The sequence below is a fragment of the Abramis brama genome (assembly GCF_963993115.1).
Source record: "Abramis brama genome assembly, chromosome: 5".
Classification (NCBI taxonomy): Eukaryota; Metazoa; Chordata; class Actinopteri; order Cypriniformes; family Leuciscidae; genus Abramis; species Abramis brama.
In genome coordinates this window covers 49827277-49928719 of record NC_139967.1, presented here as the reverse complement: position 1 = coordinate 49928719, position 101443 = coordinate 49827277, and the positions used below count along the sequence as shown (strand labels likewise).

General features: G+C 41.3%; 2 protein-coding genes across 4 annotated transcripts in view; one reads left to right on the top strand and one right to left on the bottom strand.

Annotated features, from left to right (window-relative positions):
• The window catches only part of fam78ab (family with sequence similarity 78 member Ab), a 15831-nt gene extending 7550 nt beyond the window's left edge, over nucleotides 1-8281 (top strand). Inside the window, exon 2 of the mRNA XM_084115803.1 lies at nucleotides 4528-8281. Coding sequence (XP_083971929.1) covers nucleotides 4528-5053 — 526 coding nt within the window. The 3' untranslated portion in view covers nucleotides 5054-8281. The remainder of the gene's footprint in view (nucleotides 1-4527) is intronic.
• Nucleotides 8282-14063: 5782 nt separating this feature from the next.
• On the bottom strand, nucleotides 14064-91558 carry nup214 (nucleoporin 214). 3 transcript variants are annotated; one of them, XM_084115801.1, is made up of 36 exons: nucleotides 91363-91558; nucleotides 89794-89989; nucleotides 85673-85824; nucleotides 84209-84407; nucleotides 83442-83512; nucleotides 82579-82642; nucleotides 81432-81535; nucleotides 79641-79747; nucleotides 79199-79265; nucleotides 78906-79032; nucleotides 77268-77429; nucleotides 75178-75964; nucleotides 72853-72986; nucleotides 71743-71816; nucleotides 70481-70561; nucleotides 70255-70404; nucleotides 69433-69591; nucleotides 68077-68180; nucleotides 66982-67164; nucleotides 64666-64751; nucleotides 62822-62905; nucleotides 61064-61315; nucleotides 60348-60527; nucleotides 58667-58769; nucleotides 46449-46515; nucleotides 46280-46346; nucleotides 45394-45472; nucleotides 44729-44781; nucleotides 39175-40665; nucleotides 37677-37738; nucleotides 36754-36913; nucleotides 33197-33349; nucleotides 19699-19870; nucleotides 16212-16342; nucleotides 14349-14382; nucleotides 14064-14260 (listed from the first exon to the last, which is right to left on the bottom strand). In XM_084115801.1, the coding sequence occupies exons 1-36, from the start codon at nucleotides 91402-91404 to the stop codon at nucleotides 14224-14226; spliced, it is 6174 nt and encodes a 2057-aa protein (XP_083971927.1). In that variant the 5' UTR covers nucleotides 91405-91558; the 3' UTR covers nucleotides 14064-14223. The 3 variants fall into 3 exon arrangements, with proteins under 3 accessions (XP_083971927.1, XP_083971926.1, XP_083971928.1); XM_084115800.1 differs by having other exon boundaries at nucleotides 84209-84410; nucleotides 91363-91546; XM_084115802.1 differs by lacking the exons at nucleotides 14064-14260; nucleotides 14349-14382; nucleotides 16212-16342; nucleotides 19699-19870 and adding an exon at nucleotides 29562-31508 and having other exon boundaries at nucleotides 84209-84410; nucleotides 91363-91546.
• Nucleotides 91559-101443: the final 9885 nt, after the last annotated feature.

The following is a 101443-nucleotide window of genomic DNA, read 5'->3' as shown; positions in this document are numbered from 1 at the left end:
GGCAAAGCAGCCGTCCATGACCGCGCCCCAACCAGTGAGGGAGGCGTCTGTCGAAACAGTTTTCCAGCAACATGACGCTCCCAACACTGGACCTTGGGACAGAAACCAAGGTTTCTTCCATATTCAGTTTCCCAGAGAAACTTTGTGTTCGCTTCCAAAACGTTTCCGTTTCCTAGAGAAACTTTGCATTCGCTTCCAAAACTTTTCCGTTTCCTAGAGAAACTTTGCATTCGCTTCCAAAACTTTTCTGTTTCCTAGAGAAACTTTGCGTTTGCTTCCAAAACTTTTCCGTTTCCCAGAGAAACTTTGAGTTCGCTTCCAAAATTTTTCCGTCTCCCAGAGAAACTTTGTGTTCCCTTCCAATTTTTTTTTATTTCTCAGAGAAACTTTGCGTTCTCTTCCAAAACTTTTGCGTTCTCCCATAAAACTTTGTGTTTGCTACCAAAACTTTTCCGTTTTCCAGAGAAACTTTGCGTTCGTTTCCAACACTTTTTCGTTTCCCAGAGAAACCAAGGTTTCTTCCATATCGATCGGAAATGAAGACATCTGCGTGTAACCCTGATCATACGGAATGGATTTCCCCTCTGGGAAAACCCCTTGGCTTTCAGCCACCACTGAAGGGGTCTCATGTGCAGGAGGCCCAAAGGTATTATGTTGGACGCAGCTGCCATGAGGCCCAGCAGTCTTTGAAATTGCTTTACAGTGATGGCATGGCCTAGCTTTATCCTGGACACCATGGCCAGGATGGACTCGATACGCTCGGGAGACATTTGTGCCCGCATCACATTTGAGTCCCATACCACACCCAGGAACTTAGTTCTCTGGGCGGGCATCAACACGCTTTTCTTCGTGTTGAGTCTTAACCCCAAGCTTTGAATATGACGAAGGATGACATCTCGATGTCGAACTGCCATCTCTGGAGACTGAGCTAATATGAGCCAGTCGTCGATATAATTCAGTACACAGATGCCCTGGAGCCTCAGCGGGGCCAGGGCTGCATCCATGCACTTGGTGAACGTGCGAGGGGAAAGAGCTAAGCCGAACGGAAGAACCCGATATTGGTAAAGCGAACCTCAGGAACCGCCTGTGACACGGAAGGATGGAGATATGGAAGTATGCGTCTTTTAGATCTATTGTGACAAACCAGTCCTCAGACCTGATTTGGTTCACGATGATGGGAATAGTGAGCATCTTGAACCTGAACCTCCTCAGAGAATGATTCAAGTGCCTCAGATCTAAAATCGGCCACAACCCTCCATCCTTCTTTGGAACTATAAACTCTCGAGGCTGGCCTCGGGTGTTCTTCGAGCATTGTTCTCGACCCCCTGAAGCGGATGACCGGCAGGGATTAATTGAGACCGATTTTGTGACCATAGTATATGCCCATTTGCAAGCTTTTGGGATGAACGATACTGTGTGCATTCGCTGGAAATTGATGTGGCCCGAGGCATCTTGGACAGCGGGAAACCAACATTGTTTTCCTGAGGGCTCCGCTGCAAGAACAATCTCGGTTGCTCTGCCGTGGGGGGGACAGCCCTCAGAGGTCTCATTATTTCGCCTAGGACCTCTTTCCCTAAGCCCTCTTTGCCTGAAGGACGCCTTCAGGTCGCCCTTCTGGTCAAAAGACTTCGAGCGAGAGCATTTTCTCTGTTGCCAGGCTCCCGATGGAGGGGCTCTAGAGGGAGGGGCTCTAGAGGCAACACTCTCCTTTTGTACCTGATGGTACGAGGAGCTCGTTGACGGCTGAGGCTGACTGCTCGGTGCAGCCTTCTTGGACTTGGATCTTGAGCGGCAAGGGAGAAATTGCTGGAACGCCGCAGATTGCTGGAACGCCGTGTTTACTGCGGCACCGAACAGGCCAGAAGGCGAGAGCGGCGCATCCAGGAGAAACGACTTATCCTTCTCCTTTATTCCGGACAAGTTCAGCCACAGATGTCTCTCCGTGGCTACCAGAGCTGCCATGGAGCGGCCGATGGCATGGGTCGTCTCCTTAGTAGCCCGGAGAGACAAATCTGTGGCCTTGCGCAACGCCACTATATCTTCAGGAGTTGGTCCCTCGCCCTCATCCAAGTCCTTTAAAAAGTCGGCCTGGTATGCCTGCAGAATAGCCATTGAGTGCAGACATGAACCAGCCCGGCCCGCCGCCATATATGCCCTGCCCACCAATGCAGAAGTGTCTCTGCATTGTTTGCTGGGCAACACCGGGGCTTTCAGGGATGATGCTGCTTCAGGAGAAAGGTAGCTAGTGAGATCCTCTTCCATCCGTGGCATCTTCCCATACCCCAACTCTCTTGTACCTATTACATCACTATAATCCACCGCAGTGGGATTAGAGACGCGAGAGGAGTGGGGTGAATCGGAGAAGAATGGTAAGCCCCGGCGCTGAGGTTGTGAACGGTGCTGCAGGAAGTGCTCATCCAGCTTGCCTTTATTAAGCACTTCCTGTCTCTCATGCGGCCCTCTGATGTTTAGTCTGGCCACAGCACGCGTCACAACCTCTATGAGCTCCTCATAGATGGGAACGTGAACTGGCGAGTCTAATTCACGCTCATCCGCCTCGATGCTGAGCACATCTACTTCCTCAGAAGCAAACAGCTCGAGCATCGGGCCCTCGTCACGGGCAGAAGAAGCCGCAGCGTGGGCTTCTGCACCATGACCGAGAGCCTCAGAACTTTCAGACGAAGAATGAGAAAGTGCCGCAGCAGTCTCACTCTCATCTGCAAAGTCCCTTTGCCAACCCCACGATCTGAGTCGCCGCGCCGCCTCAACGGATGCGGGACCTGAACCACGGGGAATGCGAGCCTGGCCATCCTCATCAAAGATAGCCAGGCGAGAGCGTAGCACTCTGATAGGGAGTGCTTCACAATCACCACAAGCAGCCCATCAAGAGCTGCCCGGGTGTGCTGCACTCCCAAACAGTTCACATCTAGGGCAGAACAGGAATCTAGGGCAGGGGTGCACACATCATCTGAACTGTTCACTCACCATAATGATCTTTTTAAAAACTGAGACAGACAACACCAAATAGTACAGACAACAACAGAGAGCGCTTGCTGAACGCGGCTAACGCATGTGTGTGCCGGTGTCACTTTATACTTCCGGGTATGCCGTCACGTTACGTCATGACGCAACACCAATCAGGATTGGAATAGTTTCATTCATACTTCAGAGGCGTAAGTTTAGGGAGCGTCCCCAAAGTGTCGTTCTTATGACGCAGTGCGAGTTCCCTCGAAAGGGAACTTTGCGTTTCCTTCCAAAACTTTTCCGTTTCCTTGAGAAACTTTGCGTTCGCTTCCAAAACTTTTCCTTTTTCCCAGAGAAACTTTGTGTTTGGATCCAAAACTTTTCCGTTTCCCAAAGAAACTTTGTGTTTGCTTCCAAAAAAATTGTATTAGTCAGAGAAACTTTGCGTTCGCTTCCAAAACTTTTTTGTTTCCCAGAGAAACTTTGCATTCGCTTCCAAAATGTTTGTGTTCTTAGGGTTAGGGTTAGGAATTTTGTTTCCCATAGAAACTTTCCGTTCGCTACCAAAACTTTTGCGTTCTCCCGTAAAACTTTCCGTTCGATACCAAAACTTTTCCGTTTCCCAGAGAAACTTTGTGTTTGCTTCCAAAAAAAATGTATTTCCCAGAGAAACTTTGCGTTCGCTTCCAAGACTTTTGCGTTCTCCCATAAAACTTTGTGTTTGCTTCCAAAACGTTTCTGTTTCCCAGAGAAACTTTGCGTTCGCTTCCAAGACTTTTCCGTTTCCCAGAGAAACTTTGCGTTCGCTTCCAAGACTTTTCCATTTCCCAGAGAAACTTTGTGTTTGCTTCCAAAAAAAATGTATTTCCCAGAGAAACTTTGCGTTCGCTTCCAAGACTTTTGCGTTCTCCCATAAAACTTTGTGTTTGCTTCCAAAACGTTTCTGTTTCCCAGAGAAACTTTGTGTTCGCTTCCAAGACTTTTCCGTTTCCCAGAGAAACTTTGCGTTCGCTTCCAAGACTTTTCCGTTTCCCAGAGAAACTTTGTGTTCGCTTCCAAAACTTTTCCGTTTCCCAGAGAAACTTTGCGTTCTCCTGTATAACTTTACGTACGCTTCCAAGTCTTTTCCGCAAAACTTTTCCATTTCCCAGAGAAACTTTGCGTTCGCTTCCAAAACTTTTGCAATTTAAGACATTATATTAAATGTTTGCAAATGCATCTTTTTAAAAATATACTTGCAAGATGCAATACAGATAAGAGCTCTTCTTTTTCAGAAGGGTAGAGTCAGAACAAATGTCTCAGCGCTCTCATCATCCTCTGGTGTCTTTTCCGTTTCCCAGAGAAACTTTGTGTTCGCTAACAAAAATGTTTTGTTTCCCAGAGAAACTTTGCGTTCGCTTCCAAAACTTTTCACTTGCAAAAGCTTTGCACATTTTAATACATTGCAAACATTTAATATAAATGCATCTTTTTAAAAATATACTTGCAAGATGCACTACAGATCTTTTTCAGAAGGGTAGAGTCAGAACAAACCCTCTCATCATCCTCTGGTGTTTCCCGCAGGTCCAGCTGGGAGCTTCCGGATCTCCGAGACGGGAAAATCCAAGCCATCAGTGACTCGGACGGCGTAAACTACCCGTGGTACGGCAATACCACCGAAACCTGCACCATCGTGGGTCCCACCAAGAAGGACACCAAGTTCACCGTCAGCATGAACGATAACTTCTATCCCAGTGTGACGTGGGGCATCCCGGTGAGCGACTGCAATGTTCCCATGCTGAGCAGCATCCGTAGGGATCAGAGCTTCACCACGTGGCTGGTGGCCATCAACCAGGCGTCGGGAGAGATCCTAGTTCTGCAGACGGTGCGCTGGCGCATGCGTCTTCACATCGAGGTGGATCCCGAGAAACCGTTGGGAATGAGAGCGAAGCTTCAGGAGCCGACCGCGCAGGAGCAGCCGCAGGTTCTGGGAAAGAACGAAGCCATCCCGCAAAACGCCTTGGTGAAGCCCAACGCCAACGACGCGCAGGTGCTGATGTGGCGTCCGCGGGCCGGAGAGCCGGTGGTCGTCATTCCTCCCAAACACTGAGACTGGGATGAGCTTCCACCAAAACGGGTCGGGAATCACTGTGCTAAACGCCACTGCAAAAAGACAAGGCTTTTTTTGTGTGTGTGTGGGAATATTGCTTGATGAAACGCGACGTCTCTGACGAATGGAAAGAGGGTCCGTCTCAATCCGCGCCCTAGTCGACTGATCATTTCAAGGGTATCAAACGCAAATCTAGTGCACTGAAACGTCCCACAATGCACCGCAAAACCAGGGAGCATTGGGGAAATTCTGAAGCGGGGATCGACTCTTGCGGGTGATGGAAAAAATATGAGATGGGAGGAAAAGATGTACGTCAATGCTTTTGCGTTTCCCAGAGAAACTTTGCGTTCGCTTCCAAAACTTCAGCATTCTCCCGAAAAACTTTACGTTTGCTTCCAAAACTTTTCCGTTTCCCACAGAAACTTTATGTTTGCTTCCAAAAATTTTGCGTTCTCCCGAAAAACTTTACGTTCGCTTCCAAAACTTTTGCGTTTCCCAGAGAAACTTTGCGTTCGCTTCCAAAACTTTCGCGTTCTCCCGGAAAACATTTGCGTTCACTTCCAAAACTTGTCCGTTTCCCAGAGAAACTTTACTTTCACTTCCAAAACTTGTCCGTTTCCCAGAGAAACTTTACTTTCACTTCCAAAACTTTTCCGTTTCCCAGAGAAACTTTACATTCGCTTCCAAAACTTTTGCATTCTCCCGAAAAACTTTACGTTTGCTTCCAAAACTTTCCCATTTCCTAGAGAAACTTTGCGTTCGCTCGCAAAAGCATTGACATATAATATTTATGCCCGTCTCATTTTTTTTCCATCACCATGTCCCTTTAGGGGCTCCTTAGAACACAATCGTGCAAATGATAGATGTTTAAAATTATATATTTTAAGTCAAATTAAGTCAGCTTTATTTCTACAGCACTTTATACAATACAGATTGTTAAAGCAACAGGAAAACAGTGATAGACAGGCAGTGAACATAATCTCGCTACTATTTTTAAGACATTTACAGCTGAAATGTTGAAGGGAATTGTATTTATCATAATATGCTTTAAATGACATTACAAAAAATAATGTCAGAAAGACATCTGTGCTGCTGTTGTCCATAAACACCAGGATATTGTCAGTTGTGTATTGATTGATGATCCAGGGATCTAGAGAGCGGATTGAGACGCACTCAGACTGTTCGATTCACGCTGCCTTAAGTTTACATTGCTTTCACTGCAAACTTTTCGCCTTAAATCAAGTGCAATGCAGTAAACCTCGCACATCCTACCTGTCGGATCCGGTGAACCGAAACCAGGACACCAAACCGGAGCGGGACGCCGTTATTATTATGCATTCAGTGTTTCCAACAGGAGCTCCAGTGTTTGTGTTTCCGACCAGCCACTGATGCACTTCTGCTGTATTTTACAAGAGCAAGTATATATTTTCTACTACATGTGAGTTGTCAGCCATTGCTGTGTCAAGACGTCGTGGCCAATCAATAGAGTTATTACGAACGAACTATCAGTTTGAATGAAGGAACGGCGACAGGAGTGCTGGAGAATCCTCATGGATCTGCTCCTGAAATCAAATACAATCAAACTAGAGACAAACTTGTGTTTCCAAACGACACAATTCAACAGAACTGCACATTATTTCCTCTGCTCTTTGCTGTCATACAGCGATGTTTAATGAAATCAACAGAAGTGAAAGACAGATGATGAGCACTAGCAGTCCAAACTTTGGAATAATTAATGATCATCATATTAGAATGATTCCTGAAGGATCATGTGACACTGATCTCACTCTGACATGTGAGTAATGATGCTGAAAATTCAGCTTTGATCACAGGAATAAATTACACTATATATTCAGATAGAAAACATCTGATTTACACTGGAATAATATTTCACTGTTTTACAGTGTTTTTGGTTTTGATTTAGACTTTAAAAACATTAAATATCTGAATTATTCCAAACTTTTGACTGATAGTGTATACATTAACATTTAAATAATCTATTTTTTGCATTGCAGTGCTGAGGATTTGAGGGCAAATTTGCTTAATGTTCATAAAACGGCGGATAAGCACACTTTGGATCCGTTCAGTATTTTAAACTCAAACGCTCCTCATGCCATTTGTTATTGATCACATTGAAGGCCTTATTCCACTGAAATGTGATCGTGTTGATGCTAGAAACTCGTCAGGACGATGTTGTGAGTGACGTGTGACATTAAACATGCAGTGAATGCTGGGATATGAACAATGCGACTCCGTGTAGATCATATAAACTCCTCAGCATTCAGCGCCGACGCCATCCGTTCAGAAAACGCTTTTGGATGTTTTATTTGATGCTCGTGTGTGTTTGGCACGTTCAGATGAGTGTGTGTGTGTGTGTGTGTTTGCTTGCTTATAGACAACATGACTGAAGAATTATATTTGAGGTTTCTGATTATTTGTACTTCCAGCAGACTTTTATCCATCGTTACTAAACGTTCTTGTTCATGTCAAGAATCCTGCGATACGTGATTCCTGCTTCAAAGCAGTGTGAACATTTAACAATTCACAATAAAAATGGATTTTATTTAAAAATAAATACAGATTATATTACAATAAATAAAAGTAACGTTCATGGAACGTTCGTTCAACGTTATCTGGTCTTTAATGATGTTCTCAAAGCGTTAACACAACAAACAAAATACATCGTTCATGGAACGTTTTTCTGAAACATTTTAGTCTACCGTTTTTAAATGTTACTTCTTGTTTCAGAACATTCAGAGAACATTCAGTCACAACAATAATATCCACAATAAATCATTGAGTTTTGGATATGAAATTATAATGTTGAGTTCCTTCAGTTCGATTAGCGGGAAGTTTGAGTGTGTGTGTGTGTGTGTTTATGAGAGAATGTGTTTGTGTGAGAGTGTGTGAGTTTGAGTGTGAGAGAGAGCGTGTAAGTGTCTCTGTGTGTGTGTGTGAGAGAGAGAGGGTGTGTCTGTGTGTGTGTGAGAGAGAGTGTGTGTCTCTCTCTGTGTGTGTGAGATAGAGTGTGAGTGTGTGAGTGTGTGTAGCGTCAGACTCTTATTCTCTCTTCTCGTCAGGAACGCTGGTGTTTCAGATTGTTTTAAAGCTCTGACAAAAATACTTGAAAAACAGAAGTGGGAAACATTTCAGTCTGTGAAGATGCGAATACAAAACATTCAAGGACAGCTGCATTTTTCATGAAGAATAAAACTGTGAAATTCTGCAGTTTCTTGTCTTCATTCTCCGTCACTGCATTATGTTTGTTTTGCATCTTTGATGTGCTTAAATATTACAGATTAATACTTTAATGAAACTGGCAAGAGCTGTTTAATAAAAACAGACAGCAGAAAAACTGAACAACAAGAGTAGTAGCCGGAATCAAGTCCTGCCACATTTTGTTGCAAAACGCTCTCGCACACACAGACACACACACACACACGCACGCACGCACGCACACTCTCTCTCACACACATACACGCATGCACACACACACACACTCTCTCTCTCTCTCTCTCTTTCTCACACACACACACACACATTTATTTTTGTTTGCAAACCCACATTTGTTTTTTGTTCTGCAAATATGTGACATGGATTTGACTCCATATCATAAAAGCAGAAGCGAAAGTGAGTTTGTGACGTGATTAATGTCTGATATGACAGATGAAGCTCTGCGCGATCAGAAATAATAATGAATCATAAATAAATCATGTCTTCATTAAGACGCCCGGCAGTATCTGATGAAAACCAGTTTCACCATTTTTGACTCCAGTATTCAGGACTGACATTAATGCGGGCCGTGTCATATTTACAGAACAAATCAAACAAAAACTGAATATTGATAATAATCATAAATGTTTCTTGAGCATCAAATCCTCACATTAGAGTGATTTCTGAAGGATCATGTGACACTGAAGACTGGAGTAATGATGCTGAAAATTCAGCTTTGATCACAGGAATAAATTACACTTTACTATATATTCACATAGAAAACAGCTGATTTACATTAGAATAATATTTCACTGTTTTACTGTATTATGATCAAATAAACGCAGCTTTGCTGAGCAGAAGAGACTCTTACAGAAACATTAGATCTTACAGACCCCAAACCTATGAATGCTTGTGTATTTTAAAATAACTGGTTGTGATTTATGACACTGGCGGGTTTGAGATCATTAATCTACAGTGGATTAAACTGAAGCAGAAAATATCCCATTATCCATGGATGAGGATGAGGCTTAAACTAAAGCAGCGAGACACTGGGATCAACATGGCATGATGGGATTGATCTCATGATTCTAATAAGATTGACAATAAAACGCATCTGACAGTGACCTTTACAGAATGACGTCAACAGTGAGCCAAAGCTTTATAATTCGCTTATTGATGGAGAGTGTGCGCGCATTACAGGTGAGTTTCTGAACGCTCATGATGGATCTGCGCATGCGCGTCTGCGTTCACTGCTATATTTACAGGCGGCTCTCGTGCATCTGTCTCGTATATAAATATATATAGGCTATCGTATATCGCTATAACCGCATATAATCTCCTTAAGACCGACATCAGTGATGCTAATAATGGAGCGCGTTCATGTGTGATCCAAACAAAACATTTCCATGAAGACTCATGATTATGAATTCCAGCAGAGCTGCAGAAAGAGAAGACAAAAATAAATAACAATAAATATCACACTGTTATACTGTGGTGTAAAAAACCCCCAAAAACAATTAAAATAAGCTTATTGTCTTCGTTGTTTTTGACCCATTTCCTTAATTAAGGTTGTGACACAAAAACGACTAGTCTAAGTTTCAAATATTGTTAAAGAAAATTACGCTGTCAGTAATAAAATAATCAAATTACGAGTAACAGCACAAATACACTGAACAAAATTATAAACGCAACACACTTGTTTTTGCCCCCATTTTTCATGAGCTGAACTCAAAGATCTGAGACTTTTTCTATGTACACAAAAGGCCTATTTCTCTCAAATATTGTTCACAAATCTGTCTAAATCTGTGTTAGTGAGCACTTCTCCTTTGCCGAGATAATCCATCCACCTCACAGGTGTGGCGTATCAAGATACTGATTATTGCACAGGTGTGCCTTAGGGCTGGCCACAATAAAAGGCCACTCTAAAATGTGCAGTTTTACTGTATTGGGGGGGCAAAAAGATAAATAAAAAAAGGTTGATTGTGGCCTGTGGAATGTTGGTCCACTCCTCTTCAATGGCGAAGTTGCTGGATATTGGCAGGACCTGGAACACGCTGTCGTATACGCCCGAATACGACACAAATTGATATTTTCTCTAAATCTTCAGCAGAGAAGTGAATCAAACTGATTCTCTCAAAATAAATATGTCACAATTAGTTGGGTAAAAAAATGACCCTGAAAGTGATTTCAGCGATATCATTCCTCTGTGTCGTTATAGTTATTGTGTGGAGTTCGCTATTCTCTTTGAGGAAACCTTTAAGTTTTAATAATCATAGAGAGATGGAAAAGGTAAAACATGCAGAGAACAGAACTGATATTAACACAACATGTCTGATCTTGTGTTCCTGGATGATGACTTTATTCTCCATCTCTTCTAATCCCTCCGGGATAATAAGGGCAGGATTATTGAATGTGCTTCATCATCATCATCTTCATCATCGATGCTGCGGTCAGATCTCGTGAAGCTTCAGAAACTCAGGAATGTGCTGAACTGGAGTCAGTGACGTGAAGCTCGTGAGAGATGAAGCGACGCTCCTACGGTTCTGAATCTCTTCTAGAAGAATCTGAAGAACTCGAGTCCCCCCCCCCCCGTCACATTCATGTGGATCAAGAGCTGCAGATAAGAGCCTGAGTGACTGTGACATTCCACACACACACACACACACGAACATGTCAGATGTCAGGAGAGAACACAAAAATATTTGGGTCTAGGTATGGCAGGGGTTTGTTGAGTGTGTGGTGTGTGAGTGGCAGAGGTTAGTTGTGTGTGTGTGTGGGAGTGGCAGTGGTTAGTTGTGTGTGTGTGTGTCTGGTGTGGGAGTGGCAGTGGTTAGTTGTGTGTGTGTGTCTGGGGTTAGTTGAGTGTGTGTGTGTGTGTGTGTCTGGTGTGGGAGTGTGGTTAGTTGAGTGTGTGGCAGTGGTTAGTTGAGTGTGTGTGTGTGTGTGTCTGGTGTGGGAGTGGAAGGGGTTAGTTGAGTGTGTGTGTGTGGTGTGGGAGTGGAAGGGGTTAGTTGAGTGTGTGTGTGTGTGTCTGGTGTGGGAGTGGCAGTGGTTAGTTGTGTGTGTGTCTGGGGTTAGTTGAGTGTGTGTGTGTGTGTGTGTGTGGTGTGGGAGTGGAAGGGGTTAGTTGAGTGTTTGTGTGTCAGAGGTTAGTTGTCACAGCGAGAGAGAAAGGTTGACATGAAGTCTCTAAATCTCCAACGTCCGGAGAATCACCTGTTCTGAACAGAGGGTGTGTGTGTGTGTCTGGGGTTAGTTGAGTGTGTGTGTGTGTCTGGTGTGGGAGTGGCAGTGGTTAGTTGTGTGTGTGTCTGGGGTTAGTTGAGTGTGTGTGTGTGTGTGGTGTGGTGTGGGAGTGGAAGGGGTTAGTTGAGTGTGTGTGTCAGAGGTTAGTTGTCACAGCGAGAGAGAAAGGTTGACATGAAGTCTCTAAATCTCCAACGTCCGGAGAATCACCTGTTCTGAACAGAGGGTGTGTGTGTGTGTCTGGGGTTAGTTGAGTGTGTGTGTGTGTCTGGTGTGGGAGTGGCAGTGGTTAGGTGTGTGTGTGTGTGTGTCTGGGGTTAGTTGAGTGTGTGTCTGGTGTGGGAGTGGCAGTGGTTAGGTGTGTGTGTGTGTGTGTCTGGGGTTAGTTGAGTGTGTGTGTGTGTGTGGTGTGGTGTGGGAGTGGAAGGGGTTAGTTGAGTGTGTGTGTCAGAGGTTAGTTGTCACAGCGAGAGAGAAAGGTTGACATGAAGTCTCTAAATCTCCAACGTCCGGAGAATCACCTGTTCTGAACAGAGGGTGTGTGTGTGTGTCTGGGGTTAGTTGAGTGTGTGTGTGTGTCTGGTGTGGGAGTGGCAGTGGTTAGGTGTGTGTGTGTGTGTGTCTGGGGTTAGTTGAGTGTGTGTCTGGTGTGGGAGTGGCAGTGGTTAGGTGTGTGTGTGTGTGTGTCTGGGGTTAGTTGAGTGTGTGTGTGTGTGTGTGTGTCTGGTGTGGGAGTGGCAGTGGTTAGTTGTGTGTGTGTGTGTGTCTGGGGTTAGTTGAGTGTGTGTGTGTGTGTGTCTGGTGTGGGAGTGGCAGTGGTTAGTTGTGTGTGTGTGTGTGTGTCTGGGGTTAGTTGAGTGTGTGTGTCTGGGGTTAGTTGTGTGTGTGTGTGTGTGTCTGGGGTTAGTTGAGTGTGTGTGTGTGTCTGGTGTGGGAGTGGCAGTGGTTAGTTGAGTGTGTGGCAGGGGTTAGATGAGTGTGTGTGTGTGTGTGTGTGTGTGGTGTGGGAGTGGAAGGGGTTAGTTGTGTGTGTGTGTGTGTGTGTGTCTGGGGTTAGTTGAGTGTGTGTGTGTGTCTGGTGTGGGAGTGGCAGTGGTTAGTTGTGTGTGTGTGTGTGTCTGGGGTTAGATGAGTGTGTGTGTGTGTGTGTGTGGTGTGGGAGTGGAAGGGGTTAGTTGTGTGTGTGTGTGTGTGTGTGTCTGGGGTTAGTTGAGTGTGTGTGTGTGTCTGGTGTGGGAGTGGCAGTGGTTAGTTGAGTGTGTGGCAGGGGTTAGATGAGTGTGTGTGTGTGTGTGTGTGTGGTGTGGGAGTGGAAGGGGTTAGTTGTGTGTGTGTCTGGGGTTAGTTGAGTGTGTGTGTGTGTGTCTGGGGTTAGTTGAGTGTGTGTGTGTGTGTGTCTGGTGTGGGAGTGGCAGTGGTTAGTTTGTGTGTGTGTGTGTGTGTGTCTGGTGTGGGAGTGGCAGTGGTTAGTTGAGTGTGTGGCAGGGGTTAGATGAGTGTGTGTGTGTGTGTGTGTGGTGTGGGAGTGGAAGGGGTTAGTTGTGTGTGTGTGTGTCTGGGGTTAGTTGAGTGTGTGTGTGTGTGTGGTGTGGTGTGGGAGTGGAAGGGGTTAGTTGAGTGTGTGTGTGTGTGTGTGTGGTGTGGGAGTGGAAGGGGTTAGTTGAGTGTTTGTGTGTCAGAGGTTAGTTGTCACAGCGAGAGAGAAAGGTTGACATGAAGTCTCTAAATCTCCAACGTCCGGAGAATCACCTGTTCTGAACAGAGGGTGTGTGTGTGTGTGTGTGCATGTGTGTGTGTGAGAGAGTGAGTGTGTGTGTGTGTGTGAGAGTGTGTGTGGAACAGAGAGAGTCTGCTGTAGAAAAAAGAATCATAAACTTGTAATAAAACAAGAATAAACATCAGATCACACAGTGTGTGTGTGTGTGTGGAACAGAGAGAGTCTGCTGGAGAAAAGAGAACGAGATAAAACAAGAATAAACATCAGCTTGGCTTTAGATGGAGAACTGAGGGATTATTATTACTCTTGATAACTCTGAGTTCACTGTAAAGCATGATCTATCATGAAGATCATTCATTCTGGTTGTGCTGGAGTTTATTCTCAAGGAAGTGGCGCGTTTATTAATGTGTAAAACTACAGTAACTCTTCAGCTTGAGATCTTTCATCTGAGCTGATTATATCTCTGAGTGGATGATTTATGAGCCGCAGGAGAATCATATTCATTATCAGAGCCCAAGCTCAACCACAACAATGTTCTTCTGCAAAATGCATGCAGTTCTGTGTTTCAACCACTAGAGGGACAAGTTACATAGTGTACCTTTAAATAAAATCAGATGTATGCAAATAAATAATTATGCCATAATTGTTTTTGAGTGCAGAAATCTGACTGACAAATATGCACCACATTAAGTTTATTAGTTTGTTAAAATGGAGTAATCCATAATTATGTTAATTTTATAATCAATTCAAATGCATAAATCTATATGTCTGTCATAAATCTAATCTGAAAACAATAGTGAGAGCAGCACAGTTGTACAGTACAGAAACGACACGTACGGTAAACAACGCTCGAGTTTATTTCTGTGCAGGTTAAAGCATAAACATAAAACATCAGCACACGTGAAGATGACCAAACCTCACGGCATATTCAGACACACACACACACACACTATAAAATGACATCAGCGTGTCGGTGGAAGTCAGAGTCCGCAGATCAACTCCTCCAACTGTTGAAGGTCTGAGCCGACGGTCTGGAAGACATCAGAGATGTGAACATGACACTGATGGACATGTGACCACCGAGATGATCATCTGTGAATCACATGACGTGCCACTTACTGGTTGGTGTTCGTGTTCCCAAAGCCTCCAAAACCTACGATCACAAGCCAACACACAAACACAGTTAGACTTCAAGTAATGGAGAGGGACCAAGCGGCAACCTTCCTCTCTCTCTCTCGAATCAACACTGAAGAGACTTAACCTGCAGTTCATCCACTGGCCACTAGAGGCCGGCTGCAGAAGAGACTCAATCCCATAAACCCTCATGTTAAAATGCCCAACTTTACAGCAGATATAAACATGTTTACAGTCTGGTGCAAAAAGTGGTTTTGGTCTATATGGCTAATTCTGCCCTTCATGACGACTGTGAGGGGGTGAATATTTTTATAACTCATCCGTTTAAATTATATTAAGCCTTAAAGTTCTGCATAATTAAGGGGAGTGGCCACTTGAGTGACAGGTGGATTGCCGCTGATGTCACTGCTAGCTGTTTGTCTGCTAGCATTAGCATCACGTCACCTCAGCTAATCAGCCTCGCTGCACGTTCGTTTATCCGGGAGGGACGCGCGGCCAAGATGGCGACGGCCGGCTCCGCCCACTTTGGGCTTCAAAAACACTACGGGTGACGTCACACACATCACGTACGTCAGTGTGACATTAAAGGCCCATCGAATCCGGTGTTGAACCGGCTCTCCTGTGTCATACTGTGTATGTTTACCGTATTACTGAGTCTGTTTACCACTGTAACTAGGAAACATAAGAGCAGCACTTGTGATAAACGCTCATGAGAGACGACACACTTCAGCGCCGCAAAGACCAGCAGACAGTAAGCTTTCTAAGACTGAGGACCAGCTTTAAATAGTATATAGATAGTACAAAAAACAAGGTGTTTAGGTAATGAGATGTTGATTATTTGTTTCTTAAAGTCCCCCTGCGTTGAAAATCCAGCTTTTAATGTAGTTTATGTGTCTATGTGGTGTTTTTAATGTGCTTTAAGACAAAGCATGTGTAAATTCATAAGTCGACAGCATTGCTGAGTATTTCCTCCTTAAAACTGCAGTGAACCAAAGACAGTCTCAAAAACACGCTTTGAAATCGCTGGTGTTTCTGACGTCACAAACTACCTTGTAACCAATCAGATCAACGTGTGATCGTCAACCAGTGGATCTCTGAGCTGAGTGAGTGAGTGGAGGCGGGGCTCATTTGCATATTCATAGAACCGCGCATACTAAATGAGGCAAGGGTGTCGAGTTACATTCAAGATATTTTAAGGCATTTATTCAAGGAAAAAACATAAAATGTCATTTCGGTGATCAAAGATGAGTTTTAAGGGATGAAATTATTGACTACAGGGGGACTTTAAATTAGATGAATACTAACATGATAACATTTGAGCGTTTGAAGCACATCTTGATTTTCCAGATTTCTAGTTCACACTATTTCCACCAGAGAAGAAACAGAAATCCAGTGTTTTGTGAATGAAAGAGCGAGCGGCTCATGTCTGCACGTTTACACCAAACCCATATTCAAGCTCTAAATCAGGCACTGCTGGAACTATAGAGGACAATAACAGCAGCTGTACGTCTGACAGCGGAGCCTGTAAACTCCTGAATCATGGATGTCAAGTCACCGTTATTTATACAGCGCTTTTACAACAGAGTGTTTCAGAGCAGCTTTACAGAGATAACAGGAGAATAATGCAACAGAGTTTGTGTCTAGAAGAAAATAGCATCACAGTCCAGCTTAAGTCAGTTCAGTGATGGTTCATTTATGTTGTAAAAAAGTTATTAATTTAGTTCATTTATATATATATAGCCACTCATCGTCCAGCTCAGTTCAGTTCTCATATAATGCTGTCAATGCAGGAGATCAATAACATTGTTGAATATTTAATATTCCCAACTAAACGTGTCGGGATCTCACCTCCAGACGAGCCGAAGCCGGGGAACGTGCCGGTCTGAGCGCCGAATCCTGACGGGCTCCCGAACGATGGCGTCGCTGCGCTGGGATTGGCTAGACTGCCGAACGACGGCGCGTTAGGAGGAGACGCGAACCTGGAATGATGAAAACATGCATTGTGTCAGAGGCTGAACATGATGAACAGATGGCAGTGTTTATTTGGGCGAGTTATGCGGCACAGGTGCCTACACACACACACACACACACACACACACACATGCCAGAATTAGATCACAACACTGAAATACACATCACCTCTGACCCCATCTGTCACTCAACCGCATATTAAAGACGACACATTCTGCTTTTCTACGAGTTCATCTTTCTTTAGTGTTGCTGTTTGATCATGAAGAAGCTCCAGCTCTTCTCTATATCAGAGTCAGTGTTCCTGAACTCCTGAAACGCCTCCATTGTAGTCTTGAGTTTCTTCCGGGAACGAACACGTCACAATATTCCTCATTATAATAATTCATGCGCAGAATAAAGGGGCGGGGCCTGGTTGAGTTAGCTAGTAGTGTGTTAAACTGGTGGTTATGGTAAGGGGCGGGACATTTCCCAAACACACTGGAAGCGCTCACCAATCACAAGTTCACAACACACTGCTCCAGCCGACCAATCAGAGCACAGTGTGCTTTTCAGAAGGAGGGGCTTCATAGAGACAGGAAGTAAACAGAGCGTTACTGACAGACTGGGAAGAGAGGAGCCGCAACAATGGAGAATATGAGGAGAATAATCAACATTCACGCAGGAAAACCTGTTCATTTACTAGATGCTTTTATCAGTTAGAGCTTTACTCTCTTAATTGTAGTAAGAAATTGCATGTTTTTTCATGTCTTGTATCTTGTTCTTCACTTCATTTACATCCTGATCATTAGTTTTTTGGCTTGCGACTGTTTACTCTCCATCACATGAAGGCTCTTGTAGTTTTTCTTCAAGCACTGTTGAAGATTTGTGTCTTTTGTTTGATTCTGCTCACGGCAGACGCTGCGATCGCCCGGTTTGATGATCAATATCTCATGAATTATTCCTCTAGATTACACTTCCCTCAACGCCTCGTCTCTCCTCACATCATCACTCGCGTCTCTCCGGCTCATCGAGTTTCACGGTGATGCTGTTTCCTCCACTTTTAATCTAACATCCTTTACTGTGGTAATCTTTGTTAAGTAGAGAAACTGTCTTAAAAAAAATAAATCCGTTTCAAGCATTAGTTCACACCAAAAACTTTTTTTTTTCATTTACTCAGAGTATCACATTTAAGACTCAGACTTTGAACAAATAAAATGAACACCATATGTATGTCCGATTGTCCGTACACAACAAACCCATTCAATGTCAAAATAAACCATGCATTTCAGATCCTTTAATTGGGCTGAAAGATTAAAACCCTGAATCATGATGTGGCTTTAGTGCGCTTATCAAATGGCGAAGGCTGTGACTGAACTTAATAAACGTGTGTTTCAGAGTGAAGCGCGGCACTGTGTTCATTTACACGTTACATTTTTGTGTTTTCAGCGTCTCAGAGCGACTCGATTCACAGTAAATGCAGCTCAACAAACTCCATCTGCATCTGATGAGATTTTGAGTTGCTTTAACATGCAACATCTTCACTTACACTAATAATAGCAGCTTATAGAATAATAGAAGCGCTTATCAACAGAAGAGAAGCTTTAAGTGCCAAAATACAAGCTTGAAATTATAATAATCAATAATAAAACATTAGTATTCTAATTTTACAGTACTTGAAAAATATTTTATACTCTTATTTTACAGTGAAATATTACAATAGCAATATTTCTCATTTTAGTTCTTTTTAGGAATAATATTAATAAATGACTTTATTATAGTCATACTGATACTCAAATGTTTTATTCATTATATACTTATGCACTGAAATTGGTTAAACAAACAAATTAAAGGTTGATTGATATGGGATATTTTCTGATAAATAACATGTTTAATCAAATAAAAAGATAATTTTGCCTGATTCTAGTAAAATCTTTATATATTGAATTTACAGTTCTCCGACGTGCGGCCCAGAGAGAAGCCACAAGAGTTTGTTGAATTAAATACCAGTTTATCGTGCCACCAAATTACCAATAACCAGAAAAAAATATTTTATGCATAAGGTAGGACTTTTAATTATACACAAGCCCAAAATACATTGGGACTTTTATTTTGAAATGTATATGCCGGCTGCTCATTCAAACGGACATGGGCGATAAAATATGCACTCTTACAATCATCTACAATATATTCCATGATTGATTTTGACTCAATATGGTGTAAACGGTCAGTGTCAGTGCCTAGATATCCATCAAAACCACTCAATCCATCAGAAATACAATCTTCACGTCGTCTACATGTAATCACACATTCATAACTGTGTTTAAAGCTGAGAAACACTGACGTGTGCTGATCCCTGACGTGGGTCTGATCTCTAATCTTACACAGATAATCTCTGCATAACCTACATCCTCTGACACACACACACACACACACACACACGATCCACTGTGGGATGAAAATTCACAATAATCCAACATTTAATTTCCTGGTACAGTCAGAGTCACTCTGAGCCGCAGATGTTCAAACCGCTCATCTGATCAATTCAAGATGAAAAACACACATGTTCGACTGAAGTGAACAATAACAGGCAGTTCTGATCAGTCACTGTACTTTCACACTCATGAAGCTGCATATATCACGAGTGAAAGCTGAAGCATTCATCACAACTGAAGAGGACAGTGAGTGAATGTGTGTGCGTGTGTGTGTGAGTGAGTGTGTGTGTGAGATTGAGTGTGTGTGAGAGTGAGTGTGTGAGAGAGTGAGTGTGAGTGTGTGTGAGATTGAGTGTGTGTGAGAGTGTGTGTGAGTGTGTGTGTGAGAGTGAGTGTGTGTGTGAGAGTGTGTGTGTGTGAGAGAGTGAGTGAGTGAGTGAGTGAGTGCGTGTGTGTGTGTGTGAGAGAGTGAGTGTGAGTGAGTGTGTGAGAGAGTGAGTGAGAGAGTGTGAGAGAGTGTGTGTGAGTGAGAGAGTGTGTGTGAGAGAGTGAGTGAGTGAGTGAGTGAGAGAGTGAGTGTGTGTGTGTGAGAGTGTGAGTGAGTGTGTGAGAGAGTGAGTGTGAGTGAGAGAGTGTGAGAGAGTGTGTGTGAGTGAGAGAGTGTGTGTGTGAGAGAGTGAGTGAGTGTGTGTGTGAGAGAGTGTGTGAGTGAGTGTGTGAGAGAGTGAGTGAAAGTGATTGAGTGAGTAAAAGTGAGTGTGTGAGTGAGAGTGTGTGTGTGAGTGATTGAGTGAGTGTGTGTCAGTGACTGAGTGAGTGTGTGTGTGTGTGTGTGATGGAGTGAGTGAGTGTGAGTGTGAGTGAGTGAGTGTGTGTCAGTGTTTGAGTGAGAGTGTGTGTGTGTGTGTGTTCACATTAAACCACAGCATTACAGAGACAGTAAAGCTCCTCACCCGAATCCTCCGACATTAGCAGCGGTGGTTCCCTCTCCGAACACCTTCCCCCCCGAGGATCCCATTGGTCCGCTGAAGGAGGGGGCGGAGCCAAACCCTGCCGACGCCCCAAACGCCGGAGATCCACCGAACGTAGGAGGACTGCCGAACACCGGCGCGCTCCCGAAACCAGCTGCGCACACACACACACACATATATATCAGCACAGGTTTCTTCAATCGCTCCATCCAGCGGAGTATTATTCCCAGATAACAGCCGCTGGGAACAGAAGCACAGGCTCATCCGGGTCCCTGAAGTCAGCAGCGCTACACACTCGCTAGAACCGCTGTGGAATCGCGTTTGGTGAGCAAATAAAATATTAAAACTCAGTCAAATCAATATTTTGTGTACAGTTATTTAATTATGCCAGCCAGTATCGTGGACTCGCTCTCTCGTTTCATGCAAACGCAGCGGCGGCCATTTTGTACACTGTTGGATTATAAAATACAAACATGTACGATTTTAAAACAGTTTAATCTGAATCTATCGGAATTTAATACCGCATCTCTTAAACGTCCGTCTAGTTTGATCTCGCCGCTGAAACTGCTCTCTCCGCGGAAGCTTTGCGTTTAAAGATCTAATAAAATATTTAAACTCAGATCAATATTTTGTGTCTAATTATTTACTTATGTGGCAAGTGTCTGTGTAATAAGAGGATAATGTACATCCAGCCGGTTGTTATCTCAGAATAAACCCCTTCGGGGGTGTGTGTGTGTGTGTGTGTGACATCTCAAAATAATGTATGTATGCATGGATGTACATTATCTCTTACATATCAGCACAGGTTTCTTCAGTTGCAGGGATCAAACACACACACATACACAAACACATACACAAACACAAACACAAACACACACACACACACACACACACACACACACACGTTTCTTCAGAGGTTTAGTGCTGGGTTCAGTTAGTTGCTGCTACTGAAGCACAGATGTGTTGTTCAGGAAAGAGAGCGTTCTGAAATTACAGCCGAACGCGTGTGTGTGTGAATAATTCAGCGAGGCGTGTCATTGAATTACATTGTGGATCGCTGACATTAATGTACATGCTCGCCGTGTTCAGAAAAGAGTCAAGCTGATTGTGGAAGACAAATGTGATAAAGAAACAATAATAATAACAAAAAAACCAACAAAAACACACATAATAATATAAATAATAATTTAATAAAAATAATAAACAATAAAAGATAATATAATTAATATATATATATAATATATAAATATAAATATATATATATATATATATATATATATATATATATATATATATATATATATATATATACAGTGAGGAAAATAAGTATTTGAACACCCTGCTATTTTGCAAGTTCTCCCACTTGGAAATCATGGAGGGGTCTGAAATTGTCATCGTAGGTGCATGTCCACTGTGAGAGACAATCTAAAAAAAAAATCCAGAAATCACAATATATGATTTTTTAACTATTTATTTGTATGCTACAGCTGCAAATAAGTATTTGAACACCTGTCTATCAGCTAGAATTCTCACCCTCAAAGACCTGTTAGTCTGCCTTTAAAATGTCCACCTCCACTCCATTTATTATCCTAAATTAGATGCACCTGTTTGAGGTCGTTAGCTGCATAAAGACACCTGTCCACCCCATACAATCAGTAAGAATCCAACTACTAACATGGCCAAGACCAAAGAGCTGTCCAAAGACACTAGAGACAAAATTGTACACCTCCACAAGGCTGGAAAGGGCTACGGGGAAATTGCCAAGCAGCTTGGTGAAAAAAGGTCCACTGTTGGAGCAATCATTAGAAAATGGAAGAAGCTAAACATGACTGTCAGTCTCCCTCGGACTGGGGCTCCATGCAAGATCTCACCTCGTGGGGTCTCAATGATCCTAAGAAAGGTGAGAAATCAGCCCAGAACTACACGGGAGGAGCTGGTCAATGACCTGAAAAGAGCTGGGACCACCGTTTCCAAGGTTACTGTTGGTAATACACTAAGACGTCATGGTTTGAAATCATGCATGGCACGGAAGGTTCCCCTGCTTAAACCAGCACATGTCAAGGCCCGTCTTAAGTTTGCCAATGACCATTTGGATGATCCAGAGGAGTCATGGGAGAAAGTCATGTGGTCAGATGAGACCAAAATAGAACTTTTTGGTCATAATTCCACTAAACGTGTTTGGAGGAAGAAGAATGATGAGTACCATCCCAAGAACACCATCCCTACTGTGAAGCATGGGGGTGGTAGCATCATGCTTTGGGGGTGTTTTTCTGCCCATGGGACAGGGCGGCTGCACTGTATTAAGGAGAGGATGACCGGGGCCATGTATTGCGAGATTTTGGGGAACAACCTCCTTCCCTCAGTTAGAGCATTGAAGATGGGTCGAGGCTGGGTCTTCCAACATGACAATGACCCGAAGCACACAGCCAGGATAACCAAGGAGTGGCTCTGTAAGAAGCATATCAAGGTTCTGGCGTGGCCTAGCCAGTCTCCAGACCTAAACCCAATAGAGAATCTTTGGAGGGAGCTCAAACTCCGTGTTTCTCAGCGACAGCCCAGAAACCTGACTGATCTAGAGAAGATCTGTGTGGAGGAGTGGGCCAAAATCCCTCCTGCAGTGTGTGCAAACCTGGTGAAAAACTACAGGAAACATTTGACCTCTGCAATTGCAAACAAAGGCTACTGTACCAAATACCAAACATTGATTTTCTCAGGTGTTCAAATACTTATTTGCAGCTGTATCATACAAATAAATAGTTAAAAAATCATACATTGTGATTTCTGGATTTTTTTTTTTGATTATGTCTCTCACAGTGGACATGCACCTACGATGACAATTTCAGACCCCTCCATGATTTCTAAGTGGGAGAACTTGCAAAATAGCAGGGTGCTCAAATACTTATTTTCCTCACTGTATATATATTAAGAATCATAACAAATAAATAAAATATAAATATAATCATATTAATATCAAATAAAATAAAAATAATTAAAAAAAATATTTATAATAACAATAAAAGCTAAAAATAACAACATACAAATAAAATAAATATAATAATAATTTAATAAAAATAATAAACATCAATAAAAGATAATAAATTAATAAAAATGAAAAAATATATTAATAATCATATAATAAATAAAATGTAAATATAATCATAATAAAAAATATTATTATAATAATAAAAGCTAAAAAAAATAACAAAAATATAATAAACTAATAATATTAATAATCATATAATAATAATTAAAAAAAAAAGAGTCAAGCTGATTGTGATAGACAAACTGATCTTAATAATCAAAAACAGAGACAATAATAATTTGTTTACTGGGACTAGATATTTCAATCCCTAGCGCTTCAACACAGCATTGGCCGTGAAGGAATCAGCGCTACCAGTCTCCTTCGGTGGGGTACGACAACAACCTCCACCTCAAGCCCCACCCAAACCTCCACCTCAAGCTCCACTGAAACCTCCACTTCAAGCCCCACCCAAACTCCCACTGCAACCTCCACCTCAAGCCCCACCTCAAGCCCCACAGCAACCTCCACCTCAAGCCCCACTGAAACCTCCACCTCAAGCCCCATTGCAACCTCCACTTCAACTTCCACCACAAATCCCACCGCAACTTCCACCTCAAGATGCACCATAACGTCCACCCCAATACCCACCAAGACCTCTACCACAAGACCCCACAAGCCTCCTCACAAGCCCTATCCCAAGCCCCACCTTAACATCCACCTTTAAGCTCCACCACAGGCTCCATCACAATTTACAATCACTTGCAGGAAAATAAAATGAACAAATATGGCGCTTTTCCATTACCAGTACCAGCTCGGCTCGGCTCGCTTTTCGCTCCGTTTTCCATTGCAGATAGTACCTCCACAATAGTACCTGGTCGTCATAACGACGCTGCAGGAAACTGCCGTGACTTAATCTTTTACGCGAGACGCGCGAGACACACCCGCTACCCACACACACAGGACAATGGAGGAAATCGAGTGTATGCTGTTTTTGGATGTTTTTATTTTTGTTTTTGCTGTTTTTTTATTCAGGATACTCCGTCTGGCGCGTGCAATGATGACGCAGTGAATAGTGACGATTCTCTCTGACCAATCAGCAATCTGTCGTGTTTTCACGTCACATTTTAGTATCGCCTCAGCTCGCCTCAGCCCGCTTAGAACCTCGCCGGAGGTGGTACGAAAAAAAGTACCTGGAAGCAGGTACAGGTACAACTTTTACACAGTGGAAAACCAAACAGAGCCGAGTCGAGTCGAGCCGAGCTGGTACTGTGTAGTGGAAAAGCGCCAATAGCCTAGTAATTTATGAATGGTTAAAGGGCTCATGTTGTACACTGTATTGTATTTTGTCTCTGACATCAACTTAATGTTAGTAAACTTTTTTTGTTTGTTTTGAGTTCTTCTCTGACATAATTATACAGATTGTTCAAATCTTCTGAATGTATAAATGGATTATTTCATGTTTAATTCCATTTCAATAAATGCAAAGCAACATCAAAACATTTGCCTTTTTCTATAAAACTATAACATTTTCACAATTGATAATAAAATGAAACACAAAAACCCATTTCTGCACAACATGAGGAGGGTGGGTCTAATAGTGCATTGATTCACACGTAGCTTATTTGTCAGTAAAATCTGTGATCATGTAGAATTCTTGATTCATAAATAATTGTGCACTAAAACACCTTCTAAATGTAGGTTACATTTGATGAGCTACTTTTTAACAAAATTGGAGGAAGTGACTCAACTAAACTATTAAGGCTATAAGAAACAATCAATTACATAACAAAATGCAGCCTGTCTATCTGTATGCAAATACTGGACAAACGGGAGGTCCAAGACAGGATCACATATAGTCTAGGGATATATTTAACTGTTTCTTGAGTTTTAACCGTTTGTGAGAAACACACTTTAACAGGAAGACCTTAATGCACAAAAAAAAAAAAAAAAAAAAAAAGAAGGAAAGCCTGCATGTGTGTACTATGCACTATAACATGTACCAATTTTAATCCCAACCTATTTGACCTGAAATGCATTGCCACACTTTCCACCCTGCATGGTAAACTAACTAGCCTAGTTGTTTTTTTGATCCAAAGCAAAATCTTGCTTACATCATTCTGTTTGGGTTTTCGTAAAGAAAAAAAGAATCGAAGTGGACCCATGAAGACCTCTAATATAGGTCTATGTTTCCTACGTGACAAACTCAGTTCTCCTCCCAGCATTGTCCCGTGTACCAGTCAGTCTGTCCAGATCTTTTTAAGCTGTAGTCTAGAGGCGTCACATAACCTGTACATGACATCTGATCCCTTCTGAGACAAATTTTTTTTTTTCAGATAGTAATGTACAAAAAACTTAATTGTCTTCATTTCTTGAATCTGTGCACTGAAACCAAACCGTAACACTACATACAGAACATAAAGTGGCATAAAACCACCTACACACTGACACACAACCCTTCAAAATCTTACTTCACACAAGCCACTGACGCATTTGAGGTGTAATAAACGGAGCATCTCGGGAACATGTGGGGCTATATCTACACATTCGGCTCATCCTCTACTTGCAAATACTCCCGGTAAGAGAAACAAAGAGTGATCATGAGTATCCATCCAGGCATGAAGATGTTGGCAGCTGTGGTTGTTTTCTTCCTGGCGGCCGGCATGAGTGACAGCGTGATTCTGAATAAATGTGGGCTGAAGCAGCAGCTTCAGACGGGCCTTACCCTGCCTCCGAATATGACCGACCTGCTGGCGCAGAGTAAGTGTCCATCTCTAAATCCAGAGCTTAATATCTGACTTGAGAAACCGAACACTGATGCTTCTGTGTGTATTAATATAGTTACTGTTTCACAGTTTACAGGTGAGCATATAGATTTTTTGGTCACTTATATGGAAAAAAGTGCCAGTGATATTCTTCAAAAATGACCCTTCAGGTTTCACAGAATAAAGGCTTATGCACACACTTACCGCAGTCTCCTTCGGTGGGGTACGACACATCATCAGGGTGGGGTACGACACATCATCAGGGGTGTACCACAGTCTCCTTCGGTGGGGTACGACACATCATCAGGGTGGGGTACGACACATCATCAGGGGTGTACCACAGTCTCCTTCGGTGGGGTACAACATATCATCAGGGGTGTACCACAGTCTCCTTCGGTGGGGTACAACATATCATAAGGGGTGTACCACAGTCTCCTTTAGTGGGGTACAACATATCATCAGGTGTACCACAGTCTCCTTCGGTGGGGTACGACACATCATCGGGATGTACCACAGTCTCCTTCGGTGGGGTACGACACATCATCGGGATGTACCACAGTCTCCTTTAGTGGGGTACAACATATCATCAGGTGTACCACAGTCTCCTTCGGTGGGGTACGACACATCATCGGGGTGTACCACAGTCTCCTTCAGTGGGGTACGACACATCATCGGGGTGTACCACAGTCTCCTTCGGTGGGGTACGACACATCATCGGGATGTACCACAGTCTCCTTTAGTGGGGTACAACATATCATCAGGTGTACCACAGTCTCCTTCGGTGGGGTACGACACATCATCGGGATGTACCACAGTCTCCTTCGGTGGGGTACGACACATCATCGGGGTGTACCACAGTCTCCTTCAGTGGGGTACGACACATCATCGGGATGTACCACAGTCTCCTTCGGTGGGGTACGACACATCATCAGGGGTGTACCACAGTCTCCTTCGGTGGGGTATGACACATCATCGGGGTGTACCACAGTCTCCTTCGGTGGGGTACGACACATCATCAGGGGTGTACCACAGTCTCCTTCGGTGGGGTACGACACATCATCAGGGGTGTACCACAGTCTCCTTCGGTGGGGTACGACACATCATCAGGGGTGTACCACAGTCTTCTTTAGTGGGGTACAACATATCATCAGGGGTGTACCACAGTCTCCTTCGCTGGGGTACGACACATCATCGGGGTGTACCACAGTCTCCTTTAGTGGGGTACAACATATCATCAGGGGTGTACCACAGTCTCCTTTAGTGGGGTACAACATATCATCAGGTGTGTACCACAGTCTCCTTCGCTGGGGTACGACACATCATCGGGGTGTACCACAGTCTCCTTCGGTGGGGTACGACACATCATCGGGGTGTACCACAGTCTCCTTCGGTGGGGTACGACACATCATCGGGATGTACCACAGTCTCCTTCGGTGGGGTACGACACATCATCGGGGGTGTACCACAGTCTCCTTCGGTGGGGTACGACACATCATCGGGGGTGTACCACAGTCTCCTTCGGTGGGGTACGACACATCATCGGGGTGTACCACAGTCTCCTTCGGTGGGGTACGACACATCATCGGGGGTGTACCACAGTCTCCTTTGGTGGGGTACGACACATCATCGGGGTGTACCACAGTCTCCTTCGGTGGGGTACGACAAATCATCGGGGGTGTACCACAGTCTCCTTTGGTGGGGTACGACACATCATCAGGGGTGTACCACAGTCTCCTTCGGTGGGGTACGACACATCATCGGGGGTGTACCACAGTCTCCTTCGGTGGGGTACGACACATCATCAGGGGTGTACCACAGTCTCCTTCGGTGGGGTACGACACATCATCAGGGGTGTACCACAGTCTCCTTCGGTGGGGTACGACACATCATCAGGGGTGTACCACAGTCTCCTTCGGTGGGGTACGACACATCATCAGGGGTGTACCACAGTCTCCTTTGGTGGGGTACGACACATCATCAGGGGTGTACCACAGTCTCCTTCTGTGGGGTACGACACATCATCGGGGTGTACCACAGTCTCCTTCAGTGGGGTACGACACATCATCGGGATGTACCACAGTCTCCTTCGGTGGGGTACGACACATCATCAGGGTGTACCACAGTCTCCTTTAGTGGGGTACAACATATCATCAGGGGTGTATCACAGTCTCCTTTAGTGGGGTACAACATATCATCAGGGGTGTACCACAGTCTCCTTCGGTGGGGTACGACACATCATCAGGGGTGTACCACAGTCTCCTTCGGTGGGGTACGACACATCATCGGGGTGTACCACAGTCTCCTTCGGTGGGGTACGACATATCAGGGTGGGGTACGACACATCATCAGGGGTGTACCACAGTCTCCTTCGGTGGGGTACGACACATCATCAGGGGTGTACCACAGTCTCCTTCGGTGGGGTACGACACATCATCGGGGTGTACCACAGTCTCCTTCGGTGGGGTACGACACATCATCAGGTGTGTACCACAGTCTCCTTCGGTGGGGTACGACACATCATCAGGGTGGGGTACGACACATCATCAGGTGTGTACCACAGTCTCCTTCGGTGGGGTACGACACATCATCAGGGTGGGGTACGACACATCATCAGGGGTGTACCACAGTCTCCTTCGGTGGGGTACGACACATCATCGGGGTGTACCACAGTCTCCTTTAGTGGGGTACAACATATCATCAGGGGTGTACCACAGTCTCCTTCGGTGGGGTACGACACATCATCAGGGTGGGGTACGACACATCATCAGGGGTGTACCACAGTCTCCTTCGGTGGGGTACGACACATCATCAGGTGTGTACCACAGTCTCCTTCGGTGGGGTACGACACATCATCGGGGTGTACCACAGTCTCCTTTAGTGGGGTACAACATATCATCAGGTGTGTACCACAGTCTCCTTCGGTGGGGTACGACACATCATCAGGGTGGGGTACGACACATCATCAGGGGTGTACCACAGTCTCCTTCGGTGGGGTACGACACATCATCAGGTGTGTACCACAGTCTCCTTCGGTGGGGTACGACACATCATCAGGGTGGGGTACGACACATCATCAGGGGTGTACCACAGTCTCCTTCGGTGGGGTACGACACATCATCGGGGTGTACCACAGTCTCCTTTAGTGGGGTACAACATATCATCAGGGGTGTACCACAGTCTCCTTCGGTGGGGTACGACACATCATCAGGGGTGTACCACAGTCTCCTTCGGTGGGGTACGACACATCATCAGGGTGGGGTACGACACATCATCAGGGGTGTACCACAGTCTCCTTCGGTGGGGTACGACACATCATCGGGGTGTACCACAGTCTCCTTCGGTGGGGTACGACACATCATCGGGGTGTACCACAGTCTCCTTCAGTGGGGTACGACACATCATCGGGGTGTACCACAGTCTCCTTCAGTGGGGTACGACACATCATCGGGGTGTACCACAGTCTCCTTCAGTGGGGTACAACATATCATCAGGGGTGTACCACAGTCTCCTTCGGTGGGGTACAACATATCATCAGGGGTGTACCACAGTCTCCTTCGGTGGGGTACGACACATCATCAGGGTGTACCACAGTCTCCTTCAGTGGGGTACGACACATCATCGGGGTGTACCACAATCTCCTTCAGTGGGGTACGACACATCATCGGGGTGTACCACAGTCTCCTTCAGTGGGGTACAACATATCATCAGGGGTGTACCACAGTCTCCTTCGGTGGGGTACAACATATCATCAGGGGTGTACCACAGTCTCCTTCAGTGGGGTACGACACATCATCGGGGTGTACCACAGTCTCCTTCAGTGGGGTACGACACATCATCGGGGTGTACCACAGTCTCCTTCGGTGGGGTACGACACATCATCGGGGTGTACCACAGTCTCCTTCAGTGGGGTACGACACATCATCGGGGTGTACCACAGTCTCCTTCGGTGGGGTACGACACATGGAGTGACATCCGTGAATGTCACTCACAAACATTACTAGGCAACCAATAGGCGAACTCACTTGTTCACTTGTGAGTGACAAAGTTGCTTGTAATGTGAATGCACCTTGAGGATAGATTTGTATCTGGTTGAGTTTTGCTTGGGGTCCCTGATACCCTGCCACTGTGCTTCACTCGACTGATTTGCCTTACCTCTATGAAAGTAGTGGTCAGATTCAGATTCATTCTTTATTGTCCCAGAAAGAGGAAATTTATTTTCACAGACTGTACCAAGAGAAGCATGTATAATATTCACATACTGCACAAAATACACATTGTACACATAAATATACAGTTTTAATCCAAATTATTCAACCCTCATTGCAAATCAGGTTTATTGACAAAATGTACAGACTTTCAGCTGTTTGCAATGAACAAATCAAACATTAGTAACTGAAATAGCTCAACACAACAAATGTTTCAAGTTGTTTCCGCAAATTCAACTGAAAATGCAACTTTTAATGACTTCTGCAGTCTCAAAATTAGTCAACCGCCTGAATAGAATCCCTAACAACAGCACAAATCTGCCATTGTCCCACTAATCAAGGGCTTCATTAGTTGTGCCAGGTGTGCTTGAGCTAGAACACATGAAATATCTGAACTGGCGAGGTTTGACTGCATGTTAGAAATAAGTCAAAAGAATGGTCTAAAAAGTTAAGAGAAGATATCATCGCCCTTCACAAACAAGGAACAGGATTCAAAAATAAAGATAACGAAGGAACTAAATGTTCCTAGAGACACCGTTGGAAGCATAGTTTGCAAGTTCAGAGTTAAAGGAACAGTGGTTACACTACCTGGACGGGCAGAAAAAGGCAGATATCAACGGTTGCAACCAGATTTCTGAGAAGACGGGATCATAAAAACCCTTGAGTGACTGCAAAAGACCTGCAGCAAGACTAGATTGCAACAGGCACTGAGGTTTCAGCTTGAACAGTAAAGGTCCGAGTTCGAAATTTTCACATGCGTTTTTTTGTATTTGTTATTTGGTGGCTCTGAATTGTCAAAACACCATTCAAAATGCTTGCTATGGATGCAAAGATACGTAGTAAGCATTTTGAATGGTGACTGTTTTGACAATTCAGAGCCACCGAATCACGAATACGAATAAACGCATACAAAAATTTCGTACTCGGTGTGCAAGGACCTTAAGGCTCGTACTTAAATGGCCGAAAAGTTCCAGTTTTGTTTCATCGCTCCACAGAACTGAATCTCAAAACTTCTGTGGCTTTATATGATTTTGAGCACTTTTCTTGTGCTTTTGGGTCAGTAGTGTAGTAGTCTTGGAGTTCTGGCATGCGTTTAGTACGAGCCTTACTGTTCAAGCTGAAACCTTCCTTACGTCACTGGACCTTCCAAAAAGACAATGATCCCAAGCATACCTCAAATCCCCCAAGGCCTGGTTGCAGAAGAAGTCCTGGAAGATTCTACAGTGGCCATCACAGTCACCTGACTTGAACCCCATAGAAAATCTCTGGTGGGATTTGAAGGCGGTTGCAGCAGCAAACTCAAGAATATTCCTGAACTGGAGGCCATTGCTCATGAGCAACGGGCTCAGATTCCTCAGAAACGCAGCCAGAAGCTCGTGTCTGGTTATACATCTCGTTTCAGCAGCTCATAACAGCAAAAGGCTGTTCTACTCAGTACTAAAGATGCTTGCCATGAAGGGGGTGAATAATTTTGAGACTGCAGAATGCATTAAAAGTTGCATTTTCAGTTGAATTTGGGGAAACCGCTTGTTGTGTTGAGCTATTTCAATTACTTTTGTTTGATCTGATCATTGCAAAAAGCGTAAAGTCTGTTAATTTTGCCAATAAAACTTTTTTTGCAATTTCGATTGCAACTGTACATATTACACAAAAATGGCAACAGCAACAAAACAGTGTGAATGCAATGTGTGGCCCCTTGCTAAATATTTCCCAGGCATTTCATCTTGCCCTGGTGGACCCTTAGACCATGGTATGATGTTATCTTGCTCCAGCCACAGATACAGCGTTGAAGACTGTAGTGTCCTGTTAGTAATATAATAATAATCATAAAAATTATAATAAATAAAATAAAATAATATAAATATAATTATAATAAAAATATATCAAGAATGATACCGATAATAAAAGAAAAAAGACAAACAAAATAATAATAGAACAAAATATATAAAATAAAATAATATTAATAATTAAAATAAAATAATAAAATCAAAAATAAAATATGATTAATACAACAATGTTGATAATTATATAATAATACAAATATAATATTAATAGAGGTGTAATGGTACACCGAAGTCAAGGTTCGGTACCTTCGGTACCTTGGTTTTGGGGTCAAGGTTCAGTACAATTTTGGTACAATAGGACAAATGGCCACACTTTAGTTTAAGATCCAATTCTCACTATTAACTAACTATTAACTATGACTTTGCCTCAAAAAATCCCTAATTACTAGTTAGTTAGGTATTGAGTGGATTAAGGGATGTATTATATGTTCATGTAGAATAAGGCATTAATATCTGCTTTATAAGCACTAATAAACAGCCAATATACTAGTAATACGCATACTAATAAGCAACTAGTTAAAAGTGAGAATTGGACCCTAAAATAAAGTGTTACTGGACAAAGGAACAACTCCACAATGTTAGGTTTCTTTTATTTTATTTTGAACAGACAGTAATGCAAATCAAAGTTTGTTCCACCTGGTGGCATTTAGTCCCCTAGTTGCTACAGTACAGCCTCCTTTAGTGTATTAAAGGTGTCATATTATGCCCCTTTTCACAAGATGTAATATAAATCTATGGTGTCCCCAGAATGTGTCTGAAATTTCAGCTCAAAATCCCAGATCATTTATTATAGCTTGTCAAATTTGTCCCTTTTTGGGAGAGCAAAACAAATTTGCCCCTTAAAAAATGTGTTCCTTTAAATGCAAATGAGCTTTAGCTCCGCCTCCGTTCAGAAGAGGGCGGAGTCTTTACACGAGCGTCAGGAACTCCGGCAATAACAAAACAGGCAAATCTCCCTCATCCAGAATCCCAGAATCACCAGCAGCGAGTGCAGCCTTACGGAGAGACTCAGGAAGAGGTTCACTTACACTTTTCTGAGAGCTCCTACTTGAACTACATGCCGCTACAGATTCATTTAGGAGTTGATAGTTTTACCATATAAACGTATAATTCCCAGTCCGAGGACGTGAACAGCTCCGAGTTGAACGTCACGTGTTATCTCGAAATTACAGTAATTATGACATGGCGTGAACGCAGCATATATTCCTCATGTGGTGTGAGTGTGAGTGTGTGTGTGTGTGTGTCTGACCTGGTTTGGTGACATTAATGTAAATGCTTGCCGTTTTCAGAAAAGATTAAAGCTGATTGTGAAAGTCAATTGTGACTAACTGATCTTCATTATCAAAAACAGAGCCAATAATAATAAAAATAATAAATTAAATAATACAAATAGAAATATAATAATAATAATAATAATAAAATAATAATAAAAGCTAAAAAAACAAAAATAAAAAATAAAAATAAATAAATCATATAATAATAAAAATAAATAAATAACAGCAATAAAAGATAATAATAATAAAAAATAATAAAAGTGAAAAAATAATAATAATAACGTCACGTGTTGTCATGTTGAAACTACAGTAATTATGACATGGTATGAACATCATCATGTGGTTGGTGTGTGTGTGTGTGTGTGTGTCTGACCTGGTTTGGTGGGTGTACTGAAGGAGCCGAAGCCCTGAGCCGCCACAGATCCGGCTCCGGTGCTGAAGGACCCGCTGGGCTTCTGTTCCCCGAACGAGCTGTTGGAGAAGCTGAAGGCCTTCGCTCCGCTGTTCCCAAACAGGTTAGCAGGACCTGAGAGAAAACCACACACACGACAGCTTCAGCACCAATGCAAACACACATCCAGCGTTCAGACACTATCATAACAGGCTTTCTTGTAGCTCAAATAGTTTATAAATAGTAATAATTGATGCTTGCAACGCCAAGGTCATGGGTTCGATTCCCAGGGAATGCAAGAACTGATAAGAATTTAAATGTGTACCTTGAAATGCAATGTAAGTAGCTTTGTATAAAAGCGTCTGCCAAATGCATAAATGCAAATGTAAATGCTTTCGCACCGGATAGCTCTAGGAACGAGCCTCCAGGGTGTTTCCCTGAGGACTAATGGTTCCTTTAGGAGCGTTTCCTGGTTGCGTTCGCAGCGCCAGTAGGAACTCTGAAGTGACGAAAGACACGCTTGTTGTTGGGACTTTTATTTTGACGGCGCTGAGAACACAGTGCTCGCATTCTCCTGTTCATTAGTTTACGATCGGTCTAACAGTCTAATGCGTTATCAGACAGAACTGTTACACACTGAAAGTAGACCGTGATGAAGAGTTATTAGCGTATGTGTGTGTGTGATGTCCAGTGTTGCTGAGCAGAAACACATAATCATGTTTCTCTTGATCTCCTCATAGTTGCGTTGGGTTTTCTCCTCAGCGTAAAGATAAAGGTTGAGAGGTTCATCTATCACTGTTTTCCATGTTCGTAGAGTTAGTTTCTGGAGTAAATATATAGGCTATAATCTGTGTTTACACAGCCTTTATAATAATGGCGTGTGCTGGTGTTTCGCGTGCGTTCGGCCAATCAGCGAACACTAACGTCACTGCAGTTCCTATAGCGCTGGTGTAGACCGACTCTGGAGGAGGAGTAAATCAGTTCCTCCAAAGGAGTTCCTAGAACTAAAATCGTTCCCAGTTCCTGCATTATGAACACGGCTAAATCCGGGAACTTCCGCCAATAGTTGTAGGACCTATGAGAAGGCTCCTCCGGTGCGAAAGCCCCTATAATGCTAGTTGACTATAATCAGGGGTGCACATGCGCAACCAAAATAAAAAATGTGCTGGGTAAATAAGCTCAGACTCATTTGTGTATCAGTATGGTTGACAGCTGTTTTAGATCCACACTGTAATACTGTATAAGATTTCCATTTGAACTGAATGCATAAATCTGCCGATTTCAGAGCAAAAGGGGAAACTCTGACATTCACGACTCGCTTCACTCGCCAGTGCTAAAACCGGCACTAAAGTACTTCCTGGCAACCTGCTAAAATAACAGGGTATATGCAGGAATCATAGAGATGAATTTACTACCTTTTTTACCACCTCCACAATATTTTTTATCACCAACACGACATCAAGCAGCCCTTTTTTGGGGGGTGGGGGGGTGGGGGGGTATGCAAAGCACCACTTACTACCCATCATACATATTAGGTACACTAATGTTTAATTGTGATCATTAAGTATTGTCACTGTCAATTATGTTTTTTTTGTAGTGTCGAGTTGAGTTTCAGTTGTCCTTATCTTAACCCTAGCCCTTGAGTTATCCTAACCATAGCCCTTAGCCCTAATAAGGTGAATAATAACCTTGGCACTTTGTCATTGCTATCATCTCCGACTCACTCAGGGCTCGACATTAAGCCTTTTCATGTGCTTGTCCTTTGGACAAGTAAATCTGTCATTCACTTGTCCGAGTAAAAAAGTTGCTTGTCCGGAATTGTTCTGGTGTGTGTGTGTGTGTGTGTGCTGTAAATATAATTTATTCTGAAGAAATATCCTCATCTGTGTTCAGTCAGCTCTGATTTAAATATATCCTCCCCCAAATCTTATTAAATGTATGCTTCATCTTTAGTTTTAAATTGTATCAATAGATTAAATTGGAATAGCCTAATAAGATATAGGGCTGTTGTTACCCTAGGTAGGGCTGATCAAATTAAATCATTTACACTGAAAATGTACAACTGCCTTAAATAACGTTATGCATATGAGATCGTTTTAAATATTTTTGAATATACAAATAAGAAACGTTGGAAAGAATGATACTTTTAAACATGAAAGTAAACCGCCAGTAGGAGGCGGCAGGCGACCGTCTTAATGAGCGAGTCATTGAGTCATTCATTCAAACGATTCGTTCAAACACCTGATTCATTCAAGAATGAGACATGTTTATGAATGGGACATTGAATCTTTGACTCGGCCAATTCGTACACAACGCTGAATCATTCAGTAATGAAAACACGGTTAAGTGTTGCTGTGAGATGCGTTATGGTTCTGCTGTGATCTTTGTTTGGAACTATTTTTGCTGCTGAAACAGAACAAAAACAGTCAATATTGTGTCTAAAATGTAAGTGACTTAATTTGAACTGTTTATTGAACTGTTGCATCAAAAGCAGTGTCACATTTTCAGTCGTGATGGTACTCAAGAAAACGGCACTCGTCGTGTGAGGTTGCTAAACTGTATCATATGTTAAAAATATTAAAACACATTTTGAATTGTGGCACTGGCAGTATGTTGTTAACTGAGTTTAAACAGTTTACATTTGTTTGGACTTCTCCTCGAGAGGCTGCGCGAGCCTCAACAGTGCAACCTTGTTACCGTCAGTAATACTTATCCACTATCGATCGCAACTTACAATAAATATAATACAATCAGAATCATTCTCTCATTTTAGTGATTCCCTAGTTATTTTTTTGTTATTGACGTGTAATCAGGCTACTTGTCGTCCGGTCGGGCAAGTAAAATTCTCTTTCACTTGTCCCTTCAAAAAATCCACTTGTCCCGGACAAGCGTTAATGTCGAGCCCGTCAGGTCCTGTTAGCACCGTATATATGTTTAAATTATGCTAGATGAAGTTAAAACATGGAGACACAAATATTAAGCAAAATAAATAAATGGAAACTCATATATTGAGGTGGTGATGAAAAATTTACTACCAAGTCAAATTGTGTTTGTTACCTTTTACTACCGCGCGGACACCCTGAATAAATGCTTGCTGATTTTAGGTTTGAAAATTGTGGGAATTCTTATAAAAACAATTAAAAAAATGTAAATGTAAATTATGTAAATTGTAAAAAAATTATGTAAAATGTAAACATTTTTATTTTTAAGTGTGCTATAAAATAATTTTATTTTTATTTAATACTAATTTAAAAAAAATATATAATAGTGTTATCACACTTTATTTACCATTTTGTTATAAAATGCAGTAATATTATTATTAAATATTAGATTTTTATAGTTCTATTTAATGGGTCACACTATGTGCAATGTGAGAACCCCGATCTCCAGATGCTCTCATGAGAACCAGAGAGTATCTATATCTATATCTATATATATACACACACACACACACACTTATACTATATACTTAAACTTATACTTGCGTATAAAAGCGTACAGCCCTGACTATAATAACCCTGGGAAGAGTGCATCATTACCTGTATTAATCTGCTGGCCGAATCCTCCTGCGGCCGGCGCTCCAAACGGGTTCTTGTTGGCGGCGTCTTCACTGGGTTTTCCTCCAAGACCACTGAAAAACCCTGATCCTGAGGAAGTGTTTCCAGCGCTCGAGCCGAACAGACCTGCACCGGACTGAGCCTGATCACAGAATCACATCGCATACTTTAGATGCTTTCAAACACAAACAGCCAGGAATTATTATAGTGTATGCATGACACATCTCTGTCAAATAGAGTCACCGTTATTTATACAGCGTGTTTGAGTGTTTCAAAGCAGCTTTACAGAGATAACAGGAGAATAATGCAACAAAGTTTGTGTCTAGAAGAAAATAGCGTCACAGTCCAGCTTAAGTAAGATCAGTGATGGATCATTTCGGTTGTAAAAAAGTTATTAATTTAGTTGATTTATTTATATATAGCTGCTCTGGAGAAAACCGTGATGTCATCGTCCAGCTCAGTTCAGTTCTCATATAATGGTGTCAATGCAGATCATCAATAATTTTGTTGCATATTAAATTAAATGTCCTCAACTAAGCAAGCCAAAAGCCAATGGCGACGGTGGCAAGGAACCAAAACTCCATCAGTGACGGAGAAAAAAGACCTTGTGACTGTTACACACACTACGAGTTGAGGGTTTTTAGACTTTCCATCCAGTGACTGTGGTAAAACCATTGGTATTTTAATGTTTTTTAACAGGTTTTTGGGTCTCACTGGCTGGCGATGATGGCAAACCAAGAGTAAAAACCTGAAATTTGCCTCTAAAAATGGAAATATCTCATTGGGGTTACTCCAAGCAAAGTCTCTGAAAGTCCAGCTCATGCTGATGACACTGCATCTGAGACTCGAACACACCCAGCCTGCCTCAGCTGGTAAAGAACTGAAGGTTTGAGTAAGAGCTGTACCTGTCCGAAGACGCTGGGCTGCTGTCCGAACACAGACGAGCTGGAGGTGCTGCTGCCGAACCCTGATTAAAACACATCGAGAAATCAAACATACCGCCAAATGTGTGTTTATTCTTCAGCATGTGAGTCAATTAGTCTCAAATTATAAACAAATGCATGCAATTATCACTAAACTTGATGAACTTGCAAATGCATCTTACTATCCAGAAACAAATCCGTTTCTGTGAAATTTGTCCAAATAGATCTGTTTGTGAATACTAATGCTTATCGAATACTACATACCATCTACATTTTGAAATCATTGCATATTTATTTTCAGCAAAATATACTTGATATAGATTGCTATTGAGACAAATATTTTGGTCATATTTTGGAATCGGAATCGCTATAATTCAAACGATACCCAACCCTAGTCTTTACTGAGTTGATCCACTTTAATTCATTTGTATTTTGCGATTGGATTGCCTGACTGAACACTGGCTTTAACGCTCCCTCCGTCTGACTGAGTAATGCACAGGCTGGACAAAATGGCAAGCGTCAATAATTCACATCAGAACACAATATGCAGTCTAAGGTAAACCGTACCATCACATTTGCATAATTTCAGTCAGCACATTCTTTAGAGTTTAATGTGGCCCTAAACACGCAGAGCGTAAACAGGTGTGGATATGGGGGTCAGGGGTCAGTGACTCAGCTGTTTATAAGGTGGAAGTCACAGGAACTCATAGGAATGGGAGCAATCCTGCCCTGAAGACACACCCGAGACTGATGCACATTCCCCTGATGACCCATCACTACTCTACACGCTCACACCACAACACTCAGTGAGCCCTGCTAACACACACATTAGTCAACAATCTAACGTATCTCCAGCGCTATCATTGCTTTCTGTCTTATAAAGTACGGTATGAGAAAACGCGTCAGTGCAGTTCAAAACGCAAACAATTTCAGACATTTTTGTGACTCGGTTTGACCGATTAGTAGTAAAAACACCATAGAAAACAACTAGCCGAACTAATATAAATGTCACTTTAAGAGCAGCACGGATCCAATATACTGATACACACGCAGAACAGAAAACAGCGTGCGAGTCGTCTCAAGCTTGAATTGTTAAGTCATATTGAAATGCACACAAAGGAATCAATAAGAAGAATCGAAATAAAAATTTTATAACAAGTATACGATTCCTGACCAAGTATTTTCGATTCTCAACTCTACATCCTACTCTATCTTGTCGGAATAAACTACCCTGTGATTTGTGTAAACCAGTGATCTCAAACTCAATTCCTGGAGGGCCACAACTCTGCACAGTTTTGCTCCAACCCTAATCAAACACACCTGATCCAGCTAATCAAGTCTTCAGGATTACTAGAAACTTCCTTGCAGGTGTGAGTTGGAGCTGGTTGGAGCTGAACTGTGCAGAGCTGTGGCCCTCCAGGAATTGAGTTTGAGACTACTGGTGTAAACAGATTGTCCAGTGCGTTTTGTAAAAACCCACCTGATGGTTGTCCAAAGCCGAACCCAGAGGACGCCGTGGTGGTGTTGCTCCCGAACATGGACCCCTGGCCGAAGCCTGCGCTGGGCTGTCCGAAACCAGGAGCGCTGCTTTGGGAGAAGAGTCCAGTTCCAGTTCCAGTTCCAGTGCCGGCTGCGGAGCCGGTGCCAGTGCCGGCCGCGAAGGAGAAGGAACTAGCACTGTTAGCGCTAGCAGCTCCAAATATCCCTGCTCCTCCGCCGGTGGCCGTCGACGTGGTGGAGGTCGTAGCCGGCGACCCAAACCCAGAGCTCGCGCTAAACGCCGCCTGACCAAAACTGAAGTTGCTAGCAGAGCCGGAGGCGGCGGGCTGGCCGAAACCAGCAGGACTCTGTCCGAACGCAAGCTTGCCAAAGCCAGGGGTCGGATTGGTGCCAAATGCGGTGGATCCGAACGCTGTACTCGGAGCGGCGGGAGATTGTCCGAAAGTAGGAGCTGCGCTAGTGGTGATGGCTGTGGATGGGGTGGATGAAGCCGAAGTAGTGACGACTGTGGAGAAACTGACGGTTTGAGCGTCAGTGCCGAAGATTGAGCCTGGTTTGTCAGAAGTTGAAGTTGCTGGAGTCTCTTGAGGAGCAGGAGTGGCTGTAGAAGAGCTGCTAATAGTCTCAAGAGCGGGATTAGCGACCGGTTCTGCTAAAGGAGGCTCGGATACAGCCGTCGGCGTGTCGGATGGTGGAGTAACTGATGGAGGAGGTGCGAGCGAGACCTCCACAGCTGGAGGAGTTGGAGGCTTGATGGAAGTTGCTGTAATGGTTTCTGTAATGATGGGAGCCGCGGCTTCAGTGTCCGATACGACTGGCGCACTTAAAGTTAGCGGTTTAGGACTGGGAGGTTCCTTAGCTTCTTCTTTAGCCAACTCGGGTGAAGTCGTCGTCGTTGGGAGGGAGTTTGTCGGAAGAGTCGTCTCTTGTAGAGGTGCGCGGAGAAGACTGCCGAAAGATGTGGCGTCCGGTGAGAACGTCGTCGAGGGAATCGTAAAAGTTGGTTTTATTGAGGGAGCCGCTCCTTCTGGTGGTTTAGCGGCGGGTGTAGGCGTGCCGAGAGCTTGTGGCGTAATCGTTTTTGTAGCTTCTGTTGTGGCGCTTTCTGATTCTGCTGTTGTGCTTCCAGTTTCCGCAGGCTTGATTTGCGCGGAATTGAATGTGAATCCTGTGGATCCGTTGCCGGGTGGTCCAAAGGTGAAACCTAGTGCGGATTTGGAGGCATCCTTGAGCTCTTCGCTTTGGCCGACTCTTAAGCCGGAGAAGCAGCCGAGAGTTTCTCCTTGGGCTTTGGGAGCGTGAGGGAGTTTAGGAGTCTCTGGAGGCGGGGTAGAGGAGCTCACGCTCGGGGCGGGAGAAGCCAGTTTTGGGGTGAAGGAAAAAGGCTCCTCGGATCCACCGGGGCCAAACGGCATCTTTGATCCGGCACTGCTAGCGAAGGAGAACTTGCCTGGCGGGCCAGAACTCTTCGCTGGTTGTAGGATTAGAAGAGAAAGAAAAGAAAGAAATTTACTAAGACGGCAAGACTAATTGGCCATTGTCAGAATCTGCAGTAAGTTAAAATCAATTTGATTTATAGATGTTTTTGCTTATTTTCAATGCTTGATTTGTCCATTTTAAAGTCCCCTGTGGTGAAAATCAAGCTTTTAAATGTTGCTTATATGTCTATGTGGTGTTTTAAGACAAACTATGTGGAATTACGTAAGGGTTAATGCCCGACGAGGTGTTCATTGTCAGGTATTAATGGACAACAGCGAGGCGTGAACCGTCCGACACGCAGCGAAGTCCATTAATACCTGACAATGGACACCTCGAAGGGCATTAACCCGCTTATACCATGGTCACTTGCCAAATAACACATTTTTAAAACATTAGTTTATATTTTAATTAGTTTTACAATCGAAATCTAAAGTTTTGAACAAACAATAACTTGGTTTCCCTGGTTACGCCTGACGGTTTATTTAGCAACCGGAGATATTTATAGTCCGCTCGATTTATAGTCCGTATAGATACGTTGACTGCCTGTTGCTATGGTTACTCACAGCTGATGTAGCCAGCGCATTTATTTATTAATTTCGAACGGTAAACAGTCAGTTTCACCAGAACTCCTTTACTAGGTGTCCTCTATCACTTTTTAATGGACACCCTGCAGCCAATCAGAATCGAGTATTCACCCAGACCATGGTATAAACTTTATTAATACAGTAAGCCTTGGATAAAACTAACTCTACATCGTGAGTCATATCGTTTACATCAACGATTCATATCGTCGCATTTTTATATCGCGATATAACAATGTATTCTTACACCCCTAAGAGTGACTAAAACTATTTGTTATAGAATACACTCTTTTCACCTTAAGTTGGATATTTGAATGTTATATTCATGTTTCCTTTAATTTATTTTCAAGATCTGAGATGAATTCTCTATTGTCGCTTTCAGAACAGCTATAGACCTTATGTAGCTCCGCCCCTTTTCAGCACTGCACTCGTTGTCTTTTGACTTCCGGTCTGTATTTTCATAGCGATCTTCCGTATTTATGAATGAACGTCTCATTTTAAAATCTTCCCGGTCTACTGACATTTGTTAAGACATTGCAGTCCTCATGATAACTTTCGTTAATTTTACATTAAGTAAATCCACTTCAAAAGCTAATTACTCCTGGACAGCAGCGCCATAGAAATATACAGAGCGACCGCAAAAGCGGAAGTTCAAAGACAATATTCTAAAGATGGCGGCGCCCTCGTTTCTCTGGCGCATAAGGTCTATTAAGTATATGCACAATATTCAAACTCACATTAATTATTTTAACATTAAAATAAAAGCCCTGTGGTGAAAATCCATCTTTTAATGTAGTTTATGTGTCTGTGTGGTGTTTTTAATGTGCTTTAAGACAAACCATGTGTAAATTCATAAGTCGACTCCATTGCTGAGTATTTTCTCCTTAACCCTCTGAGGTCGACAAACGCGCCGACGCGTTTTGCCGGATTTTCTCCACATTGTAGCACTATAAACTTAAATTACTCCATCATTTATGGTCATACAGAAAAAAGAAATATAAAAAAAGAATCTGTGATATTTCTCCTTTTGTATGTGTCCACTTACAATCAAATCAAAACATTGTGCTTTTGTAAAATAAAGAAAATAAACAGGGTGTGCGTTCTGCCTCTCCGTCGCGGTGAACTTTTTTTTCTTGAGCACGTCTATAAACTGAAACAAAACTCAGCGAATACTTGTCACACATTTATGAGCCATATACCTTTATAAACATTTAAGTGTGTACTTTTAAATGATCGGATTCAAAACGAAAACAAATATTCTCTGTTTAAGTAATTTGTATAAAACCAACAAGATGTCCAGCTTCTCAAACGCTTGCTCATTACAGTTAATTTGGCCACGCCTACTCGCGCAAAAGATATTCACATGCAAATCTCCACATGGAACGCGAACGCGCTCGTTACCTCAACAACAAAACACTTCACTTCACTTTTCGTCGAGTTTGAAAGACGTGCCTGAGCTTACATTGGATTTAGGCTACCTCAGAAGAAGAAGAACGCGATTTGAAGACAAGAAAGATAAGGTAAGAAATTCTTACATAGCCTAGTTTGTTATTGTTGCATAAATGTCACGTTGCAGTTGAACTGTTGCTAGATATATGGGGAATATTATAATATTTAGACCCGTGTTTACTGTGTTTGTGGATATCTGCTCAAACATAGATATGTTTATGGTAACCATAATGTTTTATATTTGAGAGTGATCGCGTTTGAATGTATCATATTTTGCAAGCGATTGCGTTTGAATGTATCATATTTTGCAAGCGATCGCGTTTGAATGTATCACATTTTGGATGAAAGCAAAACGCACCAAACGGCTTCATGTTTTTATTATTATCTCATTTCATATCATCATAACGGATGGAAACATTTGAAGTAACATGATAATCAATATATTTTTCTCTAGCTTCTTTTGGAAGATTTATAGGCTGCTATAGGTTATTTATTGTTATTATTATTTTATCCGCACTGCGCATATACCTTATGCCTACAAGGCACAACAAACCTGGTGTTCATTATATTATATATCGTTGGAAACGTGTGTGTGTGTGTGTGTGTGTGTGTGTGTATTCTGTGAATTTTAAAAAGGAATTTTAAAAAGCAATTTTAACCAGAAAAATCTAATATTTATTTCCAAAATCGTGCAGGCCTTTCTCTTGATATCAGTATGTTCACTTTTTTTTTTTTCAGGTCCCAGATGCCACTGAGGACTTCAACATTCACATGAGTCTCAGTACGTGAACATGGTAAAGTGAAAATCTTGGAAATGAAAGGTATGTACAATGTTTTTAGGAATGGCACAAAGGTCTCTGTCTTTGAAGTGCTTTTTTGGCATTTGTTGTGTATCTTTGGATTATGTTGTGTTGTAAATAAATCCAAACAATTTAAAAGCCATTATTTTTTAAATCTCCTCATTTACAGTATTGTGCAAGGTTGCTCAGAATGATAGGGGCCTGATAGCTCCTAATAGGGCCGTTAGGGGAGGTTCTTTGTCTTTCTCAGGTGAGAAAAGCTTACATATTAATGAGCTCTCGCATAAGGCTTTTTCACACAAAACACGTCGTAAAATTTTTAAATCAATATATTGTCTTATCTGAATGAGCAGTCAGGGTGATTTTCACATAGTTTTGCAGCAAATATTCTAGGCTACGTCATACAATTTTCAAAAGTCTTGTGAAGAAATAATCAGTATGGGTTTCATGGCCTTATTTCAGTGAGAATTTTTTTTTGTATTTTCAAAAACCACGCATAAATGTCATTATCTCAAAACTACAAACTTTTACATACATGCTGCTGATATATTATTGTAGCAGAGTTTGTGCTGAATACAGTGTAATTAGACTTTAGCCATGAAAATGTCACAAGTAACAGAAATAACCAGAAATGTCAGAGCATGTCAGAACACCTCCAGGGCCCAGAAAACAGCTCAGACCTCAGAGGGTTAAAACTGCAGTGAACCAAAGACAGTCTCAAAAACACGCTTTGAAATCGCTGGTGTTTCTGACGTCACAAACTACCTTGTAACCAATCAGATCAACGTGTGATCGTCAACGAGTGGATCTCTGAGCTGAGTGAGTGAGTGGAGGCGGGGCTCATTTGCATATTCATAGAACCGCGCATACTAAATGAGGCAAGGGTGTCGAGTTACATTCAAGATATTTTAAGACATGAAGAATTTTTTTTCAAGGAAAACATGTAATTTTGGTGATCAAAGGTGAGTTTTAAGGGATTAAATGATTGACTACAGGGAGACTTTCATCTTGAGGCCATTTGGAAGACTGCTAAGGCCCCGGCTCTGGTTGATAAACACTGATGGAAATTATGCTGCGATTTCTGCAGATTCATGCAGCACTGACTCCTGGCCACTGGAATGATACTGAAAATTTACATTTTCTGACAATTACAGTGATAAAAAGGAAATCTAAAGATCTAATGTTTGCATCTCTAAATGAGATGAGACACATATGGAGACGATACCTTGAGTGTTGCTGGCGTCCGGGGGTTGAGATGTGAAACTGAACCCTGCTGACCTGTGAAACAGCAAAATATGAGTCTTATGTTTACATGCAATCAAATATAAAGACATTAGACATGACATCAGAAGAGTTGCTGAAGAGACACTGAAATGTGGAGTTGCTTCAGTCAAGATCAATAACAATCAGGAAGACTTACACTACCAGTCAAAAGTTTGGGATCGTTAAGATTTTTAATGTTTTTAAAAGAAGTCTCTTCTGCTCACCAAGGCTGCGTTTGATTTAAAAAAATAAACAGTAATATTGTGAAATATTATTCCAATGTAAATCAGCTGTTTTCTATGTGAATATATAGTAAAGTGTAATTTATTCCTGTGATCAAAGCTGAATTTTCAGCATCATTACTCCAGTCTTCAGTGTCACATGATCCTTCAGAAATCACTCTAATATGATGATTTGATGATCAACAAACATTTATGATTATTATAAAATGTTAAAATAGCAAAAAGTAATTTTAAATTGTAATAATATTTCACAATATTACAGTTTTTTTGTATTTTTATTCAAATAAATGCAGCCTTGGTGAGCAGAAGAGACTTCTTTTAAAGATCTTACCAGTGGTAGTGTTTATAGAGGTGGAGGTAGTTATAATTATGTTTAATAACTCACTGTGCAGAAAACGAGAAGCCCTTTGAGTTCTTCTCGCTGACGGATGAAGAAGCTCCTGCATCGGGTTTTGCTGCTCCTCCTGGACCAGACACACACAACCCAGCTCAACATTAAACACTCACACTTTTATTCAGAAATTAAACCCTCATCCTTCCCTCGCGTTCTGTGACAAATCAGTCAAAATGACCCGAAGCCCTAAAATTATACTTTTTTTTCCACAAAGCTTATTTTATTTCATTTTGATATTTTTTCTATTTTTTAAAGCAATTTGTTTGGGAGATTTTTTGTTATTTTTTATTTTACTTACCTTTAAATTTCTAGATTTGATCAACAAATAATAAATAAATAGTAATTTAGAAGCACATTCCTCACATTCTTTCAAATTAAATTCAAAATAACTCACAATTTTGTGCATAACACTTAATTCAGCTCTAAATATCTTGCATCGGGAGTCTTTGCAGATCTCTTGTAGAAAAATAATAAAAATATAACATGATATTTCATGACTCTTATAGCTCTATATGCAGCAAATGAGCTGTTCCTCTGGGTCCTAAAGCCAGTTCCCTTCAGTGTGCATTCAGATACACATGTAGACATTATAAAATATTCTTTTGGTATCTATTAGTTTGATTTTGACCATTTTTAGGTTTTTCTATGTGTACTGAAGCATTCCTCGCATCCATTCACTCCTAAGGGGGTCAGATTGACCCGCCAGAGAAGGATTTGTTACTTTTTAAAATTTCAACCACAAAACTCCTCAAATCCATAATTTTGTATTAGTTGTGTATTCGTGGTTCAAGTGCGATAATTGTCCGTGTCAAAATGACCCGAGGGAAGGATGAATGTTAAATTGAACACATCTGAGCGCATGGGAGCTCACACCTACCGAACACGAAGCTGGAAGATGTGGTCTGGGCCGGCGACTGGACCTTTAGCGCAGCCTGAAAGGAACTCTGTGAGTGAAAACAGCGACACACCAAACGTCAGACATTACATGCAGGTCTTCTTAAGAAGCAGTGTGATGTTTCCTGTAGTGTATCTCGTGCGAGACTCACTTTACTGGCCTCCACCGTAGCCAGAACCTGCTGAACCACCTGAGCCGCCGGTGCTGGAACAGACGCGCTACACACACACACACACACACACACACACACACACACACACACACATCAGGAACAATGATCATTAACACTCTTAGGAGAACACCTATCATCTGAGGGCCCTATGCACTGCAGAATTTAGTCATAAAAACTGAATTTAAAGCATAATTTGGGCCTTTTTGGATGAATAAATCAAAAGTAGGGATGTACACTTAATCAAATGGCAATATGGACTAGTGATTGTGAATATTAAAACCTGAAGTCTCACTATATGAGCACATGATGACATGAACTTGATCTGAGAGTCACTTTAGCAGCATTTCACCATTTCATCTGAGAAAACTAATCACGCACACACACACGCACACACACTTCAACTTGCCAAAATAAAAGTTTGGTTTAACTTTAGAAATATATTATAACTGTACAGCACAATTTACCTCTCAAATGAAAATGTAACAATTTATTTTATATTCTGGCAAATGAAATTCTGCAAAACAGGTTTACTGTTCAAATTATAACAGAACAAATTTTTACAAATTTAAAAACTACAATTTAATAATTTTATTCTTAGTAATGGTAGTTGTAGTATTAATTTAATGTTTTTTAAAAATGTTATGAGCTCAAATGACATGCTTTGATTATTAAAATGTAATTAAACTTTTAAAATGGAGCCCAGAAATAGAGAAAACATAGAATTTGGGAAAAATAAAACAGAATAAGAAAAGATAAAACCGATTTCACAGGGCCCTAAAATGACATTTCATAATTACAATTAATTCGATATGATTTTTGATTACTAAAATATAATTTAATGATTAAAAAAAGGAATCCAGAAAAAAAAAAAAAATTATATATATATATATATATATATATATATATATATATATATATACACTAACGACTAACGTTACAATTATATTCTCTTGAATTTTGATATGGCCGACACAAAAACAAAGAATAGGGAAAAGGAGAAGCAACGCGAACTCCCGAATTTACATCAGAAAAGTGGAAAGAGGGGACGGGATGAGGAGGGGGGACGGGATGAGGAGGGGGGAGGGGCCGGGATGAGGAGGAAGGAGGGGGAGGGGCTGGGATGAGGAGGAAGGAGGGGGAGGGGCCGGGATGAGGAGGAAGGGTGGAGCTAGCCTCCGTTTTGTTTGACAATACTTCAAACATCAACAAGAAGTGACGTCACCCAGCATCACTGAGAGCAGCTTAAACTACTGAAAAAATGAATATTGGGAAAAATAAAATGGATTTCATTTGGCTCTAGGTCAAAACGGACCCTTAGTGAACAGTGTGTGTGTGTGAGAGAGTGTGTGTGTGTGTGCGAGAGTGAGTGAGTGAGTGAGTGAGTGTGTTTGTGAGTGTGTGTGTGTGTGTGTGTGTTTGTGAGTGTGTGTGAGTGTGAGTGTGAGTGTGTGTGTGTGTGTGAGTGTTTGTGAGTGTGTGTGCGTGCGTGTGTGTGTGTGTGTGTGCGTGTGAGTGAGTGAGTGCGTGCGCGTGTGTGTGTGTGTGTGAGTGAGTGAGTGAGTGCGTGCGCGTGTGTGTGAGGGTGTGTGTGAGTGAGTGAGTGAGTGAGTGAGTGTGTGTGTGAGTGAGTGCGTGCGTGCGCGTGTGTGTGAGGGTGTGTGTGTGTGAGTGCGTGTGCGATGCGTGCGGGTGTGTGTGTGTGAGAGACAGAGTGCGTGTGTGTGTGTGAGAGAGAGAGTGCGTGTGTGTGTTTGAAAAGCCCATATTCACAGATGAATGTCTCTGTGTTTAGGAATGCATCTTAGAAACAGCCTGAATAAAAGCGCTCTGATGTTCTGCGTTCACGTCTGGAAGATCACGCGGAGTGTGTCCTGAGGGCAAATCCCTGCCACTGCACGCGCACACACACACACACACACACACACACACACAGGTCATGTGGTGATGATGATGAAGATGATGAAGAGCGGTAACTGGAGCAGAGGAAGAGGAGAGATGTGCTCTGATAAACACTGGTCACCTGACCTCGGCACAGCGAACAAACCAAACACACACACTCTTCCTGCATCAGTATGAGAGATCAATACAGACACGGGTGAAGAAAATCCTGAGCCTGAACTTTTTTCCCTGGGAGGTAAGCGGTCCCCTAAGCCAAGAAATATGCCCTGATCAACATAATTGTCAAGCGGGATCCAGGGGTGTGCTCCCCGGGAGAACATTTTGATGAATAGTCCCTTAAATTAAATGATAGATTCTGGTGACTTTTGTGGATATAAATGGACATCATTCAGACATGAGATGAACAAACCCAATACAAGCCTATATTACAGTAGCATCTTTGTGTAGAGCACCAGAGCTCCTGGGACCCTGGGCCTGTTCATTAATCCATCCCTGCTTTTAACTAGTCACTTACCTGCATACTTATTGCTTGTATAGCATACTGAGACTACAGATACTACAGCCATACCAAGAAAGGTCAGTGGGTGGCAATTATAATACTCCAAAGTAAACTAGGAATTGATTAGTAGCCTAACCATTGACTTAAGGGCATGAACAAGGAGATATTCATTTTTCTGCAAAATATGCACCATTTATTTTAAATATTTTTTTGAAACTAACTGTGCAACAAAACCGTATTTAATACAACACTCAATTTGTTTATTCAAAACCATTTGTATATAGAAAAATATATAAAAAAATATATATAAATATATATAAAAAAAGAGAACAATAATTGGCAATAATTTAAAGTGCTTCAAGGACTGAAAAACTGTGAGAAAAAATAAATAAATATGTGTTCATGTAACATGTAAGGGTGCGCTGCCAATAACGCACCTAAAAGCTGTCACAAAGAACTGGGAAAAGTAATGATTATTAATGTGTCAAATATATCAAGGAGACATTTCAATTGTTTATTAATAAACAAGTGTTTTCTGTGTCAAAGATGAAGTTGACGATGCTGACTCGCGATCTTCGCAGTAGTGAACACGCCAGCGAGAAATGCACATTTCATACGGATTACATAAGCAGAGAGCTGTCTGTTTTCTTCCGTTTTGAATTGTTCTGTTTAAAAGTAGACATTTCATGCTTTCTATATATATATTTCTCAGGTCTGTGAGGCAAGTAGCTTGTCTGCTATATTACTTCTTATTTATTAAATCCAGGCAATTGGTTGATGAAACATTGATTAAAATTAAGATACAATTAATACAAAACGAACTTCACTTTAAAGAAAGGCTTTCTACAAGAACAAACTTAATGAAGTGGTCAAAATCATGTCTGCCCACTCCATTTGTCTCCCGATATTTTCGGGATCATCTTATCTTATTCATGCTTTTCACTTTTCATATAATCAACATGAAATTTAAAAAAAAAAATATATTTTATTTAAACATGAATATGAAAACAAAAATTTTTAATGACTGGGCTACAACACATAGGCCTATAGCCTACAGAGAAATTTAATGTCGGAGCGTCTTGCCGGTGAGCATGTGGGGGGAGAGATACGATTTTCGATCAATCATCGAATATTATTTTGCTTGATATTCCAATCCTTAATATTTGGTGTTTTAAATGCCTGTTTGAGATCTCTGTGAAAGTTTTAAAGCAGTCTTGTAGTGCCGCTTTCAGAGCGCTCACGTCCGTAACATTGTTTCTTCCTCATAAATGCGAACACGAAAAATAAAATAAAATGAATATATTATGTTCTGTGGAGAGCCGACACTTCTTCATCCGGTGGGTATATTACTTTTGGTTTGCCAGTGTAATTCATAGAATTACTAAAACATATTTTACCACCTAAAAGTTAAAGATTTTCTGTGTCACGTCCGGACCGTAACGCAAGTGTATTTCCTCATATTAAATATAAAACGCATGTGTATACTGATATTTTTCTAACATCTGGACTCCTTTATTGAGGGAGTATGGATGTATAAACAGGCGTTTCAATATATTAGTATTAAACGCATTTTCTGATAATTTATATTTCAAGTTTTGACTGCAAATGTCACGTCCATAACGCTGGAACTCCCCAATAGTAATGTACAGATGTGGTAGCATTGGATCTGGACGGGAAGGATAACTCTGGGAGTTGGAAGGGGTGTGTGGCGATTCTGCCTTCTCACACCCGACACAGGTTCGTGGATCTGAGTGTCGCGATTTCGGTTTCATTTCGCATATATAATCTTAGATGACGCCAGGGTTTTTATTTAAAAGAAAGAGCGTAGCCTACGTTTGTATGTAGGCCTATGGGCAATTTATATTCACAATACTTACTTAAATATAATTAATATCATTTTATTGCATTTGTAGGCTATTAGTTGTTTGAAGAGTAAAAGAAAAAAAATCGCTCGGTCTTAATGCAAGTTTACAACCGGCAAGTCGGTCGGACTAAAAGGAAAAAAATAATTAATTGGGTCGTCCTAAATTGACAGGGTCGGTCGGGTTACGGCAAACAAGAATATTTTAAGGATGGCCTGAAGTAGGCTTACTGGTGTGGTTTAGTGAAAGCGCCTCTCAGATCTTGGGAATTGTCAGATCACGTGAACCTGATTTTTTGACACGTCTGTACGACGGAAATCCGGCGCGGCGCCGGAGCGAAGACGCTCACAGACACGCTCACACACACTCTCACCGATAAATGTTCAGTTTTAATGTTATCGTTATCAGTCCAATAAGAAAAGGTTGATAACGATAATGTATTTGCCATAGGAATGTAAAAATAATTGTAAAAGTGAAGGAATCTTTAAAGTAGGCTTCATTTAGGAAGTGATTATGGGAAAGGAAAGATCTAGACGTTTCATTGATTTCTGCAGGTTTTAAAATAAAAGCAGTTGCTTATCGGCCAATATATCGGCTATCGGCTTCAAAGTATAGAGAATTATCGGTTATTGATATTGGCCAAAATTCCCTACACAATATAGTTGTATACAATATAGAACAGCTGTTTTACAACTTAATTTCCATGAGTTTTTCATGACTTGAGGCACATATTCATGAGCTAATGTTCTACGCAAGTCAGTTTAAAGAAGAATAAAAACATGCTCATATTTATCATAGCATATTTTGACTAAACTTACTTTATTAATGACTGATAATGCTATTAGTTTTAATAAGTGTAAGCTGCGCCTGTGCCAGACGTCACGTGACTGAAGACCGAAGGACAAGAGCTGTAATTCATTACACCAATATAATCAATTGAACATATTGTGTGAAACAAATGTCTAGGACTTTTCCAAAACTTTCTAGGTTTATTTATTTTTCCAAAACTGTGTGTGTGTGACTGTGTGTGCACGTAAGTGTGTGTGTGTGACTGTGCCTGCATGTGTGCATAAGTGTGTGTGTGTGTGTGTGTTTGTGTGTGCACGTAAGTGTGTGTGTGTGTGTGACTGTGTGCGCACGTAAGTGTGTGTGTGTGACTGTGCCTGCATGTGTGCATAAGTGTGTGTGTGTGTCTGTTTGTGTGTGCGTGTGTGTTTGTGTGTGCACGTAAGTGTGTGTAAGTGTGTGTTTGTGTGTGCACGTAAGTGTGTGTAAGTGTGTGTTTGTGTGTGCACGTAAGTGTGTGTGTGTGTAAGTGTGTGTTTGTGTGTGCACGTAAGTGTGTGTGTGTGTGTAAGTGTGTGTTTGTGTGTGCACGTAAGTGTGTGTGTGTGTGTGTGTAAGTGTGTGTTTGTGTGTGCACGTAAGTGTGTATGTGACTGTGCCTGCGTGTGTAAGAGTGTGTGTGTGTAAGTGTGTGCGCGTAAGTGTGTGTGTGACTGTGCCTGCGTGTGTGTGACTGCGTTTGTAAGTGTGTGTGTGTGTGTGTGTGTGTGTGTGTGTGTGTGAGTGAGTGTGACTGTGGGAGTGTGTGTGTGTGAGTGAGTGTGACTGTGGGAGTGTGTGTGTGTGTGTGTGTGTGTGAGAGTGAGTATGACTGTGGGAGTGTGTGTGTGCACGTAAGTGTGTGTGTGTGTGTGACTGTGTGTGTGTGTGTGTGTGAGAGTGAGTGTGACTGTGGGAGTGTGTGTGTGTGTGTGCAGTCGCTGTCTCGGGGCGAACAGCTCAAGCGTTAATAATACATGTGTCTGGATTAAAGTTGCATGGGACACACTGTCCTGAGCATTCACACACAGATGAGGCGTCCCACACACACACACACACACACACACACACACACACACACCTTCAGGCAGGAAGTGATGTCAAATCATCATCACCACAAACTCTTACATCCTGCAGTGACTCAATGCACAACGGAAACTCACACACTGAAGACTCATAACTATAATAACTGGTGATACTGAGAACTAGAATGTTAACAAGAACTAGAACACTGACCATAACCACTATAACAATAACGTAAATGACATCTATAATTATAACTATAACATTAACAATGATGATAACTAACTATAACATTCACTGACAACTATAACGATAACTATGATGTTAACGATGTTTAGGTTATAAACATTTACTTTTATTACTATAGTAATAATTTAGTGCATGCAATGCGTGATAAAAACAATAATTAATAATTAACTATAGTTAGAATAAATGAAAACAACAACTATAATAACTATAATGATAGTGACCATAACAAACACTTAACTATAATAACTGTAATGTTAACTGTGTAATGACAGTATAATGATAATGATAACATTGCTATAATAACTACAATGTAAACTTATAACAAATGTTAAATATTAATGATAACGTTACAATAATGATTTGTAAAACGATAACTATAATATCTATAACAGTGTCAACTTTAATACTAACTAACGTAAATAACTAATGACAACGACAATAACATAAACAATGATCCCTGTAATGTTAATGATAATAAATAATTACTATAACATTAATAACTCACACCTATGCTATTGATATATTATAACTACAACATTAACAATATTGATAACTAATGTTAACAAAGACAACTACAATGTTAATGAATAACGATAACTATAAGTATAAAAATTTACAACAAGTCACCTATTAATAAGTAATGATAACTATAACATTAACGATAATGTAAAAGATTACTATAATAATAACTATAACTACGTTAATGATAACTATTACTATAATAATATCTATAACATTAATACAGGGTTCCTACACAATTTTCATTTCAAAATTCCATACTTTTCCAGACTCAAATTTCCAGACTTCCCTACAGATTTTTCCGACTATATTTAACTTGTTCTGATAAATTGTTTTAAAATTCAACTGCTAACAAGGATGTTACATTCTAAAGATTTAGTATTGGCGTTTTTGCATTTTATTAGGATAGGAAAGTAGCTAGACAGGAAGTAAGGTGGGAGAGAGAGGGGGCCGGGATCGGGAAAAGTCCAGGACTCGAACTCGGGTCTCCCGAAGCACAACAGCGCTACATGCCGACGCACTTACCCACAATGCTATCGGCGCCGACAAGTATGTTACACTCTGAGTCAAAACCTCTATGTAGGCTATCATGTTAAATTTGTAAATTTGAAAATTGTAGCTACTGTTGCTCGTACAAGTCAATTTAACACCAAACCCAGCCAAGTTCAAAGCACAGCATTTTATTAAAACTCCAATACTAAAACAGTGCAATGTTATTCATATTTGTAATTTTGTAAATTTAAATAACTGTAAACCCCTACAGAAACAGAAGGGATGTTCATGTACAATTAACCAGAAAATTAGAAAATAGAGCTAAAGTCAATTGATCATGTCATGCACTCCCTTATCTGTTGCTGGCTTGAGTGACGCGGATGCGCGCACTCGTTCATTTAACGAAGGTCAAAATAAAACTGTTTTTGGAAAAAGACAAACTTGTGTAATAGGAATAACGTTACACGCATATTGAATTGATTCCCTGGTCATAATAGATCACTTAGCAACAAAACACAATCTAATCTTAATGATTGTGTGCTCCCTCGATATTTTGCTTATTTGATTGTGTGACGTGGATGCGCGTGCTCATTCAACGGCCCAGATTGGATACTCTAGTAAATATCGAAGTTTTGCGAAATGGAAATACACAACTTTAATTTATAACACTGATACACTAGAAAATATCAAATATAACAGTAACGTTAAAGAGAAACAACACTCACGCCGCGTCACGCGAAAACGCAATTGCACTCTGTTGAACGCACCTGATAAGAGTGATAAATTGCCCAGATGTGACTACTGCTGCAGCTCCAAAAACTCCATATTCCTACTAGAAATGGCCTTTATCTTCTCACCAACACTATATGGTAAATGGTAAATTTTGGTAAAATATGGTAAATGGTAAAATATTCACATTATTATCTTGGTGTGGTAACGTTTCTGCATTGATAAGCTGACAATATAGCTTTAGATCGTCAGCTTTCTAGACTTCCTGCTAACGTTAAGTATTAAAGGGATAGTTCACCCAAAAATGAAAATTCTGTCATCATTTACTCACCCTCAAATTGTTCCAAACCTGTATGAGTTTCTTTGTTCTGCTGAACACAAAGGAAGATATTTGAAAGAATGACAGAATCAAACAGATCTCGGTCCCCATTGACTTCCATAGAAGGAAAAAATATATACTATGGTAGTCAATGGGGACCGAGATCTGTTTGATTCTGTCATTCTTTCAAATATCTTCCTTTGTGTTCAGCAGAACAAAGAAACTCATACAGGTTTGGAACAACTTGAGGGTGAGTAAATGATGACAGAATTTTCATTTTTGGGTGAACTATCCCTTTAAGTTAATTAAAGGATAACATTAGACTGACTAGTTCAAATGCTCACCTTTGATCAATCGGTACATTATGGGCTTTGTGACTTGATGTGGTCGGACTTGGTCCCAACTTAGTCTGGGCCAAAAACGTTGTGAGCCGAAATGATTTGACACAAAGTTTGCAAATAGCTTTCTTTGTAAATTTAAAATCTTTGGCTAACCAGGCTTTATATTTAGGATTGGCAAGCCAGCCCTCGGAAAACTTGCATTTTCACATTTTGTTTGCCGTGAAGTCCACACTCAAATGTAAAAATCAAGGACAACGTTCCAGGTGTTTTTAAGTCAAGCAGTTTGAGGTAGGGGGGCTGTGATGGCAACTGCCGCCCAGAGCCATAGAGAGAAATTTCTCTCTATGGCTCTGCTGCCGCCTAACAACGTAACAACCAATCACTGCAGACCTAGACTCCAGCAGATCAAGTGTAAAAACGATCTTTTGGCAGCGCTGGCAGACTGATCCAAACGCCATGAAAAAAACGATTGTATATATTATATATAATTATATACATTTAGAAATTCTTAATTTTATATTTAGAAAATGAAATAGGGACAATAGTCTGGAAACATAAATATTTTTCCATACTCTGATTTATTTTTTCTAGGGATGGCCCGATACCGATACTGGCATCGGGTATCGGGTCGATACTGCCCTCATATACTCGTACTCGTACTCATAAAAATTCGCCGATACCACGCACCGATACCACGTACATTTTGCGAAACGAAACTGGCCGCCGCGAGTGCTTTGTCGAGGTAAACTGAGTCAAAGACGCACGAGCTGGTCGAACACATCCCTTAGTTTAAACAGACATTAGTGGAAAGTTTGTTCAGTCGGATGTCAATGGCAACAAAATTAAACGAGGCATGTAGCTTTAGCTTATTATTGACGTTAACTGACGAGAGAGAGAGACAGAGAGAGAGAGAGAGCGAGAAGCGCACTTCTGTTGAATGCTCTTTGCTGATCGACTCAGCACATGTTATTTGGATGAAAACTAAATCGTATATGTAAGTAAAGTAAAACATGAACTGTTACCTGACTGAAGTATAACGAGTGGTTCCCTACATAATTACAGGACGTGTGCAGGTTAAGAAGTTTCATGAACGCAAACATCCGAAGCGCGCGCCTCACAAACCAGCGTCTCAGCGCGCGAATGCTGAATTAAATTGTCTTTCACGTCTTGCGCTTGTACGGACGAATTCACACACAACTATGTAATAACGCCCGTCTTGGTGAGTATCCTATAGTAAACAAAGTCGGTTATATCTCAAATGAACGTAGCATGTTCAAATGAGCTCTGGTGCGCTCGGTCTTAAAGGGACAGCAGTTTGATAAACCTGCTTCTGTGTTTTAATGTTAATCAAACAAAGGACAAAGAAATACTGACTGCTCTTGACTAAATAGGCTACCCTTTTCAACTTTACAAAAATATCCATCTATATATAATTTATACAGTAATGAATATGCTTTTTTCACATTTGATTACTTTATTCAAATGTCTGTACCTGTTAGATCTACCTGAAAAAACTCTAAAAACACTGTTTATTTCATTTGTAGCCTTTCTTTGTTGTATTGTATATATTTATCCTATTTGTAATTCGATTGATTGTTTTTATTTTGTTACTGACTGCTTACTTGTTTTAAATTCACATTAATTAGGCTGCTAGTTTTTGTTGTAGTCTCAAAATTGGATTAAATAATTGATATTTCACTGGTTTTGACAAACATTTGAACCGCTGACCCAGTCCTCAGCACTGAGCCCTGCTGGAGCTGCTCTAAATATGTGCTGTGCTATTAAATGAAAGATAAAATATGATAGAGCAATAGAATGAACAATGACAGTACAGAAGTACAGTACAGAAGCTCATACAATGCATTTTAGCAGGCTTAATTAAGCATGAAAATAACTGAAAGAAATATATATATTTGATGAACAAATTAAGCCAACTAATATGATTTATAATCTTTTGGTTTATCTACTAATACATTTAAAAATTACAAATGCAGTGAAAATTCAGGTATCGGTTACGGTATCGGTATCGGCGAGTACCAAAAATTACAGTATCGGTATCGGACTCGTTCTGCAAAAAGTGGTATCGGGACATCCCTAATTTTTTCCATACTTTTCCAGACCTGGAAATTACTCAAATCAAATTCCATACTTTTCCATACTTTTCCAAACCCCGTAGGAACCCTGTTAATAACTATTCGTTAAATATGACAATAGTTTACGATAACGATTCTTATAACAATAACTTATAACACTATCTATATTATAAGTGATTAAATTATTTATCATTATAGTTCATGGATCCTCGACGCATCATCATTGCTCAGATCAGCCACCTGTCAATCATCTCCGCAGCGTATGATTCATATGCAGTGACGACAGATTAATAACGTCAACACACTGTAACTGAACCCCATGGGAGGAACACTAAACGCTCATGTGTGTGAGACTGTTGTTCATCAGATGAGAGTGTGTGTGATCACGGTCTGAACACACGCCTGAGGGAAGATGAGCTCATGTGAAAGGTTAAAACAGGACAGCGTACACACACACACACACACACAGCCCATAATAAACACACGCAGACTGACCCTGACCTCATTTCAGAGGATTTCACAGTGCGAGTAGATAGAACACACACACACACACACACACACACACACACACACACACACACACACACACACAGCAGACTTGAATAGCTGTATTTGGTCCCCCTGCGTTGAAAATCCAGCTTTTAATGTAGTTTATGTGTCTATGTGGTGTTTTTAATCTGCTTTAAGACAAAGCATGTGTAAATTCATAAGTCGACTCCATTGCTGAGTATTTTCTCCTTAAAACTGCAGTGAACCAAAGACAGTCTCAAAAACACGCTTTGAAATCGCTGGTGTTTCTGACGTCACAAACTACCTTGTAACCAATCAGATCAACGTGTGATCGTCAACCAGTGGATCTCTGAGCTGAGTAAGTGAGTGGAGGCGGGGATCATTTGCATATTCATAGAACCGCGCATACTAAATGAGGCAAGTGTGTCGAGTTACATTCAAGATATTTTAAAGCATTTAAGGAAAAAACGTTTAAATATGTCATTTTGGTGGTCAAAGATGAGTTTTAACAGATGACATTATTGACTACAGGGGGACTTTAAACATTCCAGGTGATTTTGTTGGGGAGTGAAAATAAAAATAGCTGAAAAAGCTGTAAAAATATATATATTTTACTCCTCTATAGAGTCCTTTTTAGAATAAAAAAACAAACATTTTTTGAATATTTTTATAATACTGTAAAATTACAATGCTAATATTTCTGACTTTCTTCATTTTTAAATGTTGAACCATCAAGCTTTTATTTTGACGGGTTGCTGGCCATCATAATGCATTTTCAATCTGTTGTGAAGCGGAGCGTGAAGACAGTAAAACTGCCCCATAATGCCCCTCTCTCACCTGATGACGGTGGACACAGGTGTGTGTGGGCCTTTGTCCTTCAGCTCCTGTACGTTCACCACCTGAGGAACCGTCTTCAGCGTGGACTCGGTCAAACACGCGCCTAGAAACCACACGACACACACACACACACACACATCAGAATCAGTCAGAAATAACTTAAATCATCAGTTATTATATAACGCTTGTGTCACGCAATGCCAATAATGCAATACATCTAGTGTCTCAAACTCTCACTGGTGCTTTACTAAACCCTCTAAAACTGATTTTATAGAGAGAATCAGGAATATTCACACTTATGGTCTTAGAGAAGTGCAAAAGGCTTCAAAAGTTGCAAAAAGGTGATTATATTGTGTAAATAATCTATTAAAACAAAAAACTAATCTATATGATATTTCTATAATACTTTACAAAACTTTTTTCTACACGACTGTTCAGAAGTTTGAAATAATAATGTTTTTTGAAAGCTCACCAAAGCTGCATTTATTTGATTAAAAATGCTGTAAAACAGTGAAATATTATTATAATGTAAATCATCTGTTTTCTATGTGAATATATAGTAAAGTGTAATTTATTCCTGTGATCAAAGCTGAATTGTCAGCATCATTACTCCAGTCTTCAGTGTCACATGATCCTTCAGAAATCACTCTAATATGAGGATTTGATGCTTGAGAAACATTTATGATTATTATCAGTGTTGAAAACAGTGCTGCTTTATATTCATATTTCCATGATTCTTTGATGAATAGAAATTTCAAAACAACAGCATTTATTTGATAGAAATCTTTTGTAACATTATAAATGTCTGTAGTCACTTTTGATCAATTTAACACATCCTTAAATTCTAAAAACATTAAATCTTTTGAGGTGCAGTGTGTGTATTATAACAGTAAATTGAGAGAAAACTGTTTTTCAGTTCAAATGGTGTCTGTCGCCCCCTAGTGTAAAGACACACACTTACACTGATGAACACACACATCTGATGTAAATGAAAATTATTATAAAGACCTGATAATAGGGATGTAATAATATATCATGTCACGATACATATTGTTGCATTTTTGTCCTCTATGGGCGGGTTGAAGACATGTGGGACAGCGCCTCCTACTGGCTGGAGTCTCTCGCCTCTGGCCAAAAAATCCTCCGATGACGCAAAATGACGATTTTTGCGTCATCGGAGGATTTTTCCAGACAAAAAAATACATAAATCTCTCGTCTCAAGAGGATATGAGGGTGGGAAGCACGGTGATTCGAAAATACTACAGGGTTTCTACTAATACAAAGCTTAATGCTAAATCCTGAAGTATCCCTTTAAATATATCTATTCAGTGACAAAGAAAGCATATTCGTCTAAAATAATTCTGTATTTTCAGCTTCAGAATCATGAATATTGTTATTCTGGTGTCTCTATTGTCCTGTGCTTTGAGTTATCAGCACTAAGTCCAAGCCTGTTCATTTACACACTCAATGTAACACCAAATTTAGCATTTAAATCAACTGTACATTTTTTGTAACCTTTTACCATGTCTTGGAGTATCGCAATAATACCGTATCGTGAGTTCAGTGTCATGATATGTATCGAATCGTGAGGGTATCGTTACACCCATACCTGATAATACTAAAGATCAGCTCTAAATATTTGATTTCTTTGGTAAACGTGTGAAGGCCGGTGTGTTTGTACCTGGTTTCTGGCTGGTCATGTGTCTACTGAGGGCGGCTCTTCCAGCAGCCTGAGGGGCGGGGACTGTGGTGGGTGTGGCCTTCTCTGTGGGCGTGGTCTTCTCTGTGGGCGGGGCTCCGTGCTTCACTGTTTTTGTGGCTAGCGCTGTGCTGTCGGCACTGTCCATGTTTATCTTCGGAGCTGAAACACATTCAAGAGACATTCAGTCAAACCAAAGATTATTCAGACACCAGAGATCACTTACTAGTGTGTGCAGGACACTGCAGTTCAGTTATGTAAGTGAGGAGAGCAAAATAAAGTAAACTGTGACATATTACACCCAAATATTCTTCATACAGTGACTACCAGTGACATTTATAATCATTTAGGACCAAAAATGATTCAGACACTTTGAGCTGATCATGTTTTGCTGAAGTGTGTTTTCTTTAATTGCTAATGCTCTTTTTACACACAGACTGAACACAATGAAGCATTGCTTGGTGATTGGTTGAGCTAAACTGGTATTATCTAATTGTGTAGTTAAATTTAACAGCTGACAGATATTCAACATAATTCATGTGTGAGACAGTCTAACAGAAGGACGGACAAAACCAGTCAAATATCAACTGAGTTTATAACTCTGAGTTCTTGTTATATTTTATTACCATTTTCTAAACTATAGTGAATAAACTGTGATAATGTGAGAAATGCTGAAGGTGTCTGACGACGTGTCTCACCGGCGCTGATGATCGGGACTCTGCTGAAGGGACTGGGACTGAAGCCCGGCTGTATGGAGGGCGTTCGGACCACGGTCGGGTGTCTCGGGACGCTGGGCATCAGAACCGGCATCAGAACCGGCTCGTCCCCGTCCTCGGCCAGCGCCAGCGAGTCCTCGGGCTCCAGGACCTGAGACAGAGACGAGCTCGAGCTCAACTCATCCAGATCCTCGTAGAACTGAGGACACAGGAACGCGGACCGCGACAGGTTGGCTGAGGAGCGACAGACACGGACAGATCTTGGATCGTTTCAAATTAAATCTGTTCATTTCAATGAGTTTGATAGTCAGTCACAGTAATACAAGGTTAAATTACTCACTGAGTGATAATGCAATCAATAATTCAAATGTGATCATCAGGAGTTGCTGAGAAAACAGTCCTTAATGAAATGATTTCTGTAAATCGGTGTGCAATTCCATAAACTGGAAGACTTTCTGAACATACTGTATATAAAATAGGCTTTTTAAAAAAGAAAAATTAAAAAAAGAATAACACTGTGACCTAAGATTCCAGCGACAAGCAGTTTGTCCACATCAGATGCCATTTGCATATTCATAGAACCGCGCATACTAAATGAGGCGAGGGTGTCGAGTTACATTCAAGATATTTTAAGGCATGAACATTGAGTCATTTTGGTGATTAAAGATGAGTTTTAAGGGATAAAATTATTGACTACAGGTGGACTTTAAATAAAGCACATTATCAGTAGGGTTGGGAATCGAAAATAGACTCCAATTCTGCAATCGTATACTTGTTATAAAATAAAAATTTCGATTCCTCTTATCAATTCTTTTGTGAGCATTTCAATATGACTTTAAGTGCGAGACGACTGTGCACACATCTGAAACGTGCGTATAGAAAAAGTGATTTTAAATCATCTGTTTTCTGTCTTCATGTGTATTGGATCCGTGCAGCTCTTAAAGTGACAGCACTAATATTCCTGCCGTCTCTATAACACTAATCAAACAACAAAAGACAAAGAAAATTCACTCGTTCTAGACTGAATAACTCTTGTAAATATATTTATAATGTGTATTTTATTTATAAAGTGTTATTTTATTTTTTTGGATTACATTTGATTTAACTATTTGATTACAGTTTCTGAACACCTGAAAATCTTAAAACACTGTTTATTTCAGTCGTATCTTTGTTCAGTTGTCTCTGTTTGTTGCGCTTGCTAATTTTTTGTTTGTTCTTTTTTTAATGACTGAGTGTTTGCTTGTCTTTAATAATGCTTGACATTTATATTACTTCGGCTAGTTGTTTTCTATGGTGTTTTTAAATCACAGGCAAACGCTCATGATATTCAGCTACAATTAAATGTTTTGCAATATTGAGAGACTAATAGACTAAATGTGAATGATATCAAAGTTTTTTTTCTTTTTACAATATTGGAATCGAAATTAGGAATCGATAAGCAGAATCAAACCGCATCGAATGCAAACGATCCCCAACCCTAATTATCAGTGCCTGAGATTATCATCGTCATATTTGTATGTTGTTGTTGTTGCCGCTGCTTTCTAAAACAGAATCATCACGGATAGGACAGAAACTCTTAACATGGAAAAGACGCTATTTATCACACGTCTAGGCGAATCAAATTATGAATAATTTACTGGCCTTTTAAAACAAGTACTCCATTTCTGGAACCTGATTACATAATCTAGATGACATGCATACAGGACACACACAGACTTCAGGAAAACACACGTGACGTACCTGGAGCCGTGGAGCGAACCGGCGGAGTCTGTCTCTTCGACAAGAAGTTCCTCAGCTGAGACTGCTTGGCTGGGGTCATTTTAGCTGCACACACACACACACACACACACACACACACACACACACACACACACACACACACACACACACACACACACACACACACACACACACACACACACACACACACACATCAACATCTCACTGCAGCTCATCTGTGCAGAAGCATCATGATTCTAATGGCATGGATCATTCAGGTTGACGTGTTGAGCCGTGTTTCCACCGCAGGAACGAGGGACTCTGGGCTGGTACTCGTGTGTTTCCACCGCAGGAATCAGGATCTAAATGAAGTTCCGGGTAAATATTTCCCACTCAGAATAAGGGCTTTCGCACCGGAGGAACTAACTAGTTCTTAGAAACTATTGGCGGAAGCTCCCAGATTTTGCCGTGTTCGCACCGAAGAAACTTGGAACGATTTTAATTCTAGGAACTCCTTTTGGAGGAATATAGGGGCTTTCACACTGGTTAAGTCTAGGAACGAGCCTCCAGGGTGTTTCCCAGAGGACTAATGGTTCCTTTAGGAGCGTTTCCTGGTTGCGTTCGCAGCGCCAGTAGGAACTCTGAAGTGACGAAAGACACGCTTGTTGTTGGGACTTTTATTTTGACGGCGCTGAGAACACAGTGCTCGCATTCTCCTGTTCATTAGTTTACGATCGGTCTAACAGTCTAATGCGTTATCAGACAGAACTGTTACACACTGAAAGTAGACCGTGATGAAGAGTTATTAGCGTATGTGTGTGTGTGTGTGTGTGTGATGTCCAGTGTTGCTGAGCAGAAACACATAATCATGTTTCTCTTGATCTCCTCATAGTTGCGTTGGGTTTTCTCCTCAGCGTAAAGATAAAGGTTGAGAGGTTCATCTATCACTGTTTTCCATGTTCGTAGAGTTAGTTTCTGGAGTAAATATATAGGCTATAATCTGTGTGTTTACACAGCCTTTATAATAATGGCGTGTGCTGGTGTTTCGCGTGCGTTCGGCCAATCAGCGAACACTAACGTCACTGCAGTTCCTATAGCGCTGGTGTAGACCGACTCTGGAGGAGGAGATCGAGTAAGTGAGAGTTCCTGCATTTACAGTAGATTAGCATTTTCCTTCAGGTCGGTCCTTTATTCATAATTAAAAAATCTGTTTGAATGTCCGCTGCGATATCTTGTCCTTTTAACAGTTTAGGGGTTTTCCGTGCCCTAGTCATCTGTCAGATGCGTCTTCCTTCTCCGTGTTCACACGTTTGAGTCCTTTCAATATAAAAGTCTTCTCTACCGACTGACTCACTCATAAAGAGTCTTTACCGCCATCTAATGGAGAAATAATGTGTGTGACTTCTGTTGCCGTTTATGGTCAGGGACTACTTTTTCCAGCGGAAGGAAGTCTTTTAGTGATTTTACTTCATGAAAGTTGCATAGATACATATTTTTCGGCTTTAATATTTGTACTGTGTTAAAGCAATAAGGCACGAGAGGCTAGCGCCGCATCGTGAATAAGTCACGTCTGACTCCGCTTCGCGTCGCGCCTAACAACGCCCTTCAGCCGTGACTTATTCACCATACACCCTCTCTTCCTTATTGCTTACATATTCGGAGGATGAAATCCAGCGGGAACTGTAAAGTAGCGCTCAGTCCTGCGTCACTGGCTAACTAGCCTATAATCTACACGGTGCTTTAGATCGCGGGGGAAACGCAGACAGCAACAGTTCCGGGGGGAAAAGGTTCCTGGGTCAAATTATTCTGGGTAATTTCGGTGGAAACGCGGCTTGACATCATCTCACCAACCCTGCGACTCTTACATGGTGATTTGTCTTGAGTTCTGGGTGCCGTTTCCAGACTGGCCTTCAGAAGAGCATCCTTCAGACTCTCCAGCTCGCGGTCCAGACTGCACAACACACAGACACACGTCAACCCTGACGCTTCCTCCATGACACACACACACTGCGCTTTACAGCGACACTCTCAATATCCTCATGGTTCATTTATCATTGATAAATTGATTAAACAAATATCATTAAACTAGTGGTTTTAGTGGTTCAAATCAAGGTTTCATGTGCATCAGTTCTTAGAATATGGAAAACAGCAGTGCGACAGTATATTATAATCCCTGCATGTTGAGGTTTATCCTAAATAGTTATAATCGCACAACCCGACTGTACATCTGACCATTCTAACAGCATCCTGTGGTGGTGCCGTAGTACAATGACATCAACGCACTGAAAAAATGCTTTTCTTACTCAGTATTTTTGTCTTGTTTCCAGTCCAAATATTGAAAAGCTCTTAAATCAAGATGCATTTACTAAATTAGTAAAATGCCATAAGATATTATGTCTTGTTTTCTGGGTAAATAAATCAAAATTAAGTGAGTTGATGCTTAAAAAAAGCTTAAAGCAATAAATCACTTCATTTTGATTTATTTACCCAGAAAACAAGACATAATATCTTATGGCATTTTACTAATTTAGTAAATGCATCTTGATTTAAGAGCTTTTCAATATTTGGACTGGAAACAAGACAAAAACACTGAGTAAGAAAAGCATTTTTGCAGTGTGTGATGATGTCAGGTGTGTGTTCACCTCTGTTCTGAGGGTGTGTGTTATGTGCGGTGTGTGTTATGTCAGGTGTGTGTTCACCTCTGTTCTGAAGGTGTGTGTTATGTCCGGTGTGTGATGATGCAGGTGTGTGTTCACCTCTGTTCTGAAGGTGTGTGTTATGTGCGGTGTGTGATGATGCAGGTGTGTGTTCACCTCTGTTCTGAGGGTGTGTGTTATGTGCGGTGTGTGATGATGCAGGTGTGTGTTCACCTCTGTTCTGAAGGTGTGTGTTATGTCCGGTGTGTGATGATGCAGGTGTGTGTTCACCTCTGTTCTGAAGGTGTGTGTTATGTGCGGTGTGTGATGATGCAGGTGTGTGTTCACCTCTGTTCTGAGGGTGTGTGTTATGTGCGGTGTGTGATGATGCAGGTGTGTGTTCACCTCTGTTCTGAAGGTGTGTGTTATGTGCGGTGTGTGATGATGCAGGTGTGTGTTCACCTCTGTTCTGAGGGTGTGTGTTATGTGCGGTGTGTGATGATGCAGGTGTGTGTTCACCTCTGTTCTGAGGGTGTGTGTTATGTGCGGTGTGTGATGATGCAGGTGTGTGTTCACCTCTGTTCTGAGGGTGTGTGTTGTGTGCGGTGTGTGATGATGCAGGTGTGTGTTCACCTCTGTTCTGAGGGTGTGTGTTATGTGCGGTGTGTGATGATGCAGGTGTGTGTTCACCTCTGTTCTGAGGGTGTGTGTTATGTGCGGTGTGTGATGATGCAGGTGTGTGTTCACCTCTGTTCTGAGGGTGTGTGTTATGTGCGGTGTGTGATGATGCAGGTGTGTGTTCACCTCTGTTCTGAGGGTGTGTGTTGTGTGCGGTGTGTGATGATGCAGGTGTGTGTTCACCTCTGTTCTGAGGGTGTGTGTTATGTGCGGTGTGTGATGATGCAGGTGTGTGTTCACCTCTGTTCTGAGGGTGTGTGTTATGTGCGGTGTGTGATGATGCAGGTGTGTGTTCACCTCTGTTCTGAGGGTGTGTGTTATGTGCGGTGTGTGATGATGCAGGTGTGTGTTCACCTCTGTTCTGAGGGTGTGTGTTATGTGCGGTGTGTGATGATGCAGGTGTGTGTTCACCTCTGTTCTGAAGGTGTGTGTTATGTGCGGTGTGTGATGATGCAGGTGTGTGTTCACCTCTGTTCTGAGGGTGTGTGTTATGTGCGGTGTGTGATGATGCAGGTGTGTGTTCACCTCTGTTCTGAGGGTGTGTGTTATGTGCGGTGTGTGATGATGCAGGTGTGTGTTCACCTCTGTTCTGAGGGTGTGTGTTGTGTGCGGTGTGTGATGATGCAGGTGTGTGTTCACCTCTGTTCTGAGGGTGTGTGTTATGTGCGGTGTGTGATGATGCAGGTGTGTGTTCACCTCTGTTCTGAGGGTGTGTGTTGTGTGCGGTGTGTGATGATGCAGGTGTGTGTTCACCTCTGTTCTGAGGGTGTGTGTTATGTCCGGTGTGTGATGATGCAGGTGTGTGTTCACCTCTGTTCTGAGGGTGTGTGTTATGTGCGGTGTGTGATGATGCAGGTGTGTGTTCACCTCTGTTCTGAGGGTGTGGAGGGCGTTCGGCTGGCGACGCTCCACGCTGATGTTCCTCTGTAGAGTCTGAGCTTGTGGAGGTCACCTGACAAACGGTCCAGAACCGTCTTCTGCTGGTTGATGATGTCCAGGTTATTGGCCAGCGCTGCAAACAGAGCCTCTCTCTCGGGGACGATCATGTGCCTGTGGGAGACATCACGAGCGGTGTTCACATCCAAAGCATAAAACATCTGTGAATAAAGCAGCGTTAAGATCTCATGTGTTCAAGAGAGCAAAATCATCACTTCCTGTGAAACTGGCGCAGAATATCAGTAATAAAACTGTACGTTGCTTCAGTGTGGCTGTTTTTCCCTCCATCATAAACGAGTGTGTCTCAGAGCGTCAGACGAAACACAGTAAACGCTGTCGTGTTCTCTAGCGTTCGGATGCTGGTGTTCGGGAACACACTCTGTGCTCATGCTGCGATACCATTGGTCCGCTGGTTACTCCAGTTATCCAATCACAGCTGACACTGAGGCATCAAGGGATTTATTCAGTAAATGTGTTTCCATCAGCGCATGTCGTCTTATCGGACAAAAAAAAAACATGAGCGCTAGGACTGTCAAAATGGCTGAAAAGCTACATCCGAATTTCTTTCTTAAATATCAGCAAAATTCTAATTCTAAAGGCAATACTTAATGTTAAAGGGAAAGGTGCTGTATTGTCTCCTATGCCCACAAGGGGGTGCAAGTGAGCGCAATGAGCAAATATAAACCAAATCAAGATAAAATCTAACATATAATTTCCTTAATGCGCATGCAAGCTAAAAAAACCACACCGCGTCAGATACATCGCCATCATCATCGTCATCATCATCATCAGCGACTCTCGACACACCAAAACTCCAAATGCACGGTTTTTGCATTCGAATGTGCAGGTTTTTTTAAACTCGACAAATATTTGAAATTCAAATTTTGATTTGACAGCCCTAATGAACGCATGAGTTCAAGAATGTACGCACACCTCGCTGTTTCCATCCAGCGTTATTAACTGTGATATCCCAGAATAGATGTTTGGATTCTCTTCTCAGGAAACACAATAAGCCCATCCGCTCACCTCTGCTTCTTCTTCTGCTCCAAGTGCATCTCCCACTCCACGTCTAAAACACCGTTCACGTCCTCCATGGCGAACTTCACGTACTGGTACAAGCGGCGGATCTCCTGTGACAAAAACACACTTTCAGCACACGTTAATCACACCAGACAATCTCTAGAGCTGGGACAATAAATCGATGCATCGCGATTCGTGGATTTCTGAGCTTAGTTTATAACAGCAGACGGCGCTCTAGGCTAGTCTTTAACAGCATATGGCGCTCTAGGCTAGCTTATAACAGCAGACGGCGCTCTAGGCTAGCTTATAACAGCAGACGGCGCTCTATGCTAGCTTATAACAGCAGACGGCGCTCTAGGCTAGCTTATAACAGCAGACGGCGCTCTAGGCTATCTTATAACAGCAGACGGCGCTCTAGGCTAGCTTATAACAGCAGACGGCGCTCTAGGCTTAGCAGGCGGCGCTCTAGGCTAGTTTATAACAGCAGACGGCGCTCTAGGCTAGCTTGTAACAGCAGACGGCGCTCTAGGCTAGTTTATAACAGCAGACGGCGCTCTAGGCTAGCTTGTAACAGCAGACGGCGCTCTAGGCTAGCTTGTAACAGCAGACGGCGCTCTAGGCTAGTTTGTAACAGCAGACGGCGCTCTAGGCTAGTTTGTAACAGCAGACGGCGCTATAGGCTAGTTTATAACAGCAGACGGCACTATAGGCTTAGCAGGCGGCGCTCTAGGCTAGTTTATAACAGCAGACGGCGCTCTAGGCTAGCTTATAACAGCAGACGGCGCTCTAGGCTAACTTGTAACAGCAGACGGCGCTCTAGGCTAGTTTGTAACAGCAGACGGCGCTCTAGGCTAGCTTATAACAGCAGACGGCGCTCTAGGCTAACTTATAACAGCAGACGGCGCTCTAGGCTTAGCAGGCGGCGCTCTAGGCTAGTTTATAACAGCAGACGGCGCTCTAGGCTAGCTTGTAACAGCAGACGGCGCTCTAGGCTAACTTGTAACAGCAGACGGCGCTCTAGGCTAGTTTATAACAGCAGACGGCGCTCTAGGCTAGCTTATAACAGCAGACGGCGCTCTAGGCTAGCTTATAACAGCAGACGGCGCTCTAGGCTAGCTTGTAACAGCAGACGGCGCTCTAGGCTAGTTTATAACAGCAGACGGCGCTCTAGGCTAGCTTATAACAGCAGACGGCGATCTAGGCTAGCTTATAACAGCAGACGGCGCTCTAGGCTAGCTTATAACAGCAGACGGCGATCTAGGCTAGTTTTTAACTAAGCTCAGAATCGATTCGAGAGAGAATCGCAATGCATTCGTCCTCAAACACGTGTGTGTGTGTGTGTGTGTGTGTGTGTGAGGAGACCTTGAGCTGCTCCTCTCGCCGCGGGTCCAGGGGTTTCTTGTAGAGAAGCTGGAGATAGTCTTTGTCTCGGTTGAGTTCGCTTTGAGCTCGCGCCTCCTCGGCTCCAGCGAAACCCTCCAGCAAGCTAGTCTTTAGCGCGCTAATGTCCCCGTGAAGAGACTGCGCACAACAGATCAACACGGTCAATCACACAACACACAACTACTGTGACATCCATCATCATCCACCTTATTCCTAAGCCCCATGATGCTTTGCACGAATTCCGGGTGTAACTTCCGTTAAGCTGTAAACAATCAGTTAAAGGTAAAAAAAAAAAACTTCAACTATTGAACATTACATTAAAGGGAAATTTAAAAGTGTAAAAGCATCAACAAGGTACTTTCAACAGACCATGAATAACCCCTTTAAACAGCAATAACGTACGAGTTAAATATCACTATAGTAATATATATATATATATATATATATATATATATATATATATATATATATATCTGTATTATGTAACATGTTGCCTTAATCAAAAATGTTCAGCATTACTTGATACTATTTCAAAGTGATTACCGTCATTTTGACAGATTGTAAATTGTATTTGCCTGTGAAAACAAACCTGGAAAGAGACGCGGATTAGAGGAGAAAAACGAGGGATTCTTCAAGCTTAAATCAAGACTAAGAAAAATGTGACTTATAATAAATAAATAAATTCTCCTTTTTGTGGTCCGAAAAATAAAGCAGGCCATACGGCATCAGAACAACGGCAGGGTGAGTAAATGATGTAATTGTGACTTTAGGGTGCGCTGTCCCTTTAAGTGTGTGCTGTACCTCCGTGGATTCTTTGATCTCCAGTGTGAAGGCGTGGAAGTTCTCCGAGTCTTTCCTCAGGTCTCTCATGTCGTCTGTGCTTCCCACCCGGAAATCAGCATTCCTGCAGCGGCTCTTCAGATCGTCCAGCTCCTTCTGAAAGTGAGCGATCTGAGCAGAGAACAGGGCAGCGTCAACAACCGGCCAATCAGACGTGAGCATGTGAACATGTGATGACTGACTCTACCTCCTCCATTATTCCCGTCATGACGGGGTCCGCTTCCTTCTTCTGCTGAAGCTGTTTCTCCAGGGCTTTCACAGACACAGCCTGCCATGCAAACACACACCGGTCAGATCAGTCTACATGACGACACGATCGGGAGCCAATAAAACGTCTCCACAATCTTCTTTCACAGACAGATGTTAGTGTTGCGCTGCAGAGCTCAATCTGTGGCTGGTGTTTGATTATCATCTCTATCATGGTTCTGCTCACATGACACTGATGTTCTTCGTCATCACGAAAGTTGATTATTTTCATGCTTTTTAAACCATTGCCAGTGCAGAAACCCAGGGTGTTGCCATGCAGTCACTACGGTGTTCTGAGTGAACGTGAAAGCGCATGTGTAACAGTATATTGGATCCGTGCATCATGTCTTAAAGTGACAGTAGCCTAATAATCCTGCTGCCGTCTGTGTCATTAATGTTAATCAAACTACAGAAGACAGAGAAAATCACTCACTGCTCATGACTGAATGACTTTTGTGTCTTTAATAACAATCAATATATATTTAATTAATGCAGTGAAGACTATGCAGTTTTATTTTTACTAGTGCTGGGCAACGATTAATCGCATCCAAAATAAGTTTGTGTTTACATAACGTGTGTGTACTGTGTATAATTATTTTGTATATGTAAATACACACATATGCATGTATATATTTAAGAAATGCATGTATATACTGTATATATACATTCATATATTTATACATAATTATAAATATTTTATATATAAATAACAAATTTTTCTTAAACATATACAACATGCATACGTGTGTATTTATATATACAATTTATATATTTTGAACGCGATTAATCGCTGCCCAGCACTAGTTTTTTCATAGACCTACTGTCGCAGAAAAATTTAAAGCCATTTATTACATTTGTTTCTCAGCCTATATTGAATTTATCTGAGTGTTTGTAATTTGCCATCTCTTAGTACTAAATTGAGTTCTGTTTCGCTGCTTATTGCGCTTTAACAGTCAAACACACACAAAATAATGTCAAAATGCCGGTCTTGGTGAGTATCCACATAAACACAGTCAGTTATGTTTAAACAAAGAGTTGAGAAAGAAAACACATGTGTAACAGTATATTGGATCCGTGCATCAGGTCTTAAAGTGACAGCAGCCTAATAAACCCGCTGCCAAATTATGAGATGATATTAAAAACCACTAGCCACAGTGACTGGTGAGCAGAAAAGTGAATGTCAAGGCCTGTTTGGTGCTGTACCTGCGCAGACGCAGGAGTGGCGACTGAGGCTGGTTTCTGCAGAGCGGCTGGAGGAGCGGCGCTGCGGGACATCACTGAAACACAACAACAACATCATCATCATCGTCAAATTCTGATTTAATGGCTCCAGGTGCCTCATTTATAAAGACATTCACAGAGATCCAACATGTGAAAGTATGACAAGTTCGTTTAAAGTAAAAAATTAAATTTCAGACATATTGTAATTAAATAATTAAAGGAACACTCCACCGTTTTTTGAAATAGGGCTTATTCACCTTCTTTCCTACATTTAGATAGGTGGGCAAATGCATTTTTGTCTCAGTGCATGCATTGTTTAAGTTTGACAGGGTCGGCGCTAGCTTAGCTTAGCATAATGAATGGAATCCTTTGTTGCCAGCTAGCATGTCCTGAGTAAAAGACATATAAAAAAATAAAAAAACCCCACCTAATTACTTATTGTGGCCTGCGTATTCACAACGAGTACAAATAGTGATGCAGATTAACACTAGGTGATTTCCTAGGCAGATATTGACTTGGGACTATATTAGGGGGAAGCACAGGCAAAGCACTGCTACTTGGGCGCAGAGATATCACGCATCGCCTGTGCTTCCCCCAATATAGTCCTTAATATATAAGTCAATATCTGCCTAGGAAATCGCCTAGTGTTAATCTACATCGCTATTTGTACTCGTTGTGAATACGCAGGCCACAAGAAGTAATTAGGTGGGTTTTTTTATTTTTTATATCACTTTTACTCAGGACATGCTAGCTGGCAACAAAGGATTCCATTCACTATGCTAAGCTAAGCTAGCGCCGACCCTGTCAGCCCTATTTCAAAAAACGGTGGAGTGTTCCTTTAAAGTACTTTTCATGTACCTCTTCATTAATATGGCTGTTTTCAAGGGTTTTCCAGGATCTTAAATATCAAAAAGTCAAATTGAAGCACTTTAAGCAGCTTGTACGAACCCTGTTAGTACTTAGTTTCGTTCCTTCATGTAAAAATGTGTCTGCCGATGTGTTTCTCACTTTTGACGTAGGATGAAATCCATGGACTTAAAGCTGATCATACTTGCGTTTTATAAACGAGGAGCTGGGAATGTGAGTGTGTACCTGCAGGAACGGTTGGTTTGAGCGCGGGTCCCGTCGGGCCGATGACCTCCACGGCTGTGGGTTTGGGTGTCGAGGTCAAAGAGAACGGCTGGGCAGGAGTCGGAACCGACGTCATGGTGTCCACCGCCGAAAACCTGCCGCAAAACACGCCAAATGCTCATTTAGTCATTCAGGATTTTCCAGGAAATTAAATATTGAGATCAGGCCAAGCGGCAACCTTCCTCTCTCTCTCTCTCGAAACCAACACTGAAGAGACTTAAACTGCAGTTCATCCACTGGCCACTAGAGACCGGCTGCAGAAGAGACTCAATCCCATAAACCACAGGTGTCAAACTCAGTTCCTGGAGGGCCACAGCCCTGCAGAGTTTAGCTTCAACCCTAATTAAACACACCTGATCAGCTAATCAAGTCCTTCAGGCTTATTTGAAAACTGCAGGTGTGTGTGTGTGTGTTGAAGCAGGGTTGGAACAAAACTCTGTAGGGCTGTGGCCCTCCAGGAACTAAGTTTGACACCTGTGCCATAAACCCTCATGTTAAAATGCCTGGTTAAAACTTTACAGCAGAAAAACACGTTTACAGCAAGCGGCAACATTCTAATCTGAAAAATGAAGCCTACCCGGAAGTGCGAAAAACTGCAATACATCGAAAATCCGCTAGAGGGAGGTCCCAAAAGGGAGCAAATGTCCATAGCCCCCATGTTAAAATGTCCGTTTTCACAGCATAAATTCATGTTTTTACAGGTTGGTCCCATGGACTTTTATTGTATTTTTCGATAGGTTCCGAGTGCCTGACAACTGTGAGGGGGGTGAATTTTTTTCTAACTCGTTAGTTTAGATCGTATTTAGATATAAAATGTATGACAAATAAGGGTGTGGTTAACTTTGATTGACAGCTTGATTGACAGCTTAGGCAGCGCCAAGAAGAATGACAACATAAGAAGCGCCATTTTTTAACACAGTTGAAAGATAATACTACTGTTTCTGTATCATGAAATGTAGTTTTAAGAGTTTTTCAGGCGAGAATGTAGTTGTTTAAAGCTCAAATCTGTGGTTTATTTAAAGATTTATGAAAATTTTATCCAGTTGAGATCCAGCGATGACCGGGCGCTCGGCGCTCATGTACCCCGCCTGGAGCAGCCTTTCCTCGGCTAGTCCTTCTGGCGTTTGCCGCTGACTCTGGCGTCTCTGTAGTGGTTAAACATGAGATATAATTCGTCTTGTCTATATCTAACGGGAGATCTTTGGTCTCGTGAATCTATAATTTGTTCCCTGGCCAATCGTTTTGGCTGAGGGGAAGTTTCATAACTTTATAAGCTATTTAACTTTACCGATGTATGGTTAGACTAGAGCGCTGACTTTGTATGTTTGACTGAATTGTTTGCTTTATTTGTATAGCTTCTTGTACCTTTTACTTATACTTTTATAATAGCTAATATTGATAAAACTGAAATCTAACAAAAAGAGTCTGGGTTGAGTTTTGTCATTTTAAATTTTAATACAACGAAGATGATCTGTAATGTTGTTTACTGCAACATCTGTTGTTTAGTACAAATGCACATATTGCCTGGACCATAAAATGTTTAATATTTTTATATTATATTTAAAACGAAAAGAGGCAGGTTTGTGTTTTATATTTTGTTTTTTTATAAATAGGCAAACGTTATATGCAGTGAATATAATCAATACGCGTTGCCTGAACCACATTTGTGTGGCTATAATGTTTAAGATTTCTTTAAATGAAACCGAAAAGAGTTAGTATGGTGTTTTATAACATATTTCGTTGCCTAAAATACACACAGAGATAACCGGAGTAGCAGAGCGAGCTGAGTGACGCGCGCTGCGTCAGAAGGTGGGCGGGGTTAGGATTTCCCAAGATTTTCCAAGATGGCGCCGCCCATACCCCCCATAAACGGCTTCAAACCCGTTCTTTAGAAAGTCTATGGGTGACGTCACAGACGCTTTGTCCATATTTTTTACAGTCTATGGTTTACAGTCTGGTGCAAAAAGTGGTTTTGGTCTATATGGCTAATTCTGCCCTTCATGACGACTATGAGGGGGTGAATAACTAATATAATTAAGGGCATGGCCACTTGAGTGACAGGTGGATTGCCGCTGATGTCACTACTAGCTGTTTGTCTGCTGTCTGTTAGCGTCACGTGACCTCAGCTAATCCGCCTCGCTGCACATGTTGGTTTATCCGGGAGTGCCGCGCGGCCAAGATAGCGACGGCCGCCTCCGCCCACTTTGAGCTTCAAAAACTCTCTTCAGAAACACTACAGGTGACGTCACACACACTACGAACATACTTTATGGATCAGGCACTCACCTGTCGGTGAGGTTCATCCTGACGGCAGGGGTTGCAGGCTCCGCCGGGGCTTTGGGGCCGCTGATGATGGGAGAAACAGCGGGAAGATGCTGAGGAGGAGCGGAGGAAGAGAAGGAGAAGGCAGAAGCGTCGGAGGAGGAGGAGGGGGGTTTGGGAGCAGTAAAGGAGAAACCAGCCGAGGTGGAGCCGAGAGAGAAGCCTGAGGGAGCGGCGGATCCCAGAGGAGGAAGAGAGAACGAGAAACCTGAGGAGGTCGGATAAGGGGGCGGGGCTGAGGAGGCTGGGGGCGGGGCTGTGAAGGCTGGGGGTGGGGCTGTAAAAGATGATGGGGCTGTGAAGGATGATGAGGCTGCTGGGGGCGGGGCTGTGAAGGATGATGAGGCTGCTGGGGGCGGGGCTGTGAAGGATGATGAGGCTGCTGGGGGCGGGGCTGTGAAGGATGATGAGGCTGGGGGCGGGGCTGTGAAAGATGATGAGGCTGGGGGCGGGGCTGTGAAAGATGATGAGGCTGGGGGCGGGGCTGTGAAGGTTGATGAGGCTGGGGGCGGGGCTGTGAAAGATGATGAGGCTGGGGGCGGGGCTGTGAAGGTTGATGAGGCTGGGGGCGGGGCTGTGAAGGATGATGAGGCTGGGGCTGTAAATGCTGGGGGCGGGGCTGTGAATGATAATGAGGCTGGGGGCGGGGCTGTGAATGATAATGAGGCTGGGGGCAGGGCTGTCCCAGGAGGTGCGGAGAATGGGAAGATGGAGGATGGTGCAGAAACGGGAGCAGCAGAGGAGGACAACTCTGAAACAAAATATTTAAAAGAGATTTAAAGTGTTACAACTGAAATAAATCAACATTACAACAAATCAACATTAGGGCTGTCAAATAAAAATTTGAATTTCGAGTATTCGTCGAATAAAAAAAAAGAAAGTGCATTCAATTGTTTGGTGTGTCGAGAGGCGCGCGACACATGATGACGTAACTGACGCGGTGTGTTTTGTTAGCTTATCCAGCACAGCAGGTGTGGCTGCGCTGTTAATGTGAAAAATGGCAGGAAAAGGCTCTTCCTGCTGACGAAAACCCTCTCAGTCGGTGACAAAAATAGTGCAACGACACACTTGATCTTGACCAAACCTGCACATCGGTCAGAGCCGAGTGTGTGTTTCATCAGATGGAAACATCGTCAACAGACAGCGCTCAGCACTCGCTCAGATCAAGATGAGCGTCTGGTGTTTTTGACCAACAGCATGTAGATGTAGTGAGTAGAAGTGGATTGTTTTCCATTTAAAAATTCGACTTTAGCTTTTCAGCCATTTTGACAGCCCTAATCAACAGCAGAGCAGCCTGTAGGTTTGATTCAGAGCTCAGTAAAGGCCCTGATATACTTCAAACGAAATCAAAGAACGAACTGGTGTGAAGTCATTCAGAACAAAATCAGGCCAAGACGAAGTTTGGAAAAGTTCGCTCCAGCTGGGAAACACCTCTGAACTACTATCGAGCGCAACAGTTGGTTCTGGAAGTGAAAACTCATTTTCTCCATAAGGAAATTCATTTTTAACAAACGCTTAAAAGTCGACGGCACTACTGAGAGCTACGACGACGTTAATCGACGGAATACGCTTTTGTTCAAGTCATCAGCCTGCTTTGTTTTAACTTCTGTTTAAGATAATCATTTTTAACACCTGATTTCATGGTGAAAAACTACATTACCCATGAGGCTGTACAAAAATTCCACCAATCAGAGCATTTCTGCGAGCAAATCGCACCAAAACAGCTTGAAACTGAGTGTAATAGATAGAAAAAAATACTTTATTATTTGTATGTGTATATACATTTTAGAGATATATATATATATATATAATAATTTTGAACGACGGCTGGCTCCGCCCACTTTGGCCTTCAAAAACGCTCTTCAGAAACACTACAGGTGACGTCACACACACTACAAACATACTTTTTCACAGTCTATGATATTTAAATGTGGACTTCGTCGGGATATCGCAGTAAAGGTATTTCACACAAGCTTCACCCCTGAGTGAAGAACGAGAAAGCTTTGTCGTGAGTATATCGGGCCTTCAGCGAGTGGTGTGTGTGAGGGTCTTACGGGCGGCAGGCGCTCTCTCTCTCTCGTCCTCGGGCAGCGGGGCCGCAGATACACTCAGCTGTCTCGCCCCGGCGTTGAGGTTCAGTAAAGAGAACGGACACAGAACTCCATCTGTAGACAGCAGCATCAGCGTCGGTGCCGGAGGCAAACGCTTCTCATCCGCTGAGGACCACAGGGACAAAACATGTTACAACAGACAAACCAGAACCTGGGTATAGGGGTTCTATAGGGGCTACACTATACACTACAGGGGCTTTCGCACCGGATAGCTCTAGGAACGAGCCTCCAGGGTGTTTCCCTGAGGACTAATGATTCCTTTAGGAGCGTTTCCTGGTTGCGTTCGCAGCGCCAGTAGGAACTCTGAAGTGACGAAAGACACGCTTGTTGTTGGGACTTTTATTTTGACGGCGCTGAGAACACAGTGCTCGCATTCTCCTGTTCATTAGTTTACGATCGGTCTAACAGTCTAATGCGTTATCAGACAGAACTGTTACACACTGAAAGTAGACCGTGATGAAGAGTTATTAGCGTATGTGTGTGTGTGTGTGTGTGTGATGTCCAGTGTTGCTGAGCAGAAACACATAATCATGTTTCTCTTGATCTCCTCATAGTTGCGTTGGGTTTTCTCCTCAGCGTAAAGATAAAGGTTGAGAGGTTCATCTATCACTGTTTTCCATGTTCGTAGAGTTAGTTTCTGGAGTAAATATATAGGCTATAATCTGTGTGTTTACACAGCCTTTATAATAATGGCGTGTGCTGGTGTTTCGCGTGCGTTCGGCCAATCAGCGAACACTAACGTCACTGCAGTTCCTATAGCGCTGGTGTAGACCGACTCTGGAGGAGGAGGAGGAGTAAATCAGTTCCTCCAAAGGAGTTCCTAGAACTAAAATCGTTCCCAGTTCCTGCATTATGAACACGGCTGAATCCGGGAACTTCCGCCAATAGTTGTAGGAGCTATGAGAAGGCTCCTCCGGTGCGAAAGACCTTAATGTATAAAACTAGGCGTGGGAATCTTTTGGAATCCCACGATTCGATTCAAATCGAGAATCAAATTTCAATTCGATATATGCGTAGATTTAAAATCTTTGATCAAATCTATGCATATATCGAATTGAAATTTGATTCAAAATCGAGAATTGAACAGCAGAGAATTGAACAGCAGAGAATTGAACAGCAGACGCTGTTAGTCCCAGTCGAGCGGGAGTTATTTAGATTAAACTATACACGCCTCATAACTGCGCTAAACTGTGCTTTACCCCAGCCCTTTTTAAACCCCCCAAACGGGGCATCAACAGTTGATGTAACATTAGTAACATTAGAATAAACAGATGTGGCTGCACAATTAATGCTATTTTGCAAATAAAAAGAATAGTTAAACAGTGTGTGCATTTCCCTGGTTTATGTTGATATTTTTCATTTTGACCCATTGAAGATAATTTGTATGTGCATAATTTAATAAAGTATAACCTAAAAGTGAAATGGCGATATATCTTATAAAATCATGACCGTGAGATCAAAGGCATGTTCTCAGAGCGGTTTGGGTCACAGTAAATGTCTCTCCAACTCGTGCATTTTGGAGCGCAAACACAGAAAAACACGTCATGCAAGTCGACGGGCATCACTCCCAGGAGCTCTTACACAGCTGTATGTCCTCCTGGCTGGTGTAGTCGATGGCCACGCCCACAGGGAGTGTGTCCTCGTTGTTCTCGGTGACGGGAAGCTCCGCTCGACTGGCGTCTTCCAGCAACCACAGCTCCCAGTTCACCTGCACACACACACACACACACACGACACCACATGACATCACATGACATCACATCACAAAAATGGGAAAAAGCACATCTTGTGTTTTTTGCCTCATGTTTGCATGCCAACAGGGGGACTTTAAGTTATAACAGTTTAATAACCAGTCTTTTGGGGTGTGTGTTTACCTTGTCCTCTTGTTTGGCGATGATGCTAACTTCAATAGCAGCGGCGGATGCGGCCAACACCAGATCCCTGCGCAGGGCAAATCAGTTTCATTCATTTATTCATCGACTCCAGTGACGTGTGTGACATAACTGGTGTGTGTGACAGAACTGGTGTGTGTGACACAGCTCGTGTGTGTGACATAACTGGTGTGTGTGACAGAACTGGTGTGTGTGACACAGCTCGTGTGTGTGACAGAACTGGTGTGTGTGACACAGCTCGTGTGTGTGACAGAACTGGTGTGTGTGACACAGCTCGTGTGTGTGACAGAACTGGTGTGTGTGACACAGCTCGTGTGTGTGACAGAACTGGTGTGTGTGACACAGCTCGTGTGTGTGACATAACTGGTGTGTGTGACAGAACTGGTGTGTGTGTGACACAGCTGGTGTGTGTGCCCAGCCTCACCAGTCCTCGATGTGGCACAGGTAGTAGTGATGCTGCCTCTCGGTGCAGGTGCCGTACACCAGATCGTTGAAGTTCAGATAGCGCTCGCCTCTCTTCTCGTCCTTTTTCTGACACACACACACACACACACACGTCAGCATAGTCATTCTAGGGGTGTGCGATATTGACAAATTATATCTCCATATTTTCTGTGATTTTATCACTAACGATAATTAGACAATATTTTGCGGAGTGTGTTTCTTGCTCTGGTGCCTCTGCAGGTTCAGGACTGTCGTGAGCAGCTGACTCTTCATGTTTATGATATTCTTCATATTCTATATGGTGCTCAGTTTGCAGCAGTGACAGAAATAATCTTTTCCAATAAAGATTAAATTGATTTTTTTACCTTTAATGGGCATTTTTTCCTTTATAAAGCTACTTTTTAACCTAATTAAATGCATGCATAATTTTTTTCTGTCAAATTCTTACATTAAATCAAATTCTATTAGAATAAGAGGACACAAAAGGGCTGTTAACAATCAAATGAAATCAGTGTCAACAAAACTGATCTTTGCAATGGAGACACAGAAGCTGCATCTGAAGTTTAGATGCTTTTACACAGACGGTGTATTGCAGATCAGAGGGACATGAATGTGTTTAACCTGCTCTTACACATGCAGAAATAATGTTTTGATGTTTTATACATAAAAGGTTGAATATTGATATTAGAATTTTTTTTTTTAAATGAAGAGACTTTAAATAAAGTCTGAAAATAAAGCCGCCAGTAGGTGGCAGCAAAGTCACCGTAAATGAGCGAGTCATTGAGATTCAACCGATTCATTCAAACGGCTGATCATTCAGGAAGGAAGCATCTGACTGTCTTAACGAGCGAGTCATTAAATCATTCGTTCAAACGATCTGTTCATTCAGTAAACAAACACCATCATGTGTCGCTCAGAGATGCACAACAGTCCTGTGTCTTTGACTGAAACTATTTTCGTTGGCGAAATGGAGCCAAAACAGGCAATACTGTCTAAAAATGCAATACTGTGTCACTTAATATTAACTTCTTATTTATTGAACTGTTGTATAAAATCAATATCACATTTGTAATCATGCTGATAAATCAGCACTCTTCATGTGATATTGATTAACTTTATTAAATTATATAAATGTAAAAGACATCCAGAGGTATATTTCCAATTATCTTGAATATTGAGGGCATTATAAATGCATTTTAATAAACTAAATCACGCAGTGAAAGCGTGAAAGTCTACATCACGTACCGTATGCGTGCTCTCGAAAGATGTGTTTTTGTAGAGTTAGGGACAAACTCAATAATGTCAGATCGCACATCGTTAAAGGAGGAGTTCACTTTCAAATGTAAATTAGCCCATGATTTACTCTCCCTCAACTCATCCTAGGTGTATATGACATTCTTCTATCAGACGAACACAATCAGAGTTATATTAATAAATGTCCTGCTCTTCCCAGCTTTATAATGGCAGTGAATTGCAACCAACAGATTGAAGCTCAAAAACGTGCATCCATCCGTCATAAACGAACTCCACAGGCTCCGGGATAGAGGCCTTCTGGAGTGATGCGGTGAGTTCGTGTAAGAAAAATATTCATATTTAAAACTTTATAAAGTAAAATAACCAGCTTTCTAAGTCTAAAGCACAGCTTTTAAAGTGAACTACTCCTTTAAAACAACAATCACGATGTTATCGCAGACGATTATATCGCACACCCCATGTCGTGTCTGAAAGCTGTTGCAGTGTGTGTGTGTGTGTGTGTGAGAGAGTAACTCACGGGTAAGGACACCACCACGAGCTCGGGCGGCGTCTCCAGAGAGCCGTCAGCCGCTGCGTACGCCACCGCGAAGTTAAACGTGCTCAGCCACAGCACGTCCAGCACTGCGACACACAGGGAGAGGAGATGAGCGAAGATCGGGGAGTGAAGGAACTGCTATCGCTAATAAATGCTTCAAAAAAGCTTGATGATTAATGTTTGAAAATTATCTAAAGCAATGCAATTGTACTTTTGTACAGTAAAATAAAACTATTCTTATATTTTTATTAAACAGCTAAAATATTCATGATTTTTTAAATTTTACTGTAAAATATTATAATAGTAATATTTATTTTATTTTGTTCAATATTTGTATTTATTAGTAACAGTTTAGTATTTATAGTAATAATACTAATGATAATAATTATTAATATATGATAATTATCGAAATGCAGTTAGATTATTTCCCCAAATCATGATGCCCAATATGGAAGGCATTTTCTGCCAAAATTAAACAAATCAATTAAATGATAAAAATGAAAACTAAAACCAGATTAACCTTTTCATTAAAGAAACCGGTATGCAAAATATGTGACAAAATTGAGAATGAAATTAAATGATTTCTCATTTTCACGGTGACAGTGCATCATCCCTGTCAAATTGAAAAACAAACGTTTCATTTTCATTACAATCTCGATGCAAGACTGCCAATATTAAAATGAAAAGGCAAACGTGAAACAGAAACTGCAAATAGTTTTTACAAAGCTTTTTATTAACGCTCACGCAATAATAGTGACAATTCAAATTCAAATGTAAAGTTTAGCTGTCATTTTATTTCCTCTTTTATTTCACAGTTTTAGTTTTCATTTTCATTTTCAAAGACAACCTGTATGCAAATTCTATGTTAATGAGTGTGTGTGTGGCCGTATCACACATTCACACTCACTCAATCACCCTCATTCACACAGGGCGTCGACGACGGCGTGTCTGTAGCACCATTCCTTGAATAAGCCCCACCCACTCATTAACATAGAATTTGCATACATAGAAAATGCCTTCCATAGCCCAATGATGTTCACAACATTTTCATTACACAATTCACACGTCTGGTGCGCTCATACGGTCAGCACAACATCAGCTGATGTCAGATGCAGAAGGACAGTCGTACCTTTGACGGGATGATCCTGGCTGTAGAAGCTGGGACACGGGATCACCTTTTTAGCCTGTAAGGTCTGAGACACACACACACACGAGACACGGGATTAAAGCCCCGTTCACACCAATGATAACCAGAACTATAAATAACTGTGAATGATAACTGTTGATAATCACTCCAGCTCTATGAGAAGTCCACACTACAGCTAGAACTATTAAAGGGTTCGTACAGACACTGTGAAATTAATTCCAGGACTTTTCAAGCACTACTTTTTGGGGTTTTCAGGAACTACAGTCAGAGATCGCACTTATCAAACAATATCTTTAGGATTTTTAAAACTCAAATTACAGATATAAAGCATCAAAAATACAACTCACAACGTATCTAATAATATATTAAATACTAAGTTTTTAATAGCTATTACTGTTCAATAAATAATATTTTGTATTATAATGTTGGCGTACTTTGCATCGAGAAAAGGATTAATGGGGGTTCATCACACGTATTGATATTAGTAGTATATCTTATACTTGTTTATCAGTATTTGTGTTAAAAATAACAAAATAAAAATAAATAATATTTCATATATATTGTATTTAAATAAGTTTTGAAGTACCTCTTCATAAATATGGCTGTTTTCAAGGGTTAAATTTAAAAATGTAAGCACCCTGTATGAACCCTGCAATAACAACCATTTTTTCCAGCTGATGAACGATCAGCCAATCAGAACACATCCTGCTTTAAAGAGCGCGAGCATCTAAAGCGATCTTCTAATAAACAGAACGATCTGTGTGTTGGTGTGGACGCTGGTACAGTTATCGCTCCTGCAGTGAACGGCCTGATGACGAGTGAACATCTGTGCATCATGAACTCACAGGGGTGAACTGAACCACGGTGGCGTCCTGTTTCCCAGCAGACACTTGCTTTCCTTTGGGACTCCAGCAAACTGCAGTGCAAGAGAGAGAGGAACAAGCGGACACATTCAGGAATCAGCAGCGCTCGCACAGACACTGGCAAATAAAACTAAAGGACTTTTCAAGCACTACTTTCTTTGGTTTTCAAGGACTTCAATCAGAGATCGCACTCATCAAACAATGTCTTTATTATCTTTCAAATTCTAAAAAAGTAAACGGATTTATACAAATATACGGTAACATTTTACAATAAGGTTCATTAGTTAGCATGAACTAAGAATGAACTATTCTTCTACAGCATTTATTAATCTTAGTTAATATTAATTTCAACATTTACTAATAAGTTATTAAAATAAAAGCTTGTATTTGATAACATTAGTTACAAACAATGAACAGCTGGATTTTTATTAACTAACATTAACAAAGATTAATAAATACTGTAACACATGTATTGCTCATTGTTAGTTTTTGTTAGTTAATACATTAATGTTAACTAATGAACCTTATTGTAAAGTGTTACCCAATATACTAATAAAACAAAACGGTACAGATAAAGTGCAGCAGATGCAGTGACTGCGGAAACTTTAACCAGTGAAAGGACACCATAAAAAAGATATCGCTTTATTCAGACTGATTATGATGGAGCGATGCACTTTTATGGACTTCAAAACAGAAACGGCCATTATAAAGCTTGGAAGAGCAGGACATGTTTCTAGTGAAGCACTGACCGGAGGTGATTCCCGTGGAGGCCGGGAGCTGAGCGAACACACTGACGGAGTCCTGCACGTCCAGCACCATCATGCTGCCATCGGACACACACACGGCCAGACGGGTCGGGTCCACCGGACTCCACTTCAGATCCTGGACCAGCGAGTCTCGAGAGGACGCGGGTCTGAAGGAGGTGAAGGGGCGCTTCTCCTGTCGGTCCTGCTGCAGCAAACACACACACACACACACACACACACACACACACGCATCAACACACACGTCAACACACCATCTTTCAGTTCACCCAAAATAAAAATTACTATGTGAGAAAAAATGTACGTTTTCAGAGTTTTAGTGTCAGTACATTAAAATATTATATATAATGTTGAATATAATGTATAATAATGCAATAGGGGAATATCTGTGTGAAAAAGTGGCCTACATTATTTTAAATATATCTAGTCAGTGACAGAGAAACATATAAATCTAAAATAATTCAGTATTTTCAGCTTCAGAATCATGAATATTGTTATTCTGGCGTCTCTATTGTCCTGTGCTTTGGGTTTCAGCACCAAGTCCAAGCCTGTTCATTTACACACACAATGTAATATCACATTTATCAGTTTAATAAACAGTACATTTTTGTAATCTTTTACCATGTGTCTTGGAGTATCGCAATAATATTGTATCGTGAGTTCAGTGTCGAGATATGTATCGAATCATGACACGAGGGGATCGTCACACCCCTATTATTCTTTAAAGTCCCCCTGTGGTGAAAATCCAGTTTTTAATGTTGTTTATATGTCTATGTGGTGTTATGTAAATTATATATACAACCATTAACATTAAAAAAAGTAAAAATAATTTTAAAAGATAATTTTCATTTTATATATATATATATATATATATATATATATATATATATATATATATATATATATACACACACACAATGTTAAATGTTACTTTTTAAATAAATAAATTCATTCATTTTTAAAATGTTTTCTACGGCTGTGCATTCCCTATTTGCTTATAAGAGTAATTTCAGACATAGTAACTAATATTAGTAACGTTTATTATGTAGTGCATTTGGATATATATTTCATCATCTTTAATATTTCATTGTGGCTGATTTGTAGATTGTACCCCCAAAAAATTACGTATTTTCACGTATCGTATTTCCTGTTAATTTATTCTGGTGGTCATTTTTTGACAGCAAAGATCAGATTGTTCAGATTGTTGTTGATCAGAGTGATGTTCGGCCTTTTATATTTATGTCCACAACATCTTTATTCTGTTCATATAACAAGTGTCACAAAATTTTGTATCATTTTGATGAAGTCATGCATCGCAGACATTATTATTCAGCATTATGTAAAACACAGTATAAGCAGTGTGTGTGTGAGGAGAGGTGTGTGTGTGAGGAGAGGTGTGTGTGTGTGTGTGAGGAGGTGTGTGTGTGAGGAGAGGTGTGTGTGTGTGACCTTTTTGAGGAGCGTGCGCACGTCGTAGAAGTCCAGCGTGAGGTCAGAGGATTCGCTCGCTCCACACACACACAGCGTGAGCTCATCGCTGCTCAGGGCCATGTGATGCATCGCCACGGCAACAGTCACCGTCGCGGCGCTCGAACACTCGACTGATGACACACACACACACACACACATCAGTCTGATCGCACTCACACCCACAGATTATAGGTTTTACACAAGAGGCATCATTTCGACATTAAGAAAGCTATAAAAGCATCTAGAATGTGTGCCATGTTTAACATTCTTTCATAATATATATTTTTTTCTTTTCTTTCTTTTACACTCTTGGCAAAACATTTTCAATAAGTAATATTATTTTCCTTGTTGACTATTGAACTATAATTTGTTTATTGTCTGAAAGTTTGTTTTTGTATCTTGTTTGTTAAAATTTGCAATAAAAAAAAATAAATCCCCCCAAAAAATGAATAAATAATAATAATATTAATAATAATACAAAAGCATTAAACTCGGAATGAAACTGAAGTTGTGCTGGTCTCCTCTATTGTGTCGTATATCCGAGTGAAACTCTTCTAGAACAAGAACAAATGTGGGCGGGGCTTGATTGTGTCTGTGTGGAATTGATTGGATGGTTGTGGTTTGCTATTGGCTGATCTCATGTGAGTGACAGGTTATAGTCCCGCCCACATCATCAGAGAAGAGACGAGATGCTGCAAGAGGAACTTATTCTGATTCAAGATTATAAACACAATAATGATGTGCTCCCATAAATCATTTAGAATAAACACTGCAATATTCCATAAAAAAAAGAACTGTCCATTTTGATTTCATTGTGTGGCTCCGAGCGCTTCCTCCAGCAAACTCCAGCTCCTGGTTCTGGTGTTCTGTGAGTGCATCCTAACCCTAACTCCAGCTCCTGGTTCTGGTGTTCTCTGAGTGCATCCTAACCCTAACTCCAGCTCCTGGTTCTGGTGTTCTCTGAGTGCATCCTAACCCTAACTCCAGCTCCTGGTTCTGGTGTTCTCTGAGTGCATCCTAACCCTAACTCCAGCTCCTGGTTCTGGTGTTCTCTGAGTGCATCCTAACCCTAACTCCAGCTCCTGGTTCTGGTGTTCTGTGAGTGCATCCTAACCCTAACTCCAGCTCCCGGTTCTGGTGTTCTCTGAGTGCATCCTAACCCTAACTCCAGCTCCTGGTTCTGGTGTTCTCTGAGTGCATCCTAACCCTAACTCCAGCTCCTGGTTCTGGTGTTCTCTGAGTGCATCCTAACCCTAACTCCAGCTCCTGGTTCTGGTGTTCTGTGAGTGCATCCTAACCCTAACTCCAGCTCCCGGTTCTGGTGTTCTCTGAGTGCATCCTAACCCTAACTCCAGCTCCTGGTTCTGGTGTTCTGTGAGTGCATCCTAACCCTAACTCCAGCTCCCGGTTCTGGTGTTCTCTGAGTGCATCCTAACCCTAACTCCAGCTCCTGGTTCTGGTGTTCTCTGAGTGCATTCTAACCCTAACTCCAGCTCCCGGTTCTGGTGTTCTCTGAGTGCATCCTAACCCTAACTCCAGCTCCCGGTTCTGGTGTTCTGTGAGTGCATCCTAACCCTAACTCCAGCTCCCGGTTCTGGTGTTCTGTGAGTGCATCCTAACCCTAACTCCAGCTCTTGGTTCTGGTGTTCTCTGAGTGCATCCTAACCCTAACTCCAGCTCCTGGTTCTGGTGTTCTCTGAGTGCATCCTAACCCTAACTCCAGCTCCCGGTTCTGGTGTTCTGTGAGTGCATCCTAACCCTAACTCCAGCTCCCGGTTCTGGTGTTCTGTGAGTGCATCCTAACCCTAACTCCAGCTCTTGGTTCTGGTGTTCTCTGAGTGCATCCTAACCCTAACTCCAGCTCTTGGTTCTGGTGTTCTGTGAGTGCATCCTAACCCTAACTCCAGCTCCCGGTTCTGGTGTTCTGTGAGTGCATCCTAACCCTAACTCCAGCTCCTGGTGTTCTCTGAGTGCATCCTAACCCCAACTCCAGCTCCCGGTTCTGGTGTTCTCTGAGTGCATCCTAACCCTAACTCCAGCTCTTGGTTCTGGTGTTCTGTGAGTGCATCCTAACCCCAACTCCAGCTCCCGGTTCTGGTGTTCTGTGAGTGCATCCTAACCCCAACTCCAGCTCCCGGTTCTGGTGTTCTGTGAGTGCATCCTAACCCCAACTCCAGCTCCCGGTTCTGGTGTTCTGTGAGTGCATCCTAACCCTAACTCCAGCTCTTGGTTCTGGTGTTCTCTGAGTGCATCCTAACCCTAACTCCAGCTCTTGGTTCTGGTGTTCTGTGAGTGCATCCTAACCCTAACTCCAGCTCCCGGTTCTGGTGTTCTGTGAGTGCATCCTAACCCTAACTCCAGCTCCTGGTGTTCTCTGAGTGCATCCTAACCCCAACTCCAGCTCCCGGTTCTGGTGTTCTCTGAGTGCATCCTAACCCTAACTCCAGCTCTTGGTTCTGGTGTTCTGTGAGTGCATCCTAACCCCAACTCCAGCTCCCGGTTCTGGTGTTCTGTGAGTGCATCCTAACCCCAACTCCAGCTCCCGGTTCTGGTGTTCTGTGAGTGCATCCTAACCCCAACTCCAGCTCCCGGTTCTGGTGTTCTGTGAGTGCATCCTAACCCTAACTCCAGCTCCCGGTTCTGGTGTTCTGTGAGTGCATCCTAACCCTAACTCCAGCTCCCGGTTCTGGTGTTCTGTGAGTGCATCCTAACCCTAACTCCAGCTCTTGGTTCTGGTGTTCTCTGAGTGCATCCTAACCCTAACTCCAGCTCTTGGTTCTGGTGTTCTGTGAGTGCATCCTAACCCTAACTCCAGCTCCCGGTTCTGGTGTTCTGTGAGTGCATCCTAACCCCAACTCCAGCTCCCGGTTCTGGTGTTCTCTGAGTGCATCCTAACCCTAACTCCAGCTCCTGGTTCTGGTGTTCTCTGAGTGCATCCTAACCCTAACTCCAGCTCCCGGTTCTGGTGTTCTCTGAGTGCATCCTAACCCTAACTCCAGCTCCCGGTTCTGGTGTTCTGTGAGTGCATCCTAACCCTAACTCCAGCTCCCGGTTCTGGTGTTCTGTGAGTGCATCCTAACCCTAACTCCAGCTCTTGGTTCTGGTGTTCTGTGAGTGCATCCTAACCCTAACTCCAGCTCCCGGTTCTGGTGTTCTGTGAGTGCATCCTAACCCTAACTCCAGCTCCTGGTTCTGGTGTTCTGTGAGTGCATCCTAACCCTAACTCCAGCTCCTGGTTCTGGTGTTCTCTGAGTGCATCCTAACCCTAACTCCAGCTCCCGGTTCTGGTGTTCTCTGAGTGCATCCTAACCCTAACTCCAGCTCCTGGTTCTGGTGTTCTCTGAGTGCATCCTAACCCTAACTCCAGCTCCTGGTTCTGGTGTTCTGTGAGTGCATCCTAACCCTAACTCCAGCTCCCGGTTCTGGTGTTCTGTGAGTGCATCCTAACCCTAACTCCAGCTCCCGGTTCTGGTGTTCTGTGAGTGCATCCTAACCCTAACTCCAGCTCCTGGTTCTGGTGTTCTCTGAGTGCATCCTAACCCTAACTCCAGCTCCCGGTTCTGGTGTTCTGTGAGTGCATCCTAACCCTAACTCCAGCTCCCGGTTCTGGTGTTCTGTGAGTGCATCCTAACCCTAACTCCAGCTCTTGGTTCTGGTGTTCTCTGAGTGCATCCTAACCCTAACTCCAGCTCCCGGTTCTGGTGTTCTGTGAGTGCATCCTAACCCTAACTCCAGCTCTTGGTTCTGGTGTTCTGTGAGTGCATCCTAACCCTAACTCCAGCTCCCGGTTCTGGTGTTCTGTGAGTGCATCCTAACCCCAACTCCAGCTCCCGGTTCTGGTGTTCTGTGAGTGCATCCTAACCCTAACTCCAGCTCCCGGTTCTGGTGTTCTGTGAGTGCATCCTAACCCTAACTCCAGCTCCCGGTTCTGGTGTTCTGTGAGTGCATCCTAACCCTAACTCCAGCTCCTGGTTCTGGTGTTCTGTGAGTGCATCCTAACCCTAACTCCAGCTCCCGGTTCTGGTGTTCTGTGAGTGCATCCTAACCCTAACTCCAGCTCCTGGTTCTGGTTCTGGTGTTCTGTGAGTGCAGAGTCTCACCGGTGTGGTTGGGGTTTCCCTCCTGCCGCCCCGCCGCGATGACGTCTCTCGTCCAGAACACCTTCAGCGCTCGCTCTCGGCCCGCGAACGTCAGGCCGTACTTGTTGGAGACGCAGAGGAGACTGGAGCGCTGCTTCGGCAGATCCACACACGCCTCGAACACGCGGATCTTCTTCATCTGGCGGAACTGGAAGTCCTGGAGGGAGACGTGATTGACAGGCTTATGATCACTGCATGAACACTACCAGACACAAGCTGTGGATCGGGGAGATCTTTAATGAGTCTCTTCTGCTCACCAAGGCTGCGTTCATTTGATGAAAAAAAAAAATATATATTTATATATTATTCCAATGTAAATCAGCTGTTCTCTATGTGAATATATAGTAAAGTGTAATTTATTCCTGTGATCAAAGCTGAATGTTCAGCATCATTACTCCAGTCTTCAGTGTCACATGATCCTTCAGAAATCATTCTAATATGAGGATTTGATGCTCAAGAAACATTTATGATTATTATCAGTGTTGAAAACAGTTATTTACATTTTTATTTCAGGATTATTTTATGAATAGAAAATTCAAAAGAACAGCATTTATCTGTAATATAAAGCTTTTGTAACATTAAACTCTACCGTTCAAAAGTTTGGGGTCAGTAAGAATTTTTGTTTTATTTTTGGGGGAAACAAATAAAAACAAATCAATACTTTTATTCATCAATAATTAAATTGATCAAAAGTGACAGTAACTACATTTATAATGTTACAAACTAATCGCTTACAGATGAATACTGTTCTTTTGAACTTTCTATTCATCAAGAATTTGTACACAACTGTTTTCAACACTGATAATAATCATAAATGTTTCTCAAGCATCAAATCCTCATATTAGAGTGATTTCTGAAGGATCATGTGACACTGAAGACTGGAGTAATGATGCTGAACATTCAGCTTTGATCACAGGAATAAATTACACTTTACTGTATATTCACATAGAAAACAGATGATTTACATTGCCATTATATTTGATAATATTGCTATTTTTAGTTTCTTTTTTGTATTTTAATCAAATAAACGCAGCCTTGGTGAGCAGAAGAGACTCTTCTGACTGGTAGTGTAACTGTTATATAATAATCATCATGTGACAAAAGTTAAACTGATTTCATTTTATAGCACGAGTGACTTTAAATCTATTACATTTCTTTAAATTTCAGATAATCGAGTCAAATAATAACAGTCATTATGGAATGAACCTACATGATGATAATCTGATGGGAAGATATTGAGAAGTTATGACAGTTTATATACATATTTATATTAATATACAAGTCCGCAATAGATCTGATGTAACTTGTATTGTGTATTTATAATATTTAACTCATTAAAATCTTTAAGGATTAGAGATATTTTACAAAAATTACACTAACGTTACACCAATTTATGAGACAGTAAACACATTCACACACGCACGAACTAACGTTACATGTATTCAAACGAACTATATATCTGCCAGAGAACGTTGTAATAATAATAATAATAGTAATAATAATAATAACACTAGCCGGTCAGTGTCTCACCTTCATCTCTCTCTCTGGAATGGAGTCCGGATCGTCTCCCATCTTCACTGAGATTCCCCCTCGGGTCGTCAACGGCAATAACAAGTAAATATGTCGGTAATTACGTTATTAATGAAGAATTAATGAATTTATTCTGCTCATCTCAAACTCTGCGCGTTAGCAAGAACCCGCGTTGAACTTTGGCAGGAAGTGACGCGTGTTTTGAAGCGGAAGCGTGTGTCGTGTGCATCTCGCCAGACAGTGCCCTCTGCTGGCCAAACACAGCTGAGCAGGATTTATTTATTTATTGAACTATACATGTCATGTGTACAAACAAACATGAGCTGATAATTAATAACCAATAATAATAATAAAGAGATTTTCAATCTTTCAGACACAGATATGAGCGGGACCCCATCCTACAGTTTAAAAAATAGCTATAGATTAATATGTATAAAGACACAATTTAGGCTATATTGTGAAAAATGAATGTGTAAAAATATGTTTATTTTAATAATTAATTTATTTTAGTTTTGCTCTACATTTTTCCACAGCATTCCCAATTTATACTGTAAAAAATAATTTGATAAATATATGTAAAATATTACTTATTTTAATATTTCATTTATACAAGTAGAAATATATACAGTATATATATATATATATACACACACACACACATATGCATATATGTATTTATTTTTTACAGTTCAACTCTAGATTGTTCCATGAGTATTCCTTGTATTCCCCTGCAGACCCAATTTATACTGTGACAATTTATATTATAAATATGTGTAAAAAAAAGTTTTTTTCTACTCACAATATATTATTTATTTTGAACTTATTTGTATTTATTTTACTCTAAATTTTCCCCTGAAGGTCCCGCAATTGAATTCATAATGCATAATAACATTATAATAAACTGTAAATCGTAAGTATTTGTATTTCTATAATGGATGTGTGAGTGCAAAATTATGGAGGGCATTTTCTGCCAAATTTAAATAAATAAATTAAATGATTAAAATGAAAATTAAAACCAGATTAACGATTTCATTACAGAAAACTGTACGCAAAACATATGACAAAATTGAGAATGAAATTAAATGATTTCATTTTCACAGCATTATCCCTGTCAAATTGAAAAATAAAATGCAATTGGTGATTTCACATTTCATTTTCGCTACAGTCTCGAGGCAAGACTGCCAATATTAAAATGAAAAGCCAAACGTGAAAAAGAAACTACAAATACAGTTTTTACAATGCTCTTTAGTAACGCTCACGCAATAATAGTGACACAATTCAAATACAAATGTAAATTTTCGTTTTCATTTTAATTCCTCTTTTATTTCACAGTTTTCATTTTCGGTTTCATTTTCAAAGACAACCTGCATGCAAATTCTATGTTAATGAGTGGGTGTGGCTTATTCTAGTAACGGCGCTGAGACACGCCTTCTGTAAAGCTAGAATTCATAACATAGTTATGATGTTAGACTCAGACTAGATCATAATCGATGAGGTTCATTCATGTATTAGGCTGTTTTGGAAATTCAACTATTTGGGTGTACAGAAGTCTTAGTAACACAATTTCTACAACAATTATAGCCAGACATTAATACCCACTGGCTTTAACCGAGAACCTCGGCCAATGTTTCATTCGCGTCGTGCCTAACAACGCCCTTCAGCCGTGACTTATTCAGATACAGCACTAGCCTGGAGTACCTTATTGCTTTTATAAAACGGTTACCACGCAATACAAATATTAATCCCGAAACATATGTATCTATGCAACTTTCATGAAGTAAAATTAATCACTAAAAGCCAATTCCTTCCGCTGGAGAAAAAAAAATAGTCCCTGACCATAAAGCAGCAGAAGAAGTTACATTTCTCCATTAGATGGCTGTTTCTCAATTCCAAGAACGCAGAGAACGGACTTGTGTTCTCGTGGAGACCGGTCTTGCCAAGCTTCCTTGGAAGAACGAACTCGGAACCGGCCGCAATGACTTCTGGGACACCAGGCGAGTACTAGCTCAAGTCTGCATTCGATGCATCCTCGGTATCAAGAACACATCCGGGTTCTTTCATGCGTCCTCTGTACTTGCATTCTTGAGAATTGGGTCTGAACTTCGACGGTTAATGATGACGTAAAACGAGAACACAAGGACGCAAGATCGCTGAAGAACGCATATTGAGAAACACCCAAAGACTGTCTTAATGAGTGAGTCAGTCAGTCAGTAGAGAAGACTTTTGAAATGACTCAAACTTGTGATCACGGAGAAGAAAGACGCAACTGACATGACTATAGGCACGGACAACCCCTATTAACTGTTAAAAGTACAAGATATCACACCGGGTATTCAAACAGATTTTTTATTATGAATATAGGACTGACCTGAAGGAAATATCTAGCCTACTGTAAATGCAGGTACACTCGCTTTCTCGGTCTCATCCAGAAGTTGTTACTGGAAATGAAAATCAGCATTGTGATTCTCTTTGTACACAAACTTAAAATAACCAAAAGACACGTAACAGTTAAACAGCGGACAGACACAGGCTAGTGCTGTATCTGAATAAGTCACGGCTGAAGGGCGTTGTTAGGCACGACGCGAATGAAACATTGGCCGAGGTTCTCGGTTAAAGCCAGTGGGTATTAATGTCTGGCTATAATTGTTGTAGAAATTGTGTCACTAAGACCTTTGTACACCCAAATAGTTGAATTTCCAAAACAGCCTAATACATGAATGAACCTCATCGTCGATTATGGTCTAGCCTGAGTCTAACATCATAACTAACATGGTCAGGCTGGTTGTTTCCATGTTCTAATGCTGCGGCAGCTTCCCGCAAAAGCTCACTAACAGATTTCGCCATATCTCGTCGTCTCGATTACTATATTATTTAAATAATTTCGTTTCACGTTTCAGCATGTAACAGGTGTTGCATGAATGAAATGTGTCACGTGAACGTCATTGATTGCTTGGAGGAGTTGGATATGCAGTGTTCTGATGATATTTTGGTTGATGCAAGGAATGACTGTGAGGCTGTCTTTAATCGGAAAGGGCTTCACTTTATTCATGTTAATGCAAGGAGCTTGCTGTCTAAACTTGAGGAGATCAGTCAACTTGCAAGAACCTCCAAGGCTGCTGTGATTGCCGTGTCAGAAACCTGGCTTGATGGATCAATACAGGATGTTGAAGTCGAGCTTGCGGATTACTCCATTTACAGGCACGATCGGAACAGAAACGGAGGAGGAGTGTGCCTATTTATAAGGAATGATTTGTCATATAACCCGCGGGCTGATCTACAGGTGGAAGGTTTGGAGACTGCATGGATTGAACTATTGCTTCCTAAAACTAAACCCATTATCATTTGTGTTTGTTATAGACCCCCTAAGCAAACAGATTTTTATGAACTTCTTGAAATGGTCTGCTATAAGAGTAATGTATGTATGGAGAACGAATGTATTCTTATGGGGGATTTTAACACAAATGTATTGCAGCCTAGTAAGAGCAGCCTGAAAGAATCTCTTTTAACTTTTTGCAAGGTGTCGGGCCTAAAACAGTTAATCGCTGAACCTACTAGAGTGTCTGCTAACAGTCAGTCCCTATTAGACTTAATATTAGTTTCAGAACATAAAAATATTTCTCAATCAGGCATCCTTGATATTGCTTTGAGTGATCATAGTGTCACCTATTGCACTCGTAAAATATCTAAATCACTATTGAAGACTGGCAGCCATAGTTCAATTAGATATAGATGTACAAAACATTATACAGCTGAGGAATTTAAAGAAATGCTTTCTAGAAGGAATTGGTCAGATGTTTTCGGAAGCAATGATGTTGATGGGGCCTGGTCTTTGTTTAAACAGCACTTTTTAGAAACTCTTGATAATGTTGCACCAATGAAGGAAACCAGAATTAAACAGAGAAGTGCAATTTGGATGACTTCTGACATTTTGGATCTTATTAGACAACGGGATAAATGGTTCAGAAAGTTTAAGAGGTCAACTTTGTCTTGTGACTATGATAAATATATATATTTTCGTAATCAGGCTAGTTACAAGGTACAGAAAACAAAGTCTGAATTTTATGCTGATGCTATTACGTCAAATTTACATCAGCCTAAAAAGCTGTGGAAAGTTTTTACTGATATGGCTGTTAAAGGAAAATCAAAATCTAAGTCTGGCAATATTGGGTTAGTTATTGAGGATAAAATGATTTCTGACAAACAGCAGGTTGCTTGCGTTTTTAATACTTTTTTTTACAACTGTTGCTGCCAGTCTGGTCGATAAGCTGCCGAAGGTGTCAGGTAGATATGGCCCATCATTTGTAAACTCCTTTTATAAAACCAAACATGTCACTTCTGATGTTTTTGAAATTGATCCTGTCTCAGAGGAAAGGGTGAGATTGTGTCTATCCACTTTGTCAATTAACAAAGCTACTGGACAGGACCTTATTCCGTCCAGATTTTTGCGCGATAGTGCCAATGTAATTTCTAGGGTGCTCACCCATATAATAAATTTGTCTTTAAGTCAGGGTATTTTTCCATGTGATATGAAAAGGGCCCGGGTAGTCCCCCTTTTTAAGAAAAATAGTAGATTAGATGTTGGTAATTATAGGCCTGTATCAATTCTGACAGCAATATCAAAGGTGTTTGAGCGTCTTGTGTATGAGCAGGTGGAAGAGTACCTTGTTAAACATAATCTGCTATATGAACTGCAGTCTGGATTTAGAGCAGCATATTCGACTGAAACCTGTCTTATTCATTTATGTGATTATATTCGACAAAACTTTGATGAAGGAAAGTATGTGGGTATGATTCTTCTTGATTTACAAAAAGCCTTTGATACTGTAAATCATGCAATTTTATTATCAAAGCTGCAAAGTATAGGCTTCAGAAATTCTGCGGTGAAATGGTTCACCTCTTACCTCACTGGAAGAACTCAATTTTGTGATGTTGCGGGGGCCATATCAGATTCTCGAGATATTACTTGTGGGGTGCCTCAAGGTTCAATCCTTGGCCCCCTTTTATTTTTAGTTTATATTAATGATATGCCAGCTGCTGTGAAATGTAAGCTGCTTTTATATGCTGATGATTCTGCATTGTTGGTCTCTGGGGATGACATCAGCGAGATTGAGAAGACTCTGGGTAACGAATTAAATAGTGTCAGAAAGTGGCTTATAGACAACAGGCTTTCAATACATCTGGGAAAAACTGAGTCCATTTTATTTGGAACAAAAAAAAAGTTGTCTAAAATAAAATTGCTTAAGATCAAATGTAATGGCACTGAAATAGTGTCTCAGAAAAGTGTTACATACTTGGGGTTAACATTAGACCAGTCATTAACCTGTTCATCTATTGCTGACAAAATACTATCCAAGTGTGCAGGTAAATTGAAATTTTTGTATCGCAGAACAAGGCTTTTAGATTTTTCTATCAAGAAATTACTGGTTGTATCGTTGATTCAATGTCATTTCGATTATGCATGCTCAGCTTGGTACTGTGGATTATCAGTTAAACTTAAAAACAGACTGCAAGTGATGCAAAATAATGTTATCCGCTACCTGTTAAATGCACCCCCTAGGACTCATATTGGCAGAGATGCTTTTAAAAGAGTAGGTCTGTTGCCAGTACAGGTTAGAGTGGAGCAGTTAAAGCTGAATCATATGTATAATGTTATAAATGGTTCTGCTCCCAAATATTTACTGTCCAATATAAAAATGGTTCATACACAGCATTACCATAATACTAGGGCCAGTATCCGTTCTTGTAAAGTGCCCAGAGTCAACAATGCAGCTGGAAGTTCTTTTTTTTATACAGGTATCATGTTGTGGAATAATTTGCCAATTTCCCTCAAAATGGTAAATACCAGAGGGACTTTTAGATACCAGGTTAAGGCCCTTTTATGGAATAGAGTAGCTGATCTTTTTAACTAGCACTGAGTGATTTATGATTGCCTGTTTTTAGGATGTTGTTGAAATCCGGATGATTTGTGTAAATGTTTTTGTCTTTGACTTATAATAGGTCTTTGTTTGTGTGAATTGTTTTACCACCAAGGACCATGTTGGAAATAAGTGTTTACACTTTTACATGTTATCCTTTGGATTATGTATGTCTTTCAATTCATAAATAAATCAAATCAAATCAAAAAAAAAAATCACACATTCAACTCATGCACACGGACGTCGATGACTTCGCTTTACAGAAGGCGTGTCTCAGCGCCGTTACTAGAATAAGCCACACCCACTTATTAACATAGAATTTGCATGCAGTTTGTCTTTGAAAATGAAAACGAAAATGAAAACTGTGAAATAAAAGAGGAATTAAAATGAAAACGAAAATTTACATTTGTATTTGAATTGTGTCACTATTATTGCGTGAGCGTTACTAAAGAGCATTGTAAAAACTGTATTTGTAGTTTCTTTTTCACGTTTGGCTTTTCATTTTAATATTGGCAGTCTTGCCTCGAGACTGTAGTGAAAATGAAATGTGAAATCACCAATTGCATTTTATTTTTCAATTTGACAGGGATAATGCTGTGAAAATTAAATCATTTAATTTCATTCTCAATTTTGTCACATATTTTGCGTACAGTTTTCTGTAATGAAATCGTTAATCTGGTTTTAATTTTCATTTTAATCGTTTAATTTATTTATTTAAATTTGGCAGAAAATGCCTTCCATACTATGTGACAATATTTGATAATTAAAAGTATATTTAACGCATTTATCATTAAACTGCTGTCTCTGACAAGGAACTACTTGTTTTATGAGCCGCAGGATAATCATATTCATCCGCACAGAGCCGAAGCACAACCAAAACAGTGTTCTTCCGCAAAATGCATGCAGTTTTGTGTTTTAACCACTAGAGGGACACAAGTCACATCGTGCACTTTTCAAAAGAAACAAGCAAGACACTGGGAATGAAAGAGATTTTATTTGTGACATATTGCAGTAGACATAATTGTTTCTTAGTTCAATAAAAAAGCAGTTTAATGGTTTATTATAAACTCTCGTAAGGAACCTGATGTCTTTAATGCAAAGCATGAGAGCGCATCGCTACAGGCAAAGCTCGAGCTATCGTTCTTCGAGTCGCGATGTTTGAGTCGGTGTGTTCAGACGAGAAACACACTGAATAGCAGAGATCCTGAAAACACTTCTTCCTCTGATTGTCGGCGCTCAAGGCTTTAAAGCTCCCAGTGAATTTATTTCACACGAACTGTGAGGCGTTTAAAGTGCTGCCGTTATTTACAGGGGGAAACACACACACACACGCATAGTGCGCATGCGCAGACGCGACACCAGCATGCACTTATCAGCAGAGAATTAATGCGCGTATTAATTTGAATAATTAAACAGTAAGTCATTCGGTTGCAGAGAGGAATATGCAATTACACTGCAATGCTGTGGCGGATGGGCGAATCCTCGGGGTGTTTTCACTCCAAAATCAAAGGAATAAAACATGAAAGGATCATTTGCATGAAGAAAATGAAACCCATTTTTTAGGACCAAGAATTTTTGCATTGCTGGGTCATTCCTACAGTCCCCATGAAACAATACTGCATATTTTACATAAAATGTTGATCAACCACATGCATAGATGCACCCAGTTAACACAAATTCATAATTAGTACCTAATTAAAGCTGCAGTCCGTAACTTTATTCGTGTTCAAAATGTATAATAAGTGAGTACATCATGAATCCATTTTCCAACATGTGTTTTTGTCTTATCCTGAATCACTACGGTACGCCTATAATAAGTGTTTATACTCGGACTGGTTTAGACTGTGTGCGTGACTCATCATAGACATAAACAGAGAGAAGTAGTTCCGGCTACAATGTTCCTCCGCAAGACGAATGTTGTTCTGTTTATTAACCGCTAGAGCGCCAAAAGTTATGGACTGCAGCTTTAAAAAATAAAAACTTTTTGAAGCACTTGACTGGCAAAGTTCCATGTCCTCAATCATGTTTTCTCAACTCCACTTTGAAATAAAGGCTATATATATTTCTAATAAAATTAGCAATTTCATTTACATATTCTGTTTGACAACTCCAGGAACAAAGTAAGAATCAGTCATTAACTTGTTTTAGAAGATCTTATCTAGCAGGCTAGTGTGTAGATTTATACTGGACATAAAAATGTTTGCTTGTTAAAAAAAAAAAAAAAAGATTTTATATAGCTATTAAAATTCTTCCAAAAATGTAAATCATCTGCTAGCGTGTTGTTCTTTCCTAGCTAGTAATGGGCTTTATGAGCTTAAAACATCCACCCTGTTGCATTGTTAAAATGTCATGTAACAGGGCGGACAAACTTCCTCGTCAGAATTATTAGGCGACACTAGCCTGAGCTTGACCAGTGTGTTTTTATGATAGACATTTTCTCCCACTGAAAAAACTAAAAAATATATTTTATTTTTTTCTTCAACAACTGCAGGAATGACCCTGCTTCATTTTCCTCAAGACCCATTCACACCAATAACGATAACTACATTACCGCACGATATCGTTCTGTTTATTACACGCGTCTGTCTCTTTAAATGCGCGCGCTCTTTAAAGCAGGCTGGATTCTGATTGGCTGTCAATGTTTTTATCGTTAATCCGCTTGAAAAAAATCGATCTTAAAGTGATTCCACTGACATTTCTCTGTTTCATTCTCGGTATAGTTGTGCTGTGTACTTTGCTATTCTTTTTCAGATCTATATCTTTATATTTAGATCGATTTTTAGCACTATATGTTTATTGTTATAGCTGGTGTGAATGGGCCTTTGTGTGTACGCATTCTTATATTACGAGATTCACCAGAAAACGGCTGTTTTTACTACATTCAAAGGCCGTTTCCGTGATATTTGTTCTCGGGCAGCAGCCAAACAAACACTAAACATACTCATGAAATGATGGACTGATCTGTGACTAACATGATCAGTTTGACAGAGTTTGCATTTCATATTCATAATGTGGAGCTGCTCAGACACAAACACTCGTCTCTCATTCTCACAGACAAACTAAACCTCTCACATCTGTGCAAAAGCTTTACATTAGCCACTATTAGTGCTGATATCTGGGAAGTGCGCGAGCTTCTACTTACAGAAATCGATAAATTAGCCATTTACATTCATTCGAAAAGCTACAACAACAGGCTGGCGAAGGACATTCTCCCATATATATCCACTTCATCTAGTGCAACATTTCGCATGAATTTAGAGCCACATACTAGGCTTCAAAAATAAAACAATTTACGTAAAAGGTTGGCATATAGACGCACGTTTCTTTTCGCAGGGGTTTCTGGGTAAATAATGACATCCCGCCTTATTTTTCACACGTGTCTGGCTTCCGGTTTCATCCGTTTCCAGTTAGTTTTTCTGTACAAACACAGTTTGATATTGCAAACTGGTATTCTAACTATATCATTTTAATGTTTTGTTGTTAACTCCTGAAGAATCCGTCATTCACATGCGCTGAAAAATAAGGCGGATAAAAGACGTGCTTGACAACGCTAGTGTAAGAACTGGCCTTATAGTGATCATATATTAGTTCCAGCACATTTTAGTGACTCGTCCTACCTTTAGAAATGTATTGCGATCGCTCTAAATAGTCACAGACTACATAAACATGAAATCTAACAGCATTAATCACACCAGACATCCGTCAACGATCCATCCGGCAGTTCTGGTCAGAATCTTCAGGTTTGTAGAGCTTATTAAAACAACACCGCTGATAAACAACAAACAATTTCATGACTTTTTTTTTGCATTATTTCCCACACCGTCTTCACGGATGAAGGTTTGATCATTATTATAAATAAACCCAGACAGCAACATAGTGTCGGCCCACATCTGGCCCACGGTTATATCCACATCTGGCCCAGACGTGGGCCGCATCTGGGCCGACACTATGCCTCAAGGCTGAATTGTAGTTATGATGGTGTCAATAGTCACAATAAGGCACAAGTTCTTCAGTCTCTCTGTGAGATACGAGTCGGGCATCTTTGATGAAATAATAAAATGATGCTCGGGCTACTAATGATAAAACAGCAGAAGAGAGTGAAGATGATGTTTATCATCTCGTGTTGATTAGAATCATGACAGCTGTCAATCAACAGCACTGACGAG

Bases quoted from the DNA above. Each gene is read 5' to 3' on its own strand.
- nup214 (XM_084115800.1), bottom strand. From the start codon at position 91,404: ATGGGAGACGATCCGGACTCCATTCCAGAGAGAGAGATGAAG. The intron at 75,965-77,267 runs GTAAGACCCTCA...ATTTTGTTTCAG, and splicing joins AGAGAGAGCGCCTGCCGCCC to AGTTGTCCTCCTCTGCTGCT. The intron at 45,473-46,279 runs GTAGGTGTGAGC...TGTCTGGTCCAG, and splicing joins ATCTTCCAGCTTCGTGTTCG to GAGGAGCAGCAAAACCCGAT.